Source organism: Saccostrea echinata, unplaced genomic scaffold (genome assembly GCF_033153115.1).
Source record: "Saccostrea echinata isolate AGI-Se365-2 ecotype Australia unplaced genomic scaffold, CSIRO_AGI_Sech_v1 ptg000009l, whole genome shotgun sequence".
Classification (NCBI taxonomy): Eukaryota; Metazoa; Mollusca; class Bivalvia; order Ostreida; family Ostreidae; genus Saccostrea; species Saccostrea echinata.
The window spans coordinates 50,949,006-51,078,245 of NW_026889758.1; the positions used below are offsets into that span (position 1 = coordinate 50,949,006).

Consider the following 129,240-nt stretch of genomic DNA (forward strand, 5'->3'; position numbering starts at 1 on the left):
ACACTTCAGTTTATTTTTGAGGTTTGCAAATTCAGTTTTTTTTGGTAAGGATTTCTAAAAATGAATATAGAACGAAAGAATTTTACTTACAAAGGACATAAAACAACATAAAAAAAAATCAAAAACACATGTCCTTTGTACATGAAAGTACATGTACGTGTATTTATGAAAAACTACAGTTTGGCAAAATCATTTTACAGTTCCCAAAATACAAGCATTCAAGGCAGTTTCGTGAGATATACATAATTTCCCCCTTTTTAAAAGTTTCAGTTGTGTGTAAAATAGTTAAATAAAAAAAAATGCAGGCACATTTCATGAATTGGCTTTTGGATATATTGATCGATTTACAAGCTGTTAATCAGTTTCGCAAACTATTTCTTCAGAAAGATTTCGCGCTTTAATGCGGGGGGGGGGGGGGGGATTCTATAAAATTTTGCTTAGCAAGCGTTTAGTATATCCACATGTATACTTCGAGGTAAAGACTGCTGTTTAAGTAGCGGTTGTTAACTGGTGAAAACCCAGTAAGGAAATATGTTGGAGTATCATCGTTTGAAATATTAGGCTAGATTAAAATACGGAGCTGTTAGTTGTCCAACTTAATTTGTGCAAGAAAAAAGGATGCATTTGATATATACACTTAACATTTAGATTTAGATGAAAAGTAAACGCAAATATATTTAAAAAATCATAAAAAGAAATCATTCACTTTTTTTTCAATTGAAGTCCAAGCATGTAGCAAAAATACATTTTACTCGAAAATGCCTCGTGAAATCAATGTTTTTTGCTGCAATAACCTATATTTTTAAGAGGCCTTACCAACAGAAATTTATTTTTTAACTTATAAGATATATATGTCTTGATGATGCCAGTCATCAGAAAAAAACAAACTACACTGAAAATCCTCATGCTTCGCATAATTAAAAATGTCATCGCTACATTACTTAAAAGATTAATTTTTGCGGTGTCTTTCGTGCTATATTGGGCAAGCGATAATTTTTGGCATTCCTAATATCAGGACCTAATATACTAATCCAACTTTTGAAGTACTGTCAATGAATATTTGAATATTTTGAAATCCACTCTAATTAATAATAATTTTAGAAACCAAACAATGTGGTTATACTCCTTTACCTAGGAGTGGACAGAAAATCGAGAACGTGTTAAAATTAAATTATTTTCGATATAATCCAATTCCCTGAGCAGTGATTTGTTTGGTCAGCGTTTGGTAGACGAGGGCACGGAATTTGTTATAATAAGGACAGTTGATACAAACAATCAATTGATGCCTGGATTGGTATACATTTTTGGTCCTATTTTGGTTGTAAACGATGCAAACAATAAATTTCTTAAATATTAAGAAAATGTAAACTTTCTACGATATTCAGAATTCTACCTTTCTGCAACCATCCTTATTAATCTATGCAACTTTTTGTCTCGTTAAACCCCTTTCTTGTGAAACTTTGAATAAAAAATTAAAAACTATGCAGTTACTTATCTAAGCATGATTTAAGTTATTATTTTCAAGAATTTTGATAAAAGTTTTTTTTTGATAAAAGTTTGTTTGTATTATCTGTCTTAAACTTATTTTCTCTGCTTGATCTTCCACTAAATGCACGTATTGCTCGAAAATTCAGGGGGGTTCTTTCAGTACTTTTACCTGGATCGAGTTGTTTGGTCTTTGGATCATACTGAAATGGTACGTCAAAATCAAAGGGGGAAATAAATACATGTACTTTAAAAAGCGCTGTTCTTAATCCAAGAAAAAGCCCTGTAATTATCTGGACAAGAAGAAATCTGTTTGGTAAGGGTAATTACCCAAGAGGAGGCAGATCTGGAAATTTTTCCTGGAAGGAGAGAGAGCTTTTCCAGTTACAAATATTTCCTGATCAATTATTTTTTGACAAATAGAGAATAAGTAAGAGGCTCGTGCAGAGTCCTAGTTGTCTCTCAGGCATCGTGTTTTTCTCTATTTGGGATTAAAACTCAACAATTTTACAGTTTTGTTAAAGAACTATACAGCTCAGTTATTCATAAAATGTCTGCTTCATGCTCGTAAGAAGAGATTTCTTAAAATTTGATACGCATAAATTAATGTATGTCTGCTTCATAATCATAGATAAAGATTTATGAAACTCATGAATTTCAACAATTTTGACCCAAACTTGAAACCTGGTGTTATGGATGTCGCAATATTGGTTAAGAGTTTAATGGCTTATTGTAATCATACCGATGGAATCCCTGCTACATGTGTATACATGTATGTGTATGGGTGAAGTTTTTTTTATTGATTGCACATATAGTTTTGTCCCTAGCCCTCGTGGGATGGGAAAGGAGTTCCACTGAGTTAATAAATTTGCTTCATTTTTTTCCCTTGATGCAGTATACAAAATTTGGGTTGCGCTGGGTTCAGTCTACTCTAAAAAGCTGGGCGGAGGGGTAGTACATGTATAAACCAATACATTTAGATCACCTGAGTGATTCAGCAGACCAAAAAAGAAATTACCAAACAGGATAAACCCAATAAGAAATGAAGTCTGAAAGTAGATCACCTTTCCCGTGGGGAGTCCAGTGAAATTAAGCTTATCTTAATATCACTGGAAATCCTATGGGGGACGAACACCTCCTTACAAAGCATACAATTATGTGAATATCCAGTACTACACACACAAATATATATATATATATATATATATATATATGTAAAGATTTCCGAAAATATTCTACAAAATGTACCCTGTTTCATGTTACATAATACTGGTATCCGGGATATCACACGTCAGCATGACCCGTTATGATAGCCGATAATTAGTCACCATATTTTCGCTGTATGAACGGATTAAACTTATACCCAACCCTGTCGTTTTATTGACAGTCTGCTAAAGGTGGCAAAATCTAATTTGTTTTTATCAGACAACTGTTTTGTTTCACGCACTTTTGAGAGTTGCCGTTAGTGAATAAACTTGGTGTGTAGAAAAATCAGGTTGTTGTGAACAAGCCGATAGAGCCATGTATTTTTGTCGTTACAACATGTTCCATAAGGATGCTTTGAGTATCGAAGCTTTTATCGCTATAAGGAAAATAAAAGAGTAATGAAACGTTAATCAAAAACTTCATTCATTTACTTGATGTAACATAAATTGCTTCGAATAAGTACGCGTGCGTTACTTGCGATTTGAACTTAAAAGTCCAGTTTCACTTTTTTTATGGACAATGTTCCAATCAGTAAAGCTAAAGTCTCAAGAGAGATCCATAGCCGATAACAGTCGATTCCATCCGAGGGAAGTGAAACACCTTCGTGAATATGACGTATGTCAGATTGAGACCTGTAGTATTAAGTTTGTTATGCAGCCTCCTGTTTATTTTTTTCATTGAAAGCGTTAATTGTTTTGAATTTGCTGGGTGAGAGTAAATACGCAATACAATATTTTCTCTTCAGTTTATTTCTTATGGATTAATTTCATTAACTCTTAACTAATTAGAATCGGTTTTTCAAAGCCACCCATTCTGATTGTACACAAAAGTACTCTGAAGTTTACATTAAGAAGATGCTTGAGTTTGTGATTGACAATATCTATGTGGTTTTTGGAGACCAGGTCTTCCAACAATCTATTGGAATTCCCATGGGTACCAATTGCGCCCCGTTATTAGCAGACCTTTTTTTGTATTTATATGAAGCAAAATTTGTCCAAAATCTTGTACGTGAAAAGAAGAAAACACTTGCTGTGGCCTTCAACTCGACATTTAGAGATATCGACGACGTATTGTCATTTAACAATGGTTATTTCCATTCTTATATCGATACGATATATCCTGGTGAGCTTGAGATAAAAGATACCACACAGTCTGACACATCTGTTTCATATTTGGATATTTTTCTTGAAAAAGACGTTTATGGTAATCTAACAACCAAGCTTTATGATAAACGTTATGACTTTAACTTTTCAATCGTCATCTTCTCTTACTTATGCAGCAATATGCCTTCATCACCTGCATACGGGATATATATCTCTCAGTTGATTCGATACGCAAGAGCATGCTTTACGTATGTACAATTTCTAAAACGAGGTAAATTATTGACAAACAAGTTGATGAAACAAGAATATCAGCTGTCTCGTTTAAAGTCAACATTTCGTAAGTTCTATGGTCGATACAATGACCTTGTCAGCAAATACAATTTATCACTGAGTCAAATGCTGACTGACGTTTTTCATACTAATTGTTAGGCCTTTATTTACACACTGAATTGTCGACGGATTTTTCCGTTATTTCCCGATCATGACAAGGAGCACACGGCGGGTGTGACCGGTCGGCAGGGGATGCTCACTCCTCCATGGCACCTGATCCCACCTCTGATGTTTGGAGGTCCGTGTTTGCTCTGCTCCTATTTTGTATTGTTTAATGGACTTTTGAGCTTGAATACTGTTCGTTATCTCCATAAATTTCATCACTATATAAAAAAAATTCTTAAGCAGTGTGCTCTTCCATCAATTAAGCAAACCATGACGTACAGAGCAATAATACAATATTTTACTGTAAAATTATTCAAACAGACATAAATAAAAGCAATCAAATGTTTTTCTTTGTTTGTTAATGCAGGATTAATGGTTTCAATCATTGAAGAAAAGAAAATTTTTTATATGGATTATGATTTTTGTTCTGCAATAGTTGCAACCGTTATTTCCCGCATTGATAAAGAAAGCATTTTTTTCACCACAGACACATGTTTTGTATACAGGACACCCCCTACTTTTTCTTTCAACAAGGTACCTAACTCAATTTCAGAGACCCCCACTTCTATTAAACTCGTATAGACTTCAGCATGGAAAGCTCCAAAGTCTCTGGTTTTATCCTATACATTAAGCCTAACCGGAAGTTGACGTTTGAATGAAAAGCTCGGAAGTCTCCGGTTTTATCCTAACTATAAGCCTAACCGGAAGTTGATGTAGCCTCTTACAAGCTTATCTTTTAAAAAAGATAATCGAGCTAGCGCTGTGGCCCTTATAAAACACAGAGGTAGATATCTGAACCATTAGTTTAAGTTGCTGGATCGATTAATAATGAATAGGAAGGCACAGTGGTGCACTGGAAGTGCTGTTGGGGAGGGGGGTCTTAATTCAGAATGGTGAATCTACAGTGGGCTTCACAGCGGCACTGGTTTAACTCATTAACTTAGCTTTAGCTTTAATCATTCTGTAGTTTACTGTAACTTCAATTTTGAGGTGAAAAAATAAGAGATCAGTAGAACCAACGAAATATTCCATTGTGGTACTGTTTTGTAGTATTCGCATCTTCTGGTGCCTTTCCAGCAAGCTCGGAAAACATATCCGAGATTTTTTTTCCGAGCTTGCCGGAAAGATCCAAGAAGGTATTTAAGAAAAGCTATGTTTTTATTATAAATATTAGAAATAACTTACCTCTACAGTCTTGATATTATAAGACCTAAGTTACTGATACTTTTTGTTCATTTATGTTTAGATTACACATTACTAATATATAGATTATGTTTAGATTGTGAAACACGAAACTTCACATATGTTTTTTTTCCAGATGATAAAACGAAATTGACAGTTTATCTAGTATTATTCCCAGAATGCCCTACCGTGAAGTAAAGCATGCGTATTCCAGTAAAAAGAACTAATACAGTAACTGTTGCTAGCAAAAAAATGTGTTAAATGGGTGGTTTACAATAAAGAGGTTCACGAAGAACGTCTGGAACGATTTATAAGAAAAAACAAGGTGTGTTTGTGAAACACTGATGCCCCCGTATGGCAACTCATATCAAAGGCTAAACTTTCTCAAATACAAATCAAATATGTTGGTACCCAAAGTAAGGTCTTGTCTCGAGGAATATACCTTTGAAATATGAAAACCCTAGCAGCAACCATTGAATAGATATGGAAAAGGTTAAAGTTTTTCAAAAGTTAGTCAACCATCAAGTTCAAATGGTTAAAATAAATGGTGCCCAAGGAAAGGCCTTCTAACAAGAAATACACATGTGAAATACGAATGAAAGCCCTAGCACCAACCGTTCAAAAGTTATGGCCAAGGTTAAAATTTTGCAAAAGTAGGTCAAACTCCAAGGTCAAGATCAAAGGGTCAAAGTTGCTAGTATCTGAAGGAAGGTCTTGTCACAAGGTATACACCTGTGAAGTTTGATAGCCCTAGCACCAGCTATTCAAAAAATATGGCCAAGGTTAAAGTCTGAAAAAATATTGCAAAAGCGGGTCAAACTCCAAGGTCAAAGTCAAAGGGTCAAAGTTGTTGAAATCCAAAGAAAGGTCTTGTGACAACAATTACATGTGTGAAGTATGCAAGCCCTAGCACCAACCGTTCAAAAGTTATGGCCAAGTTTAAAGTTTTGCAAAAGTAAGTCAAACTCCAAGGTAAAGGTCAAAGGGTCAAAGTCGTTGGTATCCAAAAGAAAGACCTTGTCACAAGGATTACATACGTGAAGGATGAAAGCCCTAGTACTAGCCGTTCAAAAGTTATAGCTAAGGTTAAAGTTTTGCAAAACAGGGTCAAACTCCAAGGTCAAGGACAAAGTGTCAAAGTTCAAGGTATCCAAAGAAAGGTCTTGTCACAAGGTATAAGGTCAAGGTAAAAGGGTCAAAGTTACTGGTATCTGAAGGAAGGTCTTGTCACAAGGTATACACCTGTGAAGTTTGAAAGCCCTAGCACCAACTATTCAAAAGTTATGGCCAAGTTTAAAGCCAAGTTTAAAGTCTGAAAAAATATTGCAAAAGTGGGTCAAACTCCAAGGTCAAAAGGTCAAATTTTATGGTACCCAAAGAAAGGTCTTGTCACAAAGAATACAAATGTGAAATATGAAAGCCATAGGTCCAACTAATCAAAAGTTATGGGCAAGGTTAAAGTTTTTGCGGACAAACAGATAGACAGACAGACAGCTAGACGGACAGGGCAAAAACTATATGCCCCCGAATCATCGATTTCAAGTATTTATTTCGAAGCAAACTATGTCTGGATAAATAACTGATAAATTAATAAAATATGAGTTTGAAGTGAGGGTGTCTGAAATAAGCCACGTACCCTGTGGAAAGAAAAAGTAGGGTGTGCCCTGTGTACAGTTTTAAAAGATCTCCCTGGGCACTAAACAGATTCATCACATTTATTTTGTTTGTTAGTTGTTTTTCGGGGGGGGGGGGGGGGGGGGCTTGATACAATATTTCTCCCAATTTTCACAATAAATGTACTATGCGATGTTTACTATATGCACATGTAGGATCGCCTGTGATTTGTCATTGGATCTGATTTTTTTATCCGAGTTGTGTTTTTTATCAAGGTTAAAGTTGGGTAAAATTTTGCAAAACTGGGTCAAACTCCAAGGTCAAAGTCAAATCTGATGGTACCCAAAGAAAGATCTTGTCACAAGGAATACACAGGTAAAATATAAAAACCATAGTTCCAATCAATCAAAAGTTATGGGCAATGTTAAAGTTTTTGCGGAGAAGCAAACAGACGGACGGACGGACGGGGCAAAAACTAGTTCCCCCCGAATCTTCGATTACGGGGACATAAAAAGTGTTTGTAAAAGAAAGATCTGTTGCTTCAATGATTTTACTATGATTTTACTAATTAAGTATATTGGATTTCTACCTATTCTACACAAAAATGACATTTAATGAAATGTAGATCACTGAGCGATTCTTAAACAATAATTTCATGTTAAAGTCATTCTTTGTAGTTATTACTTTTACTCTTATATGGGAGCCGTGGCAGCAAAGACACAGAATTTCATTAAATGAAATATGGAGATAACGAACAATATTCAAGCTCAAAGTCCATTAAAACAATACAAATCATCGGGAGCAGAGCAAACACGGACCTCCAAAAACATCAGAGGTGGGATCAGGTGCCATGGAGGAGTGAGCATTCCCTGCCGACCGGTCACATCCACCGTGTGCTCCTTGTCATGACCGGTAAATAACGGGAAAATCCGTCGACAATTCAGTGTGTAAATAATGGCCTAACAATAAGTATGAAAAACTTCATTCAGCATATGAATTAATTATAGATTGTATTTGCTGACAAGGGCATTGTATCAACCATAAAACTTACGAAATGATGGCTTTTAACGAGACTGTTGATATTCTTGTTTCATCAATTTGTTTGTCAATAACTTGCCTCGTTTTAGACATTGTTCATACGTAGAGCATGCTCTTGCGTATCGAATTAAATGAGAGATATACATATACACCCCATATGCAGGTGATAAGGATGTAGTGCTGTACAAGTAAGGGAAGTTGACGATTGAAAAGTTAAAGTCATCACGTTTATCAAACTCGCTATAATGAAAGTATTTGATTCCACAAAATCATATCAAGTATCAATAAATTGCTATGTGTTACCATGGCTGCTTGTCCAAAATTTTGGAACATTTCATATTTTGAACATTCAGACTCCCACTATTAACAGAATCGATGCAGAAAAGTGTGTTCCCAAATGTCTAAAACTTGATGTCTTATTGGGTTGATAAAAATATTTGGGAAAACAAATATTATATGTGTTACCACGAAAACAAAGCATTGAGAACAATGATTTTATTCATTTATTTTGATAACACATACATTCAAAAATTAAGAGCTAATATAAGCTGAAATCTAATCAAATGATAAAGAAAGATCCTATTGTAAGTATTGTAAGGAAGAAACGCGTTTTCGTTTATTGTTCGCTATGCAATAAAACCTGAGGGATTCCTGATTCATTCTGTTTTCATACGTTTCTACCCTTTTACAGAGCACCCTCTACATAACTGGAAAGCAATTATTAAAGGCAATGGTAATTTTTTAAAGTTTATACTTTTCAAAAAGTTCAAAAACTTAATCTTAAATAGAGCGTTGCTATGGAAATTATATAAAAAATAAGAAAAAAATCTTAAACGTGGTTAGTTTTCTTGAATACGTATCCTATAAATCCCCAAAACTTTTTATATTGATATCTCTAAATAAATACCCAAATTCTGACCATCTTTCAATTCTATCTGGATGAAAAAAGCAACCATATTAGGTTCAATACTCCTATGAAATAAAAAAAAAATTTGAACATTTTTGTCTTATTGGTCACCTTAAGAACAACATTCTTTTCTTTGTCGAACTTCATCAATATAAAACATTCAGCTTACGTTCTATCATATATATACAATTTCTGGTGATTTATGTAACATTTTTTCTGATTTCTAAACTTAATACTTGATAACTATATTCATAAAGTAGCAGGAAATTATAACTTTAAATCATGTTTTGTTGTCTCCATGGTTACTATGATATAACATCCGAATTTTCTTTACGTGATCTGTGTTACAGGGTCTTAAAGATATAGTGTTGCCATTAACCATTCTCTGCTTATCTTTCCACAAGATGGCAGCATTAATCATAAACAGGTCACAGATTTTATGAAGCTATGCTGTGTCACCTTGGAAATCATGTTATTTATTTAGAGAATAAGTATAGTTTTTTTTTTTTTCAAAAAGCTTAGCTATCTTTTATTTTTTTGTTTGATTGTTGTTTAACGCCCCTATCGAGAATTTTTCACTCATATGGAGACGCCACCACTTGCCTGTGGAGGGCTGCAAATTTTGACCTATACTCGGCATTTAGGGTCATTGAAGAGTGAGGGATCTTTTTCATGTCAACACCTACTGCGACACTGGACCTCGGTTTATACTGTTTCATCTGAAGGACCAGCCTCCACGTCCCGCGGTGGATTCGACTCCTCGACGTAAGGATCTACTCCTTACATCGCAACATTAGAGCAAACGCTCTAACCACCGCGCCACGCGGGCGACCTTAGCCATCTTTAGCAACAACCTTAAACAGTTAACTGGCTTACGCATATCAGGCTCTATCATTCCTGAGTAGATTTCATTTTATAGACATTAACCCTACAATATGCAAAACAGAAAAAAGAATAAACACAAATTGTATTGTTTGCTTGCAAAAAAGAACATTTCTGTTTACCATAAAAATGTAGAAACACTTTTTTATTAATTGCTATGAAAAATTAAAGTGTCAGTTTCATTTTTTTCCAAGTTAGGTTTGTTCGTTTTGTCGATTTTTTTTTAAAGGTTGATGGAGAATCTTGAAAAATTGTTAATGTGTATGAAAATAAGATCACAGCATTTCAACCAATGAATTAATTGAAAATATTCACATCATGCATTGTCTACCAATCACAAAAGAGAGGAAGTCCATAGTCTAAAGACTGGAAATTACTTCAACTCTGTATACCGTCTTCCAAGGAAGACGGTAAAATTACTGCTATGTTGAAGTAATTAATAGTCTTCGGACTATGCACTTCCTCTCTTTTGTGATTGGTAGAAAATGCATGATGTGAAAATTTCCAACTATTTCATTGGTTGAAATGCTGTGCTAGGCAAGGGAAATAATTGTTTAATGATCTAATTTTCGTATGTTATTTTTCAATCTTAAAAACATTCACAAAACGAACAAAAATGGAACTGACACTTCAAGTTTTTCTACATTTTTTCCAGATTTTCAATTTTAAAAAAATCGACAAAACGAAAAAAAAAATTAAACTGACACTTTAATTTGTTATAGCGGCTATTATTAAGTTTTTCTACATTTTCTCCAGATTTTAAATCTTTGAAAAATATCGACAAAACGAACAAAATTAAATTGACACTTTAATTTTTTATAGCAACTATCATTAATTTTTTTTCTATATATTCATAATTAGCAGAAAGTTCTTTTACTGCATGCAAACATTGAATTGTGTGTTTTCTGGATGCAGACATTGAAATGTGTGTTCATTCTTTTTTCCTCCGTGTTATATGGTTGAACCATATTGTTTGGTTTCTCGTTCAAAGTTTAATAATGAGCACTTTCGTCAAAATGCGTGCCTTAAAACTTACCAAAATTACATGTATCTTTAAAAAATTACCAATTAAATGGACGAAAGAGCAGTAACTCTTAGTATGCTAAACATTTCAACAGTATGAATTTAATATTCAGCCGTCAAATAGTACATGGAAATATTGCCATTCCAGAATTTTTGTATCGTAAATTGTGAATTTAACTTGTGAAAGTCATGTTCTAGTATAATGATAACACACTTTTAAGAAAACGTTAAATTGCCGAATTAATATTTTTTGACCCGTACGTAAACAAAAGGTATTCATATACCTGTATATTCTTAACACCGTAATATGTATCTTTTATCCCCAAAAAATGTATTCTATATACATTTTACCAAAGAACAATGGTGTTATCGTAATTATATAGGAAATAAGAATAGAATTTATGTAGACTAAAAAGAATCAAGAACTTGAGTTAAGTCGTGCACACAGAATTTCAACCATTGCTGTTGATATTTAGCTGTAGATTTGTAATGTAAAATATTATTAAATTTACTAATAAGACAATTAAAAGGTGAATTTAAAAAAAAAATTCTGTGCAGAAAACTCAATTCTGACTGAATGCGCATTTGTAGTTTTATACACCATTGCTAATAAGACACTAAGGATAAAAATATACTGGACAGAAAGGACTTCAGAACTGCTGACGGAATGATTTTTCCAGTTTCACGAGTTTGTTTTTCAAGATATTTTGGTATTTATATTACAGTAAAAGTTTAAATCAGAAGCTTAAACCTATCTATAACTATTTAGACGGGAGAAATTGTCACATAGTAAATTTAATAAAATTAATCTACTGTACTGCTGACTTTATACTTACTGTATAGTTCGAGGGTTGATCCGAAAGTAATGTTACAATTGCTACAAAATCTTTAATAATCGAAAGTTTTCATCAAAACTTTACATACCAATACTTCTGTAAGTTTTGAATTTTGCTCTAAAATGTCATTCAGATATACATGATATATGCAACACTTTATAAAATATCAAAACAAACACGGCTTTGGGTCTCGTCCATCCGGCATGGCAAGAATGTAACGACGTCGTTGTGAGGTTCACTTCGACACTCATTTTGAATCTGATTATACATAAAATTTACACAAAGAGAAATGAATTTAGAAATAAAATCTGGACAAAGTTTAGAAAAATTGATATTGCAACTCATAAGAAGACGGTTTATAGCAAAATGGCAGTACAGATTATCAAAAAGGAGCACGTAAGGTTAAAAAGATATATGGATGAAATGAAAATGAGTGCCAAAAAATAACGTCATAACGTCGGTAACATTCTTGCCATGCGGCGGTAGACTAAACCTGACTTGCGTTTATCTTTATTTTTCAAAAAGTATTTTATATGATCGAAATTTTCAGGCAAAAATTAAAATTGGTAGGGGATCTAGAATGTCAAATTTTGTTGATGACATTTGATAATTAAAAATTTTATAGCAGGTGTGAGATTACTTTGGGATCAACCCTCGTAAAATCGAGAAATATGTGCAGATACGGCGTAGAGACTTTCAAGGTAACTAAACGTGGGTAATGATTAGTATACGCCAAAGGGCTGATACAGGTGTCATAAAGAAAAAAGGTATGTTTTTATATCATTTTTCTTACATACTATGTAATAACACACAAATACCATAAATAATTCAGGTACAGTTTAACTGTATTCCTAGACCATTCCTAACAAAACTTCTTAAAACAAAAATTACTTCTATAGTTTATCATATCAAAAGTAAAGTTAATTTATAATTCAAATACAAAAATAGGAATTATTTCATCAAAACCGTACATGATGTATGCAAGCAACTTAACCTACATGTACCAGTAATTACTGGCATAGACTGGCTGACAACCAAGAACTGATGACATCTGAAGAGACAGAATGGCATTCAGGGAAAGTTGAAACAAGGGTGTGAAGGATTGGCACCCAACAAACAGTTCCTATAAAGGAGCACCAGACAAAAATTTGACAAAGATGAACAGGCAATGGCCTCTGGGTCTTCCGAGAGGGGAAAAGATGGAAGACCCAGTGAGCAGGATAGAAATGTAACGACCCGAGTAGTGCAATAGACTTAGACCGGAGCAACGACAGAAATCAAGTGAAATAGGCCTACACAGTCTCGCACAACGTAACTTCCGGTAAACAGCTTCCGGAGATAAACAAATACATTACTAGGATGACTATTTGTTTCGTCTTTGGTTGTAACCACCAAGGGTTACAGAAATCTTGTAAAATGTTCAGATTCCCACCGAATCAAGCGTTGGCAAGGAGATGGGAGAGACTCTGCAGGTAAGATGCATTAAATATGTAAATATGTATGTCAAAATCGTATTGGGGGGGGGGGGTGTTCAAAGTAAAACGATTAATCTTCTGTTTGATGTGAATAATGTATTCAACATCTATATGTATAAATTTGACCTAATTCTAGACGCAAGGATAGATGTGTGAATCCTAATATGGACAGGATTTGCAGTTGCCATTTCAAAGACGGCATAAAGGGGAATGGCCCTACACAGTTTCCCTGGAGTTCCGGGTTTGATTTTCCAGACCCAAATAAAATTTCAAGGTAAATTTTGTAGTAAATGTAAATTTAAAAGGAAGTAAATTTTAATATTTGTAGTAAACATGATAGCGATAATTTTTCCTATTAGAACTGTAAAATCTGAGGAAGAATATGACAGTCAGAAGCAGTGTGTGAACACAGATGAAAGCAGCACCTCTTCTGATACATGTGTCCCTGTGCTTCCTCCACATGTAACTGACCACCCATACCAGCTTTCATTTCAACGGTTAACTGAGGAGCACAAGGTTGGTTTGTTTGTTTTTTTTCCCCAGTTTTTTGTGTAACAACATTATGATCATCATATTGTGAAAATTCTTTCACCTAAAACTAAATTGATTTAACTTCAATAGAATTTGAAACTGCAAGTAAAAGATTTAACAAGGCAGATTCAGGCAATGTCTACAAAAAGAGCTTTTACTTTGGAGGACATAATAGGAGATGAAAGAAAGGTACGTTTCACACTAAATATCACTCAATGTTTAGAAACAACTGCAAGTACTTTTATTTGTCATTGTCCCAGGGAATTTTACTTTCAAATCCAACAGAATATATATCCTTTAAAATGCAGTTGATTATAGATCTCAGTTTTCAAGCCCATGATACAAGTACATTCAAAATGTGACTCAAAGAACCCATCAAAGCAAAACCAATTTAATTCCTTATGCATTTATATACTTGCTACAAATTTTCTTTGGAACAAGATGCTTTGTGGTTTATCATTTCATTTTCAGTGTTTAAAAATGAAAATGGATGGACTGCTGGACAGTTCTATAAATATACAGACTGCTGGACAGTCCCATAGATATACAGACTGCTGGACAGTTTCAAAGATATACTTCATCTACCAAGGATGTGGACTGTGGGCAGCTAGAAATCAAATAATGATTGAAATAATATACTAAATAAGAAAAAAAATCATGTTATACTGCTGGACAGTATTCTATTCATAGAGTTGAATTTTTATTAAATTTTTTTGTTTTCACATACATGTTTGTTATACTGTAAAAGTATTACCAGAGTGAGATTTTTTTTGCAACATTTCACAATTACTCCCCATTGTATAATGGTCAAAATCAAATGCAGTGTTAAGAATATCATTATTTATATAGATGCTGATGTATACAAGTCTAAGACCAGACATGTTTCAAGCTATTGACGAAATGATGTGCAGATTCACCATCAAGTACATCGATGGATGGACACCTTCATTTATATCACAAAGTGATCAACTGCTTATGACCCTCATGAAACTTACCATGAACATGCCACTCTTAGATCTTGCCGAGAGGTTCAACACAAGTGCATCCTCAGTGAACAATATTGTAACTTCACAGATCTGTGCAATGCATGAAGTTTTGTATGAGGGGTTAATAGAAAATAACATTCCGACTTTGCAAAAATGCAAAGGCTCAATGCCAACAAGTTTTGGCGATTTCAGTGCATGTCGCATTGTGCTTGATGCCACTGAAATTACACAGGATGTTCCTGGTAATGACATGAGGCTACAAGCTAGTACCTACAGTGGGTATAAAAATTCCCACACAGTTAAAAGTGTCACTGGTGTTGCCCCAAATGGTGCACTAGTTTTTGCAAGTAAATTGTATCCAGGAAGTACTTCAGATGTAGCGATTGTTGAGCATTGTGGACTTATGCACCAACTGTCTCCTGGTGATATGATTCTTGCAGATAAAGGGTTCACAATACATAAACTCTTGCCACAAGGTGTGCATCTTAATATACCACCCTTTTTGACAGCAAAGTCTCAGTACACCCCTGCTGAAGTCCAGCTCTGTAGAAAAATTGCAAGATCTAGAATTCACGTTGAACGTGCTAATGAAAGAATAAAAAATTATGAAATACTGAGACACATCCCACACCAGCTCAGATATATAAGTACAAAAATCTTCCAGTTATGTTGTGTGTTGGTAAATTTCCAAGACCCTTTGTTGCAGGAAATTGCTCAGAATTTTGTACCAGAAAATAACTGAAAAAGTTTGAAAGCTATTGTTTATTCAAGATTAAAATATGATTAACTTGCAGATATTGACATTCAATATTACTCTTCAAACATGGCTTGCATGCTATACATGACTAACTAGCATGTATACATGAAGGATTACTGCTGTAAGTGTGGTATAAATCTATGGAAATAAAAGTCAGTAAGAACAGAAATGTTTGTCTGCCAAACAGGGTCCTGGGTAATCCTCACAATGGCACAATCTTTCGGTGTCCAAACCATAAAATCACAGGCTTGTTTCCCAGTTATAAATAATTGTCCTTGAATTTGATCATAATACGGATGGGTCTCCTTTAACTTGTACGTTCTCTCTCCACAAAATTCTTGAAATTCTTTAAATGAAAATATACACATCATATATTGACAAAAACTGCAGTTCAGCATAAAAGATCAAGAGGATTAAATGTTATAGGGATTCATTCAATCATTTTTCATATATGGAGTTAACAGTAAATTATAAGGGAATTTTTTTTATACAAAATCTTTTTTTAAAACTATGTAAAAGTTGCTTACCTAAGCAAAAATCATCAATGGTGTCAATTGCTTCAGAAATTGTCTTCTCTTTGGCTGTATATGGACACTTTACTTCTAGTACCGTAGGCCGAATATTGCATGCCTGCATTATGTGAATCAGAGGTGGAGATTGGTGATGGAATCCAAACGCAGCTGGCCGACGTACAATCCCATCAGGGCTACACCCCAGTACACCATTACTGTGGAGCCATATGCCTATTGAAAATAAAAAATAAATATATAACAGTTTGATAGCAAACATGTATAACAGAAAGTAATGACTAAGAATTTTTAAGTGCAGGTGAAAATAGTTTCCTCCATCTTACCTGTTGGTTCTACTACTGCATCTCCATATGACCTGTACTTATCTATGGCAACTCTTTCATTACAAACACCCCAAATTATAGCATCTTTTTTTGAAAGGTCGTATGCTTGGCAGAGGCGCTTGAACAGCGAAGCTGGATATCTGTACAAAGTGCAGGAGAAAATGATTTCAGTTACTTTTTAATTTAAGAACAAGCATAATTTCATTAATACTCATAAAAGATTTACAAAATACATATTTTGATGTACCTGTTTCTTCTTACTGCTGCCAGAACACATCCAAAGTTAGAAGCTGTTAAACGATTTTTACGAACTGTAGACCAGAGACAGTTGTCTTTTTGCCCAACAGTCAAAGCAGCAATCTGTCAGTATAAAAATACTATCACAACTACTAAACATTTCAACTAGTTGAGACAACATTTTATATTACATAAACACACTTTAAAATTTAGTACTGGTCTGCATTTTGCAATACCTGTTGAATTTGTTGATCGTTCACAATCAGTTTCTGTCGCAACCAGGTCATGGGGTGCTCTGCAGCCAGGAACTCTTGATTAGCCAACAAGTCGTCAATTACTGGTACACATACCTGTGGTACAGGTGGCTCTGGTGCCAAAATCCAATGCATGGCTATGAAAATATAAATTTTATTCATAAGGTTCCTTGCAATGTGAAGAATTGTCACAGTGATGAAAATAACTTTACATGTAAAATGTTGAAAACATAAAAAGGTGTCTATTCACCAATTTCATTTTATGGCTGGGTTTTAAATTTCTGGTACATTTGTTGAAAAATTAAAATTAAGATGTTTGTCATTCAATACACCAAAAAACATTGGTACAGAAAAGGGTGTATTTTAGGACAATTGGTGACAAAGACGAAAAAAAAAACTGAAAACATTATCCATTATGTTTCACTCAAGCAATGAAAGTTATACTGGAATGTAAAATAGTTAATATCTTAACACATTTTGGTAATGAACAGAACGAACTTCCAACAAAATAAAGTAATGCAATAAATATACACATGAAAATAACACAAACAGAACAAGATAAAACTTGACACATTTTAAATATTCCACCTGAAAACCTTCCCGATTGTCTCAACTTTTGGTACAAGAAGTCTCTGTCATTGCCATCAACAGGTCTATCTATTGTCCTGGTGATATTTTAATTTAATGTATAACAGATATAAATATACTTGTGTGTTTACCTCTCTCTCTCTCTCTCTCTCTATTATATACTGAAAAGAATTTTTATGAGAAAAAAGGGACACTAAATTGATCACCCTGAGAGAGACAGCTCTTTTGATATATATATATATATATACAGGTAACTCTCGAAACCTCGAAGTCCGCGGGACCGAGGAAAAACTTCGAGAGATCAAGAGTTCGAGTTTTCAAGAGTCCGGAATTTTCCGGGTTTGTTGACAGGTTTTAAAATTAGTCTTACCGGATGTAATGATTTTCATGCAGTGCTAACCTTTTACACGTGGTTTTTATAAAACAACGATATTTTTTCGTAATTCAGATGAATATTTCATTAAACTGAATAAAGCAAAAATGTATATCGTCATATCATGTATATCTATTTATTCTTTGTAATACGGATATCATACTACGCATTCGTTACATGAAAACGACATTTTACAGCGTCGTACATAGCATTGACTATTCCAAACATAATCATTGAACGAAGTTCTGTTAGTATTTGTCCAATAATAGTCGTCATATTGACATTGAGGCTGTTTCTGCTTTTTTCATATTTCGTTTAACTTTGACACTGACTCGAAATAAAAATTAAATTAGTGTTTTGTCTTTTAATAAATTACTACTTTTCAATGACACTGCGTCTCTAAATTATCGTAAGACAGTCGATGATAATTATTTTAATAGCATATAGGCAAAATATGATTCATTATAAATCAATTATCACCTTGCAGCATAAGTGTCACCTGAATAAACATCCTGTTCCTCGAGACCCGCGTCTTCTGCCTGGGGCCATTTAAATGTCCAGGTAAAGGTGCTAATTATATAATCTTGTATACACATAGCCACTTCGAGGTATCGAGGGTAAATTCTAATAGAATATGCATAGCGGGACTGCATTTTGACTTCGAGGGATCAAGGGTTTCGAGAGATCAAGAGTTCGAGAAATCAAGAGTAAATTTGCTTAGTTATATAGTGGAAAAATTCGGGACCGGAGACTCACTTCGAGCGATCAAGAACTTCGAGAGATCGAAGTTCGAGCCATCAAGAGTTACCTATATATATATATATATATATATATATATATATATATATATATATATATATATATATATATATATATATATATATATATATATATATATAATTTAATTTTGTTTGTATTCTAGCCTCTGATTGGTTAATATCCAAAAAGGAACACAAATTATTTCTGTATAACCTGGTTTGGTATGGGGACACCCCCCCCCCCCTAACAACCAGCTGAATCATCTGTATCCATACAAACCTCTCATTTCCAGTCCTCGGGATTCATGGAAAAATCCAGATTTAATAAATGTACCTTTAACTTCAAACAAAAATTCGATCTTACCACATGTAAACAAACAACAAGGCTGCTAGGCATTTGTATCAGTTTTTACCTCCCCTCGCTTCCCATCACTTCCGTTATTACGGTTGTATTATTGAGCGGCAAATTTGAACTAATAAAAAGCAACGAAGTTTTACACCCATAGTTATTCAATGATTTTAAAATTAAATTATAATTAAATAAACTGACCCAAACCAGGTTATACTCGAATAATTTGGCCAAGAATTAGAGTCATTCCTAAAATATATATATATATATAATTATTTTGCACCATACATGAAACAGTCATGATAATAAGTGCTTACCTGTAATTTATAAACCTGTCTGGTGCAGGAAAAAGGTCTTCCATAGTTTTAGTTTGTCGAGGTGGTGCACTCTTTGGATGTTTAATCCAACTCTGGCGTACATCAGTTTTGCTTAGATTTTTGTACCTGTTTAGTATCAAGGTGTTCCATAAATTTACTAAGGTATATTATATCATAAATATAATAGTGATCCCAGGGGCTGACAAATAGATCTTAATCTATTAATTTCAAAATGTAGGAAGAAAAATTATATATAAAAAAAAAGCCCCTTTGTCCAGTTGCAAGACTAAGACTTATCAATTTTTTTCATTAAAAAGTCACTTTCCCTCTGGTAATTGACTTAACCCCTAAAATTCCCAAGTATTGGGCAGTGGGATTTGTCGGCCCCTAAGTAACATATATATATATTTTGTAAATTCACTTAAAAAAAAATACTGATGTAACATAGGAGTAACCAGCCCACACTTTTTAATTAGCCCCTTCACGGTAATTGCGGTGCTACTGTTTTGCAGGGCAAAATAATGACGTTTGAAGAAGTTTTTGTTGGCAGATAATCAAATGACGTATATTTAACAATTAATTTTACGTCATATTTCATCAAATTATATCATTTTGCCCTGCGAAAGAGCAATACCCCAGTTACAGTGAAACAGTCTATTAATCACTGACGGGGACTGATATACTTACCAGTATGTTTTTATAGGTCACAATCTGAATAGGTGTGCATGTTTTGATTAACTCTAAATTTGGTACCACCTATTAAAAACAAAACAGAACAAGTGAAATAACATAATAAATTGCATATAAATTACCCATAGAGAAGAATGCTGGCTTTATGGTGACATTTGTCCATCCCATTTACACATTCACATGTGCTCTGTTCTACGGTGTAGTTGGAACCAAGAGTTATCTAATGAAATAAAAAATAACCACATAGAATTCTACTTATATCACTATCAATTCTGAAAGTAAAAAAAAACGTGTTTACATATAAACATGAAAATTGTCGTGAAAAAAGTATAGTTATAGATACGAAAGATATGGTCGCTTTCAGTTTTAATCTAGGAAATTCGGAAAGAGTTTGTTCTGGGTTTATTAGGTAGGCACGATAAAACATATTTACTTCAAACCGTGTTGTACATTATGCATTATTTAATGCTTTACATATAAAGATTAAAAAAAAACTTATTTCTTCTTTCAAAAATCAAAAAGAAATGGGATAAACTCACTGTAACCTGGTAGCTCCGGTCTCGCATGGAGGCTTGAACAATTCCTCTAATAAACTGCGCATCTCTGTCATATACAAACTTTAACACATGTTCAGACTGAACGGCAGTTTCTGATTTACGCATCAACTTTGCTGTCCCAGCTGTATAATTCGACCAATAGAGAATGGAGAACGCCATACCGTTACATACCACAATCACTTATGCCAAGTAATATGGCGTCGTCTTTGTTTATCTCCAGTAACGAAATCTCGCGAAGTCTCGCGGAACACTGTGTAGGCCTATTAATGTTTAAGAATATAACAGACATGAACTAAGTGTAGATCTGGGAAATAACTGAGGGAACACATAGGTACCACTGATGAGTCGACGGATGACTACAGTCAGGATAAACACCAGTGTCGAGGACCTCTTACTTAATGAAGCCACTCAGATCAACATTGAGCAGCAAGGGTATAAAAATCAATAGGGTTCAACTGTAGAACCTTCAACGAAAAGAAACAGAATATACAATGGCAACAAATGATAAGAGACTGGAAACCTTGATAAAGATTGGAAACCTTGATAAGGTATTAGAAACCATATTAACTGTAGTAGACGTACACATTGTCAACAGAACAAGAACGGATAGTAAGACCAAAGGAGAGAATGCACTCAGGGCATCATAAACCTAGTCGGTGTTAGAAAGAAGTGCAGACACTGAGAGTGAGAAAATAAATTCTATTACAAAGCAGCTCGTACAAAAAAGGCAAACGGTGAGAAAGGAGAAGGAATGAACGAGCTATAATCAATATTAAGAGATAAAAAATTAATCTGCAAAGGACAGAAAGAATAAGGAAAGCCAGAAGAGAAAATGGGGAAAAAAAGCAATACTTGTTGCCAACACATACAAACCAATCGATGTAACATAGTTGGGTCAAAGGATGAATGTAGTGGAAAACATCTAGCAGAGATACACAGCGACATGAGAGTCAATGGAAAGGCCAAAGAAAACGTGAATAGAGAGAACTAGTTGTACCGTTGAATACATGGAACTATCATGGAAAGAAGTAGTGGCTGAGTTGAACAAAGTTAGATCTTCATCTTCACCAAGACAAAAAGAAATTCCATTAATAAGTATATACATGTAAGAAATGCTAAACGGTTTCAAAATATCTGTGGAAGTTATTAAAAGTAGTATGGAGCAAGGGGGGAAATACCATTATACTGACATAAAGCAGATGCATATTTCATAACAAAGGATAAGAAATCAAGTCAGTTTTAGACAATCCCCCTCCTAAATGTAGGAAAGCTTTTTTTTCTCTATCATGGCTAAAAGGGTGACGTCATACGAGTATATGACACATAACAACTACGTAGATACATCTGTCAAAAAAGCTGGAGCACCAGGATACATTGAACATACAAGCACCAATTTACTGCTTAAATCGCTATCATAATTCACAGCACGTCAATAGATTATACGAAATTATTTCAGAGGGACTCAGCTGCAACAAGCACATTCAAAACAATATGACAGAAATCAAAAACGGGAATATTTACTGGATGGAACGTCTAAGTTATCTTGTTTGTCATGGGACTAAACATGAAGAGCGCCAACATCAAGTACAGACTTCATAGATGATGCAACAATCATCGCAGATACCGATCAAGATCTAGACCTGTTGGTTAATAGATTTCTTGGAAGATGACATGGGTATTCCGTAAGAATGGTTTTTAAGCAAAAGAAATCAAGTCTACGGATTATAAGAAAAGATTACACATCATTTTCATCTTAAGGTACAAGGTGAACTCACTCCAGTTATAATAAACATTACTACCAAGGAATTATATACCAACAAGATTAGCATAGCCACCTACATATATTAGAAGAAATCACCTTGACAGCAGTTGAGAAGCTACAAAAAAACAATCAAACACACGACAAAATAGTTGAGTGTTCCCTCACGTTATACATATAAAAGGCTGTATAGCATGAGCGTCAAGTTGCAGGTACTAAAGCTCTTCTAGTAATGGATTTGAAGGATTCTATAGATGAAAAAGTAAGACAAAATGTTAAAATAGCGAACAATAATCATGCTAAAAAAATCCAACTAAACACTTCTTTGAGCAGGGCAAACATGGGTCTCTGAAAACATCAAAAGTAGGATGAGGTGTCATAGAGGAGTAAAAGCATCCCTTGTCGACCGGTCACACCCGCCCTGTGCCCCTTGTAATGATCGGGTAAATGGAAAATCTGCAGACAATTTAGTTTGAAAATAACGATCTATATGAAAGACGTCGATCAAGATTGGACCAAACGACAAATTACATGTATATTTGTGAATAAGGTCATTGTTAGAACAGCGTAGAGTAGTTGAAAGATCAGGAAGAAAATGGTCAGCCTCCAAAGCAGGTTTAAAAACGTAGGCAAAGACATAATGACAGTTGGGACAGTGGCAGTAGGAAGACAACGTCTTGAAACATCGAAAAACTGCTATTGGAAAAGTACTGACACTAAAAAAAGACGAATTCTGGTTCAAGTAAAGATAAAACGTAGATGACATGACAGACAAGCAAAGTCAGTTGAGTAAGAGGGCGATAGGGCAGGGTTAAATAAGAAATCTAAGCAAAGATCCAGAAGTGTGGCCGCTGTGGCGGTATCCACACTTCTAAGATCATTTTATGATGTGGCACCAATCCTGTCAAATCTGCAAAGATGAAACACATTGGATACAATGGATTGGCCCTTGTGTGAAAACAGAGAAACGCTGCAACATTTACTACCAGGATACACTACCGCGCCTCTTTACCAAAAATGGCCTTCCTGCAAACATCTGCAACAAGTCTGCTGCAGACATTGCTGTAACCTTGCTGCAATGAACCTATAGAAACCATGACTGCCTTTTGAAAACTTTATTTTAGATGGTATATATACCATAGAGCCTTAGGATCTTCCACAAACTGTTTCTGTGAATGCTATCAAAAGCTTACTCAATGTCAATGAAATTATGGTGAGTTGTCTGCCATTCCGTGCATTGTTCTACATTTGTATTATGTTTCTTAACATAAATGCTTGATCACAGCAGCTCTTATTATTTTACCAAAGATATTGCTTAGTATCGAAGTAAAGCAAAGCCTCTCTTACAGTTTGTGAGCTTTCCCTTTTCTGGTCATTTGATGTTGCTTACAGACCATGCTGTTGGTATTATGCTGTTCTTCCATATCTTGCAAAAAAAGAGGATAAGAATATGGCTATAGGTATATGTACTTTGCGGAACCAGTTTTAGGAGACCAGATAGAGTCAATGCAGGCAAAGCACAACAACTCTTAAACTTACTACATATATTAAGACTTGATAGGAAGCCAGGGACGAACATTGTATATTCTACATTTTTCTTCGAATATATTATACGTCCCTGAGTAAACAAAATTGTACCCAAGTTCTTGACAGTAAAGGATGACTGCACTTCGGGACATGCGAAATTTGCGACAAAATCAGTTTTCAAAAAGAGCATTTTTCTCTTAATTGCATTAATAAAGTTGTGTCAAATGGAGATAAATAGACAAACATGCAGCAAGGACAAAAAAACATAGAATTATTGTATTGTATCAGTATAAAATCATTTTTAACATTCAAATTTGGTTCCAAATTTACAAGATTCTTTAAAAAATATACAAAAGTAAAAATAGGTAAAATTATATTGATCTAAAAATAAAAGAAGCGACAAAAAAACACACACACACACCAAACATGGTTAAGTGCAGCCACCCTTTATATTGCATTTTATATTGCAATATTACTACATGTAAGTGTCAAAAAAAGAACAATAGGAACATTTTTACCTTACTTTCTGGATGTGCCTTTTTTCTGAAAGTAAGGAAGCACTATGGTTTGTGGAATGATATTTGGGTATCTTGACAAAGCACACTTTGATTTGACTTCACTGTATCTTTTTCATCTGATGGGGTTATCCTCAGATGATTCAACAGCTAAATCATTGTTGATAACAATATCTAATTTTCCATGCCACACACTCTTGTTTCCTGAAAACAATCAAAATATCTAGCTTATGAGAAATTAGATAAAAATACTTAACAGTTTATGGATGAAAACATCACATAGCTAATTGAATCAAGCAATCTGACAAAAATTCACTAGAATTTTTAACTTAAAGCACAGATTTTTTTCAGGGCCACAGTACATATGTGGGATTTACAGAACTGAATAGAAAACTAAGCAGTCTGCAAGAGCCCCACTTAAGGGTTTGAATTGGGAGATGCTACTGTAAAGATTTGATAGTCTCAACCAACAGAATTATGACATCATTTTAGTAGTAAGTTATAATAATATGTATTAAATAAAAAATATTCTGTCATCACTATACAAGAACATACATATTCCCCTGATCTTTTCAATGTTCAGAACTTTTCAAATACTCATATCTTTCTTCCTGCTAAAACAATCTCTCAAATTTGAATATTTTAAAAAAGATCATCTTGAAAAAGCTATCAGGTAAATTCGTGAATACAATGGATGAACAAACAGATTAAAGGTTAAACAAGAAAACAGTGGTATATACTATAGGTCACCAGCAACTTTCAATGCATGATACAGAACTGGAGCATATTTTACAATTAATGGATTGGTTTCTGAAAGTAAAATTGTTGAACAGATTTTCTCACATTTTCGTTGTTTTCAGTTTGTTATTGGTACCCTTTGTCTGAACAAACTTTGTTCTTCACCATCCATAAACACTTAACAGCAATTAATGTTATACATGTATTGCATCATTACCTCCCTTACTAATTATCTTAGTAATCTTACCCAAAGTTGTGCCTCCATAACGTCCTTGTATCTTATAGTAATCTACTCCCAAAAACCATCAATTTCCTTCTTTCCTATAACGTTTTCATTAACCAAGTAACATGAGGATACCTCAAGATTTCCAAACAAATGATTTACTATCATTATTGTGTGTTCTTCTTCAGTCAATTTTTTTTTCCAGACTTCGAGAATCAGGGGTTCTCTTATAGCTCAGTCTGATATACAATATATTGTTCTTATGAATTTGTAACTGATGTAAAAACAAGCAAATTCAAAGAATTGTGGTCTCCTGCTTTCGATGTCTTAGTTACAATTATTCATGGCATATTGTAAATGTCTTTGCGTGTGTCTTGCCTTGTCTGTACATGACACAAAAAAGATTTAATTTTTTTCAATTCCTAAAACTGCATCAAACTTTAAAGATCAAGGTCATGACGTCAAATATCATAATAAAATCCGAAAGCTTTGTCTCTTCTGGAACAAAGTTACAGCCAAAGTTGAAATTTTAGATAAGAAGGTCAAACTTCTAGGTTAAAGTCATGAAGTCAAAAATGATAGTTCTTTCTGAAAGGTGCGGTCACAGGTAATATATATGTAAAAAGTGAAGGCCCTATCTTCTCTCATTCAAAATTATTACCAGTGTTAAATATTTTGAAAGTACTGTAGGTTAAACGTCAAGGTCACAAGGTCAAAAGCATAGTTACTGTAAATTGGAAGGTCTTGTAACAGGTAATGCAAATGTCAGATATGAATGCCCCATCTTCTCTTATTCAGAAAGTTATTACCAATGTTAAAAATTTCAAACTTCAAGGTCAAGGTCAGAAAGGGGCAAAAATCATACTATATTTGAAAAGGACTTGACACGGGTAATTTACATGTCAATAATGAAACCCTATCTTCTATCATTCAAAGTGATCACCAGTGTTGAATTTTTTAAAAGTATGTCAAAAATCATGGTACATCTGGTAAGGTCTTGTCACAAGTAAAGCACGTATGTCAAATATGAAGCCGTATCTTCTCTCATTCAAAAGTTACCACCAATGTTATTTTCTCGAAAAGTAAATCAAACTTAAAAGTCAAGAAACGGGGTCAAAAATAATAGTAAATTTGGAAAGGTATTGTCTCGGGTTTTGTACATGACAAATATAAAAGCCCTATCTTTTTTCATTCAAAAGATATGCCCAAGATTAAAGTTATTTGTGACTGACAGACGGACAGACTGATAGACGAATGAAATTTAATGTCTCATTGCTTTTGCTTAAAAGCTAGGATTATAATTACTCAGAAGCCTTTGGAACCACCTGTTTTTTCGAGAGGTTGGGGATGGGGGTCTGTGTTGCATTTCTATATCATATGTGGTTAATATATAAATAAAATATATATGTTCGCGTTAAATTAACTTTAAGTATCATAAATTAAATACGTTTACATGTAATCAATATAAGAAAATGATAAGATGGGAAAAAACGGCACAGTGACAACATGCACTGCTAGTTGACCCAAATCGCTATTTTGAAAAATATCAATTCCAGATAAAATTGAAATAAATACCAATTGTAAAATGAAAGATGAATGGCTGACAGCAACATACAAATCATATGAGGGAAAATGAATGCAAGAAATCCCGGTTAAAAGGTATATTTTATTTCTCCGTTTATTTGTGCAGAATTTTTAGCAAGTTCCGAAAATGTTCCTCTTGTCGATAGTGTTTTTGTTTGTTGCAGCCCGGAGGACCGGGCTGCTCTATACATATGTTTAAGTGTTGGTATATGGGGATTGAGGTGGGAGAAGTTATTCAGAATTAAAGGTTTTCTAAATTAAACATTAAAAAGATTGTTAATCAGAATGTTCTTTCCCTTTATAAATTACGAGATACACAATATATTTACTTCCATAAAGTGAATCTGTAAAAGTATATATGTTTTTCATATTTAATATATAAAGCTGCTTATCATTTACTATCGAAAAAACGACAGGTCCCTTTTTTTAGAACATCGAATTTTACTTATCGCATAAAAACGTAAAAATGTACTTTACACAGTTCGTGTTTTATATTCTTAAAGTGAAAGACATTTTTGAAAATAGGTGATGCATGTGTCTGGTTTCAAATTATATTTTGTGCAGCCAAAATTTACTTAAGGAATTGATAAAGTTTAAAAGGGTATCGTTTTTTTCGACTTTCATCCGACTATAAGTTTTCAAAATATTCTCGACTATCGTCTCCATCATTTAGACGCATGCCTTTTTCACACATATCGAAGCGGTTTGATGATCAAGACTCATTTCCATTGTTTACTTTATTTATTTCCCGGGCGACAATTGATGGTTACATCAATGTTTTCTTGTTTGTTATTTAACATCCCTCTCGAGAATTTTTCACTTATATGGAGATACCTATACTCGGCACTCAGGGCCATTGAGCAATGAGGGATCTTTTTCGTGCCAACTTACTGCGGCACGGGACCTCGGTTTATACGGTCTCAACCGCAGTGGATTCGAACCTGCGACGTAAGGATCTACTCCTTACATCGCGACTCTAGAGCAAACGCTCTAACCACAATAAGGATATACTCCTTACATCGCGACTCTAGAGCAAACGCTCTAACCACTGAGTCACGCGGGCGACTGCCGATAGTGTTTATAAATTCTATAGGTATACATGAAAGAATAGCAATCAAGCTCCAGAAAGTTTCAATGTGGTATTGACTATGGTACCCTAAAATGTTGTGTCGATCCGAAATCTGTTTTAAAGTTATAAGACAATTATTTTGTAGAAAAAAGGGGGTAACAAGGGATATATTTCGGGGGAAGAAAGATAGCTTGAAATTTCCTCGAAACTTGAAGGTAAAAGTCAGAATATCATCATAAGCAATCTCTACGTTTATAATGACCTTGACATTGACGCAATTTTAAGGTCAAGTGTCAAGAATTCCATTATAGGTCTTCAAAGTTTTTTCTTCTTGTAGAAGTTTAGGCTTTAACTAAGAGAGCTGAATAACTAAGGATACACCCCTTCGAAACGGTGCCCTCTCTCTGTTTGCTCCCTTTGTGCCCATAATTGTGATCTTACAGCGAATCTTCAGTTTATTTCATCAATGCAATGCCGAAATAGTTGAGATTGTTTGTTTGTAGTTAACGTCCCTCTCGAGAATTTTTCACTCATATGGAGACGCCACCACTTGCAGGTGGAGGGCTACAAATTTTGACCTATACTCGGCACTCTGGGCCATTGAGAAGTGAGGGATCTTTTTCGTGCCAGCACCGACTGCGACACGGGACCTCGGTTTATACGGTCTCATCCGAAGGACTGTTCTCCACGTCCCACAGTGGGATTCGAACCACCGACGTAAGAATCAACTCCTTACTCCGCGACTCTAGAGCCGCCATAACCACTGCGCCACGCGGGCGACTTAGTAGAGATTTATGGTATGTCAAAACGATCTTTTCAATTTGTGTTGTATAATTTTCCATTTATATTCTATAATTTTCAATATGCATTGTATATTTTTTTTCAATTTGTATTTTTTATTTTTTCATTTGTATTGTATAATTTTTATTTGTATTCTATAATTTTCCCTTTATATTCTATGAATTTCCATTTTATTGTATAAGTTTACAATACAAATGGAAAAGTATACAATACAAATGAGAAATTATATATTACAAATTGAAAATTACACAATACAAATGGAAAATTATACAATATAAATGCAAAAGATCGAATATTGCAACGTTTGACATGTCATAAGATTGTGGCTTAAAAATTAAGTTCAAAAGATCCAGAGAAACTTTTATAATCTTTTTGAAAAAAGTTCGTTTAAGAGTAACGAAGTCAATATCATCAATTTTGAATCAATGCTAAGAAAATAAAATTGCTCTTTTCAAATGAGAATACAAATGAGACACAAATGAAAAATCATATAATACAACTTGAAAATTATACAATACAAATGGAAAATAATACAATACAAATGGAAAATTATACAATACTAATGGAAAATCATACAATACAAATTGAAAATTATACAATACAAATAAAAAAGTATACAATGTAAAAAAAATTATACATTGAAAATGGAGAATTATTGAATACAAATAAGAAAAAAACAATACAAATGAAAAATTAAGAATACAAATAAAAAATGTACAATGCAATGAAAAATTATAGAATACAAATAGAAAATTTTACAATACTTATGAAAAACTATACAATACAAATGGAAAATTATACAATACATATGCAAAATCGAATATTGCAACGTTTGACATGCCATAAGATTGTGGCTTAAAAATTAAGATCAAAAGGTCCAGAGAAACTTTTATAATCTTTTTGAAAAAAGTTTGTTTAAGAGTAACGAAGTCAATATCATCAATTTTGAATCAATGCTAAGAAAATAAAATTTCTCTTTTAAAAATTTCATCCTATACTTCGCATTGTTCAAAGCTAGATTGTCTTTAGGAAGGGACAATTCATTATTTAATGTGGTAAGAAATGCAAATGGGTGATATTCACCAATTCAATCCAAATGAAAACGAATAGGTGATATCAATCACTTTGAATAGGTGATACCACCTTTTCGAATAGGTGATATGTCATATTGTAACGTTTCCCGGCTCGTTTATAGGATCTGGCTGCTCTATCTGAACAATTTAAGAATTAATCAATTTTCTCAATCACAAATTCAAATTAGCAATATGTACACTATCACTGTCGTTTCTCGGGAGCGCACGTGTCTTCCAAGGCTTGAAGGGCATTAGCTTGTAACATTCAGCCAAAACCGTGTATTAATACAGTATATAGTAGTATACATATGTAATTATATATACACTAACAAAGTCCCAAAAGCCTATTGCAGGCACGTAAGAATTTATACAGGTATCACTTATAGTACCTACCACGTTCGGCTCTATTGTTCTAATCTGCTTTCGCACATCAGCCGTCATCAACAAACTAACTATACAACCCGACTGTCTCAGTAAATGTACCCTTCAGGTCATGTGACCTGCTGAGAAACGCAATGAAACAGGAAGTCATCACAATGTAACTACCGAGAACTAAAGGGATGCTTTGATGTTGATTACAACTTCACTTCAATATATCATCTATTCGAATAAGCGATATCACCAATTCGAAAATTGTGATATCGCGAAATGGCAATAAATACCAAAATGGCGACTCAAAGAAAATTTATTTCGGAGAGGGACAATATTCATATGGACAAGCCGCTTCATGCATTTTTATGACTTTTCATACCAACTTACGAGATACGATGGATCTGTGTTTCCATTTGGGTGGGGCGGGAAGTCCAAGATCATATTTTGGTTACTTTACTAACAGAAAAAAAAACCTCTGAAAATCTCAGTGCGACCTCCCTAATCCCTTCTTCCGGAGCCCCCTGCTTGATTTGCCCAGCACTGGAAAATTCTTAACAACAGGTTATTTATAATACCCTCCCCTGTATTAAGTGATAAGCATATCGGTAGAAATTTTAAAACAATAATATGAGGAGTGCAGGCCCGAAGGAACCGGGGAGGGGGCTGTCCCCCAATAATTATGCCAGGATATTCTTTACAATTATGCCTCATAATCTTTTTAATTTTGCCAATATATGTATCAATATCATAGTAGCGAGCGGCGCACTGCGAGCTCTTAAAGCAACGCCTGGGCGAAGAGAAAATTCGGACTTTATACATTGATCCAAATGAATTTTTTTCCGCAGTTACCTGTGGTCCCATAATGCTTAGCGAATTGCATCTCGCCGCAAACTACGTTCTCGCGGTAGCAACAAAAATTCGACAAAAAATAAACTCACCTTGATTTAATGAATATATATAGCAGACAAATAGTACATCTAACGTTCTTGATCAAAATTAGCACTGTTCAGACTTCGTTTTGATAATGCAGCAAACATACGACGTCATATGACGTCAGAGTCTAGACGTAGCAAATATATCGTGCAGTTTGACGAGCCCGATCTAAATTAAAACTGAAAGGTATCTGCGCTCGCTCTAACGGTCGCACCGTCAACATATTAAGTCTTTGTAAGGAGATTGGAGGAAACGACTTTACTTTACCGGTCCCCAGAAAAACGCGCTAAAATATAGTATCGCCGTAGGCGACTTCAATATATATGAGATCGCGTGAGCGATCGAAAAAAAATTAAAATATGAGGTTTTAAGCCTTTTGACCCCAAAATCGGATTCTACGGTTAAAAGTTTAGTTTAAAACTTCGTTTTTAAACGAAGTTTTTAACCTCGTTCTCTGAAAAAAAGTAATAAATATTGTTTATTCAGTGAAAAGGAGACAAAAAAATAATTGCGAACGATGCGCGTGCGGCGCATGCTTAGTGCCGTTTCTTTCGTACTTAGCCATTTTTTCATGTAAACAAAACCAACTAGATGTCGTTGAAGCTGAATTAAGATCTTGCAAAAAATACAGATGCAACTGAATTTCTTAATTAATCTGAAAGAACAAGACACTAACCCTAATCTCTCGGATGGTATGCGAGGACTAACCCAAATCTTCCAGGCGGATGCTACAAGCATTGCTAGACGATGCTAGACTAACCCATGTGCGAGGACTAACCCTAATCTCTCGGATGGATGCGAGACTAACCCTAACCAGTCGAAAAATGTGTAAAACTAACCCTAATCAGTTGAGTGACGTAAATCTTACGTCATAGTGCAAAGAGCACGCGGATCTTACGGATCTGGGGACCGTAAAGTAAAGTCTACCCGATTGGAGTGTTTATTCAAGACAGCATGGCATGTCATGGTTTACAAAATGGCGGCAAACGTGTAATCTGAGTCGCTTAGGTGCTGTACAAAATCAGACTATTTTACTGAGGCCGCTAATGTACATAATAAATGGGTACTATATTTAGCTATAATGTACATACACTGTAATATTGTTACAATATATACTAAAGCAAATTTACGGTTGTGCCCCCTTCCCCCGTAAAAACGTCTGATAATTAACCCCCACCTCCATTCTTTGGTCAAAAATCATGAAATACATTTTGTCCCACATGTAGCAAAGTTGATGAATAATTTGAATTATCTCCCTTTCACCAATGAAGCTGTATGGGGGCTTGTAATTGGTCAATGTATGTATCTTGAAGTGACGAAAATTCTTGCACCGTTGAAAGTGATGAAAATTTTTGCACTGTTGAATATCTATAGATAGTTATAGATAAGTTAAAACTTTAGATTTAAACTTTTAATGTAACATATCTACCTTCAAAACGAAGTTAAATTCTATTGGCGGGGGCGGGATCCAGACAACATTTTTCAGTGTGCATTATTAGAGTTATCTTTCTTACACTTATAGGAATTTTTTCAATGGTATAACTTTTATGAATTTGTTGCCACTTGAGCTCAAATATTCAGGGGAAAAAATTTTTAAAAAAACTGAAACAATATCCTTCACCAGCCACTGCATTTCACTGGTTTTATATTATATTGTAAGTCAAAATGAATGCAAAAAGCGAAAGATGTATTGATTTGAATTCTGTACATCTCATCAGTACTCCAAAAGATGGCTTTCAATGCAAAAGGTATCATGAATTAAATATGCATTTAAAGTCCTCTTTTCTTTGATGGGTATCATGAATAAAATACACATTTATATGTATCCAATCTGGTAGTTACCGTATATACTCGCCTATAAGTCGGTCCGCCTATAAGTCGGTTGGATTGTTTAAGTTTATACTGGAGGGAATGAAGCTATGAAATACCAACCTTTTTATAACTCGCCTATAAGTCGGACAAAGAGTTTTGGACCAAAGATTAACTCCCAAAAAACCGACTTATAGGCGAGTATATACGTCAGCTAGGATAAAGGTGCAAATATTTTGCAACATAGCGTATGACTTGTGCAAACTTATAAGTAAGAATAAAGTATAAAGTTTTCATCCACAATAAAATATTTACTAGATCGTTCTAGTGTAACGTGTAGGAGATGTTTTTGGTAGAAGACAGAAATGTCTTCACATGGATTGTAGTTTATGACAAGAATAATAAGAACTTATCAGAGGCGGGAAGAAGATAGCATCCCTGTATCACGGGGGAATCTGGAGCCTTGTTGAAACAAGTAGGTTTTGTTTTACACAGAAAAGTATAAATATTATAGTAGTCGGCGGGAATACCACATATGCTAAGCAATCGCTAAAAATGATCAAGAAATTTTGGTAACCGAAAATAAAAAAAAAGAAAGGAGTTCTTTATGGCGATTTAAAACTCAACATCACAAGTATTATTTTTCAAAAAAAAAAGGGGGTGGGGGTATCCATGCGTCTCTGTAGAGACTTTACTAGAACAGAACCTTGGTGTGGCCTTGTTAGTTAAGGTCAGTTTTCCAAACATAAAATATGCAAGAAGAAAATGGCAGATTGAAAAGTGACTATTCCACACCTGCAGATATTTGACTGTGTATTTGATCAAGAGATCCATTCTCAATGACTAAATCTTGTTTTATATTTTTTAAACAAGAAAGCTGGCATGTATATTTCAACACTAACAGAGATTATACATGTACATTTACAAAAAAGTTTTTAAAAATTCATTTTGCTTCACTTTATATTTATATACTCCCCTGGTCCATTAATTAAAAACATTAAAATTTTAATGAAAAAAAAATGCTAGCATTTAAAAGATTAACGACGCAGGACGATATCTGAAAACTTTGAAAAATAAGAATGGGAGTGCTGGTATTGTGTATTAATTTCTGTAATATTAACTTTTTTGATAAAACATGTCTTTGTAAGTATTATGCGTGTGAACTTACAAGTGGATATTAAAAAATTTAACCTTTATAGTTACCAAGATAAATATATACTTTAAAATTTGACAAATCAGCAGTTTTTGCCATATACGTATTGACGATTTTACGGATTCCATATAGACGCAAATATCGCTAACGATATTTAAATCTTCACGACGTCTTTAGTGTAGTAATATAGGGTATATTTGGTCAAGGTCAAATAATTTCGATGCTCACACTTTTGTTACAAAGGTATTTTAGTAGACACGTCTAAACATATTTTAAAATTGTTCACGATTAACGTATGCGCAATTTGATAACAATTAAGACGTAATCCTTCATCAATCATCATGAAAATACTTGAAAATCAATCTGTCAACGTAATCAAAATTATGTTTCGTATGAAGGGATATTTGTCATTGTGAATGCTTTTTAGTTTTGAATATTTTTTTTTAATTTTGTCGCAATTCTTTAATTTCATGGATTAACAGAACATGACACATCAAAACAGTTTTTGTTATGTACTTATTTTGAAACAAAGTATGAAAATATCGGTGGCACGTACATATGTTGAAACTACCTTTTTTCTGTCTTTTTTTCTGATTAATAAAGAGCGGTATTAATTAAAAGGACAGTTCATAAACTGAAAGAGTCAGACAGATGGGTAGTAAGATATAAACTTTCTTAGAATGGGGGGGGGGGATACCGATCCCCACCACTGCTGATGGATCTACCCCTGTTCCTTAAAATCCCAAATGACGAAAAGAACAACACTCTTCAAAGGAGTACAGGATATGTATAATACTATCTCAATATTATAATTGAAATCACGCAGGGTTAATGTTTTTTTTGCATTCAAAAATTCTTTGCTAAGTAAAGCTGATTTACGTTTTTGATACTATCACATAGAAGGAGTATTCTGTCAGTTCGATCAAAAAGGGTATAAGGTACCTATCAATAAAATAAACTCCCTACGTATATTCAGTAACCTTGATAAAGGTATTCTCCAACACTGACACATTAAATTACCATAGATATTTGATCAAAGTTGATACAGCTTGTTAACAGACTTGAAGTTTTAAAAATACTGTCAGGGTACAATCAGGTACAAAGATTACTTCTGTACTTGAAGAATTCTAAATATGTTTATTTATTTGTTCAGAATTAAATCCTTTCGAATCAATATAGAGTATTCATTTAACTAAAAGCATTGAAAAATTATTTTATTTTCCCCGGAGGTAGACACGTATTAATTGTTTTTATTGAACTTTGTCTAAACACCTGTCGATAATGTGCTAAAATATTTAACTGTTTCGTACCATGATCCAGAAACCACGAAAATGTCCTGGACTTGCTTTCCCATATATACCCGGATATTTCTTCTTATAAAATTACTGCACTTGATGATACTGAAATTAAAATTCGTTAAGAAAACTTTTTGGTGACTGTATATGTATTAGATATTTGTGGGGGTACCTGGAAATGGGGATTAATGATCAGCAATAACTGGATCAAGTTTCTCAATGAAAAATGAAGTAAAGTAAAATCGGCAGAAAGTATTTCCGTGGTTTGTTTTTTTATTTCTTAATGGCATGACACACGCAATATGTGAAAAAAAATATTTTGAAGTTTACGACTTTTATGAATCGCGTCCTGAAATTAAATATATCTAGAAGTTTACAACTTCTATGAATTGCAAGTGTGCATATTTTTGAATTCCAATGATCAAGTTAGAAATCCGCGCATTGTGCTGTCATATTTTATTTGAAATTTTTGATTTACCAGTACTTACAGAAAATTAATGCAATACATTGTTTAATAGGGGGTTTCTTTATACTGATTTCATAAGTGACTGTTGTTTACTGAAAATGGATATGAGTTTTTGTGCTTGGTCATTTAGTAAAAGGTAATTTATTTCCGAGTGTCAGTTCAACATATATATGTGTGTGTGATAAGGGTGACATTCAGAAAAAAAGAATCTCATTAAAATAACAAAATTGTTTCCAGTTGGAAAGAATGTAGCTTAACAAATAATACTACTCATTCGAATTGGTTATTATTTTTTTTTATCGCGGTATGAAACATCTTTATATGGAATTAAATATAATGTTTCGAAAATTAAAAACTCTTTTTATGATTTAAAACATCTAGAACTTGTAGTATAAAATTACAAAAATATGTACTAATCAGTATTTTTAATGACTTGAATAAAAAGCCTTGCTAAAATGATAATATCACAAGATAAAAAAAAATCAGAAGAAAGGAAAAAAATCAATCAAGTCAGAATTAAATATAAACAGTAATTTAAACGAAAACTAATAGGACCCCATAGAAAATCTATGTGTATTAACCTCAGGAATGTGTGCAATCATCGTCAAGTGGTATTGGTTTTTTATGTGAGGTTCCATACAACAATGACTCGAGCAAAAATTTCCGTTTAATATACTCTGAGTATAATCTGGCACGAATTGTACATATTGAGACAATAAAGTTGATACTCGCTGCGGTAGCCGGCTCTCAAACAGCGGAGAGACAAGGGGACCAGACTTAAATTATTCTTTGTTTCAATGGAAATGTAACTTACAACGAAAAGTAACTTGGAGTTTCCACTCGTTGAAAGATAGAATTTACACAATGATTCATTGAAAGTGAGAACAAAATGAAAGATTAATTAACTTTCATGTATGTATGTAGAGAGAGTGCATTCCCCTTTACCATTTATTTAAAAGAAAGGAAATTAATCAAGCAAAATAGGAAAAGAATATGACTATTTCGAGAAAAAAAAACAAAGGAAAAACTGATGTCAGTATCTTTAGGGAATATTGAGTAATTGCATGGAAGGGTCTACATTTAGGTGTATATGAGGGTATAACCAACCGACCTAGAACCTGCTCAATTAATGTAAAAACATATCACGTGCTTCCAGAGCGGTTATTCTCATACACACCAAACAATATAGACACTTTATTCTTTGTATTTACATTTTTACCTCACCTGGCTCAAACTTGATACCCATCAGATATAGCAAGTAATATTTCACACACAAAAAAAAGATTTTGAAAATACTTCTTTTCACTTTGTTTTCTACTCCATGTCTTTTTACTTATAATCATGCAAATAAGGACATGGACAAATGGTCTAGAAATCACACAAGAGTTAATGAGCTAACTGAGATATAATCTCGGATTTTATTAGTATGGTTATTAACAACAATAAAAGATATGAATATATGGAATAATGGCGATTTCGATGAACTTCTTCAGAAACTATTAATTCCTGTCATTAAAATCAGTCTGAAAAAAAGCTTACTACACCCCCAATCCCTCTACACTGTGTTTGTTAATACATGTAATAAAGAAAGAATTTCCTCCTTAAGAAATTTCAAAATATCATATGGAAACTAAAACGGCAAAAATGCAGTTGATCTTTGACCTTGAAAATTAATACAAGTTTTTACCTGATTAGCAAAATTTGGCAGTATTAGACCTAATTAAAGTACATGTATATAAAGACATGCGTCTAAGTTGAGGATGTAGCCTAAAACCAAAGAAATCGTTTCTAATGGCCTTACAGAGACGTAAACTGTTATATTCGTATTATGATAATTACATAACCAAGTGATCATGCCTATACATTAAATTATTCTCTTGATATCTATTTCAAAAACATCAAACATAAATGACTTGCATAAATTCCTCTCGCTTTGTATTCCCAAAGCCAATGTTTATATATCTTGTACTTGATTCATCTATCATTGCAAACGGTTAACATGAATTGCATTATTTTTCTGACAGTCAATTCGATATAGCATTTCAAAGCACGAAAACGTCTTCATAGGCAAGAGACGATCGGTAATATATATAATTGCTGTGTAAATATGTGCATTGTATAATGCACTTCTCATTTATAGAGAGATCGTTAACTATAGGAAATACAAGAGTGTTTAATGACTATAAATAATATATTTCTGAATAGTGACCTTGAGCGCTGTACTTCTCTGTTATCTTTTTTCTTTCTTTAAAAATTCTGAGAGAGGTGTACACTATCTGAAAATACTCGAGCTTTATTTTGACACGATTGTCCATTTTAAACAGTGATAACATCCCTTTGATAGACGCCTCGTTAAAAAGATATTTACTCGTTCCGCTGATCATCTCACAGTTATTTCAAACGTATACCAGACTCGTTTACTTATGAATTTCATCTCAGTTTTTATCAAAGAAAACAAACAAGTTTTGGGAGATCTTGACCCTTGAACGAAAACATGATCTTTAAACTAGTGGTTAAATCAATCGACATTCTGTTTAAAACTTGCTATAGCTCGAATGTCGGCATTGGACGGGAGGGGATGGTGTGTTGATATCAAAAGGTTATCTGGACATCTCATCGATGACCACTTCTTAGTGTCGACCTAAATGTTGAAATTTCACAAGATAATTCTGTTAAACGGAGATTGTATACGTATTTTGAACAAATATATCCCCAAAATTCATGCACTAAAAACGTAAATATTTTTATTAAAAATTTCTGTTATTGATTTCATAAACATTTAGATTAAAGAGGAGAAATTGATCACCCCCCCCCCCTTCTTGTCCTCTGCAACAACAGATAGACCAAACATTGAATAGAGAAAGTATTTCTATTTCGCCAAACACATAATTCTCATGTGTATGGTAAATTGATTTTTTTCCGTTACAGTTTAATTCGGTTAACCAAATGATCAAAATAAAAAATTGTGTCAACAACATTAACTTTTAAGTTTATTAACATTTCTTATCGCTAAGGTGTGTTCACTGATTAAGTATTTGTAATGCCTTTGAGGTATCTTGAATCATTAACCAGATGTATATTCACCATCTTTAGTGCATTATTTATGTGGTGTAACTGTTGATGATTTTACTTTAGTCCCGTTATTGAATTTAAAGAGGTGATCGGAAAAAAAAAAAAAACAAGAGGCCCATGGGCCACAGCGCTCACCTGAGTAACTTTGGCCTTGCTGTTTTTCACCTGATTTCTCTCCCCCCCCCCCGGTAGTACTTATTGTGGCCCCGCCCTATCCCCAGGGGTCATGATTTGAACAATTGGAATCTACACTACCCCAGGATGCTTCCAAGTAAGTTTCAGCTTATCTGGCCCAGTGGTTCTTGAGAAGAAGATTTTTAAAGATTTTTCTTATATATTTCAATGTAAAACTTGGATTCCCTATTGTGGCCCCGCCCTACCCCCGGGGGTCATGATTTGAACAATTTAGAATCAACACTACCCCAGCATGCTTCCACATAAGTCTCATCTTTTCTGGCCCAGTGGTTCTTGAGAAGAAGATTTTTAAAGATTTTTCATATATATTTCAATGTAAAACTTGGATTCCCTATTGTGGCCCCGCCCTACCCCCGGGGGTCATGATTTGAACAATTTAGAATCTACACTACCCCAGGATGCTTCCACATAAGTCTCATCTTTTCTGGCCCAGTGGTTCTTGAGAAGAAGATTTTTAAAGATTTTTCCTATATATTTCAATGTAAAACTTGGATTCCCTATTGTGGCCCCGCCCTACCCCGGGGGTCATGATCTGAATAATTTAGAATCTACACTACCCCAGGATGCTTCCAGATAAGTTTCAGCTTTTCAGGCCCAGTGGTTCTTGAGAAGAAGATTTTTAAAGATTTTTCCTATATTTTTCAATGTAAAACTTGGATTCCCTATTGTGGCCCCGCCCTACCCTTGGGGGTCACGATTTAAACAATTTAGAATCTACACTACCCCAGCATGCTTCCAGATAAGTTTCAGCTTTTCAGGCCCAGTGGTTCTTGAGAAGAAGATTTTTAAAGATTTTTCCTATATATTTCAATGTAAAACTTGGATTCCCTATTGTGGCCCCGCCCTACCCCCGGGGGTCATAATTTGAACAATTTAGAATCTACACTTCCCCAGCATGCTTGCAAGTAAGTTTCAGCTTTTCAGGCCCAGTGGTTCTTGAGAAGAAGATTTTAAAAGATTTTTACTGCATATTTCAATGTAAAACTTGGATTTCCTATTGTGGCCCCGCCCTGCCCCCAGGGTTCATGATTTGAACAATTTAGAATCTACACTACCTTAGGATGCTTCCAGATAAGTTTCAGCTTTTCTGGCCCAGTGGTTCTTGAGAAGAAGATTTTTTAATGACCCCACCCAATTTTTGTATTTTCTTGATTATCTCCCCTTTGAAGGGGACTTGGCCCTTCATTTTTACAATTTAAACTCCCCTTCACCCAAGGTTGCTTTGTACCAAGTTTGGTTAAAATTGGCCCAGTGGTTCTTGAGAAGAAGTCGAAAATGTGAAAAGTTTACAGACGGACGGACGACGGACAACGGGTGATCAGAAAAGCTCACTTGAGCTTTCAGCTCAGGTGAGCTAAAAACGTACTCAAGATTCCGAAACAAAAGGGAAAAAAGGATATTTGTACATTATATCGTTCATGTTTTGTGTTTCATCCATAAACTAGTTTAAAAAGTCAACTTTTCCATCCAACTATCTCACGCACTATGCCGTAGACAAATTGAATTGTTCACAGTCCGATATTTCGCAAACAGCTCTATCTTGATATTTGAATAAAGCTAATGATCACCTTTCCTTAAAAATAAGATGTGTTTGTGAAACACTGATCCCCTCCCCCCTTCCTCAAAGACAGCTCAATGAAAGGTCTTGTCACAAGGAATATAGATGTGAAATATGAAAGCCCCTGGCTCTAACCAATCAAAACTAATGGGCAAAGTTAAAGTTTTTTGCGGACAAACATACAGACGGACGGAGAGACCAAAAACTATATGCCCCCGAATCTTCGATTACAGGGGCTTAAAAAACATGAAAAGGGAATTTGCAATATCTCTTACGTGGGTTTACTGATGAGCCTTTGGTCTTATTTTATTTTTTTTTTTTTTTTTTTGGTCTTTTTTTCATGTTTGCAAGTCACAATCGTGCCACATCATAAAATTTTCAGAGCAAACTCATTCTTACGTATAATTAGTAACCATTTCCTAAGAAGCACCTGACCGTTTTTGGGAAATTGATGCGGACAAGAAATTGTTCCCTGTTGAGGTTGGAAATGGGGAAGGTGTCACAATGGCACAAAAAGTGACTACAGTGGTAGGCAAAATTAATACTTAGTATATGTACCATGATCAGATGGAGTCAGAAATCAGCATTTACAAGATGTTTATATTATGTACCATGGAAGGTAGGAAGAAATAGACAATCTTCTCAATCCGCCACTAAAATTCGCACGAATGGTGCAATATTATAGAAGCATTATTGCATACAAAGTAACATAAAGCGACGCTGAATTGACCAAATTTGCATGGATCGATGTTGCATGCAGACATCCTGCGTCAGTCTTGTATATTGACCGTAATTAAAAGCATAGGATAGTGAGATTCACGTTAAAGATTCCTTTGCCTTGAAACTGACTGAATTGCAAATTTTCGTCTAGGTACTTTATCATGTTCATGTAATCATTATTCAATTATGGTCAAATTTTGAGATGGGGAGCGATATGAAATATTACGTATTAAAGTGGATCACTTATTTATCTTTGTCGTGTTCATTTCTTTAAAAATTCTCTCACAGCATACCGGTAGTTATTTTTGCTGACATATAGGTTAGTCTATATCTCCTCTTGGTAACAGACCCATTTAAATGCCTGGAACGAATACATTGAACCAGACAAAAATGCTCTCAAATGAACTGATTTACGAACTGGACTAATCAAAATGACAAAAATTCTATGTACATTTTGTTCCTTTTCCGAATGTGATTCGAGAGGAAACTTATTAATCAATAACATTCAGATCTGCATTTTCTTCATGTTCTTAATTGCATATGTTGCAATCAAATTACATACATGTCAATAAAAATGTATATTAAACAACAACAATAGGCGGAATACTCGTGACCTAGACTGACATATGTTTGTTGTAATACTGTTTGAAATTATGATATACTGTAGTACTCGTATACATATTTAATTTTTACAAATTGAGAAAATGATGGCTAGGCTACAGCATTTTTGCCTATATGGTACATGTATATTATAGGCCACTGCAATATAAGGTCTTGGTACTGTAATCTTTGAACTTGGAGGGCTTACAATACTATGGTATATTGTTTCTCACATTACAATTATTATTTTTTGTTTAGTTTTGTTCAAGTAAAGATGAGGAGTAGAAATACTGGACTATTCTCTACCTTTTATTTCATCCCGTACTTTGCTATCCGACGTTTAATGTGTGTGAGGGTGTGTGTGTGTGTGTGTGCAGTATATGTATATAAAGGAGAAAGGTCCAAAAGGCTATTTATGTGGATTTTTTAACAAACAAAATAGGCTTTAAAATGTTGATTGTTTATAATCTACAATAAGAAAGGTCTGTGCAACTCATTTCAAAAGACTACGAAACATAATAAATGAAATTTTAAAAAGTTTGGTTAGTGGTTGAGTTATATTTTGGGAAGGAGTTAATTGTCATTATATTTCTTCAAAAGTATATGGGATGAACATCATTACCCGGAATCGTTAGACGTACAAGAATATAGACAGTATATAAAACTGTATCGAGCTTTCTATTTGCTTTCACCGTTGAAATCTATGCCAGCTCTAATGGTTAACCGGACAGCAGCATCTCAAAAATCGAAGCCGAAGCCACAACAATTGCAGTACGTATTCGGAAACCTTTTAGATTCCCATTCGATGTCAATGTTGATGAGAAATATCCGTAATACCATTGACCTTTACTTATCAATCTCTATTTATGTTCGCTTCAGCAGTTGATCTGAGATGGAGTGTAAAAGTTGGCTGACAGTGTGTTTACAAAGCTAGAATCGCTTGTTGTCTTCTTTCTCATTGTGGACATATTTGACTCGGAGCTTAATATTCAGCAAAATGTGTTACACCTCTGAGGGACGAAACTGAAGAATGTAATCAGTATTTAGATTGCAAAATATTCATATCCACAAGATTTAAGTTCAGGAATCACAATCAAATATGAATGTGTTTAACATAAGTTAGATAACAGTAGCAATGTTCAGATCAGAACTCCTTTAATAATTGCTATTCAAGACAAATGCTTAAAGTTTGCTTTCAGAGACTGTCTCTGATTAAATATAAATAAAACACACTAATCTATTCATTCGCAACAGATAAAGGACAGGATTCAGATGCACAACTGCAGTCAACGTTATGAAACTGCATGTTTAGTGCTGCAGTGCATGTGTAGTGCCAGAGAATTTCTTATGTCTTATGTCTTACATCTGCCAGAAACAATACACATTGTGTCGGGAGACCAGACGATCTGCTTTAGCTGCTGTTATTCTCTCCTTGGCCAAAATGTACTCACATTTCTGACACATGGTATTAACGACAGAATCTTCTTGTAAATGTCATTAGTAATTTAACAACATATAGCAAGACTTCACCAGCTGGATATTTATGAACAAAAAAGCAACAAATAATGATGAATAATTACATTTTTTTATTATTAAAACACTCAATGTTTGTACATTTTTTTCTCCCAACTTGTTCTATTGCTAAAAATGTTTCTTTTGAAAGAATACATAGTGCCTTATTGTTTCTTTATCTCCATAAAACACAAATGTATCGCAAAACAAGAGACATTGTTCAGTTTCTGAGGAGTAAAATTCAACAAACGAGAATGAAAGACAGCATTTCCTTTCTATTATATAACAACAACAGGACCTTATGGCCATCAACAAAAAGTATAACAATAAAAATAATGTTCAAGGTTGTTTTCCTTTTTTTTTTTTTATCTCCCCTACAATTTTTCTCTTGATCTAACACTGAAGACAAATTTTTTACAGTAGAAATGATCTTCATAATACAGAAGAATTTAAATGGTGTTCATGTCACCTTAAAGGCAATATTTAAAAAAAAAAAAAGTATGATTTTTTTTTCTCTGACAAATATCCATAGAAAAAAAAGAGAGAGATTAAAACCAGAAAAACCCTACAAGCAGACATATGAGAAAATAACAAAAGGGAACGAAATAATGCTTTGGTCTGATGAATGTTAAAGATTAGTATCAAACATGCAATATCTCCGAGAATTCTCATGATTAAAGATGGGTGTCTGACCACATATAAACAGAACCACAGGTATTGCCACCACATAAACAGAACCACGATGCACATAAAAACAGGGATCTACTGGCAAATTCTACCATGTGTTGGTCTCCCGTTGACAAAGATAGAGCACCAATCTATCATTATGATCAAGTGACCTGAAAAAAACACTGACATCCGACTATGCAGATAAAGAAAAGAACATGTACGTTATACAATAAATCTTGTTTTCGTATCTTGACGCAACATAAACACAGTGATTTGGAATTCTCATTGTCTGACAAACAACAGGACAAGTTTATTTGTTTCCATACAGAATTGCCATGGTAATTTCCAGTTGTCATTAATAATGAATTAAACATTAATTCTGAGCACCTTCACCCTTCAAAAAAAAGGCATTTTTTTTCATCAGTTATGTCAAAAATCTGACAACGTCCTACACATATAAGATTTCTATCCAAGGCAGTATATATGAATACCAAAAAGGGGGTTATGACTAGTAAAGATCAGATAAAACTCTTCTGAAAAGTACATCTCATCACGAGAAGAACTACAGTCTCGAAGTTAGATACCACTACAATGAAACCGATCAAGTTAGACCCAAGAATTTCATAACATATCATATTGCTTTATCTTGCAAAGATGTCTAGTTTGATTATGATCTTATTATTCTTCATAAAGGTGCAACCATGATCTTTTTTAACCGACATTACTTTACAAGTGTTTTTTTAGTTTTGCATATTGTACGAAAATGTTCATTGAACTACTTTTTGATGAAAATCTGTCAGTTTAAAAAATCAGTCATTATCTTGAATCATGGGAGTGGGAAGTTTTCACAATACTATCTCAAATCCAGCAATTTACACTTCTGGGTAGAAAAAAAAAACTCTAGATTTGAAATGATATCCACCACTATGATCCAATTGTCTGCTTGGCCGTGACCAAACAATGTTATCCCATTGAAGCGTCATCTGTTTTTATCTTCCTTGTGATGAAAAAAAATATGTTCCAAAAATAAGGAAAACAGAAAAAAAGCACCAAAAACTGAAAACCCTTTCCCACGATTTCTTTCTTAGTTTACAAAATGCTAAAACTTGTCATAATGCGGATATCAAGTTCTCATGACCGTCTTATTGAAAAACATGGAAGGTTTGAAGTCCCAAAGCAACTGAAGTTATTGTTTTGTGACCTAGCAGATTGAATAATGATTTCTAAGGTGACCCAGATTTTCTCTCTGTTTTAGGCCTGCAGTGACATTCCTTTTCTTAAAGCAGTGCAAAAAAAAAAAAAAAAAAAATGGAAGCAAACAAAGTATTCCCATGAGAAGCTCTTTGGAACTAGTGTTCACTTTAAATTGCACATTGAAATCTATGCATGAATACACAATAATCTCTAATCCTTTCATCACAGACATTAATCCTCTGCATTTGAAAATACTCATTCCCTCAACTCAGGCATAAAAAAAAACTTATTCACAAAATAAATTAAATGGATAAATGATTGACATATCTATAATCTATCAAACACTGATATGTATAAAGACAGAATTTTTTTGAAATCTCAAATTAAAATCTCTAGGGAAACAACTTTTTTTTTAGTAAAAAAAAAATTGGTTATCAAAAGAAACAAAAAATAATATTGTATCAGAATTTACAATCATTCAAACATTTTACAATTCAATAATTTTTATTAAGGGCATTCAACTGCTTTTGAACTACATGAAATATAATGTATGCTTTGATGTAGATTCTGGAACTTGGATGCAAGGTATATGACAATGAGCAGTGATTGGATGACACTTTAAGTAATCTGAAAGATGAATGGTTGGATGAAGTTTCAGTGAACTGAGCTGTGATTGGATGATTTTGGATGGAGGGAACCTGGGTCATAGAAAGCAGCAAAATTTCTTCCATCCTCCTTTCTTGTGCTGTGGACCACCATCTGTTCTCTTTGGTGTTAGGGTTTCTGTTTTCTTTGACCCTTTTTTGGATTGGCGAGTTGATTTGTTTCTTTTTAAAGGGTCAGTTAATTTAAGAGCACTGAGAAGGGCGGTGTCAAACACTTCCTTCAAGTTTTTCTGGGTGAGAGCTGAGCATTCTATATATGTTGCTCCAATGTTCTCTGCCATCCTCTGTGCCTCTTCAACGGGCACAGGCTCCTCTTTGTAGTGAGCGAGTTCGATCAACACTTTCACATCATTTCGAAGATCACACTGTGTGCCGACTAGAACTATAGGAGCTTTGGGACAATGTTTGCGAATTTCTGGTACCCATTTCTCTGCCACATTGTGAAAAGATGTGGGAGTCACAACACTGAAGCACAGGAGAAATACATCTGTCCCTGGGTAACACAGTGGGCGCAGGGAATCGAAATCATCCTGTAACAAAGAAAAAAAAAAACAGTATATAAAAAGGTATACCTCGATACTTAATACATGAAGTAATATGTTATTCTGACCGATTTATTTCTCCCAAATTTTCTTGTGTAAATAGAGCCTACTTCAGTCAAAGGTTTAGAAGAAGGCAAAACACTTTTCCATTGAAATATGAGACTCAAGGCACAGTGTGAATATTTAAATAAGACATTTAATCTAAACCTTGAATACTCAAGCTGAAATAAAGATGAATGAAAGAGTTTTCCCTGACGGATCACAGAGTTATTTCTATGGTTTTTTTTTATCACAGTCAAACAGGCGATTACTTCAGAACAAATTATCATACAACTATGTAACCCAACATTTTACTGCAGTTCCCCTCAACTAATTTTTAAGATAGGAATCACTTGAAAGTATTAAGAGAGTCAATATGAAAACAGACAATTTTTGATCATTTTTTTTTTCTTTGCACACTATATTTAGTTGTCCCCTCATGATGTAATTGTCTAATCTGAACAGATATACACTGCCATCAATCTTCCCTTTGTACGAGTGTGACTCATTGTCACAGCACTAGTCTACCTCCGACTATGAGTGATTATGTTCACCTTAAAACCAGGTGATTATCTAATGCAAACAATTATAATCATCAAAAATCCATCATGCTTAGCCATGAAAAGTGATACTATTTTTCATCAATACTGAAAAAAAGATTTATCCTCATTTTTTAGAGTCTAATTAAAAGAACAAAAATGCTTCCAAAATTCCTCAAACTCACGATTTGTTGATTTAAGAGAATTTTTAAAGGTAAAAAATGTTTGATGGCTATGGCCATTTAAGTTGATTGATTCTGGGATATTTTAATTGTTTTATAATTAAGAATTTCACCTCTGAGTGACTGAATCTGAAGAAATAATTAAATCTATTGAAATACACGTATACCATCTGAAACAGATCATGCTGCACATGGCGCTTAAAAAACAATACGAGATTTAAGGAGCATTTTGATCATATTCCGAGGTGTTCCCCAATATTCATTTAATTGTATCATATTTACGGTCCATGTTGCTATAAATGACAACTAAAAATGTCTCCTATATGTTTTGCTATTCTCATAAAAACAAGGCGCAGTTATCAATAAAGTGATTTGATAACCTGAACATACATTTATCATCATTGCGTTGATTGCAAACACAACCATAGGTGAATCATGTGGTCACAAAGGTAAAATAAAAATCGTCAAATCACACATGTAACATTATTGCTTACGTCCGCTAAAAACCCAATTCAGCGTATTATGCAATGACTGTAGGTAGTGGGAAATTACTGTTCAGAACTTTCTATTTATGGATTGCATTGTCATAAAAATGAATAATGGTCATGTCTGTTAAATGTTTTTTTTCTTCATTTCCTAACACAGTACACCTATAAGATTGTCTTGGGAAATCAGAATTATTCATGACTTGAGAGCATATATCATAAAACTTTTCTTAATTATCAAGACAAGATTTAAATTTCTGACCACTTCCTTTTCTATTACTTTTGACTATAATCTGAGAATCAGACTAAATGTTTTTTTTAATGTCATGCATAAAGCACAATCTATACCTAATCCATCTTATTTAGAAATTAAATCAAATTAGAAAGGTCACATAACCATAAATAAATATTATAATATACTAAAAAAGAAAAACCCTATAAGAATTTGTTTGATAGTACGAGTTTGTCTTACATTTCACTGAAACATTCCTCATTTTGCTATATTAAGTGTATTGGTATGTATACTTTTACCAAAAACCGGATAATGCACAGTTTTTTTAAGATACAAAATAATGTGGATGTGTTAATGATATCTATATATAAAGCAAGGTGAACCTGTTGTTAAAGAAGTGATGGATCAAATGTGGAGTTTTTATGATTTCTTTCGTGATTGAATACAATAACAGGCAGGTACAAATTACTGTATAATAGAGCTTTAGTTACAAAAAAAAGATGAAACAAATTGGGTGACATCCACTGCACTTCATGGCAGGCATCCACCTAACGACCCCAAATTATTCCCCCAGTCTGGCTCGAACCATCCAACTGTTTCTTTTTTCATGTCTGCAGGTTGTTAACATTGGTGTCAAAGTTCCCTCTCAACTTTAAGCCTTTTAACTTGAAAAAATTACACTAATTCTAAAATTAGAGTCAAAAATTGAAAACTAATTGTAGAGCCATCAAGACCTTGCACAGAGCTTACATTGTATATTTTACCTATGTCAAAACTTATCTGAGTTAGTCTTTCACCTGAGCACAGGTGTGCAGACTTTGTAGATAGAAATCGCTTTTCCTTTATAGGTCTGAGTGTTATGTAGATGTGTTCCATTTGTCACTTAGCATACATCTGTCTGTATGGAGAAAGTACACAGAGATAAGTGCTGGATTATTCTGTTTGCTCTTCATTGTGTCCTAGCAGAAGACAATCAGCTCAAATATTGACCGACCTTAGATGACCCTTAAAAACCCCTAAAAGTGTCAGTCCATGTCAGTCTTATTTATAGAATCACATAGGTTCCACAATTTAAAAAAGATGTAAAAAAGCAAATCTGACAACACAAAAACAAAACCATTCCACTACTGAATTTGGTCATTTTTTTCGATGCTAAATTTAAACAACCTGTTTTAATCCTTGTCATAATATTCATGATCAGTACAGAAGCTGATCTCTCTCTCATATTATGACATACTACATGTAACATACTGAAATCTGATTCATCCTGCAAATAAAAAAAAAACAAAATTGCATATAAACTTGGAAACCAAGAACCAAACAGAAAGGCAGATTGGAATTAAGAATGTGGAATATACACCATTAAAATTCTTAACAGGTGAAGCACATTGCTTCCTCACATACCATGAGGTTAATTACTAAAACTATTAGCATAATAGCAAGTCACATATGACCCTTCAACAAGGAAACAAATAAAACAGACCCATTCTATCTCTATAAATTTAAAAGAGCTAATACCAGCTACAAGCACTTCCTCTTTTTTCTTACAGTATTATAATTCAATTCTTGTGTGGTTTATTTTTCAATACATGTATTTGAAAGCAATTAATTTATGGGTCTCTTTTTAACCTTGTGTACCAAGCAAAACATGCAAATCTTCTTGACCTACACAAAATTCATGAGTAAGGGAGACAACTAGAGGATGTCCGGGAACAATTATTGATATGTCAGTCTTTGTAGCAATAAAGCTGTAGCAAATTGTCAAATACAAGATAAAATTCTATGTAGTTCTACATTTTTATTTCATGTAATTGTAGGGTACGCTGGTAAATAAACACTTTTATAGCTGAGATGTAGCCAGAGGCATCCCTAGCACTGTTGCCTGGTCTCCAAGGCTGAGGTCAAGAAAGACAGAGAGACCCCTCATTATGAAAAATCGGACCTTGTACAGCCCATCACTGTTGACAAAGACCAGCTATATAAACACTGAAAGATGCAAAGTAGTCTCCTATCATGATGGTGATGAAAAAGATTTGAAAAGATTGAGGGAATTAACACGCCCAGATGTTTAAAACTTGTTGGAGTGACTCACTCCTTTTCAAAACACACTTAATATATCTGACCATAAACAAGAATGTTATAAGAGGGGATTTATAAACCTGGTACTACCAGTCCATAACAATTGTGTATTAGCCACAGACCATGGTCCATTATCACCTAATTCTTAATGTATTCTAAAGTTGGTCATTTAAGTACAATTGGGTTTATATACAATTGTACTCTTACTTTCAAACTGGGTGGGTTTAACCGAATATATCCAATATGTCTCCAAGGGTTCAAAAATTATATACCATAGTAAAAGAAAAAAAAAATCTGCAGAGTTTGAACCTGCAGAAGCTCATCAACTTAATCTCAGTGTAATTAAACAGAAAGCTCTTAAACTCAATAGGAAAAGCTGTTTACGACAATGCTAGTTTGAACTTAATTTAATATACCTCTCTCCCTCCACTGTATTAGTGAAAAAAAGTCAAGAAGCCAATAAAAAAATTGTAGTCTTTTCCATATTTGCTCAGTGAAAACAAAAAACACCAAAAAACATGACAACTGTTCAACTAAATAAACACTGTAGGCTGTTTGCCGATTTACCTAGCTACAACAATATAGATTACAGGGTAGATTTTATACAGTGATAACACTGAAAATCTCTGGCAATCTCAACCACTGTTTGACTTTTTCCACTCTGAGGTGACACAAGCCATCATTGATATCTTCCATGTAAATCTGAGCTACTGTGCTGAAAACACTTATTCAAACTCAAAAATGGCATTTTGTACATGAGATGACCTGTTTCACGTAAATGTGTCATCAAAAGTTCCATCCCTGCATGTGACAGACAAAACGTGATGTGGCTTCACATGCTAACGGATAACAATATGCATTTAAATTTTAACTCTGATTTCTTTTATATTGATGGAATGTAAAGTATACTTTAAAAGGTAAAACATAAAATGTTTTTTAAAAAGTTGTTACAAATACTTAGAGGGTTTTATTAAAAGTTTAATCGGACTTGGGAAGCCCTTCAGAGGTGTACTTAATCTGGTTTAAAACTGGTCCGGTGCTTAAGACTGGCACAATACCAGAACCTAACCACCCAACAAGACTGGCAGAGGTACGACTGTGAGTTAATATTCAACCAAGCCAGTTGCAGAGGTCATGATAAAATGTTCCAAAATCCATGCACTGCATCTGTATTGTGAAAAAATCAAATAAAAGCATCCCCTACCAGATTGATGTTTTAGAGATGAGAAACCTACATTAAACAAACCATCGAAATGAGTTTCAAATTAAATTTTTATTCCCTGTGGGTTTAATTAAATTATTTAGGGCCAGGGATTTTGATAATCCTGCAGCCATCATGAACATTGGGGTGATATCAGAAGAGGTGTTCCTTTTCCTAATCTCGGCACCTGCCTGGTGAGTTTCCTGTTCAGTGATATCTCCCTCAATCATGTTTCCCGAGATGAATCACAAACTGTATGTGTTCTATCATTTGATAAATATTTTTAGTTAGATTTCTCTGGTATTTATAGGATATAATTGACCTATTTTGCTGAATGAGAACAAAATTTTATTATACAGAATCTCGAATCTTAGGATCCACTTCTTTTTCTTCAAGTAGTTGAAATTTATTTGATATATAATACCCCCTCAAGACCTTTGAAGATATAAAACATGCATGCCAGGTCAAAAATAAACAAAACAGACAAGAAGAAGAATACAAAGCTAAATATTTTCCAAAATGCAAAATTACCACAAAAATGTTACGTAATCTATTATAACTAATGACCTTTTCTGTCTGACAATCTAAATTTGCCTCAAACAATTCAAAAGCTGGGACAAAGTTTTTTCCCATACAATTATATTTCAACTGCTTTACAGACTGACAAAATTAAAATTTGGAAGTTGTATGACTTAAAATGTCTAGACCATTGACAAGTTCCCAAAGAAAAACAGGTGATTTTGGGTCATGCACTTGCAATGAGTCACAGGTTGAACCGATCACCTGTCCTCTGCTGAACAAATTCCTTTACTGGTTTTAAGCTTCAAAATCATTATTTCCATCTGACCAATTCACTTTAATCTAATACAAATCAATTTTTTCAATCATGCAGAAGAATAGAAAGCTAGCTTGTGGAATTTAGAACTTCATATTTCTTTTTAAATTAAGGAAATTCCTGCAAGTTACTATGGTACAATTTTTATGGGTCTTTCAGAAAATAGAAAATATCATTCTCCATTTGAAGAAGAAAAAAAAGTGTGGGCCAACTAAAGGCCAATGAATTTAAAGGCTTTAGTGGAATATGAATTGGTAATTACATTTTCAAAATACAGCCTCACAAATCATGTCTTTTGTTATTTTCTGCACTATGCAAAAAAAAGTCTAATTAAATATTTACATTGTACCAGTGCTTCTCAGCTCTCATACTGCCTTAGTGCTTTGGCCCCAGCACCGAGTTCAAATTCCTGCATAAAACATAGCAGGTCTGGACATTTTTAAATGGTATTGCTGTAATTTACCTAGGGGCTTCTTATTATATTTTTATCTTGCCGAGAAGCTGTCTGAATTGTATTTTATCAGCTCATTGAATTTTCTCTTTATTTTTCACATGATATCCCTGTAGGCATATTTTCAGTTGGAGATGTACCATTAGCACTAAGGTGCCAAGATAGCACTATCCACTTTATGGTAGTGACCATTTAATAGTGTGTAAGTTAATTTCTTATCAGATTTGTTTGTAAACAAGTCATGTCAAATTGTTAAATACAGATCTCTTTCTCTCCCTCCTTCAGGGCATATGTCTCCACAAAATAAAGAAATAAAAAAAATTATAACATTTGATTTTCTTGTTTAAAGAAAAAAAGTTTTAATCACAAACTCCAAACTTTTTTATATCAGATCTCTCTGTTTAATGTATCATGGAGAAGAGGAGAATAACTGAATGTATTCAAATGAAAAGAGAAGGCTATAACAACCCTGTACATTCTGATAAAGGGGAGATAATTCCTACCTGTCCTGCTGTATCACACAGCTGTAGATGAACTGGGGTCTGATCAACCTTCACCTCAACTGAAAACAAACAAAATATACTTAAATAAGTATAATATATAAATTTTATGTTCCTTTCCTAAATATTATTTTTTAAAAAAAAAAACGTACTTCTGTACTGCAATTTCATTTATTGTATGAAAATCAAATGTAACTTTAATGGTATCAGAAAAAAAACAGAAGAAATTGACAGATCTAAGGCATTCAGGTTTTATGATTCATTCTCCTTACAAAATGATGAAAGACAGGGATATTTCTGAACATTGGTCAGAATAATGTGTTAATATTACACAGTGGCCTCTTGTGTTGGGGGCTCTTTTCCCCTGGATGATTCATGGCTCTAGGATTAAGTCTGCATAAGATCTACAGGTAGGCCATGCTAATCAGAGCCACTTAATACATTAACCACTAATAAACCACTTAACACTGAAAAGTGTGAGCCCTCTTACACCACTCCAGCACTTACTATTTTTTGTGGCTGGTTTCTACCTACCAGGTATAAGCTGAGGCACAATGTGTTAATAGATGCAAAAAGGTCATATGCTGGTCACTTATGTAATAAAACACAACACTTGATCATGCTGTAGGAATGTTCTCTCTTTTTCCCTGATATGGTCATAATTAATTGTACGAGATCTATCATTAGAGTGATAACTTCATCATCAAAACACATGTACTGGTATTCATATTTCATCAAGTTATTGCCCATAAGCCTCTTGGTTTACCAATATAAAGTAAAAGTGAGAAGATAAAAAAAACTTTACAAATGAATATTTTTTTCATTAATAAAACAGCAAAAGGTGTACAATATATCCTGATAGAAGATGATTTATTTGTGATAGATGTTTTTGTTCAGGGATTTAGGGAAGGTTTATCCACAGCTTATTATTTGGCCCATTCAACCACTGGTGTGTGAATTTAGTCTGCTTTTAATTCATGTTCGTCCTTTGAAATCTAACACACCTTTTACAAGTATAAGTATTCATCAAATCTCCCATTCATATAACAGGTTTTGACATTCAAATGCATTAAAATCCCTTTCCAATTTATAAGAATTGTTGATTGAATGAAAAAATAAGGTAGGGATCTATTTTTTTGTCATATTCAAATTTTTTCTGTGATTTATATAAGCAATTGATGTCAATCTCTGCTGATAAAAAGAATGAAAAAAACTTTTTCAGCCTCTGAATTAATCATCCTACAGATCAAGGCATTTTCTCTTTAATTTCTAAAAGCCTATTCAAAGTCATGGCAAATTGCTACTGTCATGGCAAATTATGATGGAAATGGCTTTCATCTTCAAAACTAATTGCTGATAAACAATTTATATGTGTGCAAGGGTTGAGTACTAAAATTTTCTCCAATTTTAAAGAGAAAATCTTCATTTGCAATTCAAACATTTTTCAACCGAGTCAACCCTCTGCAATGTACATATGTGTGCCAAATCTTGTATTTACACCTTTAGCATAACATGCAGATGTGAGATTTTCTTTGTACAAATGGGTGGGTATAGTGGTTGTTAGCATTAAATTATTGATTGCACAATAAAGACTCAAGGTTTAACCTGTTAAATGTAGTATTTTTTATTTAGAGATGAACTGAATACTACGGGCATTGTCTTTTGTTTTTTGTCTAATTAAATCTGTTACCAGTCCTTCTCTTGTTTAAATCATTAAAATAAAGGTTGTTGATATTCAATAGAAAATCAGCACCTATGATCGACTGACATAACCTACTCAATACTTCATAATCAGCATGATTAATTAAAATTAGTTTTCTTGACATTTGAGTGAATTATTTGACACAAGGAACATTTTTTTCAGTTCTTGTTGAATTTTTCATTACAAAGAATCTTATTGAAATGTTTAAAGAAATTGTTGCCTGCTAATCTGTGACAAATTTCCCACAGTTGGTCTCTTCTACTGTTAAAACAACAATGCTGTTACAATGAACAGATTTTTATCTTTTAAGATTTAATTACATTTCACTTCACTCGTCAATCATATATGTGTCAAAAGGTTTTTAATTTATTGGGTTATGCTAATTGACCTAATTATGTCCAAGAATGTGTGAGCTTTTAAAGCACATCATGCTCATGACACAGAAAAATGAGGACCGGGGTTTACTTGCCTTTGTAGAAAAAATTATATGTGACATTTTTATATATGGGCAGGAATTCATCAGAAATAACAAAATTACAACTGTATTAGTGATATCATATCACTTTACATGCCTTAAATATCGCCACTGATCACCCTGTGCGTTAAATATGAACCGCAAGTGTGTATTGTGTATCCAATTCCATGCGATACCAGAAACCAAAGAATTTGACAAATTTCATTAATTTGATACCAGCGTAGAAATTTTTTGCATATAATGAAACCTGTGCTAATTTAGGTGGGGTTTAAGATTCCAAAATATGTAAAGTAATTAATCATATAGTTGACATTTTAGCATTTCTATTTTCTCCCTAACTAATTACTCACCAGAGAAATTATCGAAGGCGGTGGGGGTGTATTCGGTAGGGTATCCGTTTGTGGTATAACTGACCACTAGGCTTGTTTTCCCCACTGCACCGTCCCCAAGTAACACACATTTGACCCGTGCAGCCTGCGAAACTTCGGTACATTGCGTAGGTAGGAGATTAATAGTATGGTCCATCATTGATTGAGGAGGCATGATCACAAGTAAATTTAACTAATCGCTACAGGCAATACCACTGTCAAGTTCATTCCAGTTGATTATAATTAAATATTTTCTTCTGTCTCCAGATTTTTAATTTCTGCAAATTGATTTCTTTGAAGCATGATCACATGTCAACATTGGCGCTGGAAATAGTTCAATAAACTTATATTGATATAGTCTCCGAATCTGGTCAATACACATCCACTCCGGGGACCTTGCTCTGTCTGTCTGTCGACTCTATGTATATCGCGTTATGAATCACCGAACAGGCGAGTTGTGATTGGATGATCTCGTGTGACGTATGCGTCTGACTAATATTCTCATTCACATTTTCACCTGCGATCGCGGTACGCGCTTTGATGTTTACCTTTAACACAGACGATTTAAAAAGAAGAAACCAACAAAAATAATAAAACGATATGTCTTTATACCCTGTAAAATTGTAGCATTTGGTTGCGTTTTTAAAATAGTTATATCATTTCATACATTACAAAATCTTCGCCATAATGCAAATTAAAGGCACCCCCCCTTTCCCACAATTCCCATCATGAATAGCATAAATACATTTAACTACCCACATATATATAAACACTTTTCAGCGTTTCAGAAATGCATTCATTTTTATAATTAAAAACTTGACTACAATAACCTCATTTTCATGTAGATCTAATATTGTGAGAGTGAGTCTTTTTTTTTTAACCATACATGTAAGTCCTTATTTTCATTCTGAATTACTATTCTAAGTAGAGTAAAGATAGTTGCATTCTTGAATGATTCTTAGTTTTTCTATTTGCAGTTGTAGTTGAATCATTCGTATATTTTAAGAAATAACAGAATTTATCCTTCGAAATGCATGCACAAGAAGAGGAAAAAAAAACATTTACTGAGAGTTTTGCAAAAATTTCTAGAGGAAAACGCATTCAGACATCTTATTTTGTCTACAAAACCTTAAAAAATAGTAGAACGTACGATCGCCTTTTTATATACGTGTAGATATACACGTTCATCATTACATTATTATAATATAATTTATTATTCCAGACATTATTGGAAAGATAACATTTAAAATCTGTATAATAACTTGAATGCCCACACAAAAAAATATTGAATTTGCACTTCATTATACATGTATATTGTCCCATTTGACATATTTTATGTTATCAGATAAACTCTGCTAATTATGACTTCTTCAACGGAGAGGTGGACCTATGTGTAATTTAAGGTAATTATTTGAATATTTCACGTCGAATCGTTTAATTTCCTCGACATATTATTAACCTTAGATTCAATTATTGTCATTTGAAGCATTACGAACTTTGGGTGTCGTTTTGGGATTAGAGTTAAGCCGACCAACATCTATTATCCCCGATTATTTCCTGAATAGTCCACACGTAACATTTCAGCTCGAAAAAACAACTTCAAATAGAATACAGAGTACTCAGAAAAGGGAGAAATTATCCTTCATACATAAACATTGTTCTGGGTTATATCATTTTAATGCTTACAAAAATTTCCTGTGAATACTAACGAATATCTAAAATATACAAATCTTGTGGATTAAGAGCATTCCACCCTGGCTTATCTCGGGATAAACGTGAAAAGACAAATATTGTCTCTGTCACTCTCCGTCTTATTAATAAGACCTGTCGTTGTGAGATTAACACATTTTGTCACTTAACGGAGGGTGATATATCAAATGTTATCTTTTTTGGCGCTGGTCAAACAAACACCAATAAAAGCCAGTTTTACGGTCAAAGAAGTATATCCTCGAAATGCCAGTGTGTCATATAATGAAGTAAAACTTCTTTAAGAGAATATTATCAAAAATTTAAAATACATCTACGGGGTTTCCTCTCAAATTTTATACCATCTATACTCTTCACTGATTAAAAATCTGCACATAAAAATCGATATACAAAATTGGTGAAGGACAGTCATCTCAGTCAAGGGGAGGAGGGGTGGGGGCAAGTGAATGTGCAAAATAATCTCTAAACCCCTTCCCCTCATTACTCAATCTGTATTCAATGTACATTTGTTCGTTCAACAGCCAATCTGAAAGTGTTTGACGCAAAAGTTTCAAATTACATTCACTTCAAGGGATCATTGCTCATTGTATATCTAAACATTATCTTATTTAGTGGACAATGCATGCATGTTTAATAAAAGTCTTCATAATCATGCTATGAAGTATATCTAAAATAACATAAAGTTTTCAAACAAATTTCTATTCGAAAATAATACCGACTATAGTATATGAAAAAAAAAAAATTTTAAATCTTAAAAATAGCTCATTTACGTCATGTTGCATGTTTAACAGGATACAGATATGAAGCGAACAAAAAGTTACTTCATGTTCAAGCATATCAAATTCTGTCCACAAAGATGACAGTAAATTGTTCAGGTCAACTTTGGAGGATTTCAGCGTGTGAAACGTATGATGCCACCTCCTCCATTGTACAATCCCCCTATATAATAGCTAACTTTTATTAAAACTTAGTTGTTTTTTTAAGAAAACACAGTCTGTTCGTTAACAATGCGTCTTTTTAGAAATTTAAAGTACATAATAATTGTAAGCCTAAAAATATTGTTTTGGAGATATGTGGTATCTATTTCATAAACATTGCTTTAACATTCCACAGAAACACAACTACATGTGTATATGCACATACTCAAACTTCCCGGGTCATATAAATTAAATAAACTATTTTTTTTAAACACGTGAAACAGATACATATTGTCCTTCCGATATATTTTCTGTTAAGCAATAAAATCTACAATCCAATATCTAAAAGTTTTAAGGGGGAAGGGGGGGGGGGGTGCGTAACTAATCGGTGAGAAAATAACTTCTAGTGTTGTAGGAAAAATAAGTAAAATATTATCTATTATTCAAAACAAGTTAAAATATTATTCATTATTCAAAAAAAATAAAAATTTCATTTTATATGAATTCAATATAAGAAATAATTAAAGAAAGATTAAGCTGTGCGATGGTAAATGCTGTATACAGGGAACTTTTATTTTCGCCCCTTTCGCCCTACTCTCAGTTGGGCGAATTTAAAACTGGGCGATTTTAAAGAACAGAGTATAATTTCTTAAGCACATTTGTGACTGTGCAAATTTAAAACGGGGTAAAATTGTTTGCAAGTTTTAAGGGCAAAAATAACACGGGGCGAAAATAACCCTGTATACAGTATATTCTTACTGGGTAGTGTTCATCTGTTAATGGAAACTAAATCTATATGCCCCCCGTCCCCTTGAAATATTGTTTTATTTTTTCATCTCATATCCACAGTGTGTCACCAAATAAGTATAAAAAATTAAAAATCGCCAGGAGACATGATTAGTCGATGTTTAAAGATCATCAAATATTTTTTCTCAGGCCATAAAGGAGATCTTCGCTACTCTTCCAATAAAACGGATTAAATGCTATTTAAAAAAAAAAAACTGGGTCGCATTTTGATAACAATGGAGTACGTTTTGAAATTATTAAAACAGAGGACAAATTGCAAATGCACCTCTCTGAACTGAGCGTTTCAAAATTAAAAATCTTTCTTCTAAGGCCTTGATGTACATGGTGTCCATAGCCATTTTTTTCAATTTTAAAAATCATTCAGTCATTCTAACACATAGCTAATATATTAATCACTCAAAGAACCTTTTCTTAGTGGAACATAATTAACAAGAGTCATCAAACACTATGCCTACAATACACAATAATGTTATTTTTCAATTAAAAGTTAATAATACAGTTATGTTCAAGGGCATAAAAATCATTAGGTCGACGAAGGAGGCCACAGCGAGGCAAAGAAAAACACGATCTTGAAGTGTAGAAATATTTATTTTTAACACTTGGGGGTCAATTAAAGTTATTATAAAGCGTAAAATGATTGTTCTCCGGAATTCGAAAATCGGTACAATTAACAGCAACAACTGACACGCATTTCAACCATAATTCTTTTAATAATGAAAAAAAGTATTGAGGTAAAACCAAATATTCAATGAACAAAATTGTGGTTGGCTGCATTCTACGTACTAAATCAGATAACCGGTTCTATGTAGAAGATTGAATTTCATATTAAAGTACACCAAGGCTCCGTACTAAGCAATACATGCATATGATGCACTTTTGAAAAATCGCATAAAAAGGCTTTGGTCAATGTATTATATCATAAGATACATGATTTTATAAGCCTCATAGGAGCAACAAAGATTTACAGAAAAAAAACCCAGAAGAAGGAGGAGGATCTAAATGAAAGAACAAACATGATCTTATATAATAAATACTGGATATACATATTGTATATATTATAACAGTAGTCATGTTACTGAAAGAATACAAATGTACATGTATATAGGGAACACGACAGGCCCGTAACAACGGTTTCAAAAGTGGGGGGGGGGCAACTTCCCAAAATTATCTGACAAGCAAAAAATAATAAAGATAATTTACTGTTCAAATCCTGAAATTTACCAGTGCTCGACCTCACAACATCAGAAAGTGGGGGGGGGGGGGGGGGGCAGCCAGCATCTAAAGGAAAATTTACTACAGCAAAATACAATACTCACAAAAAAGTGAGGGGGCCTCCCCCCCACCTCCCCCCGTGTTCTTCGAGTCAGCATGATAAGGATTATAATGGCATGGTTACATAAATCATCAGTTCACTGACGTTGAGTAAGTGATATATTTGATATTATAAAAAGAATCACCAAGAAGACTTTACAGCTAATCACCATATTTGATCCCGTGTTTATATGTCACATACATTCTAAAACAAGGAATGCTACAATATTATCATACCCCCACTTGAAAAGTGGGAGGGAGGTATATATAGTGATGGGGAAGTCCGTCCATTATACTTGGGTGAGCCATCCCTTATCCGCAACTCCTCTTACACCACCGAAAAATCTTTTACAAAATCTTTATTACGTACTGGCATTGTTCGTCTCCTATTTTACGTTTTGATCGGACACATATTTGGAGTTTCCCACAGCAAAGAATGGACCCTGCCCACTGGTATATTATTAGGGGCACCCATCTTTTATCCACCACCCCTCTTACATCTCTGACAAATTCTTTATTACATAGTGTCATATCTTATATTTCGATCGGACAGACTTAGCAAGGCATGGACACTGTTATTCTTGGTACACTTGGGGGTACCCATCTCTTATCCGTAACTCCTCTTACACCACCAAATGAAATTTAATGGAACTTTCACAGAATCTTTATTACACACAATACCAATGTGGACCTCCTTTTACTTTTCGATCGAACAGATATTTGGGGTTTCCCACAGCAAAACATGCACTTTGCTATTATACTCTTTAAAGAGGGTATCCATTTAGTTAAATTGGTCAAATCCTTGAATGAAATCCAATGCAACTTTCATAGAATCTCATTTACATACTAAAGAAATGCACTTAGTCATTATTCTCATATGGAGCTGGGGTATCATATTGTGAGCTCAGTGCTAACAGTACCTCTAGTTTGTATTGAGGGGTCTTCTCGTTCACTAAAGGCAAAAATTGCTGTTTTCTCACCCAGTTATTTCGATGAAAACATCCTCATCATATTTATTAAAATTCGACAGTAGTGGCATTTTTCGTATGTTGTATCCAACAGATGAGTTAAAATTTACAGAGGGGCAAAACTAGAGAATAGGCATGTAAAAGAACATTGCAGAAGAAGGTACACGCTCATTGCAAGCTAATGCTACGAACTAAAAGCAAGACCAGACCCAGGAATCTATCTGGGAAAGGAGGTTGAAAAATTTCCAGTCGGAAAAAATCCAATTGAAAAAGTTTCTGAAAAAAAGCCCGAACTTCCCCTCTTGGACCAACCATTGAAAAGCCCAAATGTGCATATATTTTCTGAATTACAAAATAAATTCAATCCTTGTCTCGTTTTAGTGAATTCAGATTCTGAACGACAAAAAATACAGCTAATCAGCTAAACCCAATCTACTGAGTATTTTGAGGTTCCTCAGAGAACCTAAATATGATTCATTTCTTATCAAATTGAAAAAAGGACCCAAAAAGCCTATAATATGATTTTCTCCATTTGTAAACTTTCCATTTACCTACTTTTTAACAATCAATTTCACGGGGGTCCGTTTTTGGCCACACAGTTTCTAATTAACGAAAAAATGCGTCATTTTACCCCCCAAAACCACATAGTAACTAAATCTGGGGTATCAAAACATATTAGACAGTTCCTGTTGTCGACAAACGAAGCCAGCACGAACACTAGGAATGACATCACATCCTCGTTAGTCGCCAAGGTAGCTCATCCAGTAAAAGTGCTGGATGCCTATTTACCAATACCCTGCACTCGACCCTTTTTGCATAATGCAGCCGTTTATTAGCGATATAAACTCGGCAGGGATTGGTATAAACTTGTTTAAAAAATGGTACTACGTGGAGATGAATTGCGAAGAAGACCTCCACTAGACCCACGGAAAAACAGCAGGTGCTCGAAGCAACGAGAGGGGAGAGCAATTTGCTGCACAAATATCTATATTTAATTACGACCTCCCGAAAATTTGCCACCCGATCGCTATACTGTATCGTCATTTTATAGATAATTTCGGTCCTTCCCCCGTAAAAAGACGCTAACCAACCGCAGTTACCCTTGTAAATGAACAATTAAATATACGTTTGTATAAAAGAAAATTAAAATTGGTAAGACTTTTCAATACGAGATCAATTTTCAATTTTAAAAATTACTGGTTTAATATATCAATATAACGACCTGGTAATGGGTATTGTACCGCTCGATTGAGATCACAGACTTATGAATCACTCACACACGATGTTAAAAACCTCGTGGAATTACTATTTTTTTTTTTTTGGTCGAGACAGACATCAGTCTCAATGGAAATAGCAAAATAGTTTCCTGATGACCAATTTCAACCTGTTCTTCTTAAGAGAGTCACAGACCAGAGGAGCATATACGATAGAAGGAGGTCAGCCGTCCGTCCATCTCTCAATTTGTCTGTAAATAATTATTTAAATAGCTTCTCTTAGTTTTGGTCCGATTTCAGTATCACTTAAAAATTGATACACAAGTATACTGCATTAAAAAATCGATGGTTCTATGTATCGGGTTTTTTTTTTTAATTTCGATGAATAATGTTTCCATAGTTATTAAAAGAAATTTCTTTGAAATTCTTAGAAAACACCGAACCCTTCTAAAATTTGATACAATTTCATTAAAACTTCGTACATGCACAAGTACACTATATTAGGATACAAATTCTATATATTGCTTTTTCATTTCAACAAACGGGAAAGCCGTGGTTATAAAAATGGGAATTTCTGTGAAAACGCTATTCCTCCTTCAGTTTGGTTCGATTTCAATAAAACGTAATTCACAAGATACATACATGTAATTCCGGATATTGACTTTTTTATTTTGACAAACGGTGTTATCATAGTTACTTTAAAAAAGAAATTTCTTTGAAATTCTTTCAAAAGGCTACTTCTCCTAAAATTTCAGTCCTATTTCAATAAAACTTGTCGCAAAACGAGACTAAACTAGGGTTTAATTATCGTGGTGCCATAGTTTCAAAAGTCTATAAGTGTTACTTTTCTCTTCCTTTGTTTTAAGTACAAAACAGAAGAACTTTAGTCTCGTTAAAGACTTCATTTTTTCCTTGAAATTTTCCACTAAAGCTGAAATATTTTCAAGTTTGCTAAATATCTCGGTTGCAGTTTGATCTCTAATATATCACAGACTTGACGACAGGACTCCCATCCCCCAACCGATATTCAACCAAAGGGATAATAGGACTTTTTTTTTTACATAAATTATTAAATTCGACTTATCACGTACATATATACCATTGGAAAAAATGCTGACTATACATTATGTATTGTCGGGTACTTTATATACATGTACTCGTATTTATATATACCGGTGGAAGAGCAATTTCTACAACAAAAATGGGAAATGCTAAGATATGATAGGAATTCATTTATTTATTTTATTTTTGATAAAGGTTCAACCCCAATATAGGAATATAGATTAAGAAATATTTATCACTGGTTCATATTTTTAACAAAAAACCCCCAAAAACTGTCTAATTACTCAAATTTTCTTCAGTTGTTATTGTAGTTCATACTGTTTGCACTTAAAATACTCTGGTGACAATGGGCTTTCTAGCCCCCTCCTAACTTTGGTCAAATACTACTTTAAAGTGAATTTGAATTCTGCAATTTGAAGTGGTTCATAAGGAATACAAAACCGAATTCTGGCCTGGTAACAAAGATCATACAGGGAAAGTTTCTTGGACGAAACAAAACAAAATAAATGACATCGTCTCCCCCGAAAGGCATATAAAGGACTTAGGAGGATTTTTTTGGTCAAAGAGCAACCCTCCAACTTTGTTCGATTATTTGTAAGTGTCTAACAAATATTACAATTCAATCAAAATACCTAATTTTATAAACCGAATTAGGGAGTATCAAATATAGAAGAGAAGATCTTTCACAACCATTCTGCAACACCAGACGTTATAAAGTCCAGTAATTCGGCCCAAGGATCCAGAGAACGAGTCTTCTGTGACACCCTGGTAAGCAACGGACGAGAAGCAATCGTCATATCAAAGGCAGAGACAAATTTATTTCCTTGCTGCGTGGGTTTGTAGCGCGATAATAAATACATCGAGGGTTGAAATGCAATAAATTTGTCGATTCCCTATCTCGGGAAAGGGAGATAAATCAGACAAAGCCTCCTGGTTTCCGGTACGCACAGACGATCGGGACCTAGTGGCGGGAGGAGATGCAGGAAATTTGCTTGAAAATGAAACACGAGTTAGCTGCTTCTTCAACACAAACACGGAAGGCTTGCGCCCCGTCCAAACATCGGATAATGGTGTTTCTGAGTGTCACACTTCAAGATTCCTGAGAAGTTTAGGTGAAAGGGACATGCACCGATATTTATTCTGTCATTTCACCGAAGACAGATAAACAAACTGACAAAGCGTTTCAACCGATAAAAGTACACTGCACTCTTCTAAATGTGCCAGTCTTCGTGGCGTTGTTTTGGGGCTCAATGTCCCCGTGTGTGGTAATATGAAGACTATGACATTGTTCGTTAACCCTTGGTGTAGCATCAACAGACAATCGTTTCGTTTAAAATTACTATTTCTAACGTGACATCTTTATCAAAAGAAATTACTTTTCCCTAAAAAAAAATGTTATTTTCATTTGCTTACTACTCCCAAAATTTAAGCACACGGACTTCTTAATATTATATTTCATTGCTTTGTTATGAAACAGACGCTGTTCTCCCGGCAAACTCTGAGGAAATATCGATAGTAGAAAAAACACTTCCTCGAAAATATCAATTACCATGCATGACAAGTCCTACATGGGTTAATACGTTATTAAATGGTGGGTAAATAAATGACGCAAGTAATCTTTTATTATAACAGGAAAAAAGATTAAGAAAATAGAAGAAAAAAAAATAGATATCAATTGAGTGCTAGTTGTGGGGATGAAAAAAGAATATTTCTATAGGTATTTCTGTAAATTATCTACTTCTTTTAACTCTTCCATTCCTAAAAAAAATCTTTTCCACAGGCCCTATCTCTCCTTCATCCATCCCTACTTTTTTCCTCTGTTTTCTTTATATTAACTAAGTAAAAAAAATATGCAACGAAGTTGATCATATCCAGTTCGTACAAAAATTGATAGTCCACAATCGCAAAACCCCCATAACTTGTCTTATAAGAGCTGAGCATTCAAAGTCGTTCCAAAGGTAGTCACTTCCTCGCTTCCTATGCGTGTGTAGAATAGGTAAACATAATGATGGTTTTTACATGCGTACTTAAGCAGATTTATTATGAATAATATTAACTTTACCTCCCAGAAAGAGGAACTTGTTGAAAATCTGTAGGAGCAATACTGTGTAATATCAACTTACTTAACCAATAGCACATTGTAATTCATTTCTACTTCATCGGGATCTTCTTTAGAAAAGCTCAATATTAAAAGAGTAGTGGAGATAAGCGATGATTTATTTGATTTGCAATAAATAAAAACAAATACATAAACTCTCGTCACCTGCCCGATGGCAGCATTTGTGGATCAAATTTCCGCTGCAGGTAGTCCTTTATTCGAGAGGCTCGCTCTTTGGACAAGCAGCCATTGGCCATGATTTGAGTGATATCGCTAACAATAAATCCTCGGATCGACTTATAATTATGACAGAGATTTAGAGCACTAATATAAGACAATCCAGGAATAGACATATAGAATCTTAGCTCTGCTTGAGAGGTCTCGTCCAAGTCAGTGGGGGCCACGATGTCCGCATTTTTTCTGGCCTCCAGACGACAGATTTCTGAAAGCACGCGCGCCGTGTCTTTCTGATGATCCGTAAAATATAACGTCACTTTTGACCGCAACAAGTGCACAAGAGTCTTCTCAACGTACTTAGTCCAGTGCAAGGGCTTGCCAGAATTTTTTTCATCCGCCTTCACATGATCCTTCTCGATTATCAAAGCTGGTTTGTCGAACAAGTCACAAAGAGCAGTAACTCTTTCTATCAGCTTGTCTTTGCGAGACCCGTTGGTGAATTCCGACCACTGTTGCCTATCAACACCCATACGATTACTGACGATATAATCACAATTAGTTAACTGTGCCGCCTTTACGGTTATACTATGCTGAAATCTCAGTTCTGATATGATTTCTTGACATCCATTAATTTCTCGAGAATCCACCAAAATGATAGGTTTATCTTTATTAACTGTCGTAATCGAAGAACTATTCAGAATTAACCCCGTTGAACTCACGATGCTTCTTCTCTCGGGATGATCCCCATCACATTTCTTTCTAGCCTCAGCCGCTTTTTTCTCGGCCATTTTTCGTCTAAATTCATCTTGCTTCTCTTTTTGTTTTTGCAAACGTTCTAAACGCTGTTGTTCTTCCTTTGAAATATTTTTACGGCTATTTAACATTTCAATAGTTGGAGAAGTCTTCAAAGTTGTGTTTGAGGTACTTGTACTTAAACTGTTATCACTTCGATGACTTGACACTTGATAGCTGGATTCTTTTAGGAGAGTCAGATTTTCTTTGTTGGTTTTGGTAACCTGTGCTGGCACCTCCTCTTCACTACTGGAAGACAGCAACGCTTGACGAGAATTCCGTTTAACATGAGAAATATCCACATTTTCAAATGAAAAATTGTTGGTATTTTCACCTTCACTAGATGAGTCCTCCAATACTTTAATTCTTCGCCGTTTAGAACCACCTTCACTCTTCTGCTGGACAGTAACAGTTCTCTTCACAGGTTTGGACCACCTTGTTCTCCTTCCAACACAAGAGAGTTCTGAGACATTCAACATTGTCACTTCATCCACGCTATCATCCATTATAGAATCCTCTTCTTCTTCCTCCTCATCCACCACAAAACTGTCCTCCAGATACTGAGACTCTTCCTCCGGAGGGGCCTGAGAATAAACGTCCATGTTGTAATGGCGACTAGACAATTTGAATCTTCCTCTCACTGGTGGACTTTTCACAGACTTCAGATAAATGGCCTGCATATTATCTGATGTTCTCTGTGAAAGCTGAGTGGCATCTCCAATAAAACTGTCTTCATAGTGATCAAGATCACTCCCCTCCTCTTCATCACAAGAATAGCCCTCCTCTTCATCAGATACTTCTGCTTCAACCTCCAGAAATTCTGCTGCAAGAGGGGATTTAGATTTCCTTCCTTTTGCTTCTTTGCTAGATTTCTTCAAATGATTTTTACCCTTTCTACTGTGATTATTTTGGACAGATTTCTTTAAAGCTGTTATGTCTACTTCAAAATCATCATCATCATCACTAAATTCTGGAGGTAGAGCAAATGACACAGCATGTCTACTTTTTTTCTGGATAGACTTCTCACAACTAGAGTCAAAGTTCATAGGTTTTTTAAGATTAGATTTAATAGGAGTGACAAAATCATCATCAGTAACAGGATTCAAACCACGCTGTACATTTTCAGGAGGTTTTAAAGAGGTATCAAAATCATCAACTACTTGTTTTTGTGTCAGTGGTGTAGCAGGAGAATCCAAAATTACTGCTTTTCTTTTTCTTTTTACAGGTACAACTTCCTCATCAGATGAAAAATTTTCCACTGTTGTTGCTATGTACTGAGGCATGGAAGGTGATGTTTTGGGTGATACAGACTTCCTGTTTACTTTATGTAGAGGAGTTGGTGACATTGACTTCCTGTTGGGTTGATCTCTATGTGGTGACACAGACCTCTTATTCACTTGACCCAGAGTTGGTGACAACTTCCTGTTTACTTGACTTAAAGATGGTGACTTAGACATCTTCTCTTCAGATACAGAGGAGAAATTTTGACTTATTGATCTTCTGCCAGACAGGACAGGGGAAGAGGGTTGTTCAAAATCCTCTTGAATATCAGAAGAAAGATTACTCTGTCTTGGAGAACACTTCTCTTTTTCAGATTCCTCACTGATTGAGTCAAAATTTACTGGAAGATCTTTGTCTCCAATCACTTGTGAACACAGATCTTCTTGGTTTTTTGCTGATGGTTTGAACTCCTGACTCTGATATGTCGGAGCTAATGACTTTCTACTCTTTAGGATACTTCGACATTTGGAAAAAGCACCTTGTGAGAGACTCTGGCTTACACATGGAGATGGTGGAATGACATCATCCAGGTCAAATCCCAGGTCAAATTGTGCCAAAGCACTTAGATCCTCCTCCTCCTCAGAACTACTAAAAGAGGTTGTAGTTCTTTCAGGCTTGTTTTGCAGTTTTGTAAACTCTGTTTCACTTATATGATTTTCTGTTCTGGATGCTATTCTGTCTTGGCTGCCATTAACAGATGTGTTATCCAAAGGACTAATGCCTACTTCTTGTTTTTCTTCTTGTAGAACAGAATGTGAGGTTTCTTTAACTTTAGCAGCAGAAGTTCCCACAAGGACTTTCTCTGAATTTAAGTCAGATGTTTGAAACATTTCCTCACTATCATGCACAACTGCCATTGCTTGAGTGAAAGTAAAACCATCATCTTTTGGAGAAAGTTTTCTTAAGGGATTAGGAGAAGGACTTCGCTCCTTTTCGAGGTCTGAGGAGTTTTTGTTAGGAGGTACATTCTCTGTTTGGTCTTGGACCAGAACTGCATCCTGTAGTTCACTGTCCATGAAAGAATCATCAAAATACGAATTCAAATCAGCATGGTTTATAATTCTTTTAGTTGTATTCAACACTGTATCTGTTTTGTTGCACATTTTGTCATCTGAGCCTGCAGAAGAAGTTTTTTCACTTTCCAACAAAGAGTCTTTTCCAACTTCACTACCCAATTTCTGATCTTTGTTTGAATTTGTTGGTTGTTCTACCAAGACTTCAGAAAAACTCAAATCAAAATTAGGTGGAGAATGCAGGAAACTATCATCATCAGAAAAATTAATATCTTCATTTTTAGAAATACCCTTGTTTTTCCCTACACTATCCGAAACTGCATTAGTATCAACACTTTCAATATGACCTCTAACATCACTTTTAGTGGGCTGTACTTCATAGTCTATATCCATTGCAGAAATCTGAGTTTTAGCTGTAAGATTGCTGCTAATCTCTATATTTTCTGCAGTTGTTAAATTATCATTGTCACTAATTTTCAATAAATTATTCTCTCTCACCTGTTTCTGTTCAAAAGAACTTTCTTTCATGGGACTTGTAATCACTGAATTGTCCTTATCCATTATCCTCAAAAGGTTATTTTCTATCACTAATTTATTTTGAGAAGCTTCACTTCTGTCATCATTAGGAACACAAGGAATGTCAACAATATTAATATCACTATAAAATGCAGACTGTTTTTCTTCAACACACACAACTTTTTTAAGATATTCATGTTCCCATTCCTGAACTATGGGAAGCAAATCTTCAGGAAATTTGGGTGATTTCTCGAGTAGGTTTATCATTTCTTCCAATTCTTCCACAGGAGGTGCCTCAGGAATGCTGAAAGCCTCACTGTCAGTAGACATGGGTGACAGTGGTGCGTTCATAGAGTTACATCCCTTTGCAGACTCAATGGAAATATCAACATCATTACGTTGAGATTCTAGGTCATTGTCATGAACACAAGATTTTTGAAAATCTGAATCTTCATCAATAGTAATGACTTCTGGAACTGTCTGTAAGACAGGATTAGAATCTGTAAATTTATTTATTGCTTTACTATACGTTTCCAGAATTGTCTGTAATGGTTTCTTGGAACCTAGAGCAGCCTCACTCTGGTTAAACTCCTTGTTGGTTCTTTCTGAATTGTTCACACCTTCAAAGTCATTCTCATCATTGTCTGCTATTATGGACACAACAGAAGAATTTGCACTAGCTATAGGTAGGCTTCTCTTTCTTCTAGGCCTGGCACTTAAGGAATTCCTCCCACCAAGAGAAGACTTCTTCCTTCCTTTGACTTCTGACTGCCTCCTGATTCTATTTTTGACCTGAGCTTCCTCAATTTCTTTATTTAGCAGTACAGATGAGTAGTTAGTCTCACTCTTCTGCTTTGATGTTTTCTGGTCATTATCTTCACCTACAGTTTTCCCTGATATTTTCTGGTCATTATCCCCACCATCAGCCTCCATTTCTGAATTCTGGTCTCCTTGAAACAAAACCACTGGCAGATCATCATCACTCTCTTCCTCAATAGGATCAAACTGAGGCAGCTGTTCACTTCGTCTCACACGGGTCTTCTTAAGATGCTTTTTGGTCACAGATGAGTCTTTCTCTGAAGAGCTATGCTGCTCCATGTTTGAATTCTTTTTTGTGCGGTTAACAATATCCTCTGGGTCTAAATACAGCCTCATTTCTTCCTCATAGCTGTTTTCATCAACAGAGCCTAAAAATAAATATATTTTAAAGTAATAAATTTTCCATATACTTAAAGCAAATTATTTTTGAGTTAAGATGAAACATCTACATAAAATGAAGAACAATTATAATGTGACAAACTGAAGAAGAAAATTCTTTAAGTTTTAGGAACAAAATATGTCTTTAAATGTGTGAGAATGAATTTATATAAAATATTGCTTTAAATTTAACCCAAGACAAAATATGGTCTTTCAAATTCAAAACTGACTTTAATGCATCTGTAATTGAATTAATCTGTTTTTGAAAGGGAGTTAAAAGTTCTTACCTTGAAGTTCAATAAACTTGACAATGTCTACAAATTTTTTGGTTCTGTTGGAATGACTAATCTGGTGCTCTGACTGCAGGGTATTCTGCCAGGGCATCCAGTTGTTGTATGATAGTGTATCCATAGACAAATTCTCTTCAGTATCCTTAAGAAAGGAAAAGGTTTGTTATAAACTTTCTTTATAAAATATGGTTGACAGCATTACCAATTATAACCCCCCCCCCCCCCACATATAGATGACTCTTCAAATTAAGCATTCTAGAATTGAATATATATTGTCGTGTTCTGCACCTTATGATAGTGACCGTTACATGATTTTTGCTCTATGTCTTCAAGTTAATTTGTGTATAGTTTCTGCAGATAAAGCTAATTTTTTAAACTGTCCAAAATGTTTCATCAAAATGTTTGTCTAATTAAGCATAATAAACAACAATAACAATAAGACGTGTTTGTGAAACAATGATGCCCCCATATGGCAGCTTTTTCAAAAGTAGATCAAACTCCAAGGTCATGGGGGTCAAAAAAGTTGGAACCCAAAAAAAGGTCTTGTCACAAGGAATACACAAGTGCAATATGAAAGCCCTAGCACCAACTATTTAAAAGTTATGGCCAAGGTTTAAGTTTTGCAAAAGTAAGTCACACTCCGAGGTCAAGAGTTCAGAAATGGTGGTACCCTAAGAAAGGTCTTGTCACAAGAAATAAACATGTGGAATATGAAAGCCCTAGCACCAACCATTCAAAAGTTATGGGCAAGGTTAAGGTTTTGCAAAAGAAGGTCAAACTCCAAGGTCAAGAGGTCAAAAATGTTGGTACCCAAAGGTCTTGTCACAAGAAATACATGTGTGAAATATGACAGCCCTAGCAAATTTTAAAAACTTTTTTTTTAAATTTGCAGAATGAATTCAGAAACTTGCACTTCAGTCTAACTTTAAAATACATGTACATACATCACCCAAAGAGAGGAAGTGGGAAGACTTGGGAATAGGCTTTGCTAGGGTCATCAATTCCTTCATCTCAACAAGCTCATCAGGTGTCATAAGGCTGTCAGACTCTCTGGATGGCTTAGAAGCTTCTGTAGATCAAACGTTTGAAAAAATAATCTCTAATTGTTTAAACCACCTGCACATGATATTATTCAAATGGATACTTTTTCCATCAATAACAGACATTAAATCTCATAAAAATTCAAACTCATTTAAACAGGGGAAAAATCCTTAAAAACACAAATATACTTTTGGCTTTAGCTGGTTTTGAGGGTGGTTGAGAGTCTAGTATGATCTCCTTGTTTGGCTTGTATGCTTGCTTCACCGTTATAAACATTTTGTGACTCTTTGGATCCAGTCCCTCTGGAATCATCCGTGGATTATTCTGGTAAAATTGGAGAGTTTTGGCACTGTTTAGGATAGCCTTATGAATGCTCTTCTTGGAATAGACTCCTTGATTGTATATCTGTAAAAATAAGTGTATTAAATGGATCAGGAAAAATAAATTAATTGAAGTGTAAATACATGTCATGCATATAAAAGTGTTTGAAAATCATAAAGCTCTAAAAGGACTGAAAATCTACATCACCTAATTGTAAAGACCCCTTTTCTAAACTCAGCAGTTATTTTACAAGTGCTTATTTTGATCTTTTTTTTTTTATTTTACTAGCAGTTCTTATTTCAGTTATTCAGATTCAACTGTTATTTTACAAGCAGTAAACCATTTTCTACCATTTTTGGCTAAGAGCTGATAACAGGACTCTTTGAATTTACACTGCTATATGGTAAAAAGATAAAGTAGCTTTTGCTGTGAATCACTATTTTTTTTTTTAGATTGACATGGCCAGAACATTTCAAAAATTTTAAAATAAATTTGTACCAGGCAATTATTAAGAGCAAACCATGTTACTCTCTGGAACAGTCTTACTTATTTACATCCTTTTCAAGCACTTCACCTCCCTTTTTAAAACATCACTGCTGGAGAACAATGTATTCCGATCTGTCCTGTTTTATAATACCTGTTCTTCCTTGCCCTGAGTGACCAGCATGACGATTCGTCCCTGTTTTATAATACCTGTTCTTCCTTGCCCTGAGTGACCAGCATGACGATTCGTCCCTGTTTTATAATACCTGTTCTTCCTTGCCCTGAGTGACCAGCATGACGATTCGTCCCTGTCGTTTCCTCCCTGTTCTTCCCATTCTTTGAACCAGTCTGATTGGACTTTTACTGGCATCGTAACAAATTATTAGATCCACCTCCCCAATATCCAGACCCTCCTCCCCCACACAGGTAGCCACTAGGGTGTTGTAGCGACCCTCACGGAATTTCTTCATCACCTATTTTTATAACAGGATTTTTTTTTATCTAAAAATGTGATTACTTTGTGTAATGTACCTTTGTCATAAAAAATTTCACAATTATAATTTACATATATGTCATCAAAAAAATTGTCAGACTGATAATTATATTACAACAAAGTTCATGTGTTCTACTTTATTCTTTGAAAACTTTTAAAAACAAATTCTCTAAAGAGTTATCTCACCTTGAGCTGTTCCTTTTGAGTGAAGCCTTTCGTGGCCTTACCAGCTGATGACTGACCTATAAAACTCATGGCCTTGACCTGGGGTTCATGCTGCTGAAGCATGTTAGTGATCTCTTCTACACTGTCTCTGTACTGGGAGAAAATCATGATTCTTGTGGTCACTTCATTCTGTCCGTTACTGCTGTCTGTTTAGAGAATATGATACAAGTAAGTGAAGGAATCATAGTACATAGTAAAAACAGGTACATGTACCAGTAATGTGTTACATGTACCATATTTGTTTTGTCTAGGACTAGAATGACACTCTGTCATTGGATAACAGATGTCATGTGCCTGCCTTCAGTATTTCTTTGGGCAGCCGAGTTGGAAAACTTGGAAGGCAATGTGGCAAATAAAATGATGTTATAACATCCAAATTAAAAAAAAAAAATCATGGAAGAGCTATTTTTGCATTAAATTCACTATGTCCCTACCAATTGGCATTCTTGCAATTAAATTTATAGTAGTGTCCCTTTTCAGTGATGTAAGCAATAAAATGAGTTATGAAGGAATTTGCACAACTCAATCACTTCATTGTAAGTGACCTCAGTAGGTTAACTGTTATTGGTTATCGACAAAACAAAACACTTAAAAGGTTTGTTACTGACTGTACACAGAAATATTATGGGTTGTTCAATTATGGAAGGCAAAGCTACGCCTTCTATGGACTTGAACAACCCATAATATTTCTATGGACAGTCAGTAACAAACCTTAATAAGTATTACCGGTAGTAGAACATGACTGAGTGGTAGCTACATTTTATTCACATTTCATTTCTCCACTCCTAGAGGTTTTAAAAGACAAAAGAGATAGTGTATAAATCTGTAACACATCTGCATCACATTTTCAATTTGAAAACAAACTTCTAATCACAAACCTGATAAATAATATTTTTATTCAGGAGTTGTTTCAAATTGAAAAATTTTCGTTTTAGTTTGAGCTTTGGAGATAATTTTCTTTCTACTGACCTTCTATGGACTTGAAATGGTTTAAAACAACCTCTTCCAGTTTGGCTAATTTGGGATGTCCTGAAACAAATGACTTGCTTTCTCTTCGCCCTTTCCTACAGAAAAGAAATTTGTCATTTGATTTGCAAACATTCTGTATAAAAGCATATGAAAAGCATTTTAGAAGATTCAGAGAGAAATTAATACATATAAACACTATGCTCTTTGTATCTCATTACAATATTTTTAATAGAAAATTTAGTGACAGGAGACTTCAAATTATAAATACAATTGTATAATTATGTATATTACTTTTATTAAGATAGGATCTAAAGATTTTTGATCAGAATAATTACATTTTCCCAAACTTTTCACAAAGCATATTCATCAGGTCACCAAAATCAGGAATTTTCATCAACTCTGTTCTTGTTCGGCCATGACCCTTTTCCCCATTGATGGTTCCATCCAAGAAATTATACAGGGATCGTAATCCATGTAACTGGACCAATTCATATCCATGATAGAGAGAAATAGCTAAAGCGAAATCTCCCTCTACAATACCATACTGTGATCTCTGTAAATAAAATGTCTATTTCAGTGGTTCTGCAGATACACGTATGTGTGTTCTACTTAATATGAATAAACAAAGCACTTTCAAGAGCTGATATTTTAAGAGAGCTGATGGACAGACACACAGATTACTTACAGGTAGCCTGTGGGGAGGGTTCTGACGAAAGGCTTCTCTTGACTTCAGCAGTATAAACTTGGAAAGACTGGTGGCCTCTCGGTTGTAAATCACACCATACTTTTTTAATTTTCCTACAATCACTTCCATTATCTGAAAATGAAAAATTTAGATAAGAGTATTTTCTAGTATACAAAATTACTTTTTTATTATACTGAGTTTATGACAAGTTTTTTTTATACATGTAGGTGTACTTTTAAAAGACACTCAGTAGTATACATATTCATCTTTGCAGTACCAGGAATTCTTGAAAATCTTATAAAATAGTCTTAAATCTAAATAGTACTACACGTACTTTGTTTTAATCATTGGGCTAAAGCTTCTTTACATTTCATCCTGTATCTTGCTCATTCCTACTCATCAGCCAAGAATTAACCGGGTAAAGAGAGAGGCCTTCAATGTAGGCAATTTCTCCTAATATGCAAAGTATATTTTGAATTCTACCAGTCATGTTTTATAATTCATAAAACAATAAATCACCTTGATATATCTATTCTTGACATCAGTCAGTTCTTTGCTAAATGGTACAATGATTTTGTCCACCTGTCGCTCAAAAGAGTACTGCTTGATGTCTGGGGACTCCTCTGTCCTCAGTTCAATGTGTGAGATGAGCAAGTTAGAAAGCACCTGCTGTACTGCCTACAAAACAAAGCCTGGGTCATTTCAAAATCAAACTACAGAAAGTCACATAACATTCAACAATGTAACTAAGCACTGTTATTATGATGAAAGAATGAGACAAAGAATTTTTTAAACATTAATGAAAACAGCAATGATGAAAGTCATGCAGTGAATTTCATCACCAAACTATGGAATTCATTTGCGATTTTTAAAAACAAATTTAACTTCTAAAAGCTCTTAACTAGGAAACTGAATAGTGAAAAGGGCCATTTTGAAGGATATACATTTATTTTCATTGAATGGGTTCAAAGAATGACACTGTGATAACTTGAGGAAGAAAATAGATGTATTTGTGAAACACTAATGCCTATGCATATGACAGCTCATAACCAAGGTGAGAATTTTTCAAAAGTACGTCAAAATTCAATGTCAAGGTCATGAAGTCAAAAATAATCAGACCCAAAGAAAGGTCTTATCACAAGGAATACAAATGTGAAAAATGAAAGCCCTAGCCAACTGTTCAGAAGTTAGGGCTAATGTTAAAATTTAAAAAAAAAAAAGGGTCAAACTCCAAGGTCAAGGTCAGGAGGTTAAAATTAATGGTACCAAAGAAAGGTCTTGTCACAAAAAATACACATGTGAAACATGAAATCCCTAGCTCCAACCTTAAGAATTTATGACTAAGGTTAAGTTTTTCCGAAGTAGATCAAACTCTAAGGTCAGGAGGTAAAAACTAATGGTACCAAAAGGACGGTCTTATCACAAGGGATATATACATATGAATTAGGAAAGCCCTAGCACCAGCCATTCAGAAGTTTGGAATAAGGTTAAACTGGTTCAATTTTTTCAAAAATAGGACAAACTCCAAGGTCAAGGTCAGGAAGTCAAAATGTTGGTACCAAAGAAAGGTTTTGTCACAAACCTTAACACTAACCATTCAAAAGTTATTGACAATGTTAAAGTCAAAGACTAATAGCTGGACAGGCATATGGACAGTCCAGAAACTATATCTCCTGAATTTCTGATTGGGGGGGGGGGGGGGGGATAAAATATAAAATAGTAAACGAATGTATACCTCCATTCACATCAACTGAAAATGAACAAGGAATTTTTTAATGGCTTTATATGCTTTTGCTGAGAAGATTCATACCTTTATATCAGATCCCGGAGTTGCACTCAATGCCAACACACGAAATTCATTTGAATAGTTCATCAATTCTCGAACAACCTTAAATTCAGATAAAACTATTGAATTACATATTCATGTATTAAAACAGTGGTTTTTGTAAATTTACAAAGATCATAATCTTTTCTAAATCATACTACTGAGTACTATGAATTTTGTATATTTTCTAATTGTACTTCAAGCTTTTCACAATTTTCATCAAAAAATGTTACACCTGACAGTAAGCATGGTTTCCTAGGGCCTTATGGGCTTCATCTACAACCACACATTTCACCTGAGGGGCAGGGCAGGTCCCCCGAGACAGGTCATTAGTAAGAACTTGTGGAGTGAGGAAAAAAACCCGCTTCTCCTCCCAGGCCTGACGTCTTTCCTTTGGGGGCATAGTTCCTAAACATGGTGAAATTCGTAGCTTAGGATACACAGTTTAATTTGACACATACTTCACAACAAATTCATGATCTTTCTTTGCAAAGCATTTATTGATATTTAATTAATTTCTGTGTACAAATTTTACTTCCTAACTTGTGTTGTCAAATCAAAAGATTTATAGTAACCAGTTACTTGCTTAATTTTCCAATTGAGCACCAGGTTATTCGGATGATTTTTTATTAGATCTCTGGACATCTTTGTTCATGGTATATACTGAATAGCATCCTATTTTATATGCGTCATTACCATTTTCATTTTTCAATGTTTTTAAAACACAAATCTAATACATATGAATGAAGTACAAATACAAATTTTCTTGAAAAAAAATGTTCTGGAATAGTTAAATAAAAAATTTCAACACATAATGAATGCAGCCCAGTTAAGATATGCTTTTTTCTGTCAAACAAATAAAATTTTAAATTAATGGAATTCCCTTCCATAATTGCAGCAATCTGTGTCCTCTTTTAAAATATTTCCATGCTTTTGATTTCAGGGCAGCATATAATCTGTGCAGGTGACTAGCACAGGCTCAAATTAGGTAATTATACCCGCACTTTCTAAAGAAAGTTCGGGTATATTGTTGTTACTCATGTCTGTCCGTCCGTCCGTCCGTCTGTCCGTCCGCCCGTCCGTCCGTCTGTCACACTCTTATTTCTCAAACTCCTCTTACATTTTACACAGTAGCCTAATCATCTTTTGGGAGATGTTTGGTGGTGTCATGTAGATGTGCAGTAAAGTTTCAGAATTTTCATTTTCACCTTGGGGGTCAAATGGGGGTCGAAAAATGACATTTTTTATGCAAAAAGCCCCTGGTTCCCTGAACTCCTCTTACATTTTACCCAGTAGCCTAATCATCTTTTGGGAGATGGTTGGTGGTGTCCTCTAGATGTGCAGTAAGGTTTCGGAATTTTCATTTTCACCCTGGGGGTCAAATGGGGGTCAAAAAATGACGTTTTTTATACAAAAAGCCCCTGGTTCTCTGAACTCCTCTTACATTTTACACAGTAGCCTAATCATCTTTTGGGGGATGGTTGGTGGTGTCATGCAGATGTGCAGTAAGGTTTTGGAATTTTCATTTTCACCCTGGGGGTCAAATGGGGGTTGAAAAATGACGTTTTTTATGCAAAAAGCCCCTGGTTCCCAGAACTCCAACTCCTCTTACATTTTACACAGTAGCCTAATCATCTTTTGGGAGATGGTTGGTGGTGTCATGCAGATGTGCAGTAAAGTTTTGGAATTTTCATTTTCACCCTGGGGGTCAAATGGGGGTCGAAAAATGACGTTTTTTATGCAAAAACTCCTGGTTCCCTGAACTCTTACATTTTACACAGTAGCCTAATCATCTTTTGGGAGATGGTTGGTGGTGTCCTATGCATGTGCAGTAAGGTTTCGGAATTCTTATTTTCCCCCTGGGGGTCAAACGGAGGTCAATTTTTTAAAAAAAAATATTTAACATGTTTAAACATCCTAGTTCCCAGAACTTCCCTTATATTTTATGCACTAGCCTTAAATCATGATCATTTGGAAGATGATTGAATTTGTCCTGTGGATGTGTAAAATGGTTTTAAAATTTGCATTTCCATGTGGATAGCAAATAGGGGCAGGAAAAAAATGGCCCCTCCCTAACCCATGGGGTCATGATTTGTACAAACTTGAATCTACACTTCTTGGGAATGTTTCCATATTAATCATGCTTTTGTTGTTCTTAAAAAGAAGAATTTTGAAGATTTTTTTCCTTTTAAATCTCTGTAAAACTTTGATCCCTTATTGTGGCCTGACCCTATCCTCGGAGGTCATGATTTGAAAACTAGAAATATGTCCATAGGACAAAAATGCCCTGCGGAATGTATATTACTAATGCAACATGAAAATTTGTATGAGTGTATGAAGTTTGATGAGAATATCTTGAACAGTTTCTTTAAAATTGAAACTAAAATCTATAAAAAAAAAAAATGGATATAGATGATAAATTCTCACCAAATTATGTATAAGTGCATGCTTACATAAAAATATCTTAGATTGTTTCTTTAAAACTAAGCAAAATACAAATTAAAGAGAAGGGAGGTCAAGGTCACAGGAAAGTGCAAGGTGAAAAGTTTTTGATGCAGTTGAATAGCTCTCACTAATACATATCAGCATATTAGGTTTGATAAAAATATCTTGAATGATTTATTTAAAACTGAGCTTAACACTTATTTGAGAAAAGAGAGGTCAAGGTCAAAGGAAAGGTTGAGGTCAAAATGCTGATGCAGTTGAAAAGCTTATATCAGTATGTATTTACTATTAGCATAGAAGTTCAATAAAAATATTAGAAATGATTTATTTAAAACGTAGATAAACACTAATTTAAAAAAGTGAGGTCAAGGTCAAAGGAAAAGTCAAGGTCAAAAAAGTTGATGCAATTGATATCTCTCAGCAGTATATATCAGCATATGAAGTTTGATAAATATATCTTGAATTGTTTATTCAAAACTGATCTAGACACTAATTTAAGAAAAGTAAGGTCAAGGTCAAAGGAAAAGTCAAGGTCAAAAATTTTGATGCAGTTGAAAAGCTTACATCAGTATATATCAGCATATGACGTTTTATTGAAGTCGGACATGACAAACACTATACGCCTCGGCCATTTTCATGGCAGGGCATAAAAAACTTGAATCTACACTATATGACAATGTTTCCATATCAAAATGACTAACAAGCAAATTCAAAGAATTGTGGTCCCCTGCTTTCCGTGTCCTAGTGGATGGGATGCCATTATTTATGATATATTGTTTCAAATATGCAGGCCTTATCATATGTCATTCAAAAGTAATCACCAAAGTTAAAATTTTTGAAAATTAGGCAAAACATCAAGGTCAAGGGGTAAAAAAATCATAGTATGCTTGGAAACATCTTGTTACAGGTAATGTACATGTCAAATATAAAAGTCCTATCTCTTCTCAATCAAAAGTTATAAGGAAATATAACATTTTTGAAAAGTAGGTTAAACTTCAAGGTCAATGTCACAGAGTCAAAAGTCATGATATATTTAGAAAGGTCTTGTCACAGGTAATATACATGTATAATATGAACACCCTATCTTTTCTCTTTCAAAATGATCATTTAAAATAATGTTGAATTTTTTGAAAAGTAGGTCAAACTTCAAGGTCAAGGTCATGGGTTCAAAGATCATGGTGTGTTTAGAAAGTTCTTGTTGGTAATGTACATGTGAAATATGAAAGCCCTATCTCTTATTATTCAGAAGTTATGACCAAGGTTAAATTTATTGTGACAGACGTACAGACTGACAGACAGACTGACAGACAAATGAGATTTAATGTCCCCTAGGTCCCTTTTGTGAAAACGGACGAAAATAATGCCCTTGCTGTTCATGAGAAGAAGATTTATGATGGAAAAAATCCCCTGCATTTTTCTATGTAAATCATTGGATCCCCATATGTGGCCCCACCCTACCCCAGTGGGTCATAGTTTTAACAAATTTGAAGCTACACTAAGTCTATGTAAAGAAAGTTTCAACTTTTTGGGCCCAGTCAGTGGTTCTTGATAAGACTTTTTTAAAATGATACCACCAAATTTTCACTAATTCTTGATTATCCCCCCTTGAAAGAGGGTGTGACCCTTCACTTGAACAAACTTGAATCCCCTTTACCCGAAGATGCTTTGTGGCAGGGTTGGTTGAAATTGGCCCAGCGGTTCTAGTGAAGAAGACAAAAATGTGAAAAGTTTACAGATGGACAGATGGATGACAAACAAAATGTGATCAGAAAACCAGAAAAACTCAAGTGAGCTAAAAACTGATGATCACAAGTACTTGGAAAGAGTTACAGTATTTGAAAAGCAGTCTTTTTTTTCATGCATTGTTTTCAGAAGCTGAAAAGGTATGACTTGTATCCATGTTGAAAAAACTTCACATTTCAGAAAACAGTATGATTAAAAATAGTTAATCAAGGTGCTTTGAGTAGTAAAATAAGCTAAACTGGTATAGCTAATTCAACCACAGAGCTTAGTGAATTTTAAAATGCACAACCTTTTCAACTCTTAATTATTCTTAAAATATTTATATCATCATTTCTGATTCAAGGGAGAACTAGAGATATGATCAGAAGTATATCCGTTGACTTATAAACATGTACATGTATATTGTGTTTTTTAAGTCATTAATGTTTGTTTGTTGTTAAATGTCCCTCTTGGGAATTTTTCACTCATATGGAGACACCACCACTTAAAAATAATGAAGACGTACAAGTCGGATTTGAGGTTAACATTCATTTTAGGAGTTTTCAACAATTAAGACGTAAAGAGATAACTCCTTCCCCTTGCCCCTTCTCCTTCCCAGACCCCTGTTTGTTCATGTATGCAAACTAGTCTAATACTTTGGTTTGACATAAAAAAAAATGTGAATATATACAAATAGTTTAATGGTCCATCTCTTTGAATGATTTTCATTCCTAATTCTAGGAGGGTACATGGGTTGACCCAAATTCATGAATGAAATGTCAAGTAATCTTATCATTGATGCACTTTTATTTAATTTGATGTAGTCATATTATGAACATTTCCAGTTCATTAAGAGAGTGGGGATGACCTCCAGGGGTTCATAACCTTAAACCATTAGATGTACATAACATAATAACACAAGAAACAAAATTATGTATAGTCAAATGGAAAAGTTTTCTACTATTTAGGAGTCACATGATCATTTGTCATTTCAGGGACAGGGAGCAGCTAGGGAGATTGGACCCCCCCCCCCCCCCCCCCCCGGAATTTGCAGAGTTATTTAAATAGGACTATATACTGATTTACAGAAGCAAATAATAAATGACTTTGGATGCCCTCCCCCTTTAAAAACATGGACCCTACCATCATTGTTTATATTTTGTTTGTTTGGTTTTTTTTTTTTTTTTTTTTTTTTTTTTGCTCCTCAGGAAATTCTGGGCTGGAATTTTTTTGGACTGAGGTATGGACCCCCCCTCCCCCGGAAAAAAATTCCCGGATCTGTGCCTGTAACTGAATGTAATGTCGACAACGGGAGATAACTCTTCAGAATGTGAAATTCGTCTATATTGTGGCATTCGATGATCCACTCTCTACCATCGGCTCATACATTCAGTGTCTGAGAAACGAACAACAACTCTGCATAGGAGATTGCCGATGATCTTTGATCCTTTTTAAACTTTAACCTAACCATTTGCATTTCGGTTTATTTTACCCCAATCTATACTTAAACTTGTACTTACCGACTGTCATAGGTCTTGTCAACTTCATGAAATATAATCCAATTAAAACACAAAATGAATTAATTTCCACTGATATACATGTAACACTGCACCATGTCACATGGCATGTGCAATCTAAAAATGATAATGGTAAAACTAGTACTAGCACTGGTAGGGTGACGCAAGCCCAATGTGATGTAGAAATTTTCAAAAAGGTGTTCACATACATGTACAGTACAAGAACAAATTTTAAATTATCATAACAAACGATGTTTTAACATAACGTTGCAATCTAGGCCTATTTCCAAAAACAGGCAAATTGTGTGTGTGTGTTGGGGGGGGGGGGGTGTCAAGGCTTTTCAAGGAGGTTTTTGCCTAATCAATACTAAAAAAAAGTTTGCACATTTTGATAAATTCATCAAAAACGCTTTGTAATAAAATAATATTATTTGTTGTTGAGAAAATAAATTTTAAAAGTTTCAATTATGGGCCAAAAATTTATATCCCCCCCCCCTCCTTTATCAAAACCTAATTTATATCATTAATTAAATTCTGTTATTTCAGACTGGTAATGAATTAAGTATATGAAATGCGTATAAGAGGTTTATGGGTCACATGGTCACCTGAGCATTTTATGCTCGATTTGACGAATACATGTACTGTGTAAATTATAGAATTATTTGGACTTTTTCCTTGGTAAGCCCAATATGAAGGAGTGTGCATTTAGAGGCAAACACCTTAGTGCGGGTATTACTGTCTCATGACAGCATCTAGTTATAATTGAGGCTTAAAATTCAAAATTGTATAGACACACCACATAACAATTATTGCAAATCAGTTGCTCCTTTATACAATTTATACCAACTGTGAAAACTAATTAAAACAAAATAATCCTATTATTGAAAGCCTATTAGATTAAATCTGATGGTAAATATCGTTAATTAAAACTGGGCACCTGTTAGAATACATTTATAAACATTTGTAGTTTATTATTTTGTAAAATGTATGTATATCAGAGTAACCCAGTGGCTGTTTTACTAACTGATACTTGCATTGTTTGATAATTACCTGGTTAACCAGGTGCTCATTGACAACACTATTCTTAACAAAAATATTAATAAATCATCAAGCTTTAGCTTATATCTTGAGTAAGCTAAATACCATTGTTAATATTTCATTTTCATCAGAGTTTACCAAAATGTAATCATCTCTTTCATTTAACTATAAAGATTTCAAGCTAATAACAATATCTTAATGACATAAAGTTTATGCACATACAAATTGTTATAAGAAGTTTATTATTTTGGAGGGGACTGGGGAGAGAAAATAATTCTTGTTGTATATTTGGGGTTTGTATTTCCATACCAGTCATTTCTGCTGTGTGTTCTTGGGGAATTCCCATTATGTTGTAACAAGCCTCAATTTGTTGTGCAACCAGGGGTTTGGTTGGAGCCATAAACACAATCTTTCCTTGTGGGTACCACCTTCAATAAAAAAATTCTTGTCTAATCATTCTATATTTACACTTGTATATTGTGAACAATGTCTAAAATTTTTAAATGGTTACTTTTTTTAACTTTTAACAAAATAAGATTTTCCTATTTATTGTTTCAGTTTCTTATCAATAATTTTAAAGGTACTTAGACACAGATTTGAACTTAATATTTTCTCAAATTTTCTGTATAATATCACGACTTATATATTGCAATAGCATTTCACACGAAAATATAATTAAAAACTTATTTTATCTGGGAATTATTGGAACTACGAATTCCGGGACGTGTTTGATTAACACATCTTTGCACTTACACAAATTTTAACTTTATCCTTAATATTTAAGAAAAGAAGCGATTTTGTTATGTATTAATGAAAAATATTACATCTATAATCTAGAAAATTCAGAGTAGAAATGTTCGAAAGCAAAACCAACTCATCAGTATTGTCAGTCCGTGCTCTGTGATGTGTACAGAGTTTAACAAATTGAATACACCCGTGAAACGTGAACTGTTTTTGTAAACAGGGCACGAGCATGTTATTGTTAATGTTTATGATTCACTGGGTGTGTTCAATTGTTAAAGTCTGCAAACACCACTGAGCACGGACTTACAATAATGTGAGTGGGTTTTGCTTTCGAACATTTCTACTCTGAATGTTCTGGGTTATAAGTTTTAATATTTTTCATTAATACACAACAAAATTGCCACTTTTCTTAAGTATTAAGAATAAAATAAAAATATGTGAAAGCGCAAGGATGTGTCAATCCAACGCGTCCAGAAATTCGAAGTTTTAATAACTTCGAGATGAAATAAGATTTTTATTATATTTTAGTATGAAATGCTATGGAAACATATAAGTCATGAAATTATACAGAAAATTTGAGAAAATATTAACTTCAAATCTGTGTCCAAGCACCTTTAATACTCAATGGGTGAATTCCACTAAAATTAATTTCAAAGTTTTGTCATACATGTACCTAGCAACCCATAAAAAAATACTGTGTACAGTATTTTGTCTCACAACAAACCTGTAGAAGTTGAACATGACAACAGATGCAATAAAAGTCTTTCCCAATCCTGTAGGAAGGGTGACCATGGTGTTCTTGAATAGAGCTTGTTGCACAATATTGTACTGATACTCTCGTACTGGGTAATTTGTGGGATAGATCCACAAATTTCCTGCCACCTTATCAAATCCTGTCTGCCCCATTTGTGACTGGGCCTGTGTACAGGGAAACATGTCCACTCCCATTGAGATGTTACAGGGGTCTTCATTTTGTTCATGTGCCCCATTTTCTTGCAGTTTGTTATTGCTTTCTCCAACAGATTCATTTAATGCCTATAAAAATGAACATTCAAAGAAGATGGGTGAACAAGGCGGGCGAAGTGCCTATAGTGTGACAAACATGAAGTGAAAAATAAAATCTCAATTATATAAAAAATTTCTTTGATATTTCATCTAACATTAAAGTATATTTTATGCTAAATCTCTACAATTTACAAAAATCTCACAAAGACTGATATTATTTGCCTACGAAATAGCATACACACACTAAAGAGGACAAAAAGGATTATTTTCTCACACTTAAACAAAATTTTTCGATATGAGTGGGTCTTCGCTCCATTTTTTTGAAAGTTGATCCTAAAAGTTTGCATAAAAATATACATTTTTTGGTTTACAAAAACATGGAGCAAAGACCCACTATACCTTAAAAGTACACTTTTATGACAAAGCATTCGCATCTTTCCGAGAAATACTTGAAGTCCATTAAGTCAAGGGTCATATCACAAACATGATTTAAATGCCAATCTTCTTCAGGAGCTGCGTGGCATAGTGGTTAGCGTGTTAGTCTCAAAACGATATGATACTCCGGATTTTTATTGATAGGGGTTCGAATCCCACGAATACCTTTTTATTTTTTAAATAAAAGAATAATTTTTTCCGAGATCTTTTTTTCTCAGAAAAGTTTTCTTGAACATAATTTCATAAATTTCAATAATGAGAATTTTATTTTAAATACTTAATTCACAAATTGAATATGATTTTATTAATATCTGAAGCTATAGGCATTCTGCACGCCTTGTTCACCCATCTTCTTTAGTATTTAAAACAACTTTTAAGTGAGAATTTAATACAGAACTAGAAATATGTCCATAGGACATGAATGCCCCGCTGAGGATATATTAGTAATGCAACATGAAAATTTGTATTAGTGTATGAAATTTGATGAGGATATCTTGAATATTTTCTTTAAAATTGAAATCTAAAAAGTTGGATATAGATGATAAATTCTCACCAAATTATGTACAAGTGCATAAGCTTACATAAATACATCTTATTTATAAATGGTTTCTTTAAAACTAAACAAAATGCAAATTTAAGAAAAGTGAGGTCAAGGTCACAGGAAAGTTCAACTAATTTAAAATAATGAAGTTAAAGATCAAAGGAAAGGTCAAGGTAAAAAAAATGTTGATGCAGTTGAAAAGCTTACATCAATATGTATTAGCATATGAAGTTTGATAAAAATATTATGAATGGTTTCTTTAAAACTGAATTAAACACAAATTGATAAAAGTGGGGTCAAAGTCGAATGAAAGGTCAAGGTCAAAAATGTTGATGCAGTTTAATTGCTTACATCAGTATGTATCAGCATATGAAGTCTGACACTAATTTAAGAAAAGTGAGGTCAAAGGAAAGGTCAAGGTCAGATGCAGTTGAATAGCTCTCATCAGTATGTATCAACATATGAAGTTTGATTACACTCTCTTGAATGACATCTTTAAAACTAAGCTAAACACTAATTTAGGAAAATTGAGGTCAAGTTCAAAGGAAAGGTCAAGGTCAAAAAATGTTGATGCAGATGCATAGCTCAAATTGAAGAGATCTCTTCAATATCTATCAGCATATGAAGTTTGATGAAAATATCTTGTATAGTTTCTTTTCTTTGAAACTGAGCTTTGAACTGAGCTAAACGCATAGCGTGACGGAATGACAGACAGAAGGATGGAAGGACGGACATGACAAACACTACATGCCCCAGCCATTTTCATGGCAGGGCATAAAAATTTACAAATTCAGCCATGTTTGATTTCAGTAACAAAAATATGTAAATACATTTCAAAATTTTTATAAATTTTCAATTGAATGGTGTTTTATTTTAGAAAAATTCCATCTGGATAAAAATCCTTACACAAGCAAGTAGATCATCATCCTCATCATCAAGATCACTCAAATTAATGACCTCAGGCACTTGGTTTGAAGAAGATGAAGAAGATGCATGAGTCGTTTTCTTTTTAGCATTTGATCCCCAGCTTTGGAATAGAGTGGCTTGCTTTCCTTTGCTCATTTCTCCCTCATTTTAATTTCAGAATGACTTCTCTCCCCTTTTTCTGTCAATAAAACAAAATAGACCTTGTAGTTAGGAAAATTATATCTCATTCTTTCAAGTAATAGTGAGCACAGTGGGCAGTGCACAGTGCCCCTGGTACTGTGAGCTCTTATGGCAATGCTTGAGTGAAGAGAAAATTCAGATGTTCCATCCAAATTTCTTTCCTTAGGCTAGTAAAATTGGTACTCACAATCCCCCATAAATTGCAAATAGTTGCCCAAAATATGTTTTGGCACTAATCAAACAAAGTTCACAAATAAACAAAGAAACTCAGTTGCTTAAATAGATAGTGGATGGAATGTTCTTCCTTAAAATTGTTGCATCTTTCAGACTCTGTTGTAACTAATCATGAATGTACGACATCAATCATGAATGTCTAGTTTGAATGCATCCAACCTTTAACCTCTCAGATGTATCATGCAGTTTGAAGTAGTAGGTCTAGGTTAAAGATGTATATAAGGGGTTTTAATGGTATACACAATGATAAATACACATTCAACTGCACTTGCCCCAACCGTTGCACCTTCAAACATATCAAATGATAGTGATATTTTGAAATACATGTACTATACATGTAGCTGAACTATCTTTTTAAACTGTTACTGAACTATAACTGAATTAAGGCATATATTGAAGGAAATTGAGTTGAAGCCTACAAATGGATTAGAATGACTTTACTTTACCTGTTCCCAGAAAAACACGCTAAAATATAGTGTCGCCATAGGCGATGTCAATATATGTATGAGACCGTGTGAGGGATTGAAAAAAAAAGTACAAGATTTTTGGCCTTTTCGACCACAAAATCAAATTATACAGTTAAAAGTTTAGTTTTTAAACGAAGTTTTTAACCTTGTTCTCTGAAAAAAAATTAATAAATATTGTTTATTCATTGAAAAATTGACAAAAAATAATTGTCAACAAAGCACATGTGGCACATCCTTAGTGTTATATTTCTTTCATACTTAACCATTTTTTTATGTAAACAAACCAATAAAATGCTGTTGAAGCTGAATTAAAATCTTGCAAAAAATATAGAAGCTAATGAAATTCTTAATTTTAAATCTAAAAGAATGAGTCACTAGCCCATATCTCTTGGATGGTATGTGAGGACCAACCCAAATCTCCCTGGCAGATGCTAGACTAACCCTAATAAGTCAAATAATGTGTGAGGACTAACCCTAATCTCTCAGACGGATGCAAGACTAACCCTAATCAGTCCAATACTTGTGCAAGGGCTGACCCTTATCTCTCAGGTGGGTGCAAGACTAACACTAACTAATCGAGTAGTGTGCAAGACTAACACTTATCAGTTGAGCGACGTAAATCATACGTCGTAGTGCAACGAGCATGTGGATCTTGCGGATATGGGGTCCGTTTTACAAAAGAACTTACGACTAAGACCAAACACTTTTGATGATTGTAAAATTTTGCAAAATTAATTATTCTGTTTAAAATTCCTATAGGAAAAATATCTTACTACATTCCTTTTAAAAAGATTAAAAACCATTTTCAATATAATGTAAATTACATAGTTAATGGCAGAATTAAATTTTGGTCTTAGTCGTAAGTTCTTTTGTAAAATGGGCCCCTGGAGACTGGTAAAGTAAAGTCCACCCAATGGATTGTTAAATAAAATCTACTAGAGTATTGACACTCAATTTGAGTACACTCCACAAAGGGAAGAGGAAGAACCTTGATATCATGTTACACAGAGCAAAATATTATCCCTCTGTGATTAAGCCTACTATACACAGCATTTAATAGCGAGCGCAGCGAGCGGCGCAAAGCGCTGCTCGTCACTGCGAGCTCTTAAAGCAACGCCTGGGCGAAGAGAAAATTCGGACTTTGCACATTGATCCAAGTGAATTTTTTTCCGCAGTTACCTGTGGTCCCATAATGCTTAGCGAATTGCATCTCGCCACAAACCACGTTCTCGCGGTAGCAACAAAATTCAACAAAATATAAAATCACCTTGATTTAATGGATATATAGCAGATAGATAGTAGATTAAACGTTTTTGATTAAAAATAGCACTGTTCAGACTTCGTTTTGGTAATGCAACATACATACCACGTCATATGACGTCAGAGTCTAGACGTAGCAAATGTCACGTGCGGTTTGACGAGCCCGATCTAAATTTCTGCGCTCGCCCTAACGGTCGCACCGTCAACATATTACTCCTTACTGTTGATTCAATGCTAAAGCTAAAACTAAAAGGGTATAAAATCTGTTTTGTCAAACTTCCAAGGACTTAAATTTAATGTGCAAAATCATGTAGATTTTTAAGAAATCAAAGTTGTACGTAGGTCTTGGATTATAAACAAATTCTACTTATTGAGTTTAACATAAACTGCTCACCAGATCTGGTAAAATCAACGACAATGTCCTTTTTTAGTTAAACAGTTTGAGTTTTCTCGGTTTATACAGACCGCCATTTGTCAATCTGAGTCATTTAAAATCTTTAAGATGCTTTACATAGTTAGTACATACAAATTTCTTTCAAGACAAAGAAATATTCTTAGTCTGGAATGACATTAATGTTTTTCTTTGGAAAAAAAACATACTTCTGTCATTCAATTACTAGTACTCTTGAAGAAATGCCAGTTTTCTCAGAGTGGTACTGTAGATAAACCCCGATTGCGATTTGAAAACGAATTACTTGAAGTATGATATGTCTATTACAATGAAATTCAAACATATTAGGAACCATGATCAATGTTGATTCGTATCCAAAGATGGCTGCAGGTACGATCTTGTTGAGCTGAATTGTAATGTATCGTTAATTACGCTAAACAGAACTTATTGTGGAAATTTCAGTGGTAGCGCTATATAAAATGGATAAAGAATCTCTTTTTTCCTTGGAAGTTGTGGTGGAAAAGTTGTATATCCCCCACACAACATGTCGTTTTCCATCTGTGGTATTCAGACTTTTGGATTTTCCAAACATTCTTATTGAACATGTGGAAGAGGATTTAGCCAGAAACATCAAGTACAAAATAACGAGGGATCCTTACTTCAAAGTTCCAGATCAATTTGCAGAGCTAAAGGATAAACATGGCAATTTCATGATAAGGAAAGGAAAATCTTGTTTGTTCAAAGTTTCACCTGATACATTAAAAATCCATTTAAGTAATACACCATTGTATGTCATGGTTGTTGATAGCTTTGAGAAAGTACCTAAATTGATTGGAAACAGTACCTTACCACTGGACGATGTGATGAATCAAATTGTTGATGATATAAAGCACAATGGAAACACAGTTCCATCTGTGCATGGTGACAAGGGATTATTCAAAATCTACAGTTTAATGGGAAAAGACATTGGGTACATGGTGCTAGGTTTCAGACTCCTTAGTCTTGGACCTGGGCTAATACCACACATTCCAGACTCTGCTATTGCCAAGCAAGAAAGCAACATTATTACTGTGAAACCTACTATGGAGGCTGTTATAAAAACTCCAAAGGAAGTGCCTGTGAGGGAGAAAAATGAAAGTCTTATTGAAACACATGAAATGGGGTCTATGACAGAACCAGAAAAACAGGATGTAATGTTACAAACCCTGGATATGATGGACAAAGAAATATATGTAGCTATTTCAGAGCCAAAAGTGGCATCAAAAACAGAGGACAAAAAGGAAGTTCAAACCATGTCAACTCAAACTCAAAAAAGCAGGATATATAACAAAAGAAAAAACAGAGAAAAAAATGCTCTAGATATAGAGATTGAGAGTGATGATGATGAAGTCATATTTACCAATATTGTTCAACCACCAGCCCTATTTTACAACAGTGAAAATGAACCAAAAGTGAAAATCCACAGACAGTATCTATATGATGATGATGAATCCAGCGTTTACTCTGATGAGCTCAGATTAGAGGACTTGTCAGATGGCGAGAAAGATAAAGTTGATAAAGAACCTATAAAGCCACCCCCAAAAATTAGTCAAGTTGCAAATGTTGGACTTGAACCTATTAGGATACAAAATCCAGCAACTGACCAGATTGGAATGAATATTTTGAAGGATTATGCGAGCAAAATGCCAAATGGACCACTTTTCCCTATACTAACAGCCTTGTTGAAAGAACTCTCAAGCTTGCAGGATCCTCAGTTTGTGCAACAAACAGTGCAACAAGTTCAGGTAGCAACACAGCACAGACAGGACCCAGTAAGAAGTGTAGACATCAAAGAAAAACAAGTGCAGCCAGAAAAAGAGAAATTCCCTGCACCAAAACCACAATCAATGACAAAAGTATTCAGATCACAAGCAAGTGAGGAAAACATTCAGCCAGTTGAGAGCAAACTTGAAAAGCAGAAGAGTAATTTGTCAAAGAAAGAAAGCACAGATGTTGCAGGGAAGAAATCACGTGGCTGGATAAGAAAAGCTCCAGAAACAAGTGTGAAAAAATCTAAATTGTCCTATGGACTGACCAATACACAACGCTTGAGGCTGGCAAAGACAAATCCAGCATGGTTAAAAAATATTGAAAAAGAAGAGGCAGAAATAAAGGCTGCTAAAGAAAAGCCAGTTGTGAAACCAAACATTGAAGAAGATTTTCCTACTGCTGATATGTCTGACACACTTACAGAAGTTAGACGCCTTGCACAGAAAAATCTCAATGCTGATGACACTCTAGCTCAGAGTGACCTTTCCACAATGAGGTCAACTGGGAGACTGAAATCCTCCAGAAAATCACGAAAATACAGCCCAGGGAGAAAGAGAAGTAAGTCTCCAAAGCAGAAGGACATACGAAAAAGTGAGAAGTCAAAGTCAGCAGAACGCAGAGTTAAACGCAGTGAGTCATCCCCACATGCTGATGATGAAGGATCAGAATCAGATGGTGATGCTCCAAGCATGCCCAGTCAGAAGAGTATCGAGGTACGAATCCCAAGTGTGCAGTTTCAATATGAAAGTGATTACACATTCAATGAAAGTGACAATGCTAAAGAAGAAAAACATCCACAGAGTCTATTCCCTGGATTTGCTGACCATAATGCATCCCTCCCAGAATCAATAGATGGAAATGTGAATGATTCTTTGAATGATAAAGAAGATATGGATTCACCTTTGGAATCAACCAGAAATGAGAAACCATTTGAAAACCTGAGGAAAGCTGGCAGTGGTATAAGATCAACAGATGATTTTGATACAGGTACACAGTTCCAATCGACTGAAGAGCCAGAGCTGCAACGTCTCATGAGTTCAGGGGAGGAAGTGTCTGATGTTTTATCAAGCAATCCCACAGATCAGTCCAAGTCTCCTGGTCCATATGGCAAAGAACCAGCAAATTCAAAGTTTGCCGTGTTAAATCCCAAATCCTCTCTGCAGTCTCCCATTCCTGCTTTGCGTAGATCCCATGCAAAATTGGAGAGATCTGCCCCCATGTCTCCAAGCAGGACTCCTAGATCTCCCTCCCCTGCACTCACAAACAGCTCTAAATTCCCCACTCCCAGACCCAGAAAATTGGCCAGGGAACGGAGAATGGACTTTAAACAGGAATCTTTAAATACTGAATCTGTCAGTTCCTACTTTCCCTCTGATGGAGAGGGAGGGGGGACAGATGATGATGCACCAAGCCGTCTATCAACTCCAGACATTAATGTGAAAAGATATGTGCCTTCTACCAAACTAGGATATACTATTTACTAGTACAAATGTCATTATTTCTTGATGACATAGTGATCTTTGTAAAAATAAAAATAAAATTAAAAATGAATATTAGAATTATACAAGTCTGTATCAGATTTTGTAGAATAAACTACCTGTACATGAATGTATATGGACTGTTATCAATGCTTTAAAAATAAGAATCGGTAAATGTAAAATTTGATAACAGGTTTTTGACAGTTGTGCATATAGAATGTATATTGTCTAGAATTCCTGATACATGCCTTTACTAATTATACATTATACTTTATAAACCAGAGGGATTCATGAGGTAATATTTATATAAAAATTAATTTTCTTATTATTAATATGGATTTTGATATGTCAATTTACTCTGTGATAAAATGAATAAAGGACATGCATGAAGTTCTTATTGTTTTGATTAAGTTAAAATAATTTTCATTGCCTTTAGGGCCTTGGCATTTTCTATTGTGAAAACTACTGTACATGTCTGGCATTCATGGTTGCTCTATCTATCTTTGTGTGTAGGGAAGAAAAATGCTTTTATTAGATATCATCTTTACAACTGCAGAGCTACACACTTCAGCAGAGCCTTAAAAAATCCACCCAAAAATATGTTAAGTGTGCATTAATGTTCTCACTACCATTTCTTGAGAAAATGTCTAAATTTTGCACTGTGAAATGGTAATTTTCAGTTCAGAACAAAGCACTGGTGTTTTCAAAATGAGTGTAAAGAACCATGAAAAAAGTTCATGGAAAACAATGTGATCAATTTTTAGCACAAAATTTTTCCAAGACCACTTCTGTTCATGATCTGAAATGAAGGAACTTCATTAAACCTACTGGCAAAGTAATAATACGCATCTATATTTAGGAGGATGGGCAAAGAAGGCAAGTGAAATGCCTATGGTGCAACAAATATGAAAATTAAATCTCAATTATAACAAAATTTTCTTTGATATTTCATCTACATGTAACATTAAAGTATACTTTATGTCAAATTTCACAAAGATTGAAATTATTTGCCCATGGAATAGCTTATACACACCAAAAGAGAGCAAAAAGGATCAATTTCTCATAATAAAATTTTTCCATAGAAGTGGGTCTTTACTCCATTTGTTTTAAAGTTTATCCTGAAACTAAACATTTATGTGTATTTTTTTAGTTTACATTTTTTTGGTTAAAAAAACATGGAGCAAAGACCCACTATACCTTAAAAATACACTTTGATGACACAACATTCATATCTTTCTGAGAAATACTTGCAGTTCATATAGTCAAGGGTCATATCACAAATATGATTAAAATGCCACTATTCATCAGGGGCCTGTTTTACAAAAGAACTTGCGACAACTAAGACCAAAATTTGATAATGCTTATAACTTTCTATTTTACATTTTTTTAAATATGGTTTTAATCTTTTAAAAGAGAATTTAAAAAGATATTTTCATGCTAGCAATTTCAAACAGAATTATAATTTCTGCAAAATTTTACAACCAACTTAAGTTTTTGATCTTGGTCGTAAGTTCTTCTGTAAAACGGACCCCAGGAGTTGTATAGCGTGTTTGTCTTGATGGAAAATGATATTCAGGATTTTTATTGCTATAGGGGTAGAAGCTAGCCCAAGAATACCACATTTTTTTTTTGATAATAATTATTTTTTTGATAATAATTTTTGTGGAGAAAATTTTCCTCAGGAAAGATTTGTTGTCATAATTTCATAAATTTCAATAATGAGACCTTTACTCTAAAATTACTAAATTCACAAACTGAAAATGATTTTTACATATCTGATCCACTATATATGCATTCTGCATGCCTTGTTCAACTATCTCCTTCATAATAGAATTGCTATTGAAAATGTTTTTAATTAATTTTAAAAATATATTAAAAAGGGGAGTTATGTGTAATATCATGTGTCAATTTGAAGTAAATAATAATTATCATTAAACAGTTGTTTTAACTATCAGATTTATAGTGATTATCAATGTACAAATTCAATGAATTAAAGAAAATTAGACATCGTTATATAAATAGGAATGAGCTTGTTTTAGTACATATATTTTGTCATATTCACATTTTCAAATTCCATAACATCCTTCCATTTCAATAGGTATGACATCATTAACAATCAAAATTTTCTTTCACTTTCTTTGTTTTGTCTATGTTTTCCAAATTACAATTTCACTGATTAGAAGAAAGAAAAATCATCATAATTATATGCATGAACAATACAAGGATAGTACCTGTATAATCACATTATTCTTAGTAATGCTAAAACTGGATCCCAAGTTGAAACAAAAGGCCCACTGGCCACATTGCTCACCTGAGCACTAAAGCAAATATCAGTTCAGTATTGAAAAGTTTAAATGCATAAGCGGTCGTGACCAACACCTAAAAGAGGGGTATGATTTGAACATAAAGTAAGGATGCTTACATATTTCTTTGATTAACTGTGCAGCATCTGAAGCAAGTCCAGTAAACTGCATCCTTAGTTGTATCATCCATGCAGGTTTGATCAACATAGGGCTTAAGTATGAACCTGCTCCCACAACTTTAACCTGGTCACTCATCTGGAAAATGTAGGTCAGATCCAGCACCTGAAGCAAGCCTGGCAGTGTGCATCCTTGGTTGAATCATCCATGCAAGTTTGGTCAATATATGGCTTATAGTATATACAGAAATCTTTGCCTCTGTTTTATTTTTGCCCCTTTCACCCTAGACATTAGACACAAGAGGGTGAATTTAAGACAGAGCAAACTCAAAGACTACAGAATAATTTCTTAAACAGAACTTTGACTGGGCAAAAGAAAATAACATGGGGAGGGGGATAACCCTATGATATATAATAGTTACTTGGAAATGAGACCTGCTCCAAAAACTTTAACCTGCTCCAAAAGCATTAACCTTAGCATCCTTCAGCTGAAAACCTTGACAGATACAATGAAACATACTAGGGGTATTGTCCATGTATATCTGATTAATATAGGGCATAGGAGTACTTGAAAAGAAATCTGCTCCAAAAAATTTAACCTGGTGGAGAGCTGTTTTTGACCTATACGCAGCACTTATGATCAGGGCCATTTAGCAGTGAGGGATCTTTTTTGTGCCAGCACCCTCTCATCCGTTGTAAATTCAACATTTTTCAGCTGTTTTTTTTTTAAATTCATTGGTACATTTCGTGTTGCACATATACCTTGTTATGCACTCTGTGTGGGAAAAATGGACGACACTGCATGTGCACTACATTATGATATAGAACAGGTTTAGGGATTGTTAACTTGAATTTTGTCTCAAATTTAACACATATTTTGATGGTTCCTGACTCAAGATCTGTGATAAAGACTTGTATGTGATATTATGTTGAAAAGTCTATACTAGTATGAATTGCAGTACCAGAAATTATTTTTTAAATGAAGAAGAAAATAAAGGGGAGAAATTATTTTTTAAATGAAGAAGAAAATAAAGGGGATAACAATTTTCTAATAAATAATAAATTTCTGAAGACCCATAGATTTTGGAAAAAAGGCCCATGGGACACAATACTCACCTGAGTCAATATTGCCCTTTTCTTCTTCATAAGCAAATTCTTTTGTAAAACTTTGAGCCCTCCATTGTGTCCCCACCAAACCCCCTGGGATTGGTTATGATTTGAACAACTTGAATCTACACTATCTGAGGATGCTTCCATATCAATATGATTAATCATGGCTTTGCTTTTCTTGAAAAGAATATTTAAAAAAAAAATTCCCCATATATTCCTATATAAAACATTGATCCTCCCTTGTGGCTCTACTCTATCCCCTATATATTTTTTTCCTCTATATTTCTTTATAAATCATTGATCCACTCTTGAGGCCCATTAAAATCTACCTGAAGATGCTTCCACATCAGTATGACTAATCATGGCATTGCTGTTCTTGAGAAAAAGATTTTTGCCGATATCATACAATGTAAAACTTTGATCCCCCATTGGGGTTCCATACCCCTCCCCCCAGGGTCATGATTTAAACACACTTGAATCTACACTACCTGAGGATGCTTCCACTCAGACTAATCATGGCATTGCTCTTCTTAAGAAGATTTTTAAAGATATTTATCTATATAGTACATTGTAAAACTTTGATCCCCATTGTGGCACCGACCTATCCCCGGCAAGGGGCATGATTTGAACAAATTTGAATCTATACTACCTGAGGATGCTTCCATATCAGTGTGACTATTTCCCTATATACTCCTATGTAAAACTTTTGATTTCCCTTTGTGGCCCCACCCTACCCTTGGGGGTCATGATTTGAACAAATTTAAATCTACACTATATAATGAAGCATTCACACAAGTTCCAACTTTTTTTGCCCAATGGTTCTTGAGAAGATTTTTAAAAAATGCTACCAAATTTATACTAATTCTTAAATATTTTCCCTTGAAAACCTGGCATGGCCCTTCATTGGAAAAAACTTGAATCTCCTTCATCCAAGGATCCTTTGTGCAAGTTTAGTTGAAATTGGCCCTGTTGGTTCTTGAGAAGTTCAAAATGTGAAAAATTTACAGATGGACAGCTAGACAGACAGACAGCTAAGACAGATGGACAACAGACAAAATGTGATCAGAAAAGATCACTTAAACTTTCAGCTCAGGTGAGCTAAAAACAAACACTAAAGGGCACTTCCACCTTGACGCAGGCCCTCACTGAATGTAGGAATTAACTTTTGGGATATCATAAGTAATGTTTTACATGTATGTATTATTACACAAAAAACTTCTCCTCTGCTTTCAAGGGCTTGGAACCTTCTGCTTGAAAAAACACAAATCCTATAAATGCTGGGAAGCAATGTTTTTTTCAAGCAGGCAGCATTAAAAGTTTTGTGCTTATCTTTCTTTTTTCTTTCTTTTTAGTGCTTTTCATTTTTGGTTTCTTCTTGTTTTATTTTTTCTTTTTTTCTTTCTTTTTTTTCATGTTTTTTTCTTTTTGTTTTTTTTGTTTTTTTGTTTTTGTTTCTTTTTTTTTTTGCTTTGGCCAATGAGATCAGACAATTTAACATTACACTAGTCACAATTCATTGTTCACTGTCACAATATAACATTTACTTCTAACATTTACATGTACTATCACTGCATAACTATTCACAATTCATCATTCACTGTCACAATTTAACATTTACTACTAATATACTTTAACATTTAATATATGTACTATCACTGCATAACTTATAGTCACAATTCATTGTTCACTGTCACAATTTAACATTTACTTCTAACATTTACATGTACTGTCACTGCATAACTATTCACAATTCATCATTCACTGTCACAATTTAACATTTACTACCGGTACTAATATACTTCTACATTTACATGTAATATCACTACATAACTAGTCACAATTCATTGTTTGATGTACAATTTAACATTTACTATAATTACCATTAACATTCACATGTACTGTCTTTGCAGAACTAGTCACATCAATAATAAATGCTGATATACATTCAATAACACAATAAATTCTTAGTCACCTTTAACCACCTTATTACAATAGCTTAGTAAATTTGTTCACACTATGGTAATCACAATTTAACATTTACTATCACTTTATATCCACGATCACATCAATAATATATTGCCTATATATTCATTTGAACAATAAATTCGATTCATTAAGTCGATCAGTGTCAACTATACATACTAACTACAAAAGCTAAATAAATCTGTACATGCTATTTAACATTTACAATATATCTAGTCACCTTAGTAATGCACATTGTATATATATTCAATTACTCAATAAATTCATAGTCACTATATCCACTCTAACTTTGTAATAAGTATAGTTGTACATTCCAGGAATAATAATATGATATATAAAAATCACTTCTTCTGTAACATTTACACATCATTTTTTTGATGTTGGATAAGAAAAAAAAGAAAGATTTTTGAAAGACAAAGGAGCCTACAGCTAGTCGCGTTTTCAACCCCTCCTCCCCAGGCCAGCCTGGCAACCGTAGCGGCGAAGGAACCTTGAAGTTCCAACCAGTAATGCCCCAGGGTATCGACAAGGTCTACTTACAACTAGCCTTCAACTACTTCATCTAAACAATTTTAAAATGTATTAGACGATAACATGAAATAACATTATTACAGCAAAATAATGATTAGATGATAAAAGATATTTACATAAAATAATAAAGATAACACAATTATCTCTTCGACATAGAGAAAAAGAAGGGGGTCAGTGTGGGAGGAAACCGGAGTGCCCGGAGGAAACCCACGTGTCTGAGTGGGCGACCCCATACCCTATTACAACTCAGACACCCATTTCCAAAACAAATATCTAAAAAAAATTGTTCTGGATAATAACAAATTATAACATTGTAAACTGGATGTGCTTGTGTGTGCAGATCTGGCTTTCTGCATTGTCATCTTTCTTTGTCTTTTTCCAAACATGATCACAAGGATATGTCTCTTCAATACTTTTATTTCCTATGAATGAATAAGAAACAAAGGTAACCATTAGGACTGATAAAGTAAAAAGGAAGAACAGAGTTTTACAGAATGGCATACTTGGGTTCTTATTCTCATACCTGAGGGCTCCTTGTCATTCATGTCAAGCACATCCACATGACTTTATCTGAGTCTCCTACAGGGTACTGCCACCAAAACATCAAAGTTTACTGTAAAATAGACGTTAATTAATATACTTCAGCATCTAAATAAGTATAAACAGAAATAAAGAAAAGTACAGACATATCTTAGAAAAATATTATATATTTCTAACATAATGTTCTTCTGCTGTACTTTGTCAAAAAAGATCCTGGGTTATTAATAATGTCCCATACCTGATCAGTGACAGTTATCCACTATGATAAGTCTTGCTGTTGGGAAGGTCATCATCCATCAGTCTTGTCTTTTCTAGTTGTTTCCACAAATTCCTGTCTGGCTGTAACTGCTCATTTCCACATTTCAAAGGGTCAACATCCAACAGTCTTGCCTTTTCTAGGTTTTTTGATCAATTCTTGCCTGGCTATAGCTGCCCATTTCCATATCTTCAAGGGTCAATGTCTATCAGTCTTGTCTTTTCCAATTGTTTCCACCAATTCCAGTTTGCTTCTTCCAGTTTTATTTTTCATTCAGTCCTGTCTGGTTGTGGCTGCTTATTTCCACACCTTGGAGGGTCAACATCCATTAGCATTGTATTTTTCAGTTGCTCCCACCAATTCCTATAAGGTTGTAAATGCTCTTTTCCACATTGTTGAAGAAAACTTCACCAACACCAACACCATCCCTCTAAGGCTCCTCTTTTACCTGTAAGATGCAAGTGTCTCGTGTTAATTGCTTATCAGGAAAGAAGTGAAAGGGGTAATGGTTACTGACTCCTTTAGTTTCTGTTTTTAATAGGGATGGCAATTTGTAATCGGTTAACCTATTACTCAGTCGGAACGATGGTAATCGGTTAGAAAATCTGTAATCGGTTAGTAAAAAAAATAGAATATATGTAAATCTGAACGCGATTGTCTTAAAATTTACTTCTAAAAAAGAAACCTCTGCATAAAAGTTGATAATTTAGCGTTTTCACCTATCTGTTTAAGCTTATTCAGTGGGTAATTATTGCTCTCTGGATTGAGGTCGCGGGGTAATTGGTCTGTTTTTGAAGTGTTAATTACTGTTTCTAAAAACATCATGTCTTGTAATTCTTTAATGATATTAAATAAATCACTGTTGAGCACTGTGAATTAGTACACGTATGTTTATCTTTTCCCGCTATCTATTAAATTATATTATTAGACAAATATTGTAAATTAAGTGAAAGTTCAGACATAGTTTTGATTATGGTGACACTGCAGAATGAACTTGTGTGACATCTGCTCTGGAAAATTATCAATGTCCGATTTTACAGGCATGCAAGTTTCATGTTTTTCTTATTTTTTTTCTTGTATTATGAAATTGAAATAAAATATATGTACATGCACATTCATGATCAAGATAAACAGAATGTTTCTAACTTCTAATATTTTTATAGTCTTCTAGTGTATATGAATAGAGCTACCTGAAAACCTGAAAAAAGATGTCCAAAAATGTGTATTTTGATATGATTAACCGAGTAATCGGTCAGAACGTCTTGCGGTTAACCTATTAGCATTTCTGCATTCGTTTGCCATCCCTAGTTTTTAATGAATAAAAAAAGGTAATAATCAGGTCCAATGAAAGTAAAAGTGAGAAATCAAAGGTCATAGAGAATGGCTTGCCAAGGGTAACTTTCACATACCTGAGGGTTCCTTGTCATTCATGTCAAGCACATCCACATGACTTCATCTGAGTCTCCTACTGGTTACTGTCACCAAATCATCAAAGCACACTATCAAATAGAAGTTAATATACATCTATCAGTAAATTAAGAAAAGAACAAACATATCTAAATAATATAGTTCAAGAATCAAATATTCTTTTGCTGCACTTTTCCAAAAATGATCTTCGATCATTGATTATGTCACATACCTGATCAGTGACAGTTATCTACTTTGATAAGTCTTGCTGTTGGGAAGGTCAGTGTCCATCAGTCTCTTCTTTTCCAGTTGTTTCCACCAATTCCTGTCTGGCTGTAGTTACTCTTTTCCACACCCTGGAGGGTCAATGTCCATCAGTCTTGTCTTTTCCACTTGTTTCCACAAATCCCTGTCTGGCTGTAGCTGTTCATTTCCACATCTTGGAGAGTCAACATCTATCAGTCACATATTTTCCATTTGATTTCACCAATTCCTGTCTGGCTGTATCCTGAAGGGTCAATGTCCATCAATCTTGTCTTTTCCACTTGTTTCCACCAATTCCTTTCTGGCTGTAGCTGCTCATTTCCACATCCTGGAGAGTCAATGTCCATCAGTCTTGTCTTTTCCACTTGTTTCCACCAATTCCTGTCTGGCTGTGGCTGCTCATTTCCACATCCTGGAGGGTCAATGTCCATCAGTCTTGTCTTTTCCACTTGTTTCCACCAATTCCTGTCTGGCTGTGGCTGCTCATTTCCACATCCTGGAGGGTCAATGTCCATCAGTCTTGTCTTTTCCACTTGTTTCCACCAATTCCTGTCTGGCTGTGGCTGCTCATTTCCACATCCTGGAGGGTCAATGTCCATCAGTCTTGTCTTTTCCACTTGTTTCCACCAATTCCTGTCTGGCTGTAGCTGCTCATTTCCACATCCCGGAGGGTCAATGTCCATCAGTCTTTTGATAAGAAATAAGACATAAGGATACTTCTACTTTAATAAACTATTAAATAACTGACAGAGTTTGGTTCTCATTAATCCCAAAAGTTCAACTTTATCAGCTTTATTATAAATGTTTAGCTTATAATCACATGTAGCTTGTATTCCTCTATTGTAAAAAGTGCTGGGAGCTGGTTGTGTGCTTCATTCTACAATTTAATATAACTTCAAGGCATACTTTGCTTTTTTCTCTATTTTATAAAAAGATGGCTAAATTTGTCATAGTTTCCAAGTATGAGAAACTTTCTCCCAGCACTTTTTCACACAAGAGAATTTGTCTCAACAAAAACGGTCAATTTCAAAATAAATAATGTATCCATATCTCATTGAAATTTTCACAATTTTTGTAGCTGTACGTATATTTTCTTATTTTAACCTAGCTGTCATGTGACAAACAGATCATATTATCAGTGATGTCACTTTGGCCAAACTCAGAAGAGACTTGTACAGATAGCAGAATTTCCATTCAACAAAATTAAACTGATTCTTTTTTTTTTTAATATTGAATCTTTTTTTATGGAATATATGAATGCGTACTTCCTATGAGTGTCCTTAACCTAGCTGTGGTCTGCATAGTCATGTCCATCAATCTATAATTGCCTTTTCCAGTTGTTTCCACCAATTCCCATCTGGCTCACAGTAGCTACTCATTTCCACATCCTGGAGGGTCAACATCAATCAGTCATGCTTAGCTATGTTAAGGAAATTAACGGAAAATATTATCTTAACATGTTTTTAATATGTATTACATTTAATAATTACTGTAAAAATGGTAACTATAAAATTGTAGGAAAGGTAATATAGTCACCAATGATGAATAGGTTATGTTGTACTTAGTACAATTTACATTTTATAAATCAGCTGCATGTCACATGACTGGTGTAAAAATAGAATTATTAGGCTGAATGTAGAAAATGATGCTAGTGCATGGGCATCCGGTTGCTTTTTGCCATAAATATTGATACACATTAAAATTCACATCCCTTGCCTGAGAAATGCTGGGAACTAGTTTGTGCTGTTTGGGAAGTCCTCGCAATTTCGCCAAGAATGTGTGAAATTGCAAAAAGTTTCCACTTCGCTATCACATCATAAAGAATTTAAAAAATATTCTTCAGACCAGAATGAACTCCCAACACTTTTTGGATTTACATGATATAAGCAATTAATGTTCCGCATTTCAGCTTGAACAGTCTTAAGGTATGTCACTCGTGAAATTTGTTATATCAAGGATTTTTTGAGAAGTATATTTTGGATAAGTACTCATATAGTATGACTCAAAATCGCAGAGAAAGTGGGGGGTCAGTGTGCATCTAACTGAGCTACGGTACAATTAAGTTGACCTTTTTGCACTTAAATTGTAACTCTTTGGTTAATCACTTTAACCGTTATCATATTTTATAAGATGTAACCATGGCAATAAACATAATCTTATTTTACGTAAAATAGTATGAATAATATTTATCATTGAACAAATCATGCAAATTAATGCGCATAAATTATTGTGTGACCTTTTTGCACTAAAAAGTATCATATTTGGGGTATTGAAAATCTAAATAGGCAATAGAATACTTTCTTGTATCAAACTTTTTACGACTTAAGTGCTGATCGGTCAAAAGTATCGAGTAGTTTAAAATAACGAAAGAAAAAGTTGGGGTCAGTGATGTAAATTTTGAAATATTGGTCAAAATATGCGATTTTCAGGCAAAAAAACTGTGTAAATTTTATCTCGACTTCCTCAATATATCTTCATTTCTTGGCAATGTTTGTTGAGCGAAGGTGTAAATTTGTTATAAAAATATAAATTGAGACCTATATTTAATATTCCAGGCATATCATAACGGAAAATATTCTCTGAGTAAAAGTATGTGAGGCTAAAGTTCCAAGATATTAAATTTAATAAATGTGTAGATTTGCAGAATTTTCTGCTAAATATCCTTCCGCCACAAGAAATAGTCCCTTATAAATCTTGCTTCTTTGTGAATTTTTGAGCAGTTTTTTAATTGAATGTTGAACATTTTACATTGTTTAATTTAAATATGTTATAAAGATTGAATTGTAATAAATAGTTTTTAAGTAAGAGGTTCTGACTGAAATTTTTTAAAAGGCTGACGAGTGACATACCTTAAACAGTCTAGTGTATGCCCTTCCACTTTTAACGTTTATTGGTAATTATATAATGCTTATACTAGAATTTGTGATTTTCTTTACATTATCTGACGCTGTGCTGCTAGATAAGATCCTGAAAAATTATTAACACAGTTGTTCTTAAGAAAAAGTTTTGTTTTCAGTTTTAGTGATTAGACTCAAAATTTGACGATGATTTGTATTTAATTAATTTTGTAACTATTAAACAAAGGGATCTCAGACATGAAACTTATAACACTTAATTTTCTATTCTCTATGTAAAATCAATCAAGAACTGTATTAAATACTTGTTTACATTGTAAATAAAATGAACATTATTTTACTTGCATATTTTGTACATTTTTATACAAGAAAAGTATGCTATATTACTAAGTAGAGTAAGTCTTTTTATGTAGATATTTATCTGCGCTGTGTGATTAGGTCATGTAATGACCTATGACCTTCAAAAAACTTCATACAGGTATGAAGATATTTGCTCTCTGTATGTTAATTTAATAGATACACAAATGTATATATTTGCAAATATTTCTTGCAGCAAAATATTTGCTTTTTTTAATTATTATTGTGTAATTAAGTAAACAAAATTCCTCAGGCACCAAATTTAGTCCTCAAAGAGAGATATTAAACTGATAAACAGAGAATAAATGTTGTTGTGAACAATTGTTGATTTACAGTTACTTCCAGTATTACGAGGGTTGTCCAAAAAGTTCGTGGACAAATGCTTAATTTTCTTAATAAAGTCCACAAAGGCAAACATGTACAATAATATTTTAAAACAGTCCATGACTTAGTAATTATATAAAAAATTAAAACAATACACACTGTTTTATGAGCATTATAGGTGTAAATACTTTGTATATGCAAGCCGCATGGCCCAGTCTGATGTAACGCTAATTTCACGATAACGCCAAGAATATGGATTTTGAATTTTTATCACATGTTCAAGGACACACGTTAATTTTCTGTATTATGCCAAACTGCCAAGTGTGTCCAATATTATTTATGTATAGACCATAATTGATTTACTTTTTAAAATTCAAAATAATACACAATAATTTAAGAGCGTCATCAATATGAACACTTCGTATACACAGGCTGCATAGCCCAGTCCGATGGCGCTAGATTTATAACAACGTAATGAATAGGGATATCCTATTTTTCATCAAATAACAGTGATTTTCCACTTCTTACAGTGTCTCCGAAATTTAACACACCGTTGAAAAATCGTATACCCCAATTACAAATCAATGAACTAAATATATTCCAATAATTTCAAGTCGTTTGAATAAATATTTTGTGTCTGATTTCGTTTCAACCATATTTAAACATAATTGTATGATTGGACGCTGTCCCGTTTGGATGGCTGACGTTGCTTTTTCGGTAAATGTTTGAAACATACTTTTTGTGGTTTTCGCTTAATATTCTCACTGTCTATTTAGTAAGTGATACTAAACATATCAGAAAATGACGACAGCCGCTTTATTTGTGACACATTTAATTTTTTATTAAGCTTTGACTTGTTTTATAAAGAAAATAATCATTTTAATCAGAACACTTTATTTAAAAGTTTATGGCATTTTAACCCTGGTCCGTGCTCACTATCAGCGACCTTTAATGACCGTGATTTTTACAAAAATATTAAGTTCAAACAATAAAAACCAAACTATTCTGACTTGGATTTGCATAACTAATATTTTGGTATACAATAAGTATATCGTGAACCATTCATTTTGACAATAAAGTGCCCCGCCACAGCATGATACAGCATGATACGCCCGTCAAATATTGTTCAATTATCACAAACAGTTCAGAGTGCAAGAAAATCAAGTCAACCTTGATACAAGGATTTCCAAGATTTTTCCATTCCTTATAATATTTGTTTATACATTTGCTATGGTGTAGGCATGAATTATAACAAATATTAAACATTATCGATCCTCAACTGGTTGTGTTAGAGCTTGACAAATACCCATCTGCAGCCCCCCCCCCCCCACACACACACACACAGTGACAGTGACACACACACAATCTTTCATATTTGTGAGACATGATGCTCTGATATTTGTTTGTCAATGTTTTTAAAAAATAAAATAAAAATATCCATTAAACAATATCAATTTAGTCTTAACTTAATCTATACCAAATTAATTTTAAAATAAAAAACTGGCCATCAAATGACATATGCTATAAACTGACCAGCAGTTCTTCTGTCTAATTCCCAAAGGATACACTTAAGAGCTTGATCAGAGATCAGAAATGATTGAGACAGCTAGCCTTCCTACACTGAACCCATTAATTATTCTTTAACTGGATGCATGTCCACTCATTACTCCCAAGGGATGAATGGATCTGCGCTATCTGCTTTGTAGTGCATTTAAAATGAATATTTATGTCATTCTGAAATTAAATTTGAATACAAAGATTTTTTTTTTTCAATTTGTTACAAAGATTTATAAAAAGAAAAAAAAAATTGTAATCTTGATGCAACATTTTTAATAAGGTTTCTGCTAGACTCTTAGATTTGTAGGGACTATCTACCATAATTAATTTTTTTAAATACTTTTTTTTTTCTTTAGATTCAATGTCAGACTGGTTTTAAGCTGCAATTCACATGGACAACAGGCATGCTAATTCCAATATCCCCCCCCCAAGTATAATTAGTTTTAATTAATTAGTTTATTATACAATATCAAACTAGTTTATTATATAATATCAAATTAGTTCTAATTACTTTTCACCAAATTCATTTTAAAAGTTAGGCTAGCCCACAAAAACTATTTAATCCAACATGGCTGATTCCTCTGCCCAATTCCCAAGAGACATAGATAACACCTGCTTGATCAGAGAAGCTCTACCAGTTAGCTCCTCACACTAAACTCATTAATTTCTCTCTAATTTGACATGCAATTTTCTGTTATCAAAATTCTCCTTGACCAGTGCTTGATAATTACACCCATGGGAGAGGTGGAATTTCTCTTGTATCATTATATTTCTTATAGATTGCTGTAAAGTATACAATGAAAAAAATAAGTATTTTCTTGATTTTAACATTTTCTGATAAGAATACTGCAACACTTTTACATTTTTTGGGATTGTGTAATTAAATAGTAAAAAGATAGTTTTTTTTTTTAAATTTCACTTAAATTAAAGGTCACAGTGACCTTGAAATAGGTCACGACACACCTTCTACCTAAGATGCATAAATTGGCCGAGTTTGATGATTCTAAGTCTAATAGTTTTCTAGTTATCAGCCGGACAGGATTTTTCCATATTTGGCCATAGCATCTTAATTAAAGGTCAGAACGACCTACTTTTAGTGCGCGACACACCTTCTACCCAAGAAGTATCAGCTGACAAAGTTTGAAGATCCTAGGCCTAATAGTATTAAAGTTATGAGCCGGACATGAGAAAAGCTAACAGACAGACAGACGGACAGACGGACGGACATGAACGCCATAACATAATACGTCCCGTCTAAAGACAGGCGTATAAAAACGCCATTGTCCACGAACTTTTTGGACAACCCTCGTACAATAGATATACCTAAGGATGAATATACACAGTACGTATTATATCTGACTACATAGAGGGCCTCATGACATACTTCTGCTCTGGTTTCCAAAAGTGTAGATCCTTTGGGATAAGGTCTTTTCTTGCTGTGTTCTTCCTCTTATCCAGGTGTTTGTCTTCTAGTGGCTCTGTGTGAGGAAATAAATTTAAACTGAAGAAAGTCTGTAAACACACAAGCAGAGCACCCCCTCACGACATCAAATAATGCTACAATAGAGTTAGGACCATTACAAATCATTACTGCTCAGAGCTTTCTATGATTAGAAACAATTATTATATTGGCTACAGTTTTCTTTAATCTAGATAATTTATCATAGTTACTTGAATTAACATTCACATAGATAATTACTGTAAATCACTTTTATTTGTGAGAACTTTATTTTAATGTAATTATGGAACACCTTCTCATCAGAAAATTTTTATTCTCACATAAGTATTTGTCTATTGACAATTTTATAGAGCAATGACTGAAAATATGTCACTTTACTTATAAATAGTATCTTGCGAAAATAAGGTTTCCCAAAAATTAAGTTATTGTGACAAGTTTCAATTGTGTGTTGATAAAATGTATAGTTCTTTATTTATTATCTCATTTTTAATACAACTGGAAGTTTCATTCATTATTACGATATGTTTAAAATGTATTTATTTTGTTGTATATCATTGCTTTATCTTATAATTCATCCCTGGACCATGTTTATCGTATGTTTTGTTACTTAACTTCCATTTTCTCATGTTTCCAGTTGTGGAAATTCCTATTATATCACTTTTACGTACAACTTAATTGACCAAATGGGTTGCACAATGTCAAGTTTGGTTAGGTTATGCCATATATAAGTGTTAATGGTTAGTTTACAGTCAAAATTATTTTTCTGGGTTTTTTCTTCGGTCGTTACCAGATTTGTAGAAACTGATATTGTAGACGTTACCAGACTTGTGGAATTTATTAATATCTTAGGCATTACTACAATGTCAATGTAAGTTAAATCTATTTATTTATTTATTATTTATGAGATTAAATTTTAGAAATTAACATTTATTAAAACTTTGTCTGAATTTTAGGGGGTCCTATAGTAAATCTAGCAAGTGGCATTGCGTGATCATATATATTCATAATGTTGTTGATTAGTTATTTATAATAAAAAAACTGGGATATCATTGGAATATAATTCTGAAAACTTTATTTCTTGTTGTTTTAATTCTTTTGTAATAATCCTCTACCAGGTGTATATTTAAGAGACTGGATCATAGCCACTCCGAGGCTTGATCATATAATATTTACAAAAATTATTTATGCTATCCTTTGAACTCATAAAGACGCAAAGGTTAAATTATCTAATAAGCCTGCAATTGCACATACCCTGAGAAATAATTAACAAAACTTTGAAGAATAATAGAGACTGACCTTTGGAAATAAGACAAAATCATGTCAAGTCCTAGGATTCTCCTCGTTCCATGCTGTTCCTCGTGCTAGCATTCCAGCACTGAATCCATGGACGACTGTGGCTCTGAAACGAAAGAGCAGAACAAGTGCCAAGGGGAGGGAGGGGGATGGGTTAGTACTTAGTGGGTGGTGCAAACACAAAACAATGAATGAAGGGAAAACTCTTACCTCACATTTCTTAAGAACTAAGAAATACCTCTTTTCCATCGATGTTGGCATGCTGTTCCTCCTTATAGACCGCCGCCAGCCCTAGCATTCCAGCGCTGAATCCATCGACGACTGTGGCTCTGAAACGAAAGAGCAGAACAAGTGCCAAGGGGAGGGAGGGGGATGGGTTAGTACTTAGTGGGTGGTGCAAACACAAAACAATGAATGAAGGGAAAACTCTTACCTCACATTTCTTAAGAACTAAGAAATACCTCTTTTCCATCGATGTTGGCATGCTGTTCCTCCTTATAGACCGCCGCCACCCCTAGCATTCCAGCGCTGAATCCATCGACGACTGTGGCTCTGAAACGAAAGAGCAGAACAAGTGCCAAGGGAGGGAAGGGGATATGTTAGTACTTAGTGGGTGGTGCAAACACAAAACAATGAATGAAGGGAAAACTCTTACCTCACATTTCTTAAGAACTAAGAAATACCTCTTTTCCATCGATGTTGGCATGCTGTTCCTCCTTATAGACCGCCGCCAGCCCTAGCATTCCAGCGCTGAATCCATCGACGACTGTGGCTCTGAAACGAAAGAGCAGAACAAGTGCCAAGGGGAGGGAGGGGGATGGGTTAGTACTTAGTGGGTGGTGCAAACACAAAACAATGAATGAAGGGAAAACTCTCACCTCACATTTCTTAAGAACTAAGAAATACCTCTTTTCCATCGATGTTGGCATGCTGTTCCTCCTTAGAGACCGCCGCCAGCCCTAGCATTCCAGCGCTGAATCCATCGACGACTGTGGCTCTGAAACGAAAGAGCAGAACAAGTGCCAAGGGGAGGGAGGGAAGGGGATATGTTAGTACTTAGTGGGTGGTGCAAACACAAAACAATGAATGAAGGGAAAACTCTTACCTCACATTTCTTAAGAACTAAGAAATACCTCTTTTCCATCGATGTTGGCATGCTGTTCCTCCTTAGAGACCGCCGCCAGCCCTAGCATTCCAGCGCTGAATCCATCGACGACTGTGGCTCTGAAACGAAAGAGCAGAACAAGTGCCAAGGGGAGGGAAGGGGATATGTTAGTACTTAGTGGGTGGTGCAAACACAAAACAATGAATGAAGGGAAAACTCTTACCTCACATTTCTTAAGAACTAAGAAATACCTCTTTTCCATCGATGTTGGCATGCTGTTCCTCCTTAGAGACCGCCGCCAGCCCTAGCATTCCAGCGCTGAATCCATCGACGACTGTGGCTCTGAAACGAAAGAGCAGAACAAGTGCCAAGGGGAGGGAAGGGGATATGTTAGTACTTAGTGGGTGGTGCAAACACAAAACAATGAATGAAGGGAAAACTCTTACCTCACATTTCTTAAGAACTAAGAAATACCTCTTTTCCATCGATGTTGGCATGCTGTTCCTCCTTATAGACCGCCGCCAGCCCTAGCATTCCAGCGCTGAATCCATCGACGACTGTGGCTCTGAAACGAAAGAGCAGAACAAGTGCCAAGGGGAGGGAGGGGGATGGGTTAGTACTTAGTGGGTGGTGCAAACACAAAACAATGAATGAAGGGAAAACTCTCACCTCACATTTCTTAAGAACTAAGAAATACCTCTTTTCCATCGATGTTGGCATGCTGTTCCTCCCTAGAGACCGCCGCCAGCCCTAGCATTCCAGCGCTGAATCCATCGACGACTGTGGCTCTGAAACGAAAGAGCAGAACAAGTGCCAAGGGGAGGGAGGGAAGGGGATATGTTAGTACTTAGTGGGTGGTGCAAACACAAAACAATGAATGAAGGGAAAACTCTTACCTCACATTTCTTAAGAACTAAGAAATACCTCTTTTCCATCGATGTTGGCATGCTGTTCCTCCTTATAGACCGCCGCCAGCCCTAGCATTCCAGCGCTGAATCCATCGACGACTGTGGCTCTGAAACGAAAGAGCAGAACAAGTGCCAAGGGGAGGGAGGGAAGGGGATATGTTAGTACTTAGTGGGTGGTGCAAACACAAAACAATGAATGAAGGGAAAACTCTTACCTCACATTTCTTAAGAACTAAGAAATACCTCTTTTCCATCGATGTTGGCATGCTGTTCCTCCTTATAGACCGCCGCCAGCCCTAGCATTCCAGCGCTGAATCCATCGACGACTGTGGCTCTGAAACGAAAGAGCAGAACAAGTGCCAAGGGGAGGGAGGGAAGGGGATATGTTAGTACTTAGTGGGTGGTGCAAACACAAAACAATGAATGAAGGGAAAACTCTTACCTCACATTTCTTAAGAACTAAGAAATACCTCTTTTCCATCGATGTTGGCATGCTGTTCCTCCTTATAGACCGCCGCCAGCCCTAGCATTCCAGCGCTGAATCCATCGACGACTGTGGCTCTGAAACGAAAGAGCAGAACAAGTGCCAAGGGGAGGGAGGGAAGGGGATATGTTAGTACTTAGTGGGTGGTGCAAACACAAAACAATGAATGAAGGGAAAACTCTTACCTCACATTTCTTAAGAACTAAGAAATACCTCTTTTCCATCGATGTTGGCATGCTGTTCCTCCTTAAAGACCGCCGCCAGCCCTAGCATTCCAGCGCTGAATCCATCGACGACTGTGGCTCTGAAACGAAAGAGCAGAACAAGTGCCAAGGGGAGGGAGGGAAGGGGATATGTTAGTACTTAGTGGGTGGTGCAAACACAAAACAATGAATGAAGGGAAAACTCTTACCTCACATTTCTTAAGAACTAAGAAATACCTCTTTTCCATCGATGTTGGCATGCTGTTCCTCCTTAGAGACCGCCGCCAGCCCTAGCATTCCAGCGCTGAATCCATCGACGACTGTGGCTCTGAAACGAAAGAGCAGAACAAGTGCCAAGGGGAGGGAGGGAAGGGGATATGTTAGTACTTAGTGGGTGGTGCAAACACAAAACAATGAATGAAGGGAAAACTCTTACCTCACATTTCTTAAGAACTAAGAAATACCTCTTTTCCATCGATGTTGGCATGTTGTTCCTCCTTATAGACCGCCGCCAGCCCTAGCATTCCAGCGCTGAATCCATCAACGACTGTGGCTCTGAAACGAAAGAGCAGAACAAGTGCCAAGGGGAGGGAGGGGGATGGGTTAGTACTTAGTGGGTGGTGCAAACACAAAACAATGAATGAAGGGAAAACTCTTACCTCACATTTCTTAAGAACTAAGAAATACCTCTTTTCCATCGATGTTGGCATGCTGTTCCTCCTTAGAGACCGCCGCCAGCCCTAGCATTCCAGCGCTGAATCCATCGACGACTGTGGCTCTGAAACGAAAGAGCAGAACAAGTGCCAAGGGGAGGGAGGGGGATGGGTTAGTACTTAGTGGGTGGTGCAAACACAAAACAATGAATGAAGGGAAAACTCTTACCTCACATTTCTTAAGAACTAAGAAATACCTCTTTTCCATCGATGTTGGCATGCTGTTCCTCCTTAGAGACCGCCGCCACCCCTAGCATTCCAGCGCTGAATCCATCGACGACTGTGGCTCTGAAACGAAAGAGCAGAACAAGTGCCAAGGGGAGCGATGGGGATGGGTTAGTACTTAGTGGGTGGTGCAAACACAAAACAATGAATGAAGGGAAAACTCTTACCTCACATTTCTTAAGAACTAAGAAATACCTCTTTTCCATCGATGTTGGCATGCTGTTCCTCCTTAGAGATCGCCGCCAGCCCTAGCATTCCAGCGCTGAATCCATCGACGACTGTGGCTCTGAAACGAAAGAGCAGAACAAGTGCCAAGGGGAGGGAGGGAAGGGGATATGTTAGTACTTAGTTGGTGGTGCAAACACAAAACAATGAATGAAGGGAAAACTCTTACCTCACATTTCTTAAGAACTAAGAAATACCTCTTTTCCATCGATGTTGGCATGCTGTTCCTCCTTAGAGACCGCCGCCACCCCTAGCATTCCAGCGCTGAATCCATCGACGACTGTGGCTCTGAAACGAAAGAGCAGAACAAGTGCCAAGGGGAGGGAGGGGGATGGGTTAGTACTTAGTGGGTGGTGCAAACACAAAACAATGAATGAAGGGAAAACTCTTACCTCACATTTCTTAAGAACTAAGAAATACCTCTTTTCCATCGATGTTGGCATGCTGTTCCTCCTTAGAGACCGCCGCCAGCCCTAGCATTCCAGCGCTGAATCCATCGACGACTGTGGCTCTGAAACGAAAGAGCAGAACAAGTGCCAAGGGGAGGGAGGGGGATGGGTTAGTACTTAGTGGGTGGTGCAAACACAAAACAATGAATGAAGGGAAAACTCCTACCTCACATTTCTTAAGAACTAAGAAATACCTCTTTTCCATCGATGTTGGCATGCTGTTCCTCCTTAGAGACCGCCGCCAGCCCTAGCATTCCAGCGCTGAATCCATCGACGACTGTGGCTCTGAAACGAAAGAGCAGAACAAGTGCCAAGGGGAGGGAGGGAAGGGGATATGTTAGTACTTAGTGGGTGGTGCAAACACAAAACAATAAATGAAGGGAAAACTCTTACCTCACATTTCTTAAGAACTAAGAAATACCTCTTTTCCATCGATGTTGGCATGCTGTTCCTCCTTATAGACCGCCGCCAGCCCTAGCATTCCAGCGCTGAATCCATCGACGACTGTGGCTCTGAAACGAAAGAGCAGAACAAGTGCCAAGGGGAGGGAGGGAAGGGGATGGGTTAGTACTTAGTGGGTAGTGCAAACACAAAACAATGAATGAAGGGAAAACTCTTACCTCACATTTCTTAAGAACTAAGAAATACCTCTTTTCCATCGATGTTGGCATGCTGTTCCTCCTTAGAGACCGCCGCCAGCCCTAGCATTCCAGCGCTGAATCCATCGACGACTGTGGCTCTGAAACGAAAGAGCAGAACAAGTGCCAAGGGGAGGGAGGGGGATGGGTTAGTACTTAGTGGGTGGTGCAAACACAAAACAATGAATGAAGGGAAAACTCTTACCTCACATTTCTTAAGAACTAAGAAATACCTCTTTTCCATCGATGTTGGCATGCTGTTCCTCCTTAGAGACTGCCGCCAGCCCTAGCATTCCAGCGCTGAATCCATCGACGACTGTGGCTCTGAAACGAAAGAGCAGAACAAGTGCCAAGGGGAGGGAGGGGGATGGGTTAGTACTTAGTGGGTGGTGCAAACACAAAACAATGAATGAAGGGAAAACTCTTACCTCACATTTCTTAAGAACTAAGAAATACCTCTTTTCCATCGATGTTGGCATGCTGTTCCTCCTTAGAGACCGCCGCCAGCCCTAGCATTCCAGCGCTGAATCCATCGACGACTGTGGCTCTGAAACGAAAGAGCAGAACAAGTGCCAAGGGGAGGGAGGGGGATGGGTTAGTACTTAGTGGGTGGTGCAAACACAAAACAATGAATGAAGGGAAAACTCTTACCTCACATTTCTTAAGAACTAAGAAATACCTCTTTTCCATCGATGTTGGCATGCTGTTCCTCCTTAGAGACCGCCGCCAGCCCTAGCATTCCAGCGCTGAATCCATCGACGACTGTGGCTCTGAAACGAAAGAGCAGAACAAGTGCCAAGGGGAGGGAGGGGGATGGGTTAGTACTTAGTGGGTGGTGCAAACACAAAACAATGAATGAAGGGAAAACTCTTACCTCACATTTCTTAAGAACTAAGAAATACCTCTTTTCCATCGATGTTGGCATGCTGTTCCTCCTTAGAGACCGCCGCCAGCCCTAGCATTCCAGCGCTGAATCCATCGACGACTGTGGCTCTGAAACGAAAGAGCAGAACAAGTGCCAAGGGGAGGGAGGAGGATGGGTTAGTACTTAGTGGGTGGTGCAAACACAAAACAATGAATGAAGGGAAAACTCTTACCTCACATTTTTTAAGAACTAAGAAATACCTCTTTTCCATCGATGTTGGCATGCTGTTCCTCCTTAAAGACCGCCGCCAGCCCTAGCATTCCAGCGCTGAATCCATCGACGACTGTGGCTCTGAAACGAAAGAGCAGAACAAGTGCCAAGGGGAGGGAGGGGGATGGGTTAGTACTTAGTGGGTGGTGCAAACACAAAACAATGAATGAAGGGAAAACTCTTACCTCACATTTCTTAAGAACTAAGAAATACCTCTTTTCCATCGATGTTGGCATGCTGTTCCTCCTTAGAGACCGCCGCCAGCCCTAGCATTCCAGCGCTGAATCCATCGACGACTGTGGCTCTGAAACGAAAGAGCAGAACAAGTGCCAAGGGGAGGGAGGGGGATGGGTTAGTACTTAGTGGGTGGTGCAAACACAAAACAATGAATGAAGGGAAAACTCTTACCTCACATTTCTTAAGAACTAAGAAATACCTCTTTTCCATCGATGTTGGCATGCTGTTCCTCCTTAGAGATCGCCGCCAGCCCTAGCATTCCAGCGCTGAATCCATCGACGACTGTGGCTCTGAAACGAAAGAGCAGAACAAGTGCCAAGGGGAGGGAGGGGGATGGGTTAGTACTTAGTGGGTGGTGCAAACACAAAACAATGAATGAAGGGAAAACTCTTACCTCACATTTCTTAAGAACTAAGAAATACCTCTTTTCCATCGATGTTGGCATGCTGTTCCTCCTTAGAGACCGCCGCCAGCCCTAGCATTCCAGCACTGAATCCATCGACGACTGTGGCTCTGAAACGAAAGAGCAGAACAAGTGCCAAGGGGAGGGAGGGGGATGGGTTAGTACTTAGTGGGTGGTGCAAACACAAAACAATGAATGAAGGGAAAACTCTTACCTCACATTTCTTAAGAACTAAGAAATACCTCTTTTCCATCGATGTTGGCATGCTGTTCCTCCTTAGAGACCGCCGCCAGCCCTAGCATTCCAGCGCTGAATCCATCGACGACTGTGGCTCTGAAACGAAAGAGCAGAACAAGTGCCAAGGGGAGGGAGGGGGATGGGTTAGTACTTAGTGGGTGGTGCAAACACAAAACAATGAATGAAGGGAAAACTCTTACCTCACATTTTTTAAGAACTAAGAAATACCTCTTTTCCATCGATGTTGGCATGCTGTTCCTCCTTAAAGACCGCCGCCAGCCCTAGCATTCCAGCGCTGAATCCATCGACGACTGTGGCTCTGAAACGAAAGAGCAGAACAAGTGCCAAGGGGAGGGAGGGGGATGGGTTAGTACTTAGTGGGTGGTGCAAACACAAAACAATGAATGAAGGGAAAACTCTTACCTCACATTTCTTAAGAACTAAGAAATACCTCTTTTCCATCGATGTTGGCATGCTGTTCCTCCTTAGAGACCGCCGCCAGCCCTAGCATTCCAGCGCTGAATCCATCGACGACTGTGACTCTGAAACGAAAGAGCAGAACAAGTGCCAAGGGGAGGGAGGGGGATGGGTTAGTACTTAGTGGGTGGTGCAAACACAAAACAATGAATGAAGGGAAAACTCTTACCTCACATTTCTTAAGAACTAAGAAATACCTCTTTTCCATCGATGTTGGCATGCTGTTCCTCCTTAGAGACCGCCGCCAGCCCTAGCATTCCAGCGCTGAATCCATCGACGACTGTGGCTCTGAAACGAAAGAGCAGAACAAGTGCCAAGGGGAGGGAGGGGGATGGGTTAGTACTTAGTGGGTGGTGCAAACACAAAACAATGAATGAAGGGAAAACTCTCACCTCACATTTCTTAAGAACTAAGAAATACCTCTTTTCCATCGATGTTGGCATGCTGTTCCTCCTTATAGACCGCCGCCAGCCCTAGCATTCCAGCGCTGAATCCATCGACGACTGTGGCTCTGAAACAAAAGTGGCAGAATGCAAAGGAGAGGGAGGAGGAGCCCGGTTTTCATAACTATACACTTAGCTTCTTTGGTTTTTAACCAGAAGCAGAAAAGAATATCAGTAATTTTTCTACACCCAATTTACGGCCAAAAATTTTGGTACCAAAAGAAAAGGTCTGGATGCATGGAATAAAGTGAAAAAAGGCCCTAGATTCAACTGTTCAAAACTTATGGCCAAGGTTAAAGTTTGGTAAATTTTTGCAAAAGTAGGTCAAAATCCAAGGTTAAATTCAAGAGTTCAAATATGTCGTACCCAAACAAAGGTCTTGTCACAAGGAATATACATGTGAAATATGAAAGCACCTGCACCAACCATTCAAAAGTTATACTGGGCAAGGTTAAAGTTTTCGCAGACAGACAAACAAATTGCATGACAGATGAACAAACAGACATAAACTATATACCCCGATCTTTGATTACAGGGGCAATAGAAATCTAAAGGCATTACATCAATGACTCAGGTCAAGTCTAAGTGCACTGTCTGTCAATTCACAATAAAAGTATTTCTTTATATCAGTTAAGCACTTTTTTCCTTAATATATGTATGTAAAACCTTGATCTTGATTTGAACAAACTTGAATCTAGACACTACCTGAAGATACTTCCATATCAATGTGACTGATCATGCTATTGCTGTTATTGAGAAGAAGATTTTTAAAGATTTAGATCACCTATTGTGGCCCCACCCCAACCCATGAGGGCATGATCCATCATAGAACAAACTTGAAGTACACTACCAGAGGAACAGGGCTTTCAAAAAGATCAGAAACAGGTGGTACTTGTACAAAAATAGGACGCTTGTCAATGTTAAATGATTTTAAAATATTTTCCCCCATCAAATATTTTGGCCGGTACAATTATGATTTCAGCCAGGTAAAAGTACAGGGTACCGGCAGATTTTGAAAAGCCTGTATTCATATGACTAAGAATGCCTTTGCTCTTCTTGAGAAGAAGTTTTCTTAAGTTTATTTCATATGTAAAGCTTTGATCATCAATTGTGGCCCTTGCACCCTAACCCTGGGGGGTCATGATTTGACTACACTACCTGAGGATGCATGCTTCTACATATCAACATGACATATCATGCCTTTGCTATTCTTAAGAAGATTTTTAAAGATTTTCTCCTATTTATTCCTATGTAAAGCTTTGATCACTTTTGCGGCCCCATCCTACCAACAGGGGTTATGATTTGAACAATTTATTTAGATCTACACCTTGAAAAGAAGCTTCCATAGAAGTTTCAGGTCTTCTAGTCCAGTGGTTCTTAAGAAGATTTTTAAAAGATGCCATCAAATTTTCACGAACTCTTAATTACTTCCCCTTGATATAAGGTGTGGCCCTTCATCTCACCCAAGGATGCTTTATGGCAAGTTTGATTGAAATTGGCCCAATGGTTCTTGAGAAGAATTAAGTTAAAAATGTAAAAAGTTTACAGGTGGACATGCAGACAGCTAGATGGACACTGGATAAGTTAAAAATGTAAAAAGTTTACAGGTGGACATGCAGACAGCTAGATGGACACTGGATAAGTCACAGATCAAAGAAGCTCAAGCTTTCAGCTCTTTTGAGCTAAAATAAAATGTGTTCTACAAATACCACCCGATTCCTACACTGAACAGGTTCGCCACAATCTCTTGATTTTATCCAATAATTAAAGTTTGAATACATCTTGTTTTAGCTATTTAAGATACATGGGTAGCTTGATTTAGCTAATGTATCATACTTTTTTCCTTAAATCTGTATCTTTTACAGCATGTAAACAAGAGTTGAACTTTGATTCAGTGGAAGTTTTCAACTTCTGAAAACAATGTATGAAAAAATCACTCATCAAATTGCATCTCATTAAGAGACTTTGAACTCGCAATTCTAAATGTCTTCGGGCCATATAAAGCAATTGATTTGTGACCTCACAGTTACTTCTTGAATGAAATTATAAAGGAGGTCAGTCGTGGTCAATAGGATAATTGATCATAATAATTTAGCACATTGTTAAGCAATCACACTTTGTCATGCCTCACTGCCCACAAGATATAGTGTACAGAACTTTACTAATGTTAGATGGAAATACATCTTTTGCTTAAAAGTGTTCAAAAGCAGGAGATATTGAAAATATTTTATATGGATTGCTCTTTTTAATTGTCCATGGTACAAATATGAGTAGTCACATACTCATTGCAACATTTGGTCTATATCTTAATAGTGTTTTCCCTAAGAACTGCAGGCTACCGGCCATACTGACCAATTAATTCAACTGATAAAAATTCTGCTAAGTAAATCCAAAAATTTTAAAAATACTTCTTGTAAGGCCCACAGCTCTTTGTTCATAAACCTCAACTCCTAGTCTGCTACAATTGATCTCTAGCCCTTTACTTTGAAATAAAGGGAGAAACACAGCTTATACAAAACATATTAGAGTAAAAATGTACTGAAAAAGCTTTATCAAGCTATTTTGAATACCAAAATAAAGCTAATTTTATATTTATATAGCTACATCAAGAGATTGTGCTGGGTCTGCTGGATATTTCTAGCATATGCCTGAATACTTGGGTCCAAAGTTTCAAGGTATTGAATAAAACATGGAGATTTTGAAAATCCTTTCACCATCATCAATCTTATTTCTTATCATTTTTTGTGATTTTTTTCTTCAATTTTTTTTTATCAGTTTATAATAATTTGACTTAATGTTGTACAATTTGCATTGTTTAATTCAAATATGTCATAACAAACTAAATTGTAATTAATATTTTTTGATATTAGATGTTAAGGCAAAAATTTTCTCAAAAGGAAAAAAAGCTAACATAAAAAATTTAGTGACACCTTAAAATTAACATGGCCTTAAATCTGGTTTGAATGTTCGCTAAATGTTACCGTTGAGCCCATGTCAACGTTTCCGGTTGGTATGTTTTACAAGCGTTAGATACAAATACTAAATATACCAAAAGATACACTACCTTTCACGAGTAACTCGGATTTTTTTAGAATCATTGAGATGGCGGGAAATGGAATGCATCCGACCATGGGATCAAAGGCGTGACCGAGAACACAATTCATGACGCCGGAAGTTGGAACTATCACGCATGGGCCATAGAAGATCAAAAGATGAAATCAAGCATGAAATAAAAGTCAACTCTCTGCATGCTCAGTGGCAATCTCCTATGCAGAGTTGTCGTTCGTTCCTCTCTCAGGGTGAATGAATGAACCGATGGTAGAGAATGGCTCAGTGGAGGATTTTTTTTTCAGGGCTCGCCCAAGGCCTTCAGATCTCTTAAAATTTGCTTCTTTTATATCCAGTACATAAAATATGTTAAAAGTCAATTGCAATTTAACATTGTAAAGGGAGCGTAGGGAATTACGCCCTCTTTTTTTTAGATCGCCCAAGTCTATGTGCCAGTATTTCGTAATTTAGTACAATTATAAGTGCCGAACACAGGCCAGTATGAGAGAAATAAATGCCCCTAACCCCACCCACTCAACCCAGCCCCCGGGGTCCATGGTCATATGCTCACGTGTCTATTTATGCTCAACTTAACAAGCAAATTCAAAGAATTGTGGTCCCCCGCTTTCGGTGTCTTAGTGGATGGAATGCCATTATTTATGGTATTTTGTGACTGTCTTGTTTGTGTGTCCTGTCTTGCCTGTGCATTATACAAAAAGACATAAATTATTGAATTAATAACAGTTATGGCAAAGATTGAAGTTTCTCAAAACTACATCAAACTTCATGATCATGGTCAAATAGGACAGGTCAAATATCATAATAAAATCCGAAAGATTTTGTCACAAGTAATGCTCATGTGAAAAAAGTATCAAAACCAGAGTATACAGTAGGAAAGGCCTTGAAACAGGTAATACACATATCAAATGTAAGTTCCATATTTTCTGTCAATCAAAAGTTATTAGCAGTGTTAAAATTTTTGAAATGAAGGTCAATCTTCAAGGTCATGGGATTAAAAATCAAAGTACGTTTGAAAATGCTTGACACAGGTAATGCAAGTGTCAAATATGAATGCCTATCTTCGCTCCTTCAAAAGTTAGCAACACTGATGGAATATTTGAAAAATAGGTCAAACTCGAATGTAAAGGTCACGGTGTCAAATGTCATAACACATTCGAAAATATTTTGACACAGGTATTGCACTTTCAAATATTAAAGCCGTATCATATGCAATTCAAAAGAAATCGCCAAAGTTAAATTTTTTGAAAATTAGGTCAAACATGAAGGTCAAGGTCTAGGGGTCAAAAGTCATAGCATGCTCAGAAACACCTTCACATTGGTAATGCACATGTCAAATATGAAAGCCCTGTCTATTCTCAATCAACAGTTATACGTAAAGATATGAATTTCGGAAAGTAGGTCAAACTTCAAGGTCACGGGGTCAAAAATCATAGTATGTTTGGAAGGGTCTTGTCACAGGTAATGCACATGTCAAATATGAAAGCCATATCTCTCCTCAATCAAAAGTTATAAGTAAAGATAAAATTTTTGAAAAGAGGTCAAACTTCAAGGTCAACGTCACGGGGTCAAAAATCATAGTATTTAGGGAAAGATCTTGTCACAGGTAATATACATATATAATTTGAAAGCCCTATCTTTTCTCATTAAAAAGTTATGACCAATTTAATGTAATGTTCACATTTTTGAAAAGTGGGTCAAATTTCAAGGTCACGGGGTCAAAATTCATAGTATATTTGGAAAGGTCTTGTCACAGGTAATGTACATGTGAAATATGAAAGCCCTGTCTATTCTCATTCAAAAGTTATGACCAAGGTTAATTTTTTTTTGTGACAGACTGACAGATGGACAGACTGACGAATGAGATTTAATGTCTCCTCGCTTTCGCGAAAGCGGGAGACAATAAATGTATCCATATTAATTTTATGTTAATTATAGAATAACTTTCGTGTTTTTTTTCGCTACCCTGGTGCAATTAAGGGACCAGCTACATATGTAGTTGTACATTTAGAGACAAACAGTATAACTGTCTCATGACAGCATCTAGTTTAACTCTTGACTGCTGCAGCTAGTTCTAACGTGATCACTTTTCTATGTAAATAATAGAAAAATAATTGTTCAACCATTTTGATCTCTAACAGCAGATAGTAAGTGCATTATCAATTTGGATAACACTGAGCTGCGTTGATGCAGTATTTTAATAAAATATTTTTTTACTTTAGACCCAAATATATCCATGTTAACTATATATGTGCTTGGGGACGGGAACCAACCCCCCTTCCGCGTTGTTCTTCGACTTTTTTTCTAATAAAATATTTTCTTTGACACACCCACAAAATATATATTTCAATTGAAAAAACCAAAATATAACCTAAAACTAACCTTTTCAGGCACGTAAAACGCGAGGGGGGGGCCACTTTTTTCTGAGTGTAGTATTTTGCTATAGTAATATGCTATAGTAAATTTTCCTTTAGATGCTGCCCCCCCCCCCCCCGACTTTTTGATGTAAGGTCAAGCACTGACAAACGCGTTGTTTTTTTTTTTGTTTGTTTGCTTGTTTTTTGTTGTTGTTTTTTTGTTGTTTTTTTGTTTTTTTTTTGCTTGTCAGATAATTTTGGGAAATCCCCCCACCCCACTTTCGAAACCGTTGCTACGGGCCTGCTTTTATAAAAATTCTCACTCTCTAAAAATGTTTGTTTATAAAAAGGTAATTTAATACTATATTTTGGATTTTTCAATTGTGATACTTTGTAAATGCCATATAAAAATATTTTATCTAAAAAGAAAGTTGAACAGTTGGGGAATGGAACACTGGGGGGGGGGGGTGTCCCGTCCATGTTTTGTACTCAACTATAATCAGAGTTATTTTGATTTCAATGGGTAAGGGTGTATCATCAGTTGCGAAAGGGATAATGTCTTTAAATACAAATTGATGTACATAATTAATATATCTCGATCTATCTTGTGCAAAATATTAAAATTCAGACGAATATATTTACGTACGATTTATCTACGCAAAACTAAAAGTTAAACTATGATATTTTGATTTTCCGGATATTGCAGCATGACTTTGGCTCGAATAGGGTTTGATTCTACTAAAAATGCAATAAATTGGACGAATTTATTGCAACTGACTGGTAAGTTAATGAAAATATTTTATGAGTATTATGAAAAGTTTCTTCATCTTAATGCTGATAGTGCAAAATACACTAAATCAAGGTTCTGGTGTGATCCGAATTTCCTCAAAGAGTAGCACTTCTTCCTAAAAATTAAAATAAAAGATTATAAGGTCAAATGTCATTTTTCATTATTTTATCTCCATACAATGGTAGATTCTAAATGAAATTTGCTTCAATACCTTCTAGATTTCATAAAATCAAGTTATATGTACTGCCTACCTCACACAGCAATCTGTGACTCAAGGGAAATAATCTAAGCTGACAGCAAAGATGAATTTTCGGTTAGGAAGGATAACTCCCATCTATAACCAATTTCATTGTACTAGTATAGCATAACATAGAACATCAAAAAATGTCGTGCATTTAAATTAAACTTATTCACTATGTATGATATTATTCCAATCTAATTAAAATCAGATGTTCTGAATCCACTACCGCTTCTCCAACATCTAACAACATCCCATTAGGGGTCACGTCAGAGCAACCTTTCGATTACCCAATGAAATCGTCGTCTCTGAAATCTTGGCTTATAGTTCAGATGCGTTCTTTTTTTACTGCCTGGTGCCACACATAAACGCCCGAGGGGTTTCGTAGTAAACAAAATATGCATGGTAAAGACCGTGCAATATATGAATGTAACGTGTGGGATATATAGATGTATACATGTAGTTTGTGCATTTTCATTTGCATTATTCATGTAAGAATGCCAGATTGGCGGACTATATGTTCAATTTATACCAAAATTACTTTAATTCAACGTAAAACAGTCTACTGAGCATCAATAATGTAAAGATGTAGCCGTGGAACTAATTTTAGAATCGTATACAGAAGGTTGAATCTGATTGGCCAAAATTTTTATGTTTATTCATAATCGAAAGGTCGCTCTGACGTGACCCCTAATGGGATGTTGTTAGATGTTTGAGAAGCGGTAGCGGATTCGGAACATCTAATTTTAATTAGATTGGATATTATTCTTAAGCAGATGTTGCCATTAATTAAAGTTATGAAAATGCATAGAACATACCTAACTTGAAAATATGTTATGTATATAGAACAATACTATAAACAACAGGGAGGTAATCAAACACCAAAACACCACTTCAATATACTTAAAAAATGAGTGACAAAAATTGCTTCCTCTGTTCAAACTGCTATTTTGCATAAAAATATCTAATTATATTTGGCAACTTTTAATCAGTGATGCAACTTGAAGCAGGCAGAAATACCTTTGCAAATAATTTTTTTTCTGTTTGATGAATTCATAACACGTGCATTTAAATTTTTTTTTTTTTGTTAACATTTCATGTTGTAATTGCTTAAATCTTAGTAAAAATAGCTTTCTATAAACCTGTAGAAAATACATTTACCTTGTTCGGACAGTGTCATACACCAGGGAAGTGTTACAACTAGAATTTGCGACCCGGTGTATTACTTGTCAACTCACGATCAAATAAATATCAACAGGTCACAACTTCTGCTGATTTAGAGTTATCGTTCTTTGCCTCCCCCTAGCGTTCAGTAGAAATGTTACAAAGAGGCCTATGATGAGTTTCGTGTCTGGATGTAGCATAAACTTTCTGATTGAAATTAATCGATATAAAATACATTTTTAAAAAAACATTTTTCAATAACTTGTTTACATGTTTACGTGTTCATTTTACAGTGTACAAACAAATTGCTTACACAATTAAGTCAATGAACTGTTTCATTAGATGGGAGAAGCAGTGTATGAGAAACTCTGATCACAGCCTTATCCTTCATTAATTTTATTAGTACATATGCATATGTTCTTCAGCATAGCAGTATACAAAAAAGAATATCATTTAATACCAATAAAAAGATGAGTCATTATTTTCAGGATGTTCAAAGTACTGTCAAGGCCAGTTATGTCTATTCTCATATCTGCAGTCCAGAAACTACAGTTTCGTGACCACTGGTAAGTGTTAATTTTTAATATGCTTTTCATTCAGTATACTATAGTACTTTTTCTCTTATCCAAGTATTGTTAGTAACTTGTGTGACTGAATCAGGAATTTCTGCTATCACCAGAAAACGGAGCAAAGTGTTATAAGAAAAAACCAAAACCCTCAATTATTTTTAGTTATATTGTCCTGCAGTTAACCAGTTGAGACCTGAGAGAGAATGATAGCGGGATAAATTATGCTGCAATATTTTCACAAATCAATTAAAATTTGCTTATTAAAGTAACTAAATGCAAATATTATCAACACAAGATGAATTGTGTAGATGTATACAAATACTGGAAGTCAAAGCCCATAGCATAAATCAGTCTAGACGAACTCCAAAAACAGCGTTTCTTAAGAACTAAGAAATACCTCTTTTCCATCGATGTTGGCATGCTGTTCCTCCTTAGAGACCGCCGCCAGCCCTAGCATTCCAGCACTGAATCCATCGACGACTGTGGCTCTGAAACGAAAGAGCAGAACAAGTGCCAAGGGGAGGGAGGGGGATGGGTTAGTACTTAGTGGGTGGTGCAAACACAAAACAATGAATGAAGGGAAAACTCTTACCTCACATTTCTTAAGAACTAAGAAATACCTCTTTTCCATCGATGTTGGCATGCTGTTCCTCCTTAGAGACCGCCGCCAGCCCTAGCATTCCAGCGCTGAATCCATCGACGACTGTGGCTCTGAAACGAAAGAGCAGAACAAGTGCCAAGGGGAGGGAGGGGGATGGGTTAGTACTTAGTGGGTGGTGCAAACACAAAACAATGAATGAAGGGAAAACTCTTACCTCACATTTTTTAAGAACTAAGAAATACCTCTTTTCCATCGATGTTGGCATGCTGTTCCTCCTTAAAGACCGCCGCCAGCCCTAGCATTCCAGCGCTGAATCCATCGACGACTGTGGCTCTGAAACGAAAGAGCAGAACAAGTGCCAAGGGGAGGGAGGGGGATGGGTTAGTACTTAGTGGGTGGTGCAAACACAAAACAATGAATGAAGGGAAAACTCTTACCTCACATTTCTTAAGAACTAAGAAATACCTCTTTTCCATCGATGTTGGCATGCTGTTCCTCCTTAGAGACCGCCGCCAGCCCTAGCATTCCAGCGCTGAATCCATCGACGACTGTGACTCTGAAACGAAAGAGCAGAACAAGTGCCAAGGGGAGGGAGGGGGATGGGTTAGTACTTAGTGGGTGGTGCAAACACAAAACAATGAATGAAGGGAAAACTCTTACCTCACATTTCTTAAGAACTAAGAAATACCTCTTTTCCATCGATGTTGGCATGCTGTTCCTCCTTAGAGACCGCCGCCAGCCCTAGCATTCCAGCGCTGAATCCATCGACGACTGTGGCTCTGAAACGAAAGAGCAGAACAAGTGCCAAGGGGAGGGAGGGGGATGGGTTAGTACTTAGTGGGTGGTGCAAACACAAAACAATGAATGAAGGGAAAACTCTCACCTCACATTTCTTAAGAACTAAGAAATACCTCTTTTCCATCGATGTTGGCATGCTGTTCCTCCTTATAGACCGCCGCCAGCCCTAGCATTCCAGCGCTGAATCCATCGACGACTGTGGCTCTGAAACAAAAGTGGCAGAATGCAAAGGAGAGGGAGGAGGAGCCCGGTTTTCATAACTATACACTTAGCTTCTTTGGTTTTTAACCAGAAGCAGAAAAGAATATCAGTAATTTTTCTACACCCAATTTACGGCCAAAAATTTTGGTACCAAAAGAAAAGGTCTGGATGCATGGAATAAAGTGAAAAAAGGCCCTAGATTCAACTGTTCAAAACTTATGGCCAAGGTTAAAGTTTGGTAAATTTTTGCAAAAGTAGGTCAAAATCCAAGGTTAAATTCAAGAGTTCAAATATGTCAGTACCCAAACAAAGGTCTTGTCACAAGGAATATACATGTGAAATATGAAAGCACCTGCACCAACCATTCAAAAGTTATACTGGGCAAGGTTAAAGTTTTCGCAGACAGACAAACAAATTGCATGACAGATGAACAAACAGACATAAACTATATACCCCGATCTTTGATTACAGGGGCAATAGAAATCTAAAGGCATTACATCAATACATAATGCAAGTGTCAAATATGAATGCCTATCTTCGCTCCTTCAAAAGTTAGCAACACTGATGGAATATTTGAAAAATAGGTCAAACTCGAATGTAAAGGTCACGGTGTCAAATGTCATAACACATTCGAAAATATTTTGACACAGGTATTGCACTTTCAAATATTAAAGCCGTATCATATGCAATTCAAAAGAAATCGCCAAAGTTAAATTTTTTGAAAATTAGGTCAAACATGAAGGTCAAGGTCTAGGGGTCAAAAGTCATAGCATGCTCAGAAACACCTTCACATTGGTAATGCACATGTCAAATATGAAAGCCCTGTCTATTCTCAATCAACAGTTATACGTAAAGATATGAATTTCGGAAAGTAGGTCAAACTTCAAGGTCACGGGGTCAAAAATCATAGTATGTTTGGAAGGGTCTTGTCACAGGTAATGCACATGTCAAATATGAAAGCCATATCTCTCCTCAATCAAAAGTTATAAGTAAAGATAAAATTTTTGAAAAGAGGTCAAACTTCAAGGTCAACGTCACGGGGTCAAAAATCATAGTATTTAGGGAAAGATCTTGTCACAGGTAATATACATATATAATTTGAAAGCCCTATCTTTTCTCATTAAAAAGTTATGACCAATTTAATGTAATGTTCACATTTTTGAAAAGTGGGTCAAATTTCAAGGTCACGGGGTCAAAATTCATAGTATATTTGGAAAGGTCTTGTCACAGGTAATGTACATGTGAAATATGAAAGCCCTGTCTATTCTCATTCAAAAGTTATGACCAAGGTTAATTTTTTTTTTGTGACAGACTGACAGATGGACAGACTGACGAATGAGATTTAATGTCTCCTCGCTTTCGCGAAAGCGGGAGACAATAAATGTATCCATATTAATTTTATGTTAATTATAGAATAACTTTCGTGTTTTTTTTCGCTACCCTGGTGCAATTAAGGGACCAGCTACATATGTAGTTGTACATTTAGAGACAAACAGTATAACTGTCTCATGACAGCATCTAGTTTAACTCTTGACTGCTGCAGCTAGTTCTAACGTGATCACTTTTCTATGTAAATAATAGAAAAATAATTGTTCAACCATTTTGATCTCTAACAGCAGATAGTAAGTGCATTATCAATTTGGATAACACTGAGCTGCGTTGATGCAGTATTTTAATAAAATATTTTTTTACTTTAGACCCAAATATATCCATGTTAACTATATATGTGCTTGGGGACGGGAACCAACCCCCCTTCCGCGTTGTTCTTCGACTTTTTTTCTAATAAAATATTTTCTTTGACACACCCACAAAATATATATTTCAATTGAAAAAACCAAAATATAACCTAAAACTAACCTTTTCAGGCACGTAAAACGCGAGGGGGGGGCCACTTTTTTCTGAGTGTAGTATTTTGCTATAGTAATATGCTATAGTAAATTTTCCTTTAGATGCTGCCCCCCCCCCCCCCCCCCCCCCCCCCCCCGACTTTTTGATGTAAGGTCAAGCACTGACAAACGCGTTGTTTTTTTTTTTGTTTGTTTGCTTGTTTTTTGTTGTTGTTTTTT

At 35.0% G+C, this 129,240-nt stretch overlaps 7 protein-coding genes and 2 long non-coding RNA genes across 9 annotated transcripts; 3 read left to right on the forward strand and 6 right to left on the reverse strand.

Moving 5' to 3' along the window:
- Positions 1 to 13,064: 13,064 nt before the first annotated feature.
- LOC133183055 (uncharacterized) lies at positions 13,065 to 14,382 on the forward strand. Its single transcript, XM_061317985.1, has 4 exons — positions 13,065 to 13,183; positions 13,323 to 13,460; positions 13,546 to 13,702; positions 13,808 to 14,382. The coding sequence occupies exons 1-4, from the start codon at positions 13,071 to 13,073 to the stop codon at positions 14,027 to 14,029; spliced, it is 630 nt and encodes a 209-aa protein (XP_061173969.1). The 5' UTR covers positions 13,065 to 13,070; the 3' UTR covers positions 14,030 to 14,382.
- A 214-nt stretch (positions 14,383 to 14,596) lies between these two features.
- On the forward strand, positions 14,597 to 15,445 carry LOC133182840 (uncharacterized). The gene has a single exon (XM_061317684.1). The coding sequence runs from the start codon at positions 14,597 to 14,599 to the stop codon at positions 15,443 to 15,445; it is 849 nt and encodes a 282-aa protein (XP_061173668.1).
- A 46-nt stretch (positions 15,446 to 15,491) lies between these two features.
- On the reverse strand, positions 15,492 to 17,458 carry LOC133183042 (uncharacterized). The gene is made up of 6 exons (XM_061317966.1): positions 17,393 to 17,458; positions 16,787 to 16,941; positions 16,561 to 16,673; positions 16,314 to 16,453; positions 15,988 to 16,203; positions 15,492 to 15,806 (listed from the first exon to the last, which is right to left on the reverse strand). Exons 2-6 carry the CDS (start codon positions 16,937 to 16,939, stop codon positions 15,574 to 15,576), a joined length of 855 nt encoding a protein of 284 aa, XP_061173950.1. The 5' UTR covers positions 16,940 to 16,941; positions 17,393 to 17,458; the 3' UTR covers positions 15,492 to 15,573.
- Positions 17,459 to 19,154: 1,696 nt separating this feature from the next.
- LOC133183044 (uncharacterized) lies at positions 19,155 to 20,633 on the reverse strand. The gene is made up of 3 exons (XM_061317967.1): positions 20,419 to 20,633; positions 20,002 to 20,099; positions 19,155 to 19,315 (listed from the first exon to the last, which is right to left on the reverse strand). Exons 1-3 carry the CDS (start codon positions 20,593 to 20,595, stop codon positions 19,186 to 19,188), a joined length of 405 nt encoding a protein of 134 aa, XP_061173951.1. The 5' UTR covers positions 20,596 to 20,633; the 3' UTR covers positions 19,155 to 19,185.
- A 22,831-nt stretch (positions 20,634 to 43,464) lies between these two features.
- LOC133183045 (cdc42 homolog) lies at positions 43,465 to 55,963 on the reverse strand. Its single transcript, XM_061317968.1, has 3 exons — positions 55,551 to 55,963; positions 53,027 to 53,085; positions 43,465 to 46,468 (listed from the first exon to the last, which is right to left on the reverse strand). The coding sequence occupies exons 1-3, from the start codon at positions 55,741 to 55,743 to the stop codon at positions 45,977 to 45,979; spliced, it is 744 nt and encodes a 247-aa protein (XP_061173952.1). The 5' UTR covers positions 55,744 to 55,963; the 3' UTR covers positions 43,465 to 45,976.
- A 9,790-nt stretch (positions 55,964 to 65,753) lies between these two features.
- LOC133183046 (Fanconi anemia group M protein-like) lies at positions 65,754 to 89,911 on the reverse strand. Its single transcript, XM_061317969.1, has 16 exons — positions 89,870 to 89,911; positions 87,314 to 87,512; positions 85,151 to 85,461; positions 83,992 to 84,110; positions 77,196 to 77,368; positions 76,946 to 77,023; positions 75,655 to 75,813; positions 75,136 to 75,267; positions 74,786 to 75,003; positions 74,451 to 74,545; positions 73,443 to 73,627; positions 73,030 to 73,236; positions 72,148 to 72,364; positions 71,863 to 71,987; positions 70,916 to 71,060; positions 65,754 to 70,618 (listed from the first exon to the last, which is right to left on the reverse strand). Exons 2-16 carry the CDS (start codon positions 87,467 to 87,469, stop codon positions 65,814 to 65,816), a joined length of 7,125 nt encoding a protein of 2,374 aa, XP_061173953.1. The 5' UTR covers positions 87,470 to 87,512; positions 89,870 to 89,911; the 3' UTR covers positions 65,754 to 65,813.
- Positions 89,912 to 90,241: 330 nt separating this feature from the next.
- LOC133183047 (microtubule-associated protein 10-like) lies at positions 90,242 to 93,443 on the forward strand. The gene has a single exon (XM_061317971.1). It carries the CDS (start codon positions 90,346 to 90,348, stop codon positions 93,157 to 93,159), a length of 2,814 nt encoding a protein of 937 aa, XP_061173955.1. The 5' UTR covers positions 90,242 to 90,345; the 3' UTR covers positions 93,160 to 93,443.
- A 5,576-nt stretch (positions 93,444 to 99,019) lies between these two features.
- Positions 99,020 to 100,037, reverse strand: LOC133183918 (uncharacterized). The gene is made up of 3 exons (XR_009720775.1): positions 99,975 to 100,037; positions 99,720 to 99,809; positions 99,020 to 99,618 (listed from the first exon to the last, which is right to left on the reverse strand). It is a non-coding gene; the product is annotated as an uncharacterized LOC133183918 (long non-coding RNA).
- An 8-nt stretch (positions 100,038 to 100,045) lies between these two features.
- Positions 100,046 to 101,998, reverse strand: LOC133183919 (uncharacterized). The gene is made up of 3 exons (XR_009720776.1): positions 101,632 to 101,998; positions 101,402 to 101,491; positions 100,046 to 100,440 (listed from the first exon to the last, which is right to left on the reverse strand). It is a non-coding gene; the product is annotated as an uncharacterized LOC133183919 (long non-coding RNA).
- Between the last annotated feature and the right edge of the window lie 27,242 nt (positions 101,999 to 129,240).

Coding starts and splice junctions, on each gene's coding strand:
- LOC133183055 (XM_061317985.1), top strand. CDS start 13,071: ATGACTATTTGTTTCGTCTTTGGTTGTAACCACCAAGGGTTACAGAAA. Junction 13,184..13,322: donor AGATGGGAGAGACTCTGCAG/GTAAGATGCATT, acceptor ACCTAATTCTAG/ACGCAAGGATAGATGTGTGA. Junction 13,461..13,545: donor GACCCAAATAAAATTTCAAG/GTAAATTTTGTA, acceptor TTTTCCTATTAG/AACTGTAAAATCTGAGGAAG.
- LOC133182840 (XM_061317684.1), top strand. CDS start 14,597: ATGTTTCAAGCTATTGACGAAATGATGTGCAGATTCACCATCAAGTAC.
- LOC133183042 (XM_061317966.1), bottom strand. CDS start 16,939: ATGCATTGGATTTTGGCACCAGAGCCACCTGTACCACAGGTATGTGTA. Junction 16,674..16,786: donor ACGATCAACAAATTCAACAG/GTATTGCAAAAT, acceptor TTATACTGACAG/ATTGCTGCTTTGACTGTTGG. Junction 16,204..16,313: donor TGCAGTAGTAGAACCAACAG/GTAAGATGGAGG, acceptor TATTTTCAATAG/GCATATGGCTCCACAGTAAT.
- LOC133183044 (XM_061317967.1), bottom strand. CDS start 20,595: ATGGCGTTCTCCATTCTCTATTGGTCGAATTATACAGCTGGGACAGCA. Junction 20,100..20,418: donor ACCGGAGCTACCAGGTTACA/GTGAGTTTATCC, acceptor TTATTTCATTAG/ATAACTCTTGGTTCCAACTA. Junction 19,316..20,001: donor GCCAGCATTCTTCTCTATGG/GTAATTTATATG, acceptor GATACTAAACAG/GTACAAAAATCTAAGCAAAA.
- LOC133183045 (XM_061317968.1), bottom strand. CDS start 55,743: ATGCCTCCTCAATCAATGATGGACCATACTATTAATCTCCTACCTACG. Junction 53,086..55,550: donor CGCCTTCGATAATTTCTCTG/GTGAGTAATTAG, acceptor GTTTGTTTTCAG/TTGAGGTGAAGGTTGATCAG. Junction 46,469..53,026: donor TGTGTGATACAGCAGGACAG/GTAGGAATTATC, acceptor TCTTTGTTACAG/GATGATTTCGATTCCCTGCG.
- LOC133183046 (XM_061317969.1), bottom strand. CDS start 87,469: ATGAGCAAAGGAAAGCAAGCCACTCTATTCCAAAGCTGGGGATCAAAT. Junction 77,369..83,991: donor ACACACAGCAGAAATGACTG/GTATGGAAATAC, acceptor CACCATGTTTAG/GAACTATGCCCCCAAAGGAA. Junction 74,546..74,785: donor TGTGAAAAGTTTGGGAAAAT/GTAATTATTCTG, acceptor TCTTTTCTGTAG/GAAAGGGCGAAGAGAAAGCA.
- LOC133183047 (XM_061317971.1), top strand. CDS start 90,346: ATGGATAAAGAATCTCTTTTTTCCTTGGAAGTTGTGGTGGAAAAGTTG.